Raw genomic sequence first — 135247 nt, forward strand, 5'->3', positions numbered from 1 at the left:
TTTTAGTGGTGATTCAGAGCCAATACTTTCATATAGGTTACTGAGCAAGCTATCGTAACACGAGCATAAAGGTTAGATCTAAGCTAAACATTTCTTTTTAAAAAAATGTAGACAATAAAATTCTATAATTGCCAAAAAATAATAAATAATAATACTATATCCCAATTTTAAAACAAATGAAAAATATTAAATCTTGCCAAAATTGTAGCAAAAAAATAATAATTTGTTTTTACAATTTCAGCATTTCATTTATAAGTGCAATTGAAAAAAGGAAAGAGTAGAAAACTATAGTTTAAACCTTCAGCTTAATTAATTTGTTTCGTGATTTCTCTTTTTTAGCCCCAAAAATGAATGAATGAATTTTATGAAATAAAGAATTGATGCTTCAAAAAAATAAATAATTTCTATATCTATATTATGTAAAACAAACAAATTCGACGACGTAGTAAAACTTATAAAAAGACCTTTTCTAATATTCATCAGTTGCTTGTGTTTTATTATTTGTGTGAATTTATTTTAGCAAATCTTTAATTTTGAAGAAAACTAATTTTGGTAAATAGAAGAGACAATCAATTATTTTTTTGTCTGTAATAGAGGGTCCTAGGCAGATTTTTGGAAAATCATGAAAAAACTTTAATTTGGATAAGAACTTATTCAGGCAAGGTAGATTCCGTCCAATAGTTCTCGCCAATATTAGTTGTTCTTTTTCCGGTGGTCCACGAGGCAATCATTATAGCCCAATCAGTCTAGAAATCCTATGATTCATAATGACCATGAAAGCTCAATTCGTAAAAAAATGGTAAAGGATGAAGTCTTAATCATCTCTAGCCATGGCACCGCCACACAGATCCACTTCAATTGGAAAGATGGTAGCTTTGGATAATTCATCTTCACATTCATTGTGGTACGTTGTCATGGCTTCAAGCATCTTTTGTAATTGGAATACCAAATCTTGCACTGAAACATAAAGGAAAGGAAACAAAATTATTTGAGTGTTTCTAAAACACATTACCCCCCCCCCCCGTGATATGGCGGAGGTCGTTTTTTGAAGGTCAAACCCCCTTAAATTTTAGTCAATATATATTTTTTTAGTTGAATTCGACTTCAAAAAAAGGAAAGTCAATAAATTAGACAGTATCCTTAACAACAATATATCTATATGAAGGTCTTTGAACACGAGAATAATGCCTTTAAATACTTATTCCAAAGTGATGGGTAGAAGCGATGATACCAATGAAAGAGAAATGCTTTGTAAACAAAATATCTTTTAAACACTCACCATGCTTGTTATCAAGAAGTTCCAACTTGACCAAAACATCAGAACGCAGCTTTGCAAAACGTTCTCTTGCTAATTGCCTGCATCGTAACACAACTCTGAATTTAACAAAGAACGTGATAAACCAATTAAAATAATAGTTTGGATAGAATAATGAGAATAGGTTTGCCAAAAGGTAATATCATTCTTACATAGCACTCAAGATCAAAAGGTTGAACGGGTTCGCAGAATGAGACATTGGGTAGAATTCTCCTTATTTTCTTATACACAACTGGATAGCTCAGCTAAAATAAGGTTTCAACCAATCACAGACGTATTTCAAGATAATGTTTCTTCAAAAAATCCAAAATCGAGAAGTTTCTCATTAATACGAGTTACTTATTTCTTACAAAACTGATATATCCTGATATATGATTTCAAGTAATTATGTAACTTTTCTGAGCAGAGTGTTCTACTAATCACGACACTATAACAGGAACCATTGTAGTAGTGCATATTCTGAATATCATAAAACTGCAAGCAAAGTCTATTTAACACACCTGTAGTCATAGTTACCAGTTTCAACTCTGTACAGCGATTCGTGAAGTGCCTAGATTGTTAGAATGAAGAAAATTTTGAGTTTGAGGGCTAGTAAACAGCAAAAACAAACCGACCATTTGATAGGGTATGGGACATAATCAATAAGTTAAAAAATTTGCTTTGGGATACTTTAATAGACCGCTGACTTTCAAAAGTGAAATCAAAAATTGCTGACTGTAAGTAAATGAAATGTTTTTTTTAAACAGTTTACAAAGTATAGCAAATATTATGGTTGCTGCTCATCTTGTGTCGACTTTATTGAAGGCGTTAATAATGTTAATATATAGCCGGGAAGAGAGCATTAACTGTAGTCTGAACTAGACTTGAAATTTTTAAAAACTAAAGGGATACCCATCACTTTCCAAGCTAACAGCACCAAAATTTTAGAATTAGAATTACAATGATTAAGTTAAGATAATAAATAACAAAGCAAGCAATAAAGAGCAATACAGGAATTGAAACTTGAAACCAAACCAATCTCTAGCTCACACGAGAATTGAAAACAGGTATTTAAATGTATACAAAACACACTCATCACGAACACACTCATCACGAACACACCAGGGAGATTTGAAAACTTACAGCATAACCATATTCTTCATCGTCCATTTCTTTCACTTTCAAACAATAAGACTGAAAAGAAGAAGAAAAACATCAAGTTTAAAAATATCCATTACAGAAAAAAAACAAAGAAATTGCTGAGAAGTAACCCCATTTTAAAATATAAATACTCCAAATAATATGCACAAAGACGAGGGATAATACCATAATTGAAGTCAGTTTGAAATGAATTAAGTTAAAACTTATTTCCACAATGGACCTACTGTTAAATCCGATAACTCAATTAAGGAATAGGGAATCTGGTACCAAATGAATCTTTAGGCTTTCAGAAAAGAACATAATTGGCCTTTAGTAGTTCAAAGATTTTGGTGAATATTATAACGAATAAGAATATTCTGTTTTTACCAAATACTCAAATTTAGCATCTAAATATTTCTGGATGGTCAACTTTGTATCTGGAATGGCCTGAAAATTAAAATCATAAAATAATATTTCAGCTTAAAAATAAGGGATCATTTTGAATTCCTTAGACAGCTCACTTCATTATTAAAATTTCAAAAACGTCAAAATATACCCTGGGCTAGTTTTCCCAAGTTACCCTTAAAGTCTTACAAACTCAAAATATTAAAATAATATTTCACCTTAACCATAAGGGATCATTTCTAAATTTTGTAGACAGCTGGTGTATTATCACAAATATAACAGATTCTACTAGATTCCAAATTGTCAACAAAATCTACATACCTTGGTCAGATAAGTATTAAGATCGCTCAGCATTGGTTTCATTTTCTTCAAGAAATCAAAACCAGATTTGTTGAAGCCCCTTAAAAATGAAATAATGGTAGATAAATTGTTGTAATAAAATAGTCAGAAAATTAATTATTATTCAAAAAACATTTCAATTGAAATGTTTTTTGAATAATAGGTAGATAAATTGTTCACATTGTTTACCTCTCTAATAAAACTCACAGGCAGTTAACTATACTGTTAGTCCAAATGCAGTTTTGCTCTATTTTGGACACATTTCTTTCATTTTCCTTATTTTCCTTGGATGAGGATAGCCAATTTTGTAATTCACAGGATTCAAAGTGAAAATTAGTTCCGTTAAGGTAACACAAATAGTAAATACTTTTAAAAAATTACTGTGGATCGTGCTATGGACCAAAATCTCCCAAAACAATGCAAAATTCATTGGGTATGGTTCTAAATTTAGCTAAAAGGTGGGCAAAAAATCTGCCTTTTGATAACACACCAACGTACCCAACCTATTTGAAGATCTGAGAAATGTCTAGCTTCATAGGTTTGAGGGAGTTTCAAACTGTTGTAAAGTGATTATATTATCTAGAAGCGCAAGTCTAAGGAAAATCCTTCCAGTGATAGAACAGGTTTAGAATACTTGACCAATTTAAAGAACAAAATGAAATGTTACCGATGGCATTCTGCAAAGATAGCAAACCCTTCACTAGCATTGGGTTGTAGCTCACGGACACCAATTGAAGCAAAGATGTCTCCCAATTCTATGAAGAAAAAAAAGAGTTCATTTTGTTGTCATTAAATCCTTTGAAAACTGGTTCCAAAACCACTTTTACGCAACTCATTTTTGTGTGCTTGGGCAAGAAAATATTCTAAAAAATTTTAGTTTAAATGAAATATCATGAGACAAAAAACGGTTGCAGAAACCATTTCAGATTCATAAACCAGGAGACAAAGCAAGGTTTTTCATACCACACAGAGAAGAGATTTTAAATATTTTACTTAATTCAAATGCAGAAAACCCTATTTCCGTCTGGGAGCTGTGAACACTGATAAAACTTTCCTTACCTTTATGAAGATTCGACATTTGAAAGTAGCTTTGTAACAGACGTTTGCTGTGTTCCACAATACCTAAAAAGTTGAAGAGTTGAGTAAAAACATGATGAATTCCAATGGATGAAAACCAATTGATTTGAAGCAAGAACCAAAGCAACTGTAAAACCTGTCATTGACTTATTGGTAGGTAGTTGTGTGCATCCAGGGGGGGTGTCTTTAAAAGTTATCAGATTTACCTTTGTAAATGAACGAGTTCTGCTCTAACTCTTCTAGCTTTTTCACCAATCCATCTGAGTATTGAAAAAAGAAAATAAGAAATAATGAAATCATGCAAATGTTACAATTTTTCAGATTGGTTTTATGTAGGATATTGAGCATAGCTCCTATTCATTAAGTTCTGGAAATCTTACTTCTCTTGAATATCTATAGTTCAGTATCTTTGTATTTGTGTAAAACCAGTGGGGATTATTAATAACACAAAACAAACCATTGCAAAGAATAGCTCGACTCAATCCAAGGGCATCAGCAGTGCCAGAGCTGATATTCTCTACCATCTTGTGCTTGACTTTCTTTAAGACTGTAAACAAAGAAACAGAAAGAAAAGAAACTCAAAACAGAATCACTATAAGAGAGGTACAAACGATTACGATCTACACAAAATTAAAACTTAATGATTGTATGAAGTTTGTTGTAGTTCACTGTTTTGCTAAAAGATTCCATTTTCTTTTCGATGGTACCAACTTTTTTTGTTGAATATGCCTTTCAAAAATTGTACCTGGTGTTTACCTATGATTTACCTTTACAGCTTATTTTGTCAGACCTTACCAGTGGACTCCTTTTGCAAAAAAGGTTTGGACCCCTACTACAAGTAAAATTTGCAAATAGTAAATTTGAGATAGATTTGACCACAAAAACATCCCTTGCATTTTGAAAACCTGGTAAAACACTGTATCCTTTTTTGTTTTCTCTTCATAGACGTTGATTTGACATTTCTATTCTAATAAGAACTTACTAATGTCAAGTGATTTGCCTTCCTTTGGATCAGCGTGAAGTTTGACATATTGAATGGTCACAATCTCCTAAAGAAACAATGAAAATTAAAAAAAAAAAAAAAACGACGACCTAAACAGTGAAATAAAAAGGAAAATCTCTAAACTCATCAAACAAAACCTTCTGTGATTGAATAGCTCTAGCGACATCCACTTTGGTCTTTCCTTTCATGGATTTGCCGTTGACACCAACAATCTCATCTCCAGCTTGAAGTGTGCCATCTTTGGCAGCTGGTGTGTTGTCAAAAACTTGGACTACGTAAAGACATGGACATAAGGGAGCACCACCTCCGATGCTGATACCAATGAGGTTCTGTTTATCTTTCTTCAGTGAAACAGAACCAGGTTTTCCACCCAATGACCTAATGTGGAGGTAGAAACATTAGTTATAAAAAACAAAATTTTTTGGTCCGACCAATTTAAAAATATTTTACCTTATTTATCTCCTTCTCAAAACAGACACAGAAAAGCTAAAAAATAAGGTCTGAAACATTTTGCTTAAAAATAAACGCTTTTATAGTGATGTGTGTTTTTTTTACAGGGCAAATTTCTAACTAACACAGGATTAACTTTTGAAAAAGTACAAAAAATGGTTAAAGAAAACTCAAATTAATTTCACTTTTAATGACTTCTAATGATCTCAGCTATAATCAGTATAAATTGATTAAAAAAAAAAACATACGAAAAGGAGAGGAAATGGGAAAATAGTGACTCAAAATTTGATACCACAATTGTTGATATTTTAGATGTGAACTAAGTGCTAAGTACTTATAGCTGCTTTAACCATTTTTAATCAGATTTAAAAGATTGCACACCAAATTCTAAAGTTTCTGTTTCCTCTTTACAGTGAAAAAGAATTTTGTACAATTTTACATTTATAACCATCAAACCGTTAACCAGACCAAAATACTTTTTGTGGGTTATTGATTAGTGGCAAAAAGCATTAATTTCTTAGGCCTAGTATTCTTTCTTGGTAACTCAAGTAGAGCTGTGGGAAAGAGTGGGTATGTATCCAAATTCATTGAAAACAAAAGTTAAATTTAAGATTCAAATTACCAATTAAACTTCACTTCCAACATTTTTTTCAAAACTAAGAAAGCTGTTACTAAAAAGATGCATACAATTATATGAATAAAGACTGATAAAAATCATACCTAGGCATTATGATGAGAAAAAAACAACTCAATGCTGTGGTTAGATTATATCAAAGATATCTAAAAAGTAAGACTCATTTCTCATAAGTGTGTATTATCAATGTCGATTTTGATCTGTAAAATATTATTACTTTCAAATCTCCTACCTCTGATCTATTAACCAATAGTTGCCTGGCATCATTGTATGGACGTCAGTACTAAAAAGATCTTGTGTTGATAAAATCTCTATATTTCAAACTTTGGCTTTTATTAAAATTTCTTACTCAAATAATAACTTGTGCTTCTGATTAAATAGATTTACTTTTATATGTGAATGTGTAACTATGATAAGGGTAAATATTATTCATGTGTTTGAAAAAGAAAAAGGATTTTTGAATTTGAAAAGCAGATTCTATTCTATCAAATGGTGTGAAATTTTCTTGCCATAGTGCTAAAGTTGTTTTAGTTAAAAACTTTGACGATGGTGTTAATAACTGTTTTTCTTTCAGTACTTTCAAATTTCAAGAGTTCATGACTATAAGGAATTTGTTAGAAATTCTGGTAAAATTGTTAAAACTTTTTTTGAATGGAAGGTAGTATTTTACAATATTGTTATTATACAAAAAGAAATAAGATTCAAGTTTTCCATTATTGACCCATCTTTTTCCTAGCCTTTTTGCCTAGTTTTTTCATAGTTGTATGAATTTTCACCATGTTAAGTTGTGAAATATAAAATATATTTGAAAATTGGATAAAAAGCTTTTCGGCTTACGCCATCATCAGTTATCATACAAGTAAAAAGAAAGTAACAAATTTATTGAAAAAATTGGAAAAAAAAAAAATGTGAGTAATTAAAAGCAATAAAAATTTAAGTGACGAATTATGAATAATTATGAATAACCAAATAGACACTCGTAGCCTTATGCTTTTCAGAAATGGAGTCACGTGAGACTTAATGATATTTATAGCTTTTAATAATTCCCTATACTGTAATATATTTTATCGTCACTTAAATTTTTATTGCTTTTAATTACTCACATTTTTTTTTTTTTTTCCAATTTTTTCAATAAATTTGTTACTTTCTTTTTACTTGTATGATAACTGATGATGGCATAAGCCGAAAAGCTTTTTATCCAATTTTCAAATATGTTTTATATTTTTTCATAGTGTTTTCTCAGTTTTTCTTAAATTTTTCCTGTACGTTTTCCTAGCTTCTTCCTAGCCTATCTAGCTTTTTCCTAGTCTTTTCCTGGCTTTTTTTAACTTTTTCCTTGCGTTTTCCTAGCTTATTCCTATCCTATTATTGTCTTACAAATCATCAGGGCTCGAAATAACGGTCGGACATCGGACATTGTCCGACCCAATTGCTGAAATGTCCGACCCAAATAGATTCTATTCGGACATCATGTCCGACCCAATTACTTTCGGTGCCTTCAAAAAATTTGTCAGATGCGTTGTGATATTTCCAAAAGAAATTATAATTTACATAGAATTAGTAACTTCTTTATTTACACACAAAAACTCTCAAAGTTGCGATCATTAGTGTTAGATATTCATTTTGTGTGATGCTTTTTCTCAACAAATGAAAGCATGCTTCAAGTAAAAATCATGGGCTTCTGACCATTAATTGGCATTTGTTTAGCTTCTTCGTGATCAATGTGAAATTCTATCAGAAGCTTGTATTAGACTTAAAGTATACCCCACATAAAAATCAATCGGACATGTCCGACCCAAATCAATTTTTGATCGGACAATGTGTCCGACCACCTAAATATCGTTATTTCGAGCCCTGAATCATAAAAGGTTTGATTTTAAATCAGTTTTTCATCCCATCACAAAAAGTGCTGAGGAGATTGAAAATTTCTAGATGAAAAAAGAATTTTCCACTCACATGGTCAAAAGGGAGAAACTATAGAAGAAAAAGAAAGGTCATACCTTGGATCCAATTCAAACTCGTAATCATAATTCATACTTCTTGGCTATTATCTTATGTTTTTTACTTTGTACTTTTCTCTCTGCAAAAAAAAGAAAAACAGAGAAAAAGGATCAAAGTCAAATTCAGTTCAAGTTCAGTTTAGTGCAGCCAAGTAAAGTGCTCTATGGCCAGGACAAGACCTATCTAGCCAATGATAATAAAAACAATATTAAATATCACTCCATGTACCGTTAGTTGGTCTAATGTCCACACTGATTGTCAAATGTTGACACTGCTTATCTATTTATTTTGTCTGGAAGATGCAATTTGCCCATAACCTTCGAATTCTATCCGAATAACCCCGTCTTACGGTAGATGAACTTGTTTGATGAGAATAATACCAAGAATTTCATTAAAGGTTTGTTTTAAACTATTTTGCAGATTTTCATAAACTATGAGAAATTACCCAAATTTTATACAATAGATGAAAAATTTGAACCAAGCCAAACTTTGATACTTCGAACTTTGATATTCCTTGGTTAGAAAAAGCTATACCTGTTGTCTTTTCTCTTTATAGAATCAACAAGCCATCAACATCAACAAATTCCACACATTTCCTCGTTAGAAGTTTTTAAATTATCTGCCATTTTGACTTTCTTGAAGCCGTTCTGAAATTAACCAATCGGGTTATGTATCAGAATTCCCATGGGAGAAAAAAACTGTTCCCGGGGGTTTGAGGAAAAAACAGAACTACCATCATTTCCTTTTTAAATAGTACTGTAAAGTATTCAAATTTACGCTAAAAAATACTTTTAACTTCCATCTAAATGATCTGCTGCAGCTAAATTCTACCATTTTAGCACGGTCCAAGGATTGAGCCGAGAACGCTTGCAGAACGCCTGTGAGCTCCCACACAGGTGAAAAACTTTAATCTGTCAACAATTTTCTCAAGCGAAAAGTACTCGAAGGGATTCTAGCTTTATGATAGTGCCGCAGATCATCAGTGGATAGTATTCAATTATCATTATCCCTTTATTTTCATTTATGGAACTTTTGCAAAAAAAAGCAAAAAGACAAAAGTGCATGTTGCCGTGTCAATTCAAGACAGCGTTTAGTCCATTTTTTCCATTTTGAGATAATTGACTTTTTTAAAGGTTTCATTTGCTGATAACTAAGAAAGAAATAATGCCAAGAGTCCATACTTTTGATATTATTATGCGGGCATTATAGTTATCTTTTTGTGGTTAAAAAGAGGTTTTAATAGCTTGCTCCAGAGGCTCTAAAATGGCATTTATTGGACTTAAGGCTGTATTGAATTGAACTTAAAATCTTCATACTTAGCAAGTTTCAAGCTAAAATTGAGCTTTAAAATGCCTTAAGTCCATTAACCAGATGTGTTGGACTTAAGGCTACACATTTCATGTCAATGCTTCGCAGAAAAATAAAATTTGGACATAAGGCTCCCCAAGACTTTTTACCCTAAAATTCAGGACTTAAGGCTGTTTATACTCCCCTAAACCCAACCGTAACCGTAACGCAAACACAAAGAAACAACGTAACCGGAAAGCAAGAGAACGTTATAAATTGAGAAAGCTGAAAAAGTACTTTACAAGTGACGGGATGAATTCAGTTGTCAATCTGTCAAGTACCAACATTACATACCACCAGAAACTGCTACTTTCATTAGGAACCGGTTTCATTCCATCGTCTACCAATAACAACAAAGAAGAGGAGATCCTCATTCTGGAGGGCTTTCGGACACTTAACCGTATTGGAGATCTGGATGAAAAGTTATCCGAATTGTCAAATGAAAACGAGAACAGTTTACCAGCCAACAGTAATGGTGACCCCCCTAACGATCCACAGAATAATGAGAAATTTGATAGGAGTAAAAGCATTCCAAGGAAATTGAGATATTCCCAACCGAAAGAAAGGGATCTTCGAAATGGTGTCACAAAACAACTACAAAAAGAGATTGAGGAAGTCAACCAAAAATGTATTACTCTCACACGTTCCAACAAAAGCAGACACGACAATTTGCCAAAAATACTGCGTACTGCATTATCAGAACTGAAACTCTTGACGAAACAAAAAATTATCGATATCAGAAAGGTTGACAAAGGTAACCTTATTCTTATCATAGACTTCGCAGAAAGAAAGATAATTGAGGAAATAAACATTTCTAAAATCGCAAAATTATGTGAAACACAATCTTCCAACTGGAAAGATAATCGCAAATTTATTGATGATAAAATGACGGAGTTGTATGATATAGATTTTATTACTAGACGTGAATTAACAGCTGTCACTGGAATCTTACCAGGTGGATCCAAAGGGAACTTGAAAAATCAGGATGGTACGAGAAAGGACACTCGCGCTATCGATTCAAATGAATGCTTCGTACAGCAATCAACACCATACGTTTACCCTTTGCTGAAAGCTCATAAATTGAACATTGACGATTTACGTAAGATTAAACCTGATGAGGTCAGTCTCAAAATTCCAGCTCGTCTTGTTGTTGGTATGTCGTCGTCGTGCCAAATGTCCCGTGTTCAATCCTGGTTGGAAGCTTTCCTAACTCCACTTTCAAAACTTTATGGTAAATTTGAATATACAAAGGACTCGACTGATATCCTTATTGATTTTGATAAACTGAATGAACTAGCGACTAATGAATCATGGGATTTTTCAGATCTCATCTTGTTCGGTATCGATGTTCAAGCCCTGTATCCTTCTGTGAAATTCGAGCATCTCCGAAAAGCTTTAATGAACTGTTTTGATAAATGCACTGATTGGTCTATTCAAATCAAATCTACTCTTCTAGACCTGATCATTTACACACTGGAAAACCAGCAAATAACTTGGGACAATAAGTTTTATATGCTGGACAAAGGTATCCCTACAGGAGGTAAACACTGTGTACCATTAGCGAATATCTTCCTGAGTTTTATTATGAGGGACTTATTGGAAAATAACCCAGGATTTCGTCGTATATTTGAAACTAATTTGAAACTTTGGAAGAGATTTATAGATGACTGTGGAGGGGTCTTTCGCGACAAAAGCAAATTCGATGACTTTTTCGAGACATTAAATACACAGTTCAATAAATTCGACCTTCTTCTTACAAACGAAATTTCGGAAGAAAAACTCCACTTGCTTGACATTGAAATTTTCATCGTAGATGGTCAATTCCACACTAGGGAATACCGCAAGCAAACTGCTTCTACCTCATATGTTAAGTTTGGATCAGCCCATCCCCGTCATTCCTTCAAGGGAGTAGTTAAAAGTCAACTCGTTAGACTTCGTCGTCTTTGCTCTAGAGATTCGGACTTCCTTGACGCTGTAGCTCTTCTGCGACAACGCTGTATCAATTCTGGTTATCCTATCGAAATGGTAGATAATATTCTCTCACAAGCTCATTCTCTTCAACGCAATCTTGTTCAAGTCCCGAAAACAAATGAATCTGAAATCAACTCTGTCCGGTGGGTAGTCCTCTCAGACACCTCATATGTAAAGGATATTGATCATTTTGCCACCCAAATCAACAGAACTCTAAACCATCATAAAGTAAAATTAGACATTGTTAAATCAACAGGGTCTTCAATTGGTAATCTTCTTTTTCACAACAATGTACAAAGTCATTTTCCTAAGCCATGTTCTCGTCGTTGTGATATCTGTTCTAATGAAATTCGAAATGAAAACACTCACGTTGAGTCCCCAACTAATGGCAGGAGCTACCCCATTAACGCACGTCTAACTTGTACTGATTGTGGTATCTACTGTATCTCATGTTCGTGTTTATCTATGTACATTGGGAAAACCACCACCCATTTCAACCAGCGTTTTAAAGAACATTTCCAACAATCGAGAACTTCAGCAGTGTTAGAACACTCAAAAGTATGTAGTGTTGGAAAAGAAAAAACTGACTTTGCTGTCCAATATCTGGAAAGCATTCATTCAAGGGGGAAATATACATTGTCAGAAAGGGAATATCTATGGAACGAACGTTTGAGGGGGGTTTTAAATATTCAAAAAACTTTGAAAAGCTGATTTTTATACTTGTGACTGATTCTGTATATACACTATTTATTTGTGACACATGATATAATTTTTATTTATCTATTTTTAGAACTAAAAACACTGATGATGATTATTAAATCGAAACATGTATGAAAAATAAAAATTAACATGCTTGGTTAAGTTTACCGACTATGCCTTCACTACTCATTTAAGGCTGTTTATGGTTGATATTATGGAACATTCTAAATTCTTTTTTTTTTGAATTGCAAAATACACCACTTTCCTATAAGAATTCTGTGGATTTGAGGCCATTTTTGGAAAACGTGCATGCTGAAATAGGGGGTTATGGTCTTAACTCAATTTTCGAAAAAATGGACTTAAGTCTGTCTTGAATTGACACGGCGATGTGTGGTCCTCTTTGCTTGATTATAGTTTTGATTCCCATTGAAAAATCATATTCCGGTTTTTATGTTATTAGATGCTGTTTTAGAGCTTTAGAGGCTAGCCTGCATGTGTGGAGTTATTATGACAAGGCCTAACAAATCAAAACACCTGTCTTGGGAATTGAATAACAAAATTTGGTTGGTTGATTCTGGCTGCTGCACCTTTTGCAATTTATCATTTTGTTTCATTTCAAGTTTCAATTGTCTTGGCAGTCTAAGCTTAAACTCCTATATCAGGATTAGAAACTAGGCTAATCTTACCTCTTTTATCTTTCCCTTTACAACAGTACAATGCTGACAAGTTGACACAACACATTGACAAGTAATCTCTGTGAGATAAGTTTATATATCGAAATCTGCAACAAAAACAAAAGTGGTCTCTTCTACTGATTGCTTGAGCCCCTTCGCAGCTGTTTATCAAATTTCCACCAATTAGATTGCCACATTTCCTATGGCCCTTCTTTTGGTTTTTCTCAATGCCTTGCACAAAGGGCGACTGTAAAATCCCACCCTTCATAATATTTGTTTCAATCCGTGATCCTGTATGGCTTAGGTTTTTTCTCAAGAAAGCGGGAGTTTGATGCAAGAGTTACATTGTCAACAAAGTGCCATAAAAAATCATTGAATAAAAGAAGAGCTTTAAATCTTAAATATTTTCATTTTGAAGAATTCCCAGTGCAGCTGGAACTTCGATATTTGAGGATTACAATTTTACCAGCTTTTTAGCGATTTTTGCCTCGCTAACCCAAATCTCACAAATTAGAGTTTTGAAATTAGAATAGAGAATAAAGATGAGGTGGCAATCCTGCACAAAGGGAGCTACTTTGTTTCCACCTTATTTTGCACCCACGATAGAATGGTCCAAAAACAGGCGTGTTACAAATGATAAACAATCTTATTTTGTAAGTGTTAATTTCCTGAGAGATACAAATAGTATATTGAATATTATTAACTTATTTATTTAAGTATTTTTTAGCGTAAATTTAAAATTATGGCTAAATAAAAAGCAAATGATGCGATGGCAGTTGTGTTTTTTCCTCAAACCCCCGGAAAAAGTTTTTTTGCTGACTTTTTACAAATCTCGGAAAATAACTCCCATAGGCATTCCTATACCTAATCCGATTGGTTAATTTCAGAACAGCTTAAAGAAAGTCATAATGGCAGATAATTTAAAAGTTTCTGATGAGGAAATGTGTGGAATTTGTTGATGTTGATGGCTTGTTGATTCTAGTAAGGAGAAAAGAAAACAGGTATAGCTTTTTCTAACCAAGGAATATTGAAGCTCCAGCTACACTGATTGGTGCAAAAAATTGGTTCAACCAATTCAAAATAGGGGATTTGGAAAACTTTCTATGTTTGGTTTTTTGCACAAACCCCTGTAACTATGGGCGAGCACCCTGTTGGCGTTACTAAGGTGTTGGTATGAAATCGAAAGTGAAACCACTGAAAATGAAAGTAAAATCGGCCCGCACTCCAAATACCGTAATTTTGATATAGAAGTTTAAGCATAGACTGCTTGGGATCTTGAGCTTGATTCAGGTATATAACTCTCATCCTTATTGTTGTAGATGACTGATGATGGGTGATGTTGAGGACCCTCGCGGCGCTCTGGAAACTTCTGAAGCTTTCCGGAGCAGCTAAAAAAACACTGTTTTTCTCTCTGGAAAAAAGGGAAAAATGTCTCACACCTATTATGTGATTTAGCGGAAGAAGGTGCTTGTTGATGTGAAAATTGTCAACAAAGAGGACGATCGAAAGATTCAAGATTCAAATGTTATTGATAAAAATGTAACAATTTTAGCATTATTGAGGGAAGGTTACAATTTTATCAATATTTTGAATTATATGGTGTTACAGCAGGCTGCATCGTTTGAGGCGTGTGATAGCACGCGCACACCTCCACACACACCTAAAATCTTTGAGGAGAGTGATTAATCACATAAATTTGGATTTTACTACTTAAAGTTATGCATAGCACTCCTTATCACACGCCTAAAGTACTTTTTAGGAGTGCGATTGACCACACGCCTGGAATTTTCAAATGACAAAGCCTGTTACAGAGTGTAATGAAGAGACCCAGGCAAAATACTTGAATACTGTCAACTGCTCTAACTTGGGACGGTTGGTCAAAACATGAGACTGTTAATATCTGGACTGTATTTTTACCTATTGTTAAATCACTTTGACAACAAATTTGTTTCGATACTTCCACCAAGTTTATCAACCACACTTCTTCTTTCATTCATATATCACAAAAATAGATAAGATATGTCTAGAAAAGCTGCATCTGACAAAAGTAATTATCGTGAGTGGTCCTAAATTCAACAGCCCTGCCCAAATTCAACAGCCCTGCCTAAATCCAACAGCTCTGCCTAAATCCGACCCCCCCAAATAACTGCTATGTTTACAAACATTCCCTCTCCAAGTTGAACAATGAACGATTGCAAGAACTCTTGAAGCAAAACATCTAACAAGATAACTATAATGTCAAGATGTCAATTAATGTGATAAAAAATTTTTAGTGTTTCACTATGGAATTTTTTTCATATTTCAATTTCAAAAGCCTACTCGGTGCGAAAGAGAAATTGTGTATTTTTTAATACGCTGTTCATTAACTCAAATCCAATGACTTATGGAGGTTTGGTGAAATGGTGGCCAAATTGCCGTCCCATGTCTTGTCAGATAGTCCCAAGCAGTCAAGAAGAAGTGCAAGTTAGGATACCTTTGGCAATCTCTCCTACTTTAGGAGAGTATCTTAAATTGGATAAAAAAGAGTATCTAAAATAGTAATCAACATCCTAGTTTGGATACTAAAAACCTGTATTTTTCACCAACCAGAGACATCCACGCCATCTTACCACTTCTAAGATGCAAATAATAAGCAAATGAGATTGTGTACTGAATTTCATCGAGTTTGGCTGGCAGAATGCAAAACTATAGCCCAAAACCACTCAAATGTGCTAACTAGCATACGCGAACGCTTTTTTTGCTCGAAAATCACCCAGGCCCCTTCTTTCGGACCGTAGCAGGCCGTTCCGTAAAAAGAAAAACAAATCTTTAGCTCGTGTTCACAAAATTTTAGGCTCTGAACGGCAGATTATTAAGGATGTTAATTTTCGAGTAACCCGCCAGAAAAATTACTTGAAATTTTGGTCAGTGGTGCAAATCTTGATGAAGAAAAGGTTTGCATAGTTTTCCAAACGTAGGGCGGTCTGAAGTCCCGTATTTTCCCGCGGGACAAAAGACGCGGCAAGGAAAAATGTATAAAAATAAAATTTAATATCTAAATGATAAAGTAACATATCTACATGTTTTTTTCTTCTTAGTAGAAAAGAATTTATTTACCTTTATGCATTGCAAAAAAACAGAAGTCTTTAAAGTTCTTCGTTCTTTCGCAATCTTCGATTTTCAGACCTAGGGTAGCCCTGATTGTTGTGAACAGGATCTCGGCACCCGAATTTTGAAAAACCATGGTTACTTTTGTTAAGATTGCAATGGAGCAAATTGGTCCCGTAACAAACGGTTTTTTGAGCTTGAAAGATGGTAGATCAAGCTACCTTTTGAAATCTTTCGATCAGGGGGGGTTCGCGTGTTGTCTTTCAGCAAATTTGAATCAAAAAAGTAAACCCAAAAATTTTCAAGTAATCCGTTGACTTTTTATGTGGGTGTAAGGTAGGGCGAGGGGAATTAATGAACGGGTTTACCGTCGCGTTGGAAAGAATATTCGATGCGGCAAAAGTTCATTATTCATTATTTTTCAATACCGTACACATCGGCGCGCGCCCGAAACCTTCAGTATAAAGAAAGTTGCCTTTTTGTCACTTTTTTTCCATTGAAAACAAAAAACCTTTGGATATTTAGACTCCCAAAACATTGTAGAATCTTTTGATTATCAAACTAAGAGAAAAATAAAGAGTTTTAACCTTTAAATCTAATCATATTTCCTTTGAGTTTAAACTTTCACAAAGTCATGTAAATTTCGACTGACCTCCTTAAACCTTACCAAATGCGGATCAAAGCAGTAACCTAAAAAATTCAGGTCAAAGTGTCTGCTCTCCTATCTAGGATACCTAAATCTCCAAATAGGATACAACTCTCCTAGTTAGGAGAGATTGCCGAAGGTATCCTAACTTGCACTTGTTCTTGACTGCCAAGTTAGAGCAGTTGACGATAGTTTTTAACTAATTTGTGGGTCAGTTTTCCCTATAAAAGATGAACTCCAGAAACAGAAACAGAATCATTATAGGTATAATAAATTCTGAAATGCCATAAAGACTGTACAGATGAGATTCAAATAAGAAATAGAAAATAGAAATAGACAGTTCTTCATGCCATGGAAAAAAACCTGCCTTGTTTTTTTTTCCTGTGCTTGGTAAAATCATACTCTACTCCACCTCACTTTTTGAGTCAAATCTAAATAATATATATACTTATATACTTCTATTTCTTACAAAGTAAGATAACAAATAACTGAATTAATTAAGAACCAATAAATCATGAAAATAGAAAAAATTATGAGATGAGATCATTCTGTTTCTTCCGTCATGTTTGTTGCTTGATCTTTACGTTACTTTTTTATGTGCAGGATGAAACGGGATTTTTTACGGTACTGTTGAAAAAGGCAATCGGCAAACAATAGACCTGTACTTTGCTTCAACTTCAAGGAAGAAAGGCTTCGCGAATTTATTGCGACGAAAGATTTGTGAAATTTGAAAATTAAATTCCCTCTGAAAAAACTTTTTTGGCCATATCCGCCAAATTAAATTCCCGCCAAAATTTCTTCCTTTGGTAGTCTGAATTACAGAATAGATATACTTCCTATCATGTTCATGTTCCTATATAAGAAACTTTTTCGCTAGAAGATGCAAGATGAGCAGAAGCCTAGAAACGGGAGGCAAGGCACTTTCATTTTCAACATAAATAGGTGTAAGTAACTTGAAGCATTAGCTTTGAAAGATGTAGAGTTTATTTGCACTTGATCTGATGGAGAGTGACTTGAGTGATTCGGAGGACGGTAGTAAAAGTGCGAAAGCAGCCGGCGAGGTAGCCTATACTAAAGACATCATCGTCGAAGTGGAACTTACTAAGAAACGAGATGAAAAATCCCGGTTTTTAGTGAGGTGCTCGCTACCGGCGAGGCGACCTTTTTTTCCGATGTGTTCTGAGACTGTGAGAGTATGTTTCAGCTAGAAATTTTGATCTGTTCTGATAAGATCTTCGAAAATCAATCAGTTAGAAATAATGATGTGATTGTTCTGACGAGACAGGGGTAAAATCAAGGTCATCAAACGTGTTCTTGTTGTCTAGGTAACCCTAGAAGCCTCAGAACACATCTTTCGAAAGCAGCCACCGGGAGCAAAAGACGAAAAAGCTGTTCCGGAGACACCCCTCAGCTGGAAATGGCCTAGGTGTTCCAGAAATTTTCCTAAAATTTGCTCCTGGGAATACATAGCTGTTCCCCAGAAAAATCCTAAAGCTCTGCATCAGCTCTCCAGCTGGTTGATTCCATGTAGTTCTTCACAATTGATATAGTAATAAAACTTGAGAGCTGTTCCTGTAAGTCAACTACAATCTCGGTCAAAATATATTGGGAATTTAAAGCTCGGGGTTTATAGGTTTATGAACTTCCAGGCTATATTCTGAGCCCTATTCGACCATTCTTAGACTTTTAGTTCCTCAGATCCTAAGGTCCTCACTCTAGCGTTAAAACTCAGAGTTAAAACTCTATCCGTCCAACCTAATTTAGAGCACTTCCAAATCGTTTGTGGTTGTAAAATTTCGTGGGAATTTCCCTTTTTTCTCAAATATTATCTGTATTATGACTTTGATTGTAGCTGGAAATCTGGAGCTGTTCCGGTCGAGATTAAGTTTTTTTCCGGACAGAGATTGAGCTGTATCTTAAGTTAGCCAGCTGGAAATTCCGCAGAACTGTTTCGGGTCGATTTTTCGGAGTCTTTAGACAGTTTGCAATAAGACGCTCCTGGAAAAGTGCCCTACTGGAGCAGGAACAGCTCAATTTGCTGGCAAATTGAAAAAAATGAGCTGTTCCTCTAAAATCAAATCTTAAATAGCAAAACTATCTGCTGGGTGGTTTAGGTTATGGAGATGAAACCATAAAATAAAATTTCTTGGAATAGAAAAATCGTCAAATTTATAGAAAGATTAAAATTATAAAGCAAGGTTCTGGGATCTGCCGATCGCACGATTCCTTCAGCAAAACAATTTTTTGGGAATCGAAAAATCAGTAACCAAAAACAGAAATCAATATAATAATTTTTTGTTTAGTGAAAGCTATTCAACAAAACATAATGATTTACAAGAGGGGTAGGAAAATAAAAACGAAAACATATGATAAACACTTAGATTACAGCGTGTACAGTACCAAAAACAATAACAATACCGTAATTCCATCAATTTTCGAGCGCCTCTTATTTTCGCGCAAAACACGTGCCTATTTTTTTGCACATTTATGGTCGCACGAAAATTAAAGGGTGCGCGAATATCCTTTTTACGAATTGCGCGAAAATAAAAGGCGCGCGAAAATTAACGGAATAACAATAATAACAATAATGCAGCGTGACCAAAATAATTAATTGATTAAAAAACAAAAATAATATTATACCAAATAAATCATTAAAATTCCACAAAAATAAACAATTAAAGTGTCATAAACAAAAATAATTAAAGAGTGAAAAAGTATGACAATTTTTTGAAGTTTCCTAAGGCATATTATAAATAGGGGAAGTTACATAATATTACAGACTGGTAGAAAATGAACAATAATTGGTGCAGAAAAATAATAAAATAAAAAAATGATATTTTTTTCCAAATCTAATACAAAAGAAAAATGAGATGTGACGGAGTAAACGATTTGTCATAAAGATTAATCATCAAAAGCGTGAAGGGGAAGTGAAATAGAGGCCATGTAAACAAACGCAGACCAAAATTTTGATAAGTTAAGTTTCCAAAAGTTGATGTTGTAAAATTTTCTTCCTTTACGAAGATACGAGTTCTTAAGATTTTGGCATTTTTTAGCAAGAGTGTTCTGACAAAATTGTTCTGATAAAAAAAATTGTAATAGGAATTCGCATAAGAGGCCAAGCTAAGAAAAGGAGACCAAAACAGAAAATAATAGAAGTGAAGTGTTTTTACATGCACCCTCACGAACAATAAAGGAAAGAATTAAAATTTCGATTATTTTTTCTTCTGAAGTATCGTTTTGAACAGCAGGTAGAACGTTATTGACCTTTTCATAAATTACCTCAAAAACAACAACTGCCTCAAATTCAGAAGACAATTATTACCAAGGTAACTCCGAAGCTCTATCTCACGAGACTTAAAAATGACAATTTTTTGATATCGTCGAGTTTTGATGATTCAAAATGTTAATTTGTGTCAAGTACCCATAGAGATCCATTCAAAATGAGGCATTAGATGTTTGCAAAGTAATTTATGAAAAGGTCTCTTACCCATCTTGATAAACGTGTAACATCATGATAAATGTTTGGTCCCAACAATATAATAAAAGAAATGGTCAGTTATTCAATCTACAATAAGTCATCTAAAGAACATAACTATTTAAATACTGTAGACACATTTTTTTAATAACTATCTTTTAATTTTAAGTAATTAATAATACCGTGATAAAGACCCAACAAAAAAACTTTTAATAATAACCCTACCTCACTAGGTTTTAATCCTATCTATTCCCTAAAAAGCACTAATGACGTTAAGCGTGTTAAGATTTATGAACTTGCTGAAAATTTCAAAATTTCGAATTATAAGGTCAAACAACCATGAGTATAAGGGGGTTGCTAAGTTCCTATACTTGAAAGACTTTGTAATCTATCACACAGACGATAATAATAATAATAATATAAATTACGTGTATTTTACAAGTCCCTGTTTAACCTCTGTATGCAACCAGTCATCTGGTTCATTTTCAAATAAAACTACAAAGAAGTGAGTGCCATTTTTTTTTTGGCGTGCTACAAAATCTCAAGTATTTTTTTGTGTAATTAATGTTATTTGTAAGACATTTCTAAACCAGAATTCTATAACGATGTCATTAGCGCATGCGTTGATACTTGTTCTTTAGCGGTAAGCTGTCTTCACAGTTCGTATGGGGTTGCTTGTTTTAGAACGCCAACAGAACTCAATTTTCTGTGAGTGAAAACCAGGTCTAGCACTTACACTATGCGTGGTTTCTACTAACGTCAATAGAAAAAATGATTTTCAGTGTTTGTTTGTAACTAGAACTGTGTAAGTGGTATTTGTTTTCTCAGGGCGTGTATTTTACTGACCAACAAAAGTATTATTGATGTAAGAGAAGTTTTCGAAGACCCTTTGATCGACGTGTTGAATGAAATTACGGTCGATGGGCGTCAGGCGAGTTGCTTCTTCTGTAAATTCTGGATCGAAATTGTCATGTGACCTCTTGGATTTCTGTGGAAGAAAATAAACGGGAAATTGTGAATTTTGATATTAGTTTACGACGGGTTTAATGTTCTTGATGAAGCACAAACACCAGTAAAGATTGATTGTGGTAAATAACGAACGAACGAACGAACGAACGAACGAACGAACGAACGAACGAACGAACGAACGAACGAACGAACGAACGAACGAACGAACGAACGAACGAACGAACGAACGAACGAACGAACGAACGAACGAACAAACGAACATGTGAACGATTACTTACAACTTTAGGCTTGTATGGTGGTTGAATTTCCATTTTGTATAATTTGACCCAATCAATATATTTGAAGAACTGATGATCTCGAATGTCTTGTTCTCCAGTTTCACCAGACCCCAAACGACGACTCGGATTCTTCGTCAAAAACTAAGAAGAAAAGAGGATGGTTGAAATATATCATTGTGATCGCTAACAGTAACGAGTATAGGTTCCCTATAAATAAGTGGCACCTCAAACACACCCGGTTCAATGAACTCTCTCCATACGCGAATTCTCAAACAAATGACTGACTTCCATAAGGCGAAAAATAACAAAGAAACGGTATAGTTGTATTATGACCATGAATGGCTATTTCATTGAAATTCTGCTGATATGAACTTCTGTTATTCAAATCTCTCTGTATTCCGAACAAATGAGGTTTCATGTTCGAATTATCGAGAGTCAACCGCAATCAACAATGCAATATTTAAGCTAACACAGAAAATAAGCAACTTACGCCTTTGATTATAGAAATAGCTTCTCTGGACAGCGATCGTGGGAAAGAGACAGTTTGCTCCAAAACTGAATTGAAAAGTTCGTCTTCGTCCTCACCATCAAAAGGAGGCTGGAAAAAAAAGATTTCATGAAAATGATGGCAATCGTAAAAAATACCTTTTAACCCCTCTCTATTTCTCCTGTTAGCAAAGCAGAGCTATTTAGGATATGTATCCTACTGTGTCTTCTGACATTACGTCATATTCATAACAAGTGATTAGTTACAAGACAAGTGGCGTAATCATGATATGCACCCCTACAATGTCTTCTGACATTAGGTCAATTCTACAATAGCTGATTGGTTACAAATGACGTAATCGTGATATGCACCCCTACAAGGTCTTTTGACATTAGGTCACTTCAACAAGAGCTGGTTGGTTACAAATGACGTAATCGTGATATGCACCCCTACAATGTCTTCTGACATTAGGTAACTTCAACAAGAGCTGGTTGGTTACAAATGACGTATTCATGATATGTACCACTACGATGTCTTCTTGCATTACGTTTACTTTTACACCAGTAAATTATCCATGGATGTATCATTGTCTTCTTCGGACCCAGCAGCTGATTGGTTGAAAGTGACGTATTGACTGATTTTACGTCACTTGTAACCAATCAGCTGCTGGTTCCGTGATGTAATGTGAATAGGGTCGAAAACAACAAAAAAGTTACACAGTTAATTACAGCGAAGTAATTATTGTGTTGTAATTGTTACCTTAGACAGAAAATCAATTCGAAAAAAACATACAGAGGCCAAAGTAAAGTTTTTTTTGTTTCCAGACGGGAAATTATTTAAGACGAGCAATTATAGCCTCTATTCATGATATGCACCATTACAATGTCTGCTGACATTACATCACGGACCCAACAACTGATTGGTTGTAAGTGACGCAAAATTAGTCAATACGTCACTTATAACCAATCAGCTGTTGGATCCGTGGAAGACATTGCAATGGTGCATATCACGAATTCAAGTTTTTTCACACACGAATGAATTTTGCTCTCACCTGTCCCGCCAACATTTCATAAATGAGAACACCAAGCGCCCACCAATCAACTGAAGCACCGTATGGTTGATATGCGATGATCTAAACAAACATTTTTGAAAGTATAAAATTCGTTAAATTACTATTCACAAAATGAAAATAATGCTTCGCAATGGAATAATAATGAGTACACAACACAAATCAATTTAGGATTAGCATTAACTTCTACATTTGATAATCCTTTGGGTGAAACTAACAGTAATTATTTGTTACTTGTTGACAAATAAGTCTAAAGTTTTGAATCTCTACTTGTTTTTTTTATATAGAGCAGTTTGCACAACAGAAATTGCAATAATGTTTCTATTAGTTAAACAATCAATACTGTATGAAGGAAATCGGAATCAGGCTTTGGTGAAAGTTTCATGCTATACAAAATCCATCAAACACAAAAGCTAGAAGATGTAAAATACCTCAGGAGCGATGTAATCAGGAGTACCACAGAAAGTTCTTGTTGTCTTCGGTGCAAAGATGTTTTCCTTACACATACCGAAATCAGCAATCTTGATGTGGCCACTCTGGTCTAATAACACGTTGTCTAATTTCAAATCCCTGAGCAGATAAATAGAACGTTAGTGTGCTGTTTGTTTGAATTCAAAAATTTCTGAGAACCCTTTAGCAAATACCTATGGCGTTCTAAATTCATTTAAATATTCTAAATTCAATCTTGCGCCATGCAAATACATATTTTTTTAATAAGAAAGTATCTACACCTATACCAGGCTAGTACTATGGTTAGTATTCTATTGTTCTCCAACAATAGAGCCAATGTTGAAATACCAAAAACTGAGCCTACACAATGCTTACAAACGTTATAAAAAAACATGTATCCCAAAACTGTCCAATGTAACAAAAAGGTTTCCCTCTTTAAAAGCTCCTAATGCATGCAAACACTAATCTTATATTAAACAGCTACTATATCTAAAAGATGAAGCAGTGGGCTTTGATTTTATGCTTTAGTTTCCTGGTTGGTTTGAACAGATCTAGAATACGAGATGAAAAGTCAGGCAAGAAATTCAACATAAGTTTTGCGAATTAAGTTTAAGTTGACTGACAATGGCCAATTGGCATTGGTGCTTGAAAATTATCTTAGTAGCCAATAATAATAAGAAGATACTTACCGATAAATAATACCACGCTTGTGTAAAAATAATAACCCCTCTACAATCTCAGCTGCATAAAACCTGAAATCAATATAAAGGTGAAAGTTTAAAACCTGTGAAAAGGTTTAATGCTCAGGAGTTAACTTTTTTAAGGCTCCATGAGGGACGAGTTTTCGCGTCTTGAAACAGCCAAAATACCAAGTCCCATACCGAGGACCGTCCCAGCTCCCTACAGCTTGATTTAAAGGGGCATAAACAGAATGCTTTTTGAAAGAGTATGAAATAACCTTTCAAATGGTACCAAAACGGTTTTCTAACTCCCAGGCTACAAGCCTCAATACCATTTTGAATTTTTGAGTTTCAAAGAAAAAAAAATCGCGAAAATATTTCTACATTTTCAAAACTACTGTGCGTTCAAAATTAAATTATACATTGTAAAAATCCATGATCACTGTGAAAAGTACATTTCCCTCCAAAAAACATTCATACGTAAAACGTTTAGTAGGGGGTCAAGCCTGGGGCTCTTTTCTACGACCTACGACCAGAAAATTGTATCACAACAACTCTCTGACTAAAACATATAAAGAAATACGCAGCCGCTTTAAAGACCAACTAACTGTCAGCTCTACTGCGACGTCAAATCTTGTCCTGGTCGTACTGACATCGGTATATTTTTTGAACTTCAAGCGGCTGTATTTCTTTGTGTGTTTTAGTCAGAGAGTTGTTGAAATACATTTTTTGCCCAGAATTTCGTGCTCTTTCAGGTGGTACCAATCATTTTCGTTTATTTTGACTTTTGAAAATCAGCTATTTTCCTACACCTTATTTTCCCTTGCAGTTTTACCTATGGCGTCACTATTTTGGTCATAAAAAGATTTCCCGGGCCTAATCCGCGTCCTCCCTCTCAAAAATATCTTGTGATATAATGTTCTTTGGAATTAGACTAAAAATGGCTAGGTCGTAAAAAAGATTTCACGGGACCCCAGGCTTGGCCCCCAGGCTTGCCCCCCCTACTAGTTTGGGTAATATACCGAGAAATGGAAATTTCACCAGAATAAAGGATACTTACACAGCTTGAGGTTCCTTAAACTTCCCAACTTGTTGAATGTGAAACATCAGATCACCACCGTTGACAAACTCCATCACAAAATACAAACGATCCTATGGGAAAGAGAAACTAATTACAGAGGGGTTCAATCCCAGCTGGCACACGCCGTTGTTTCAACGTTTATCTAATGTTCATAACGTCCATATAACGTTAGACCTTAAGATTTTGGACGACCAAAATGCCTTTTCTAAAAGGGTATTGACGAAACATAAGTCAACATTTCCATTGCCTCATTTTCTCTGATGAGAGAAATTCATATATGACTCTCTCTAATTCGATTTTCAGAAATCTTCTTTGAATTAAGGAAAGATTGGAAATGCAGAGAGTATCTTATACTACTTTTCAGCTGAGGGGACCAATATTTTAGTTCGAATTATAGAAAGATTCGAATAGTAGAGTTTGAATAGGAGAGAGTTTGATGTGTATGGCAAATCAATATTAGACAAAGTTTATGCAACAGCAACTCCGTTGCCAAACGTTTTAGCCCAAAACCAACTCTTACGTCTAAAAAAAAGCATAAAACGTTTTGGCCTGAAATTTATACTTTAGGTCTAAATTAAAAGAGTAACCATATACATGCTGGTGTTTAACACATCACATACCTGAGTAGTAAAACAGGACTGTAACGCAGTCAAGAATGGTGGTTTCCCTTGCAAAGCCAACACTCTCTTCTCCGTCATGACGCATTCTAAATCGTCGTTTTGTAAGACGACGTCTTTCTTTAGAATCTTGATGGCGTATACACGATCAGAACCTTTCTTCTCTGCTAACATGACCTGTGAAATAGTAGAATTCATAATATGTACCACTGCAAATGACTTAAAAAAGAGAGAAATTATGCAACTTTTCTGATTTTGTTCCACCCAAATACGTCACTTTTTCTATTGTTTAAGTGACGTATTGGGTGAAAAATTTTGAAAATTCTCAGAAGACTCTCCAGTGTTGCATATTATGAATAGGCTTTATTAGCCGAGTTTTCAGCAAGTATTTCAACATTTGACGAAAACATGCATACCCTTCAAAGCTCTTGGTATGTCAGTCTTCATTATCAAGACCAGTTTCTCTCTTTAATGTATCCAAGAATCCTAATTTCCTTGATCTAAAATTATCTTTAGGCGTTAGTATGCACTGGGGGAGGCGTTTGGTATGCCAACTTACGGTGAGTGCGGCGAAAAACTTAGCTTTAAGCAAAAGGGACAGATGTATAGGGTTAATATGAACTGAGCATTTTCAAAAATGATGACAGATACACACATCCCCTCCCTCTCTGGCTAGTATGTAAACTCTGGGAAAATTTACTACACACCTTTCCGAAAGATCCTTTTCCAATAACTTTTAAGAAAGTGAAATCTTCTAATTTGAACCTTTCCATATCACTAATGACTTCTTGTGGCGGTTGATGTGGGGTGGTGGGCGGCGCTTGGATATTGTCACGTTCTGAAGGACTCATGAACTGGAAAGAAAGAAAAGAATTATTAGTTCAAAGATTTTAGTTCAGCTTATAATGTTGAAAAGTTTTTACTGGGTTTGAGGTTAATTTAGACGCTAGACACTTAGATGCTTTTGAAAGCAAACACCGTTTTTAAATAATAAAGACATATTAGTTCAGCGACCTTTAGGATAATTTTTATATATAATCTAGGTAAGAGAATCATTATAGCTTGTAATAGCCGAAGCGAATAATATCTTTTGGAAGAGATTTTCTTTGTTAAGTTTGCCGTTCAGAGAGAAGGAAAAGTCTGGTAAAGGCGTAAAGACCAACCACCAACAATGATTATACCTGGAATTTTTTAGCGAGTGCAGCCACGGCAGCATCGTCTTGAATAGGGACGTTATAAAACTCTCCTTCTTCTTGGTTGAGGAGTTTAAACCATCCTTCGATTGGTTCTTTCAGTAGTTCCGAGATACCGAATGACATGGAACCCATGAAATCGTTTGAAGTTGCGAAGTCGTAGTCCCATACTTCGACTGATAGACGTTTGTCTTTTTCCGCTGGTGTGATATCACTAGAGAAAATAGGTATGTGTTTGTAAGGTTAAAAGTATTTTGACTAGTATCTCGGGCAAATATTTCCCTTAAGGGGATGTAGTGGTTTATGTTTAGCACCAAATCTTGCATCCTTCGAAAGGACTAATTCTTTTACATGGGCATGCGTCGCCAGTTTTATTCGAGAATCATACAACGTAGTCAAAGAATATCTGTTATCTTTTTAATTATTATCAATTAATTTTACTATTTCTTTCAGCCACCATGGAGCTTTGATTTCATTATTTGATTTAAGTTTTAGTAGCTAAAGGACTGAAGGCCAAGAAGGAGTATTATTCCAGATCAGAATAAAGTAGTTTTTAAGCCGAATAATTCTTTGGTGTCCATCAAGGCATACGAACATCTAGATCTAGACCTACACAAATTTAGAAAAGGTATAAAATGTAACTTACAAAGAAAAAGTTTCGCCCCAGGTTGGATTCAAGTTTTTCTTCATGATTTTGGTCTTCTTTTTGTGAGGCTGTAGCTTGATTTTGACGTACGGATCAGACATGCCTGTTGGGTCCATTGGAATCAAATTCTTCGCTTCTTTAACTATGGAATAAAAACATTTGAGGTAAGAAATAAAGAAATTATAAAGTATTAGGATTACTTAGACAACATTCAGATGCCTGTTTTTAGCTGCTCCCCCTTTAGGTTTCTACCCCTCAAACTTTGAATTCTTGTATCCTGTATTATATTCCCCTTAAAATGTAAAATAATTTTTAAAAACCACCCTAAATTTTCCTTCATCTTATTTTGGTCATTTCGATGCTGACGATAAAACCCATGGTTCAGACATATCTTTCCAACAGGAAGTGAAGCTATTCTACTGATTGGAGCTAAAATCAGCCAATAGAAAGAAAAGTTTCATTGCATAATGGTGGAGAAATACGGTAGTGTCACATTCCAAGTGTTCTTAGTCGGTTTTAGAGTTGAGTATCGATTAAATTATCAACCTTTATCAAAATGAGCATCGATAAAATGTCTTCTTGAGCGAAAGCCGTTTGAATAAGGTTGCCATCTATTTCGATCTTGAGATGTGCTTTCCATGTTTTGAAGGCAATATCTTTTTGTGCAAGCGCAGTACATTTTTAGAGCAAGCCAAATTTATTTTTGAATGAAATACAAGCTGCGCTACGGCTTTTATAGAGACGCATTTCGGAACAAACCTTTTGTTCTGAGTGGGAATATTTTTTAAAAAATCTTAAAGTCCCACGGGTTTTAGGTTTTAGGTTTCTTCCAAATATCTAAAAGGGATTTGTAAGGTTTGTTTTAACAGGCCACAAATTATTAAAAAAGGTCGTGAGAACGTACTCCTAATAAGGGATAATGGTACGCCTTAAATATAGAAACTAGCTAGACATGCAAGAATTAACAGGAACTTAGTACAAAAATGTTTAAAACATCTGGGAAAGGTATTTCAAAATTTCAAGATATGTCAGCTATTAGACTGGCACCATCGACGTATTTTGATAAATCACTTGTAAAAGTAAACAAAGCCAAACTTTAATACATGTAACTATACTGCACAGGGTCAAATATTGGCGCGAAAACGAGCCTTTTATATTAATGAAGTGGGTGTGAGAAAGTTTGTGCTTCGAATTCTATATTTACACCTATTAAAGTTCATGGAATTTTTTTTTTTTTAACGTGACATAATATTTTGATGTGATTCGCAAAGGAGAAACAGGAACTTAAATAATTTAGTTATTTGATTAAGGTAAGTTTTTTTCAAACTTTTTTTCAATACACATTTTTTTTATAAGAACATCCAAAATTTTGGAAGCCTTTGGATATTCTTAACTTTTTGAGTTTGAAGCCTAAAAATTTTCTTAAAATGTTCTTATTTTCACCATTTTGAGGGTATTCTTGTCTATTTCCTTTAAAAATCGGGTCTTTTAGAGTCTACAAAGCCTTAAAATGTTCTTAACTCATTCTTAACATTTTGGCCATCGAAGCCTTATGTTCTTATATAGTTTGTTCTTATAAAAAAACGTATAGTCTTAGAATGAACAGTCGGTGAATTAAACTGTAAATCTGTGTTACAAGCATTACCTTTTTTATTGTTCGTTAGTATAAACTATTCCCCTCGCAAATACACTTTTTTTAATAAGAACAAACTATATAAGATCATAAGGCTTCGATGGCCAAAATATTAAGAACAAGTTAAGAACAATTTAAGGCTTTGGGGACTACCAATTTCTTAGGAAAATGGACAAAAATGCTTAAAACATGGTGAAACTAAGAACATGTTAGGAACATTTTTAGGCTTAAAACTAAAAAAAGTTGAGAACATCCGAAGGCTTCAAAAATTTAGGATGTTCTTATTAAAAAAACGTGTAAAGGTCTTTTAAGTAAGTAGGTGCATTTCTTAACCAAGAAAAATGAACTAGCAGAAGATATAACTAAGTTATCAAGGAAAACGCAAGTTAAGGTGTTTTGTCGGTTGGGTAAAATGTAAATATTTCTAAACTCTGAAAACCCTGTCACGAAACTGTCACGAAAAACTATTACGGGCGTGTATTTTCATCCTAGCTTCAAAGCTTATTGTTGTTGAAACAAAACCTAGTTGCAAACCCTCTTTTCCAAACACAGTGAGTTAGGATATCAGACTCAAAATCTGGGGACAGATAGTGTCAGAGGGTACAATCCATCGTCTCGACCACGTTTGAGTAATGACGATGATGGTGATGATGATGTATTTTCGTATCGAGATTTTAATTTAGCACATTCAAACAAAAAGTTAATCATGAACTTACTTTGAACAGTGAGCCGTCCTTCGTCTTTAGCTTTCGGTTCGAAGAAGATTTTGACTTGGATACGACCACGTTTCTCCGTGTGATCGGCGCCGCATAATTTCGGGATACAACCTGACTGTTCGCAACGTTTGTGGACGTTCATGTCACATGCTGTAAAGAAAAAGGTTTATTTTTTACAGGTTTTGTACACCATACGGTGCGGGGACAACAAAATGTTAGCGGTACACTCTTTCGTTCGTGTCACTGACCAGTATATACCCTGGACCAAGTTTCTCAATCCCGGCCAAGCAAAATCTATGATCAGAGTTTTTTGAAAAGTGATACCCTAATGACGGCACTACTCAATAGCGGTGTAAATGCATCGAGAGCGTTAGATCTATACTTTCTCTCGAAAACCTTTGATGATGTAGCGGCGTTAGACGTTAATTTTTAACACTGCAATGGCTTCTTTGATGGGTACCAATTCAAAAAAAAATTCGATCAAAGATGACGGATATAGCTTGGTCCAGGAATATATAAAGGTCAATGATTAGTGTATGATCATTCCCTTGAGAACGGACCGAGTCCGAAACATGTCGGGAAAAATCAAAATATAATAGCCGCATTCTTTTTCACCGTCCAACATACAATGATTAGTGTATGGGTATTCATATCATGCTACAAGAAAACACAAAATCATACAAGGGATCAGCACTTGGTTTGCAGGGTTGTTTCTGAAGTGTGGTCCAAAGAGCATTATAAGAATCTTTAGCAAAATAAGCTATCAGTTTCCGAACGTTTTCTTGGACTTTCCCGCCGTTTGTGGCATCATTAGCAACTTTGTATACCTTATCGGGGAAAACTTCGTCGGGGAAAAGTGACGAAATTTTGGCGAAGTGACGAAAATTTTCCCCGGCCTTAATGCGTTTACCAACTACCAGCAAGTGACGAATATTTTTCCCCGACGAAAATTTTCCTCGACGAAGTTTTCCCCGATAAGGTATTTAATACATGCAACATAGTGACGAGTTTACAATTCAAACGTGCATTCGAAAAATTTGAGTAATAAAGGACATACAAACCTTGACATTTTAACCCTTGTTTGAACAAACCATATAGTAGAGTTCCGCAGTGATCGCAAAACGTGGGACTTCCGTACGTGTGTACTTTGAAACGATGTGGGTTTTGTGGAGCCTAGATTGAAAGGAAAAACAAGATTTTTAAACAAAAATTGTGGAAATACTGAAGTAAAACAAAGCATTCTTGAGATAATAGCGTACCAGAATAAAAAGTAAATATGGAAACCTTTTCAGAGCCAAGAATGAGAAGTTCACTCGTTTACTGGGCTTTGGGTACGGATAGTTGTTTAAACAGGTTCGGATGAAGCCATGGCAACTGATTAATATCGCAAAAAAATCAATGTAGTTGCTCTTTTTTTCGAGGCTGTAGGCACTTCGTATTTTTTTCCGTCAGCGGTCGCAACGAACCCAACTTCAGCGATATCAAAACAAAAGAATAATTCATCTGTGAAGTTTGTTTACTCACCTGAGTTGGGTGTTGACCGCTAAAAAACCCCTTTCATTTAGAACATGGGTTTCGACCGCTAAAATGGGTTTCGGTCGCTAGGTTGGGCTTCGACCGCTAAGTTGGATTTCGACTGCTGAAGTTGGGTTGCGACCGCTGACGGAAAGAAATACGCGTAGGTACTGGCCTGGACGACCGGGTGCATAATTTTGCCGGGAGCTGAAAAGCATATGTTCCAAAAACAAATGGTCAGTAAGTTTGCCTTTATTCTGCTTTATTTATGTTCGAAGTACTCGTGTTCTAAAGCTTGAAAATACGCCAGCTTAAGGTTCTTATTGGTTGTGCGCAAGATTTCATGCGTTTTGATTGGTCAATGAAAGATAGAACTTACGTCATCAGGCCCAGTGTCAGCTCCTGGACATTTGAATGAGACATATTCATGGCATCTTTTGTGTACACCAAAACTACATACTGGAAACGAGAAAAACAAGAAAAACCAAATGATTAATTTTAAACAAGTGGTTGATTTTTATGTCTCCCTAAGGACTCACATACTATAGTTCACCATGAGAACAAGGTGATACACTGTACAGGGTGTCCCTAATTAAAGTATCGAGTCGAAACACAACTATGAGTAGAAACTTTTATGTGTGTGTTCACAAAATTGTATTTTAAGCTCTCCCTCTTTTTTCTTTGTCATTACAATTAATTTATACGTTGTAACTACCTGTTGTAATAAGCCTGTGTGATGGAGAACGTTCTTATATTTTAGCGATAACACACACAAACTTTTCTACTCAATCGCATGTTCAAACTCGATACTTTAATTAGGGACACCCTGTATAATGCATTTCATAACGAATTCAGTCTATAAAGCAAAATACTAAAAAGAGAGAGATTGTCGTTCCAAGTGCAATTTTTGTACCGGTGAGGCACTGAGACGTTTCTTGTAAGTGCTCAAAATTGTTAAAGCTAAATTATATAGCCCAAACAAAAACAAATTAATGTAGATTTCCTGATTAGAGATATCAAATGGATAAAAAATATTTTTATTGACAGCTCGAAAGAGGCTACACTGGTGACACGAGCAATTCGTGTACTTCACAGTAAATGAGTAAAAATAGTACTGAGTGTCCTTTTCTAAGACTGTCAGAAAAATGAGTCGAATTGAAAGGTTCCAGGGTTAGGGGTTTTAAAAAGTCGCACAGATCTGCACAGATTTGATTTCTGCTAAAATTTTACCCCCTTAAAGCATCAGCGACGGAGAAAAGAAAATTTGATTTTAGCCTTTTGGTTTCACTGAGAAAACTTCATTACCAAGCAATAAGTGATATATGAAAGCTTAGGTTACCATGGTGACCGATAGCGACTGGTTACCAAACTCAAATATTGTCGTGACTTATTCCGTTGCTTATATAATTTACGAGAAACGAAACGTATTTTCCCATACCGCATCATACAATCAAGGCTGTGCGCATCCCCTCTGATATATTTGATGCGTATCGTGTATAAAATTCCCGTTCGAAAGTTACCCTCGTCTTTGTGTTTTCGATTTTTAGAAAATTGATAAGTTTTATATGAGAGATCTCTAAATTTCATTAAATTTGAACTAAAAATTTGAATGGCTAGAGTTTAATACAACCATTGGATTTCTGAAGCTTTAAAAAATAATTGAAACAGGTTACCCCAAATTTGGGGTAACTCTCGGACGAAAATTCTACAAAGGCATCCCCTATATAAAGATCAATTTCGGGGATGCGCGCAGCCTTCATGTAATCTTGTAAATAAATTTTAACCCGTGAAACGTAAAAGAAAAACAAAGTTGTCGAAAAATCACGTGGTGGATTGGTAGAGGCAATTCAATGCCTGAATTTCAAAATCGTTTCCTAGCTTCCTGAGAGTATAGAGGTATGAAATGTTCCAAATTCAACGCATAAGGTTCTGTGTCAGATCGGCTTCACTTATTAAGTAATGATTTACCCGTTATTCTATAAATTGGTCCAGAATTAATTGCTGGTCCATCTGATTTCAAGAAATGGCTAAAAAGAGACTGCTTCTAGGTCATTTTAAGCCCGAGGGATGAATGGCAGGTATATTTTTGGATGGACATTTTAATAAAACATAAAGGAGATGAAACTATTGGATAAGAAAAGAGAAGTAAAAGTAAGAACAACAAACTTTGCATCTCGGGGTAACCACTGACCTTTATAGATCCATGTACCAAGCTATATCCGCCATCTTTGATCGAAGTTTTTTTGAAAGTTGGTATCCACAAAGAAGCGATTGAAGTTTTTTGAAACTTTGCCTAGCGACAAACGGCGCTACATCATTTGTGTACAAGCTCTCTCCGCGGGTACCAATTTAAAAAAAACTCCAATCATAATATTTTGCTTGGCCGGCATTGAGTAACTTGGTCCGAGAGATATATAAAGGTCCGTGGGGGTAACAGAGCACTGATAATTCCTGCAAGAATACTGAATATCCCGTGATCAAGCTTTAAGCTTAATGGCTTATCGCTACCCATTTAATTACAACATTTATAACAGAGATCTTTGGATGAGTATAATGCTTTTAAATCTTAATCGATTAAGCTATCAAATTAGATGCCATTCAATGCAATTTTCTTAGCTCTAATTAATGCTAATAATGCGTCTCATGGATATTAATAGGGTTGCTAATAGGATGTATTATCTATGCTAAATCCAGTAAAGACTTTCGTTTTTACAATCACTGCCCTTCTTTTAATAAAAATCGATCACGCACGTGTATCTCACGTGATTTTATAGTTGAAGGGCACTAATGTCCCAAAATTTAAAGAAAAGCCTCTTTTTCATCCAATTTATTTCATTTTCCTAGGGGTTTTCGCAAAAATTTAGATTTTAAACTTTTCACGAGGACTAATTTCACTTAAGGTATGTCCCAGGGGGGGGTCAGTGTACCAGAAGGTGGCATGTATCCTGGGGTGGGTGGGTGTTTGAGAAAAAAATTTGTCATGTACTACCTGTGTACTATAATTGGGGTGTTGGGTCCAAAATCGATTTTGATTTTTACTACCTGTGTACCAAAATAGAGGTGTTGGCAGGTGTTGGGTCCAAAAGCGATGCTAACAGTGTGGAAACAAAAAGGTTCAGAAATTATCTGCTAAAATAGAAATGTAAAGTTGTTCTATTATAAATTGATCAAGCCAAGTTTGTCCAAGATCATTCTTCCAAACTTCTTGGAATGAATTGAAATCCTACCAGATCCCACTGAAATGAAGGTTTATCGAGTCAATGTAAACATTCGAACATTTGAATTCAAACATTCAACATTCGTACATTAGAGGTGCGAACTCTCACGCATTGGTTGTGAGACATGCATTTCCACATGGTCTCACGTAATTTTTGAAAAGTTTGATTTCTCACGCATTTTAGATTTTTGAGAAATTTTTTCCTGTTTTTCTGATTTTTGGAAAAAAGTTTTCCCAAATTCCCTATTTTCCGAAAAAAATGTTTTCCCGATTTCCCAATTTCCCGATTTCCGAAAAAAAGTTTTCCCGATTTCCCGATTTTTGGAAAAATGTTTACCCGATTTTCCGATTTTCGGAAAAAAGTTTCTCTATTTTCTCGGATTTTTCAGGTAGTAACCGGTAGTAAATGGGGGGTATGGGGTGGTTTTGGGATTTTTCCATGTAGTATGGTGTACTTCAGGGGTGGGTGGGTGTCAAGTTTTGAAAAATACCTTGTAGTACACATACATGCCGCTTTCTAGTACACTGACCCCCCCCTGTATGTCCGTCTAGATGCGCGAAATTCTTTGATTCTCAATTCGCTAAAATTTACTCACTTATAAAAGTAACTGATTATAAAAAAGAACAAAATGAAAATTAACGGATATTTTTTGTAGGCACTATGTCTCAAAATTTAAAGCAAAGAGAATCTTGTTTGGAAGAAGGTCTCATTACAAAAGGGATGATTTAGAAGCCGAACAGAACACTTTCATCATGAATGACCTCAGACGAATCATTCTTTAAACTTTATTATTTCATGTTGATGTGAAATCTGAATTAAGAAAAAAAACATTGCATTGAAGAAAATGTTTTACAATCATTACAACGTTAAATTTTTTAAAAACTTTTTTTTTAAACAACACCTAAGCAAAATATCTCAGGGAGATGAAAAAGAACTATTATACAAATGGAAGATGGGAAATTATCAAAACAAACCATCGAAGGCTCACTATTATATTGTGTAATAAAATCCAGCAGAGTATTTTATTTGAAAATTTAAAATAACTCTATGTGGTCTTGATTCTTCTAAATGGCTCAGTCTGGATGGATGTAAATTAATCAAAATGGATTTCATTTATGGAAAGCCCACGCACAATTCATGATATGCACCATTGCAATGTCTTCTGACATTACATCACGGACCCAGTAGCTGATTGGTTGCAAGTGACGTAAAATCATTCAATACGTCACTTTCAACCAATCAGCTGTTGGGTGCTTGGAAGACATTGCAATGGTGCATATCATGAATTTGACAAAGTGGCATGCAGCTATCCTTAAAAAAGCCATTACAAAGGGCACGGGGCCAATCCCCATCCAGGCCCAAACCTCTAAGCGGTTCAATTATAAGCCAGTCTTCTGGTGTTAGAAATTTATACATAGTGGTCAAAGCGAGATTTTCCGTCTCAGAACGAAAATAAATTTTACATGGCAAATCCACTGACCTTTATATAACCCTGGACCAAACAATATCTGCCATCTTTGATTGGAGTTTTTTTAGAATTGGTACCCAAGGAGAAGCCATTGCAATGCTAAAAATTAACGTCTAACGCCGCTACATCATCAAAAGAATTTGAGGCAAAGTAGACCTAGCTCTCTCGATGCATTTACACCGCTATCGAGTAGTGCCGACATTAGGGTACCAATTTTCAAAAAACTCCGATCAAAGATTTTGCTTGGCTGGGATTGATAAGCTTTGTCCAGGGTTATATAAAGGTCAGTGGGCAAATCTTAGCACACATATTCTGGAAATTTTGGTGAGTTATACAAAGAAACTTAAAGTAGCAGAGTTAATCTGTTTTATTAAAGTTCCTTGATTACACAGAATTTTTTGGATGGAAAAGCCTCTTTATCTTTATACAATCCACTGAGACGGAAGGACTTTTAACACTGTATACCATTATTATGGTAATATTATTATGGTTTACGTGGTGGCCGAATTGATAAAATTTGATAAGATTTAATCTCAAGCAGGGTTTACTAATCTCACGCATTTTATTTCTAAGTGTCTTGCAGCTATCCTGTAAAAAGCGATCACACGGTCAATCGCCACCCAATAATAAGCCTATACTCCATTGAGTCTTTTTTTAAACTAAGTTATAGCAGTATCATTATAAAAAAATCAGCTATCCTGTAAAAAGCGATCACAAGGCCAATCGCCACCCAATAATAAGCCTATACTCCATTGAGTCTTTTGTAAAACTAAGTTATAGCAGTATTATTATTAAAAAATCAGCTATCCTGTAAAAAAAACGATCACAGGGTATACTCATATACTAGCCTATACTCCGTTGAGTCTGTTGCAAAACAATGGTATGATTTACAAGTTTAACAAAATTGAAAAGATTTGATAGAATTAATCTCAAGTCGAGGTTCAGAGCGTTTCTTAGTCACATATATAATTCCTTTACATTTCGTACCTGAAACGGCACGAAACTCCGAGTATCGGAAAATAAACTTGTCTCTATTATTGACTGATATATCGCTCTACCGATATTATAGAGCACTTTCTTGAATCGCAAGTCAGATTTGCAAATATAATTCCTTTACATGCAAGACTATCGGTGAGATTTTTAGGTCCCTTTTTAGACGATCTAAATTCAGTGTTGCCTTCCGCTTTTAGATTTTCGAATGTTTGAATTTTGAACTATTAGTAACTCTGTCTCAACCAGAAACAAATATCCCATACACAAACGCTTAGAAGGTTGTTGTTATGATAAGGGTCCACTCACATATCGATTTTTCTCACGTCTAACGTCAAAATGATGCTAAGTCCAAGACCAATACTTACTTAGCGTCACTGCCTCAAACCCCCACCCCTCGCGTTAATTAGAAGTTAGTCGTGGGAAACATCGATATGTGAGTGGACCCCTAAATAAAAAATTATGCAAAAATAAAAATATAACCACTGACCTTTACATTGATAACCGTTATTTCCAACTACACCCCTAAAAAAGAAGAAAAAAAAGGACTTTATTATCATTGTGTGAATGCCATGCCTAAACGACCCAGCTAGTCAGAGCGATAACATGATCATCAATAGTCATAATTCTAGTTGTTCTAGCCTAGCAGTATCATCGCCAAAAAGTCAAAGAAATATTTTAAGCCAAGACTGCAAAAACAATGACCAGTCAGTCAGTCAGTCAGTCAGTCAGTCAGTCAGTCAGTCAGTCAGTCAGTCAGTCAGTCAGTCAGTCAGTCAGTCAGTCAGTCAGTCAGTCAGTCAGTCAGTCAGTCAGTCAGTCAGTCAGTCAGTCAGTCAGTCAGTCAGTCAGTCAGTCAGTCAGTCAGTCAGTCAGTTCAGTCAGTCAGTCAGTCAGTCAGTCAGTCATCAGTCAGTCAGTCAGTCAGTCAGTCAGTCAGTCAGTCAGTCAGTCAGTCAGTCAGTCAGTCAGTCAGTCAGTCAGTCAGTCAGTCAGTCAGTCAGTCAGTCAGTCAGTCAGTCAGTCAGTCAACCAGATAGATAGACCAGACATAACATACACTTCGTCAGATGCATCAAGAACAAACCTTAAAAACTGACAGAGAGGGTAGAAACCTCGCAGTCATGGTCAGTTACCTCAAAAAACATGTGTCCCTCCCCAAAAAGAAAGAAAAGTGTTGGTTAGTACAAATTAAATCAATTCTTAAAATCTAGGGCATGAGGCCAACATTATTTTTCTTTACTTTCATTAACGACATCATTATAAAAGTAACCAGCTTAACCTGGCAATCTATGAGGTCCCTTTCATATTTATTTCATAGGACAAAGGCAATCGTGACAGGCATGACCACCTGGTACATTTTCTGTATCAGTCAGTCTGTATCAATCTCAAAAGATTCTAAGTTTCGAAAATTAGTATTTCATTAACCAATGGCTAATAGTATACACTGTCTGGTTTCATAGAGTAGTTAAAGAAATTCATGCATTTAAACTGACTAAAAGAAAAAAGAGCACAAACAAAAAAAAGCAAAAAAAAAAACAAACAAACAAATAAATAAATAGACAGACAGACAGACTGAGCGACTGGGAAAGCAATTTGGCAGTGGGGCATTGCATCAACGAGACTGAAAATCTAAAGAGAACAGTTTCAAGATCCAGTATTCATATTCTAAAGGTTATTAGATTACAAAGAAGGATCAACCTAAAACCTTTAAAGGGTCATTATGTTCTGATATGTTTCAAATTTCAATATAGTCAAATCCTCTTGAAAAGCTACAAACTTTATCAGACCATTATTAAATGAAGAAGTATCAAAACCTGAGTTGGCTTCACTTCCTTCCCCTGTTTAATCTTTAAAAAGAACATGGCTCACAAAAGACAGATTTAGCTTACCCAGTTGGCACACAACGTTGTTTTAACGTTCAAATAACGTTATTTGGACGTTATGAATGTCAAATGGACGTTGTTTTGACGTTGTGTGCCGGCTGGGTACTGAACCAAACCTTTACTACTGATTTTCTTACCCCAGTACAAAATTTCAACTCGACCTCACAAGAATATCTACACTTTATTTGCACACTCTGGCCAACAAAGAAAAAATGGAAAATCTGGAATTTTTAAGTCTAGGGAAAAGAATATTTCCAAAAAATGCTTTTCAAAAATTAATAGGTTTTAAGGATGCAAGCATTTGATAAAAAAGATTGATTAGTTTCACAGAGGGCTTCTTTCAATTGAAAGCTTGATGATGATAAGCTGTGATAAGCTCAATTTCAACCCAAGTCTTTTTAAAACGAAGAAAGGAAAAACTAATAAAGCCAGTTGAAAAATAATACTTTAACATACATCACAATATAACTAAATTATAAAAATTTCGAACAATTTTTATTTCATAATTTAAAAGATAGGATAGAAGAGAAGATATCAGAAATTGATAAAAAAAAAGGAATGAATAAAATTTCAAACCACAACTTTCATTAAACTTTTGAGATTATTACAAGATCACCAAATCTTATCACCCATAAAATGGGATCAAATCTTGTAAACCCACTTTGATTCTTCAAAAGAAACTCATGTCAAAAATATGAATAGAAATTGAATGTTTAAATGATAAAATAGATGTTATGTTACATGAAAAATCAAGAGCACTTCATTCTTGAAGAGGCTTTGATTAATCCATTAAAATTCATAAAGACTAAAATGTTCAAAATTTTTAAGCAAAATTCATTTAACAAAAAAAACAATTATGATGGATACATAAAATTGTACTATGAAACTCTGAGGGAGGGCAGGCAATAAATAATCTTAGAAAGGCAGGGTAGCGTCCGGCGGTGGTCAAAAGGGCACTTTTTCAGAATTTTTCCACCAAAAAGGATGTTTTTTCCAAAATTGTAGTGAATTCAGGAAGGGCAGTGTTCAATAACCGGATGCTAAAAGAGCATGAAAAATGGCTTGGAGGAAGTAAAGAAGAGATATGTGTTGTCCAAAATCTTGCTTTCAAAAATCATATACAGTATCCAGGAACCCCCAACCTGCATTTATCACTCATTCCCAACCCTTGTGCGACATATAAAATTAACCTGGTTGATAAGTGATAACCAATCTAATGCAAATAATGATTCAATTCAGTTTAGCTTACCATAAGGAGTATCTTAACCGATCATTGCCAGTTCTGAGGTTATTTTCATTAATGTAAATCAATGCAATATTAATATTACCTTCTTGGAACTAATTTTCACGAGAACTAATATTCACGGTAGAAAAAAATTAGAAAAATTGCATTTTGAGGGTTTTAATTTTTGTGGTTTTCCTCTTTTTTGGACAAATTTCTTTCATTTTCTCCTAGGGATTTTTCAAATTTTTCAATAAAATTGTATTTTGCGGGTTCAAATTTTTGCTAAAAAACGCTAAAAATAATTCCCGCAAAAATTAGTTCCAGTAAGGTAATATAAATAAAATAAAAGACAATAACAAGAATTCTTCTGCCCATTCTCACCAGATAGAATAAGAGAGAGCGTTACCAAAAAATCATCCTAGAATACTGAATAGGCAAACAATCAAATATTGGTGTAAAGATCAAAATTTTAATCCTGGATTTCTACCTCAGTGTTTGTTGAGATTTCTTGTAAACACTGTGCAATGTTAAATGTGGTTTTTAAATGTATCTATCAAAATTGTTTGTAAATTATGAATTCATAATTTCCTTGTATTTTTGGTACAGGACATCATTTAACGAATTCTCGTATTGCTTACAACAGCAGTGTTAAACTAAAATAAAGAATATCTTTCTCCCCTTTTCAGGCAGTACGATCACACAATTTGAGAAATGCATAGATGGATGCTATCATAAAAAAGAATGTATAAGAGGGCCCATATCAATCATTTACTTGACAAGTCATTTTAGACACTGACTAAGACATTGACGAAAGATAACTTATTTAATACCTCTCAAGAATATAATTAAAAAAACCGTTAATCAAATTTAGCATTAAATTTGTGACAATCTTCTACTTCTGAGTTCTAATCCTATTTATCGCAAGAAAATATTTTAAATATTTTTTCATGACAAATTATGGTGGCTTAAATTGAAGGGCAATCAAGAGGCTAAAAAGGAATTACACATTTTTGACATTTTTTATAAAAAAATTGATATAAATAAAGTCTGGATTTGTTATGACTACATAAAAAAAGGAAATTTTGAAATAAGCAAAGATCGGTAAAGGAGAAATAAGGATAGAAAATATCATAATAGGTGTGAAAACAATACAATGAATCAAAAAAAATTCCTTTAGGATTTTCCCCATCTTCCATTAAAAGGGATAACATAGAAAAATTATTCCAGGGAAAACAAATTGCTAAATGGTAGAAGGAAAGTTATTTCCAAGGACCAAATAATATTAAAAAAGAATCTCCTCTGAATAATTAACAATATAAAATTGATGGGTAAAAATAATATGGTTCTTTACTTTGTTTTCTTGGTCTTATATATAATTTCTAATCATTGTTCCTATCCATTAAAGATACTTTTACGTCTGTGCTGTAAGGGAAATGAGTACAGTTTTAGAAGGTACCCAACAAGCTTGAATATAACATAAAACTTTAATCCTACTATAGTTGTAGATTGTAAGTTTTTTGTGGCGCTTTTGATTACATAAAAATGTGCAATTTTTCACAATTTGTAAAATAGTTCAAAAGTACTTTTCCCTAAAAAGATGTTAAGTAAAGGTGCAAAACAAAAAACAGCTTGCATTTCAGGTCCCATAAAACAAGTGAAAAAATAGATCTAAAATGCTAAACAAACTTTGGATATCAAATTCCAGATAAAATGTTAAAAAGTAAACTAAAAGCGAAAGTGGCTCAAAACTCGAGCAAAATAGAATGAATAAATAAAACTTTCCTTTGTCAATAATGAGTGGTCAAGACTTCAAACTTTTGTTCAGTTTTCAACCAGGTTAAAACTACAAATCAGATCCTGGACCAACAAGTATCATTAAATTAAAGTCAATTTTATATAAAAGTTTCTCTACATGAATTATAAGTGAAACAATAATGAAAATCCAAACACACTTTTATAAAACCAACACACAGTAAAATCTTCACTTTCAGACAGACACTCCAAGTTTATAATTAATTTTATCAATTTTTCTGGTATGAAAGAAAATATTGCTAAATTAAAACACAACACCAAAAAACTTCTTTATTGTCAAAGTATCAGCCTAGATAGTTGAAAGTGAAAACTGCACTGGGCTCAACATCAGTATTTTACAATACTATGACTTACTGTAGGTGTGGTATCACTTACAACTCTCAAAGATGAAAATTCTTATCGACTAATTTCAAATATTCTTGTTTTAAAACTAAACAAGTGAATGATGTATTTCTTTCTTGTTTCGTCAGAAGTTGCTACCTGGCCAAATTTTAACTGAACTTGGTTCCACTTAAATTCAAAAGGTATATCTCCAACTCAAGAACAATCTCAGTAAATTTTATACATCATCAATCTCACAAGAGAAAAATGTAAGAACGAAAATAATGTGTTCTGTAAGTGAAATTGATAAACAAAACTGAAAATTGGATTGAAATGGTTTTGTAAATTGAAACATAAACTGACCATAACCCACCCCAACACACCTCCCAAAAAATAAACATCAACAGGCAGATTCTATCTGGTGATGCAGAATCTACCATTTAGAATAAACATATACCCAGATTTCCCACCTATATCTCTTTCAATCAATAACCAATCCAATTCATGAACCACCAATACATAGATATAAACAAGCTCAATCGAACAGAATTGACGATTGAACAAATTGAACTAAATCGAATGTGATCAAACAATTGAAATTCGATTGTCAAACTCAATCAAAAGTCAATTAAATGTCAAAATCCTGAGTAACATTTGATTGGTTCGATTGTTGTTTGACTGTGTTTGATTGGTTCGATTGTTGTTTGACTGTGTTCGATAGCTCTATACTCTAACAGAGATTAAGTTCCCATCGTGTGACAAGAAAAAAAAAGTTTGAAACCCCTTCAATATCTTGCCCAGGGCAGCTAACCAACTAACAAATAAGCCAAATTATAGCCGAATGCAATAGAACACATTCAAACACAATCCAAGGTAATCAAACACAATCATATCTCAATGGAACACAATTGAATACCGTAAGTTGGTCTAATGCCGACATCCCTCATCTAATTTTGACACCCTTTTTAGAGATAAGATAGAGATAATAATAGGAAGGTTGGAACCACTTATTATAGACAAACAATTTTTTCCTCTCTTATCGCTAAGCAAAGAAAATAGTTTCAAACAGCAATTCTGACCTTCATATTATCTCTAATGAAGGGTGTCAAAATTAGAAGAGGGGATGTCGACATTAGACCAACTTTTGGTATCAATTGAATCTAGATTCTCGCTCTAAAGATATTTCACATAAATTTGTTAGCTATTTTTGTCCAAAATCCTTGGGAGATAGCATTTTTAAAGGTTCTAGGGGTTTGCCAAGAAGGGGGGGGGGTCATTTAAGAAGGGGGATCAGACCCTTTCTGCACTATGCCCTTCTTTTTGGCACCTGTAGACAGTGCCTTGCCTGACGGGCGGCTGTAAACCTCCATAACACTTCTTTTATTTGTTTCAATCAGTGATCCTAAGGTGTAGACTGTTTCTTATATTTAATTCTCTGAAGAAAGCGGAAATCTGATGTGAGAGTTACAGTAGATTGCCAACAGAGTGCCATGAAAAATTCTTGAATTAAACAAGAAGAATTTGAATATTTTCATTTTGAAGAATTGGTGCAAAAACCTGAATTACTGTATGCAAAAGTTTTATTTCTTAATCGTGTTAGTTTAACTTTAATTGAAATGGGAAATTTGGAAAATTTTCCATGTTTAGTTTTTTGCACAAACCCCTCTGTAACTATTGGCAAGCACTCCGTTGCTAAGATGTTAGCTTTAAATTAAAAATGAAACCACTAAAAACGAAAGTAAGATCGGCCCGCACTCCAAATAAATCCTGAAATCTTGATAAAAGGAGATAATAATTTAATTCAATCTTAACCTAAGAATATCATAAGAATATCTTAGGATGATTTTCGCCAAAAAATTAAGTATAATCCATGATGAAATGAAAAAACACCGTTCTTTAAAAAAAAGCGTTTAGACAATCAATAATCAGGATTTTAAGTGGATGCTCAATTGCCTATTGATTGTGATTGTCAATAAAAATAAAAATAATGGAATCAATCAATATCTAATCCATAAATTATTGTTAGACCTTTTGTAGAATCAGGCATCATCATATCAAATAATAACTCCAGTGTCACAACAACACATAGAAGAGTGTACTAAACATTTTCTCATAATCATGGTTTTAATGCTGGCAAATGGAGTTTTTAATAACTTTAGACATACAAACTTTTGGTAGATTGAAACTTTTGCAAGATTGAAAAATTGCGAAATTTACGACATTCAATTTCGCGAATTGTTGGATAAAAATGAGAATTTTCAAATGAAAATTGCCTTAAAAGTGAAAAATATTTCTTAAATCTGATTGAAGACGGTTGCTCTTACCACTTTAAGAAGATATAAATGAATAAAAATATGCCGGAAATTTGATATTCATTACAATAGGGTATAGGGCCACGGTTACAAATAAGTTGTATTCAAGTCCTCCAACCGACTCACTTTTCCATCTTAAAAATCTGATCTTTTTCTAGTCGGAAAGTCGGGAAATTTATCAGATTTTTTAGCGATATTATTCAAAGAATTTTGTAGATTCAGCGTAGCCAGCGTTTTGATCATTGCGTGTTTTTATGATTTTTAACTGCATTTTTTCAAAGATATTTTGCGTTAAAAACGCTACACAACTGCTTTTTGCGTGGCCGCGATATGGAAAATAATCATATTTCGGCTTGCATGCTTGATGATTCTTGTTGCCTGAACAAACAGCTATGCTCAGATCGCATTTTTCCGATGATTTTAGCACTGCCGGACCACCTATATTCAAAGCAAATTTTTCCGATGATTTAAGATGCTGACCGACCGACTGACCGACTGACTCATATTTTGGGGCTAGAAATGATGCGAACACAACTTATTGGTGACCCAGGCCTAGATTTCCCATTATTTTGAGAATTTTTTGCCAGCATAAACTTTCAGGAATTGTCCTGTTAAGAATTTTCAAACAACATATTCGCGAAAAGCGCAAAGGTTTCTGCTTGTGAAAGTTTGTTAGCCTAAAGTAACATGACATTACATCCTACAAAAGGTATATTGATCATCAATACAACTTTCAAAATTCTCAGAAATAACCTGGAAAAATGTGTGCTCCACCATTGTGTATAAAATTGTTTGGGAGGTAAAGAAACGCGTTTTTGCCTACAAGGGGTTTAATCTCAAAAGGGAAATAGGGAAACCTATTCCCTTTTAATAGGGAAAGTGGGTTTTCAACTTCTAACTTTTGATAGCGATCTTCTTTTAGCAAAAGATTTTCAGGGTGGTATAATATCATGAATAGATTGAACTACTAAAATTTGAGGGAATTTTTTGTTTGACAGAACTTAAGAAAAGCTAAAAAAAACAACTTTCCCTAAGGGCTAAGGAAATGCAGCCAAAAATGGGTTTGTTTACCTCAGAGACCAAACGGTCCACCAGTGGGGAAAGCATCAAAATAATGTGTGCACATTAGTTTTACAAATTACGGGAAAGGTGTATTGGAAAAAGTTATTGATTGTTCCAAGTTGGAGAGTCTGGATGTACATACACAATATGTTTGGATCCAGTCAACTTACCAAATAAAATCTTTACAATGTGAGCAAAATGTTGGCTGCTTAAAAAACTTTGGTACAAATTTGTGATCCTTTACTTCAAATATATTTTTCTCTCTGATAGCTCCACGTCTGTTAAACCCTCTTGCTCCTTCTTCTCCTCCACCCCCTTTAGTTGACATTGTCTAGCATTAAAAGTAAATCTAACTTTTTTATGAAAATTTCTTTATTCAAAAGCCACCTCTAAAAATAAACGACAATTTTTGGTCAAATAAAGTATCCAGTTTGGTTGAAGCAAGCAAGAAAGCGACCTCAACGTATCTCCAGGAAAAATCCACAACTTTTAATCGAGTTTCGATATACAAACATTCATAAAAAAGCTTTTGTTTTCTGTGTATGACTACGACATTTTCTCCAAGCTCTCTCCCTGTGTGTGTACAAAATGTTTTGTAGAATGTTTATCTACGCAAAACGCGGGTAAAACGCGGGATATCTTGTTTTTTGGCAGCGGAAGAATAGTAATCCCGCGTTTTAAGCTACGGAAAGTTGGATAAAATCCGTTTCTCGGAAAAAAGAGCACATTTGATTGTCTGTGTTCGTGTTATTTTTGGCATAAAAATCTCGAGATTACTTACTTACTTTCGCACAATTATTTTCGGAAAATCTCTGTGTAGACGCGTCAAAAAGATAGAAGATCCTATCGTCGACACAATCACGGCACAATCACTAACAAGTGAATAATTTAGGAGGCGGAAAAACACAAGGGAAAACAGAGGCAAACCCGGGGCGGAGTAAACAGTGAAAGAGAGGAAGTTAAATGTATTTATTCTACCCTCGCTATTGTATTCTTTCATGCACTGCGGCTGCAATCTTCATGCATATATATTTTCCCACGTTCATTTATTCCTTTAACGGACAATAGAATCATCTAGTCAGACGATAGACTATGCTATAGTCTAAGATAAATCACTATCTAAGAAAAAAGCCGAAGAAAATTTGCAAACAGGTTTTTGTGCTGAAAAGAGTTTACAGTCGGTAGAGTTGCCAGTCTTCGCAACTCTCCCACCGATTTTTTTCCCGTGTACCGCCATAAGGCCATATTTTCCCGCCTTTACTATCACTGTAACGGACGATAACATCGTCTAATGCTAATGGAGTTCTTGAAGTTAATTCATTTAAATACATAATCGAGAAATCTGGCACTGACTCCTGTTATACTGTTTAATCTTAGGGCGATGATGGTTTATAACACATATCTCCTGTTTTTCTTTATACCTCCATGATTTAACTTTCCTTTTCAATTTAATAGCGCCATTCCAGGGCCTATATTTTCAGGAAAAGCCTCAACCTTTCACAGTTTGGTGAATATTATTCTTAAATATAAGCAGGTTACTTCAACTAAATGGGTTTAACTCGGGTTTAACAGTACTTAATTCCTATTCAAAAACTTTTTAGACTCATTCAGAAATCCTACTTTGACAATAATTTGCGCTTTACCGCAAAATTTCTAAGTCCAAGTGTCGTGATTAACTTTAGGGGTCAATTTTCGCTTAGTAGCCTATCTTTGAGACGCTGTATCTTCAAAACTACTTGAGATATCAAGGTGATATTTTCAGGGTCTTATTTCTTGTGTGATGGATCATTTGGTCAAAATTTCATCAAAATCAAAGAGGGTGAGGTATCACACTTTCTTTATTCTGAAGATTTAAAAAAAATGGCTCTTAAATGTTTCAGCTAAATTTCATTAGTGACGTTAACTAAAAGAAAGATTTTTAGCATAATTCTTAATATTTTCATTGTCCTGAGCAAAATCTCCAAATCCAATAAACATTCTTACGTTGGAATTCTATTGTTGGTCAGCCTAAGCTGAGCATTCAAATCCGTAAAATTCATTTCTTCTTCCATCATCATAAGACGGCAAAAAAAAAATCCGATTTCCCGATCTCACTTTGATTTTTAAACTTTCTTCCGATCGGGTTAACTTTTTGGGTACTTTTAGCGTGCGTTGTTTTTACAGATCATAATGTGGTGTTTCAAGATGGCGGCTCAAGCGATAAGTCAGATGTGATAAGTCAGTGTTGTACCAAAGTATTTCCAGTGTAAATTGTTGCAAGCTTCAATTTCTGTCATTTATTTTGTTAACTCGGCAAATCAAACACATGATTTTCATCAAGGGGATTCTTTTTCTACACCTTTTGAAGGTTTAAAGCCGTTTGCTCAAGTTTTTGTTTATGTTGAATTTTCTTTTTCTGATACTTTTTATTTTGCTGCTTTTTATTAGTTTTTGCAATAAAAACATATTTTTCTTATTTGCCTCTAGGTGGGATTGATGGTGTTATAATGTTTTTGGAATTTGATAAAGTTTACAAAAGTACAGCTACTGTCTAAATTTGATAGAGACTGGATGCAATCGTGCTTTTTTGGACTTGGTTTGCTTGGACGTGTTTGATAAGCCAAATCGCAAAAAATTGTTTGGTTCCCGTCATTTCTACTTTAAAAAGTGGGGGTCGGTTTGTCGAAAATATTTTTCTTTCAAGAAGCAGCTATATACATCTTGTTGAAAGGGAATCCGTACCCGTGTGGACTGATCTGAATTAAGAAATTGAGAAACCGTGGATAAACTGGTTTTCGGTTTACTCTCCATTAGCATGCGGCTCGCTACTTCGATTTGAAAACTTGTAAACACAGAGCGTGCAGAGGTCGACAGTGGAAATCCAGCAAAGCAGCGGAAAAGCTTTCCGACTCTCCAACTCTACCTGCTGACCGTAAATCAGGGGCGGTCAGATGACGGGAACCAAATGATGACATCACATCTCCTATTATTGGACTTGCAAAATTATGAAAAATGGTCTTTGGAATTTGATCAATTATATTAATATTGATATATACAGTTCTTGTTGAAATTGATCAAACTATTTTTCACGCAGTTCCGGACGCAGATAGTGTTTTTCTAACCTTTTCTAACCTTGGCGCACGTTTTGACTGAATGATGAAATGGAATGAATGGCGATAACAGTTTATACATATCTCTTATCAGACTTGCAGAAAGCGGACTGCAGAAAGTTGTGAAAAATGGTTTCTAGAATTTAATGAATTATAGCGTCAAGTTACACAACATGCACACTCTCGTCACAACTTGCACAGTCATAAAAAAAAAAAAGATCCATCTGGTCTTCATTTAACATTGTTTTAAAGTTTAAAAAACACTACCAGTGCTTGGCACAGAAGAGAGGAATCCCAGTTGAAATTTTTAATTGCTACTCCGTTGCCCTGTTGAATTTATTTATTATGGTTGTGTGTTTATTCCGCCACGGCGGTAAAGCGATCGCCCAAATTCATAGACCATTCAAAAGGGAGTTTAAAGCAAAAAAGGGGGAAAATGAGCTTCCCTGCATAGTTATGAATTTTAAGTTTTGCTTTTGATTATCATTTGCGACCAGCAAAGTCTTCAAGATGGTTGTGTGCATGTTGTGTAACTTGACGGTACTAAACTACAAAATTTATTTACGAAGACTGGATGTAAATTATGTTTTTCTGACCTTGCCAAATTTTGGCTTTCTCTGAATAGCAGTCAGTTTTTACGTACCTCATTGGCCTTGCAGACAACTGACAAATGGTTTCTGTAATTTGACCAAGTCTACCAAAATACAGTTCCTGTTGAAATGTTATAAAAATGAACTACGTTTTGCAAAGATTTTGATGCAAATTGTGTTTTTCTGGAGTTTCGCTTTGTGACTTAAAGTTTGTAGCTTGTTAGTTGAAAGTGTTATTGGAGTTTTATCAAGTAAAACAAAAAGTACAGTTTCTATGTATATTTGATGGATATCTTTATTTTGGTTCTGACGTTTTGGCAATTTTCTTATTTATTTCTAGATAACACTTTGTATATCTGACATCTGGATATTGTCTCCATACTTTGATCTTCTCGTGGGGGGGGGGGGGGGGGGGGGGGGGTTGGAGGAGCTCTCAGGCTTGTTTTAAATAATTTTAAATCAAGTTATCAAATGTTTCACATTTTGTACATTATTCAACATTTTTAGTCTACTCTGTTTCAGTACATCTCTTACATCTGTTAACCCACTTATTAAAGCTATCTAGCTAAGCTCTATTGGCTGACCTTCCAGCCTCGGCTGGTTTATTTTAAAAGTCAAAAGCTTGTTACTGAATTATCTTGACATTGGAGAATAGTTAAACAATGACCATAGAAGGTATATACATGCAAAATATTTCAAACCATCTGATTTTTCTTAAATCTAACATCAATCGTAAATAAAAATCAAAATATAACTGAGTTGACCTGCGTAACAAGATTGAATTTTTATTGCAAGTAATTCCTACTTCCGTCTACCTTTAAAAACATTTGCTCAGCTTTGGATCAAACACATCGAAATTATGATGTGATGAATAAACAAGGAAATGTATTTTGCTAATTCATCTCGGTTTTGGCAACAAGGAAAGGTTAGACAGACTTCTTAAAATTTTAGATTCAGACTTTTCATCAGGGTCGCAACCAGCCAGAGTCCCTTAGTTCGTTTAAGTATGGTTTTTCCAATATCTGCTTACATTAGCATGTACACGTTTTTTTTAATAAGAAGATCCAAAAGTCTTTAAACCTTTGGATGTTCTTAACTTTTTGAGTTTTCAGCCTAAAAATGTTCTTAACATGTTCTTATTTTCACCAATTTTTGAGTATTTTTGTCCATTTCCTAACAAATTGGGTGTTCTAGGGTCTACAAAGCCTTGAAATGTTCTTAACTTGTTCTTAACATTTTGGCCATCGAAGCCTTATGTTCTTATATAGTTTGTTCTTATAAAAAAACGTGTAGACGATAATCGATAACCTGAATTATTTGCTGAGTTGAAAAAGTGCTGGCTACATGGACAATAAAAAACAACATGCTGGAGGGACCTACCTGAGGGTAGTCAGAAACATGCTGAATGAAGAAAAAAATGTTCGATTCGAACGAAAAAGAAAAGATAACAGCATAGCATAGAGATACGTAACCTTGAAAAATACGATTGAGCTTTTTTACACTGGTTTTCCGATGTTTTAGAGGTAAGGAGCCATGCTAAGTTTTGGGCACAAACAAAAACAATCCTTTCTTTTATTTAAAGATAACTCCAGCTCTTTAAAGATAAAACCTAATGAAGCAACTTCCACAAATCCAAACTTTGGCTCAAATTTGGCTCAAACTTTTTTTTATAGTAATCTGTAATTCTTACATTTTAAGGATTACAACTTCGCATCACTGTATAAAAAATCAGAAAAAACTAAAGTCCATAGAACCCCGTTTTTTTGGCGCTTTTCGGCCCAAATTTGCCCCCAAACTTTTTTTTTCGAAAATCCGGCTGCGTCACTTTTTGAGTACTGTTATTTTCATAACTATGCAAAAATTCAGGAAAAAATAATGGGCTGATCCCGAGAAAAGCTTGTAACGAACGAACGAACGAACGAACGAACGAACGAACGAACGAACGAACGAACGAACGAACGAACGAACGAACGAACGAACGAACGAACGAACGAACGAACGAACGAACGAACGAACGAACGAACGAACGAACGAACGAAACGAACGAACGAACGAACGAACGAACGAACGAACGAACGAACGAACGAACGAACGAACGAACGAACGAACGAACGAACGAACGAACGAACGAACGAACGAACGAACGAACGAACGAACGAACGAACGAACGAACGAACGAACAGGATTACATTGCACGTATCTGATCGAAGTTTTATTGAAAGAAATGTAGTTCCGTAGTACTTCCGTCTAATGCGTTTTGAGGATTTTACCTGTACATAAAAGTTTGTCCGCTTTTTTTCTGGACACACTATTCAGTACTTACCATATGAAAGACTTGCAATGGGCACAATAAGTTGGTTCTTTGAAATAATGCGGTATAAATTTGTGTTGCATCACAATAAAGAGTTTCGGTTCTTTCAGCGCACCTAAAATGAATTATTTAGATAATTTATCTTGTTTAGATATATTCATAACCACTAGACCCTAATTGGTTTTATGTAGTTGAAAACATAATCATAATGGTATTAGCGAGATTATGTATTTACACTCTTAATGAAGGCGGATTGACTGAACCCGCAACATCTAGGACGGTAAAGTTGCTTAATTACCGTCGTCTTCAGTCAATCAGAATTGAGACAAATCAGAAACTAGCCGTCTCTGTCGCTGAAAAACACGGATACATAAACTCTATTATCGGCATCAGTACCGAGACTATCAGATATTGGCCTTTAATTGAAAAACAACCTGCGGGATTTATATCCATACCTCTTCTTTTGAGCGTGTTAAGTATATCATTTTTATTGGAGGAAGTGGTATCTACCATTTTGCTTGATCGTCGTCTGCCGGACGTTTTGTAACAACAAGAAATCACCTGGTAACAAAAAATTATAAACAGTTTACTTTAGCACGTACATTAAAAGAAAAACATTTTCGCACATTCACGGCGTTTGACATGGCTAGTTCCCATCCTGATAAGTCACCTACCTTATTGGGCCTTTTTACACAGGTCCTTATTATTGGCGTTATTTTTGGGCTAGTGGCATAATAAGAGCCGGCGTTAAAAGGGCCGATAAGGTAGGTAAATTGTATTGATAATTTTAACTTTCATTTATGCATTAAGCTCAGAACTTCGGTTCTTTGAGCACTCTATAGACTCTGTTGAGGAGCAAGCTTTTCTTCTCCGTTCACTACAAGCGATTATGCAAAGCTCAACAGTTAGTGTTTTGGAGCACTCTGGTGACAACATGAGTATGATCGCTTACTCCAGCCGCACTGAGAAGGACGAAACACGCGTCTGCGGATAGATGTAACTTTAATTTATGACTATTGGTTAATGTGACACATTCTTTTTTAACTATTTCTAAATTTTCCTCTACATGCAAAATAAACGGAAAAAACTTGGGAAGGGAAAAATTTTCGAACTACTTTGAAAATTTTTCGCGTGTATTTAATTTTGCGATTTTGTATTTTTGAAAAATTTCGCGAAATTTGGTCTATAAAATCGCGAAATTAAGTACCCGCGAAATTTAATACACGCCAAATATAATACCAATAAGGTATCTTACGTTTTTGAAATGATATTTCTTCCGTTTACTTAACCCAGCTGACACACAACGTTTTTTGACGTTTATCTAACGTTCACAACATCCATATAACGTTAGATGAACGTTGTAACAACGTCGTGTGCCAGCTAGGAAGTGCGGTACGTCAAAAGAAATAACCTTAAAAAGTATAGTTTGAGAGATTTAGCCTGCAGCAACCTTCTCTGGTTCTTAGTTAAAGTCCAAACTATTTTCTAAAGTCAACGGTCGTGGTCGCCATGTCTGGCAGATGTTTGGATAACACCCTTACAGTCTTACACGGTTCTACGTCAAAATGTCATTTTATTGTTTATTACTTCTTGCTAAAAGCTTCGGAAAATAGCCAGGCTAAAATATTGTTAAGGTTTTGTTCATGACAATAGAAGGAACCCACATGTAAATTATCTCAAACCATCTGGTTATCCCTTAAACCCTTTCAGCACTGTTTTTTTGAAAAAGTTTAAATTTTTCTAATTTTTTTTTTGAAACTCAAAACTTTAAAGTGCCATAAAAGCTTGTAGCTTTTGATTTACAAATGGTTTTGGTACCATTGTATACTCTAGAAACATTCGGTTATTGCCCCTTTAAGCAAGTGGTCAGGAGCTATGGCCTCAAGTCTGAGACTCAGTATTTTGGCTCGTTTTGTACGCATATACAAGTCCCTCTAACGCTCTAACGGTTAATGGAACTAATTTTGGAGACGGACTTTTTTTTTGCAAGGCAGCTTTTCTTTTATTTTGGCGAATTTGCGAATTTTTTCCCAAATTAGTTTGGCAGAATAAGTTCCCTTAAGCTAATTAATCGGCCACATTAAATTAGAGAGATGAAAAATATACCTTTTTACTTCAAAAAAGACAATTACTAGTAGAAGAGTCCTCTTTCGATAGCTATCTATCTAAGGTAGGGGAGGGCCCCACTCTTTCTCCATGGATTTCTCTACTTACCCTTGACCCTTCTGTTCGCTGAGCATCAAGTAGAGAGGCATCAATTACCATTTTGAGAATCTTTGGTATGACCCGGCTGGGGGTTGAACCCACACCCCTGGGAACCGTAGCCGGATGCTCTACCACTGATCTACGGGCGCTTTTATTATTACTATTGCAATTACTATTTATGAATTAATCGTACCATTTTGAAATTAAAACCACTTCTCAAATGAAGCAGTGATATCCATAAGAAGGGCAACACACTAACGTCGTTTCAACGTCCAATCAACGTTCATATAGTTATGGACGTCTGTGACGTTAGATGGACGTGTTCTTAATGGTCTGTTAATGTCACTAACGCAAGGATCAATAATGCAAGCTGTCTGGAGACAAATTATGTTTTCTTCTCACAGAACTTTTACTATATAGCCGATTGACCTCATAAAATGTCTTTCCAGCAAAAGCTAAACCAATGATCTGCGCGAGAATGATATTTTATAATATAAAATGACGCGTTTTATAATATGCACCCCCGTAAAAGGGAATAATTAATGAAAAGCATAATATTTCAAGTTGAATCTTCTAGAAAAGTATTTTTATTTTGAGTGTCAGATGAAATATTTTTTCTAAGTTTTTTCATCTCCAAATTTCTTTTGATTGTAAATTTCTTTTTCAAGTCAAAAGTGTCAACTTTCAATTATTCGGGAGAGCTAGCGAGGGAGCTTTATAAAGCTGAAACAAAGATTGTTATATAAGTAGATTGGAGTCGTTTATAACATTCATGTAATACAGTTGTTATGAGATAATATTAGTTCATATGAACTATGATTTCCAAGGTTGATCGCTATCAAATGCAACTTGACAGAATCCGAACAAATTTTGTCTTCCCGAGACCATTTTCTCAAAAGTGCTGATTTTTGAATTACGGAAAAGATTCAAAAATAGTAATATTTATACACGCTTTTTATAAGAATGGTGTAAATCCATTTCATCATGGATATTTTTAACTTTTTTGGGAAAATCATCCTAAAATATTCTTACAACATTCTTAGGTTAGGATCCTAATTGACAATTTATAATTTAAAATGGTCTAAAAATGGCATTCTTAGCTTGAGTAGAAAAATTCTATGATGGTGATATTCTTAGCATATTCTTAATTTTTTTGGCCATTTTCATCATGGACATTCTTATAAAGTGTATTCTTATAAAAAAAAGCGTCATACGTCATAACATACTTTAGTACTAATGTACTAAAACATTTCTCATATTTTTTGTCAGGATGCCAACTTTTTGGTAGTTTGGTATCCCATACTAAAGGATTATCAAAGGATTATTAGTATCGACCCCCCCCCCCTCTCGAAGTAACGAAAATATTAAAACATCTGAGATTGACTCGTTTTAGTTAAAAAAAGATCAAGGGATGGAAATTACCTTCATTTTTGATGATTTTTTCTGTTTCTAAAAATGAGAGTGACCAAAACCAAAGCCAATCCAACCTTCTTTAATTCAATTTTTCGATATTTTTCATCGTTCATTATTCACCATCATTAAAAAACATGAAATTTATTAATAGCAAAAAATATCAAACATTTGATTCACAGGAGGGGAAAAAACAAATCATTTTTTGCCCCGTTTCCCGAAACAAGAAAAAATGTTTAATTTTTAATGGCATGGTTGTGTGAATCTAGGGGTATACTTTTGGGATAAATCTTCGCTGGATAAAACTTCGCAATTTAGACTTAATCTTCGAAATAAAGTCTCTCAAAGAAAATTTGAAAAGCCAAACGTAAATCGTTACACTTTCAATATTTAGCAAAGATGGAAGAATTTCAAGACGAAGTCTATCAAAAAACTAAAATATTACAATTAACCCGTCCAGCGACCTTGCTTATTTCCATTACCAAACAATGCCATCTGCGAAAATAAATTTCCAAAAAAAATTATCCGACCATCAAGGAATCAACGTGGCCCTCAATAATCCAAAACCCAGTCAAAATAACAAAGACTTTCTTTTTTCCATCCCTAAAAACGTCTATCCACGAGAATAAGAACCCATGTCAAAGTAACTTACTCAGCCACGAAGAAATTTCAAAATCAGTTCCTAATAATATGAAATACAGCATTTAGCCAGCCAATCAGATTGCTTATATTTTTTTCATGCTAATGATAACAAGTGTTAATGACAATAATGACAAAACATTGTCACATTTCATTCTTGAAAAAATTATTTGCAAAAACATAAGTCCCAGAAAAAAAATGTCTTTCTTTTCTAGTCATTCAAAGAGAAATTAAAACCGTAGTACAAGTTGACCCTTATTCATTTTTGTGAATATACATTTTCCAGGAAGGTGAAGGAGAAGTCTCGTGATGAATTATAATATAAGTAAAAAGAATATTCTCATTTGGTTTGCTAAAATTTAAGAGAGGGGAAGGGCTATACTTTGCTCATTCAAAAAAAAGGGGAAAATGAGAAATATAATATAAGATTATCATACTAGTTTGTAATGATAATGTAATATGTGGTAGTTTTAGTTGTTAGTTTAACCCTTAGGAGGCGAAAGACGTATATATACGTTTTGAAAAGGTCATTTTACCGATACACAGTCTTTTGGTCATAACTCCTGACCACTTGAGATTCAGAGAAAAAAAATCTGCTATTTTTTGTAGCTGAGAGAAAGAGCTTTCAAACGATACCAAAGTTGATACCTAAATCGTTTGTCCTGGTCGAGAAATTGCATTTGAAAGAATAAATTTCCAGAAAAAAATGATGAACTTTTTGGCCTTTTTCAAATAAGTTCGCGGCTTTGAAAGGTTAAGTTTAATTTATATGTAACCTTTAATTCTTTTTGAATTGGAGCTATAAAAAATTCAAGTGTTCCAACTTCGATATTACTGGTAGTTTTGGGAAGATAGAACTCAATGCTCAAATCAAGGAATAGGGAAATAAAACTGGTGGACCTATGGAAAAAAGTGTTTTTTGCATCAAATGGACGACCCTTAGGAGAGGAGCAAATTACAAGAAACGGACAGACAGTGGTATATCTCTAAGGTTCGAAAAGTGGACTTTTCAAAAGCTGAATCACAATTTTGAAGATATTTGCGAAAGTTTTGAATTTTTTTGCGAAAAACTAATATAGATAGGCCCAAAAATACACTTTTGCAATTACACGCTTTTTTTTTATAAGAATGGTGTTTTTTCATTTCATCATGGATATTCTTAACTTTTTGGCGAAAATCGTCCAAAAATATTCTTACGGTATTCTTAGGTTAAGATCGAAATTGGCAATCTACAGGTTAAAATGCATTAAAAATGGCATTCTTAGGTTTAGTTGCTAAACTCCATGATGGTGATATTCTTACCATATTCTTAAGTTTTTGGCCATTTTCATCATGGACATTCTTATAAAGTGTATTCTTATAAAAAAAAAGCGTGTATTTTCGAAGATTTTGCAATTAAAAATCCTTTCAAAATTTGATAGTCTGCAAAACTTCGAATTCGATGAATCCCTTAGTACAAACCTGGGTCAAGCATTTTTAATTTGCAGGACAACCGCCCCCTTTTACCCATAAACCAACACCCTCTTTCCAAAAAACCTACATACACCATCTTGCCACGAACCTACACTCTTAAGTCAAACATTTTCCTCAAAAACAAGGACAAAAGGGTCTCTTTAATTTTTACATCTACAGCTCAAAATTCCTCTATAACTCAAACCTCTTAGCTGATAACCTCCAGCATCTGAGTCATTACGTTACCTTCACTTAACCCTTTAAGTGCCGATCTTCTTTTTCACACCTCGACTTATTTGCCGGGGTATTTTTTCACACCTCGACTTATTTGCCGGGGTATTTTTTCACACCTCGACCTATTTACTGCATGTCGGCATATACAAAATCTAATGCAAAATCTCTGTAGAAAATGATAAATTTCTGGCAAATTGGTCGCGATTTCGCATGTCGTCATTTGCCGACATCGGCAAAGAAATCGAAAATGCTCATGTCGGCATATGCCGACATCGGCAGTTAAAGGGTTTAAAAAACAAACTTATCTGCAGAGGCACAAATCAGAATGGCTGTTGCTCGAACAAGTCACCTTACAGATCCAGGCTAAAGCATATTACTGTATTAAGGCCGGTCTCCACTTGCGCGCGCTGTACTCGCACCTTTTGGCTTCAATCCTTTTTGCTTGGAAAAAAGATTACGTAATAAAAATGTAGCACGTGGTCGAAAAATAAGTTGAACACATTTCAACTTTTTTTAACCGTTACGTTATATCGCACCAATGGAATTGCTTCATTTTTCTTTTGACCAATAGCGGGGAAGCTTTGCTCGAAAAAGTGCGATCGAAGCGCGCGCAAGTGGAGACCGGCCTTTACGAGTTTGTAACAATAATCCACGATATTTAACACTAACACAGTGGTCAAAGCAAAGTTTTTTTGTCTCGGACGGAAACCCAGCTGGCACGTCGTTTCAACGTTCATTTAACGTTATATGGACATTGTGAACATTAAATGAACGTTGAAACAACGTTGTGTGTCAGCTGGAAAATGGACTTTAAACAACCAATTAGACAAGATTCTTTCAAATTTTGCAGAACTTTGTTGAAATTGAAGAAGGGAAAGCCTCTTTTTGTACCTCGCAAATTCGTCTGAGACGGAAAAAACTTTGTACACTGCAGTTACATCGTGTATTGAAAAAAACTATGGTAAGTCGCAGTATGAACACATGAAACAAAACGCTGCATCTACACTATACTATACAAGTAAAAAGAAGATGGTTTGAAAAACAAGGTAGGAAAGTAAACGAGTCCAAAAGAGAAAGAGGAGTAGGAAGCTATTCAAAAGAAATGAAAGTGCAATAAAGTAGATAAGGTAGATGAATTGTGAAAAGTGATAAAAACTAATTGTTAAAAGAACAGAAGAATTACAAAGATGGAGGAGCGAAGGAGGGAAAACAGGAATTGAAAAAAAGGGGACAAAATATATACAAATAATGAAGAAAAAGTATTTAAAGGAAAATTAAATAATAATGACTAGAAGAATAGTATAAGTATAGACAAGATAACAGGTCTAAGAGAGATATGAAGCCACCTCCCAATTGGAGAATGGGTCCTACTACTTGCGGTGTAGGAATTCCTGTCGGAACGCTTAGCGGCACGCGAGACACAGATACCATAATGCATAGTGATGTCACTCGAACTACACGGGAGAGCATATAGCTCGTCGCAGGCGCAGAACGGGATGAGTGACACCACACGCGACAATGTCTGGCATATCACCCACACTCTTGTATAAGAGTAGTTGTATCCAATTCATACCAGTCAACCCAGGCGAAGAAGTGTTCACTTGCCAAGTGAGCCGTAGTACCATAGTGGGAATCGAACTCGGGCCTCCCAGGCGGGAGTCAAGAGCGATGACCGCCACAGCACTACGCCTTTTCGGGGTCTAAGAGTGAAGATAATTTAACCCTTTAAGTGCCAATGTCGTATATATCAGACATGGGCTATGTAGGAGGGCGAAGCCCTTCTGTAATGCCCAGTTTGAGTTAGAAATCGTTATTTTTGGTCTAACTCGTGGGAATTGAATTGGGTCAAGCAAAAAAAAATCAAAAGTGAGTCTTTCCAGCAAGATTTTAGGCCAAAAAGTCAAAAAAATACAAAATTTGATAAAAATCCACTTTTTTAAGATTTTGACCGTTTTTTGACCTTTTTGGTCAACGAGTAATCCAAGAACCTCCAAATTTGGCCCTGTTTTACTTGATTCTGTCCTCCAGCGAATTAATTTTAAGTTTTACCATTGGACATCTTTCTATCATTCTCAGGCAGGTCCGCGCAGATAATTTAATGCTATAAATATCCCATTTTACAGGAACTTGGTTATCGTTCAGGAAAAATGGGGTAAGGGGACATGCCGATTGTCAGCTTTTCAGTCACTAAATTTTATTACAGGATCAAAAAATCACCAAAACTTGATTTTATCTGACAGGGTCAACCTTTTGTCAGTTTTTACGATCGTTTAAGGTACATTTCGTAACAGGACCCGATTTTCGTCTATCATTTTTACTAAAATTTGATATTTGTCAGGATCCAAGGACCCAAGTGATACACGTCCCGCCACATAAACATCCGGAGTTAGAGGATATTCTTTTTACCTAGCATGAAGTTTGGAAAATTTAGGAAAGTTTATTGAGAAGGAAAATTGTTTTTGAAAGTACTTTCTGGTTTCGAAGTGATTTTATTGGAAAATGGTATAATATTATGAAAGAAAGCAAGCATCTCACAATGAAAAACAACTAACCAGAATTCGAAAACAATGAAAATAAAGTACCACAGTCTTTTCATAATTTCTAGACTGGAATAGACCTTTTCCTAAATTACGTCACGAACATCACTTGCCTCGTTTTGAAGTTATTGTATTGCCATGGTGATTAACTCCCAGATGATTTTATTGAAACTACTTCCTATTCAAAAAAGAATCATTTAATGTCTCAAGGGACATAATCACCATGGTAATTGTTTGAATACGAGGCAAGGACGAATGAAATTTATAACGTTTATAATCCGCGTAATACAGTAATATGGGTGTTATAGAATAAGACGATGTAACTGTTACGAGATAATACTTTAATGGGATAAACTTTCGCGGGGATTAAATTTCGCGGACTTCGCGGATTTGGGTGTCATCCACGAAAATCCGCGAAATTAAATCCCAATGGAAAATTGGAAGGGCCTCATCCGCGAAATATTTCTACTCAAAACTCAAAATATGTCAAGTAAATACTTTTTGAATGGTTACTTGAGCATAAGAAAAAACGCAAATAATGAGTTTTAAACGACCAATATGCATCATTTGACAGTATAAAGATACAAAATCGTGAAAATATTGCCACCCAATAGTGACACCCGCGAAATTAATTCCCCGCAAAATTTTTGAATTTCGCGGATAGGCCCAACCGCGAAATTTTATCCCCGCGAAGTTTTATCCCATTAAAGTATCAGTTTGTATAAACTATTTTTTTGTCCCCCTATTTTTTGCTTATTTTCTACTATGGACGAATAAGTCGTCTAGCATGCTAGACTCAAATTTCTGATTTGAATTTATATTGCTAGCCGAATGCTAGGTTGTTACAAAGTGTCTTATGTCTTAAAAGAGGCTCAAATTTTAGCCAAAAACCTGTGAAAAATCTGCAACCAAGATTTCAGAAATAAACAATTCCCAACGCACACAACAAAGAAAATCTCTCAGTTTTTTTCCTGAGTTATGAATTAAAATGTATTTTCCTTGAGTAAAATTCTCAAATCCAGATACAGATTGTTCCAAAACGAAATAAAGCTTTCCTACATATTGGTCAGAAATGACATTAGTACCCAAAATTGACCAATCGAATGCTTTCAATTTCAACCATGAAGATTTTCATGCAATGTCTAGACACGTATTGAAAAGTCACAATTTTTAAAGGGTTTTTAAACATCATATCAAGATTAAAAGGAATTGATTTAGACAATAAAGTTGTTATGATACGACTAAAATATTAGAATAGAGATAACATTATCATGTCTTACAGTCAACTTTCGGTTCTGCAGAAGTTGAAGAAAAAATTCTTCCAAGAAGAAAAATGGTATCAGAAGAAGAAGGAAAAGCTTATCAGAATTAGAAAGGTTTTTATAAGCCTGAAAATGCTTGATATATTTTTTTGAGCCTCAAAATATCCTTTTGTCATACTTATGTAATGTAGTTTAATTGCACATCATGCCTGCCTTTTTGTAGTTTATGTGATTTGATGTATTAAATTTTTATAAACTGAACCTCAACATATGACGTACGAGTCTGGAGTTGTAATCTTATAAAGTGTTATGACTATAACTAAAAACGTACCATAGAACGAGATTTGTCACTTCACTATAAAAGGACAATAAATTTCTTAGAATTCAAGAAGTAGCATAAAAGCATGTAAAAGATCCAAGATTAGTATAGTCTGTTTTTGATTGAGATTTGAGTTATGCCTCGCCTTTTTTATCTTCGTTTTTTGAGCTATTCAGATTCGTCACTTTCTTATTCTTGATCCAACTTTCACAAAAGAACTGACGAAAAGACAAATTTCTGGAACGAACCAAGTTCTTTTGGACTTGAAGCTTAAACTGTTTTTTGGGCGTTTTAAATCAAACAGATAAATTAACCTTAGGATACCATAAGAAGTATTTTAAGGTGAGAGCTTCTAAAAACGCAAAAATGTCTCTTTTTCACATAATTGCTGTCAAACATCACGATTTAAAAGTTTTTCACGGAATCGGCCAGAATTCGGGAAAATCGCGAAAGTTAATTGTTTGTGACGCAGCACCTATAGACTGTTCGGTTGTCGTTTTCTAAACATGATCTAAACATATCTACTAAGTAAGTCAGCAAACGGAAAAAATCACCACAAATTGAAATACAAAATTGAACATAAAAAGAAAAAGATTCTTTATACCTTCTGCTATGCAACACCACTTTCAATCTTCTTATTTTCCAATAATTATCAAAACTTCAATGCGTTTGCTTGTTATCCGTCTAAGCTAGGTAATAAGAAAAATAAATGAGAAAAAATTAAATTAATATAATTTTTCGAAAGGAAATTATATGATAATTTTGGTATATGAAAGATATCAGCTACTCAGGTTAACATATGAAAATTAAAAGCTAGGTTAAAGTGATCTCTGAGAGCTGATTCTGAGATTCCGCGCATCTCCGTAAGATAATCCGCCCAGGTTGGCGCACCTCTTTGTTCTTTTTCATCCCGGTTATTGATGAATATTAAATGAGCTTTTATCAACTGTAAATAACGTACATAAACATTATAACCCAGTCGCTTTCGCTTTCAAGAAAAGGCAACGCGGCTTTGAATGAACAACCAGGTAAGATCGTCACATTCTCATTCTATCCTTTAGAGTAGAGCGTGGTATGCGCAGAATGGATCTGCTATGAGTACAAAGTACAATTGAAACCCAGTGAATAATGTCAATAAGCAAAAAAGCTCTAGAAAAGACAGTTAAATCAGTAAGAAGTTTTCAGATCAAATGAGAGGTTAAAAGAGTGTCACAGGGTCCAATCATCGTAAAATATTATTTCCAGCCTGTTTTGTATTTTAACGTATTTTTCTAAGAAAAGTTACACTTAAATCAGCTGAAGTAGCATTACATGGATTTTAGTGAGACTAATCCTACATCTTAGTATGCTTAACTAAAAGATTAACAGACTAAGTTTCAAATATGCTTCAGTCAGCAAAAAATGTTATCACGTCACTATATAGCCCAATATGTTATAACTACACGCGTTTTTCATAAGAATGGTGTTTTTCATTTCATCATGGATATTCTTAATTTTTTGGGGAAAATCATGCTAAAATATTCTTAGGGCATTTTCTTAGGTTAGGGTCGAAATTCAACCAAAATTTAACAAGAAATGCACACCTGAAGCAAAAATGGCATTTTTGTCAAAGTTTCGAGCCTTACTGGGGGAAAACTGGCAATTTGCAGTTAAATCTCTATAAATGGCATTCTTAGGTTTTGCTGTCTAGTTCCATGATGGTGATATTCTTAGCATATTCTTAATTTTTTGACGAATTTCATCATGTATATTCTTATAAAAACAAGCGCGTAGGATTAGCAACCGTCATTTTGATAGAACTGTATGAAAGGGAATTGAGTTAGAGTTTGTATTTGGTTCATAGATATAAATACAAACAAACTCATTTGAAGTTATTCAAGTTATTCACCATTCCCATTTTTTATACAAATTCAAAATAAGTTTTAAACCCTTCACAAGCCTATAATACAGAGGTTAAGTTTACAAGAATAATTACTAGGCTGCTGGCATCCACTAACGGATTCGTGCTCCTCATATACTACCTGGGGTTTTGTAGAGGTCTGCGATTCAGACTTAATAATTACGGGTTAAGGTATATCAGGATAATAACGGCGACGGAAGAACATTGTAATAGCCTAGTCAAAATACGAAATTCGATTGGTTGAAACTATAACCTGTTACATTTTCGTCCGTCGTCGTGATTATACCAATTTTTCTAACCTCACTAATGTTACTTCATCGAGACAAACCAGTCTACTGACTTTATGACTTTGAAGTGAAATAAACGATTTATGATACCTTATAATCGAGGATGTGTGTATACTTCGTTATGTCATCAGCCCATAATGATCAAGTTTTATGCTACCTAAAAACAAAATAAGAATTAGAATCATAACACAGTGAGGTTTAAGACAAGAAGATTCAGACCAGCCACCTTTGTAAAACATCTATATAAAATTGACTGCTAAATTCAATGAGAAAACTGCAAAAAAAAACCTAGAAGAAAGACATGAATAAAAAGTGAGAATGAAAAACGAAAATAAAAAATGAGAAAACAAAAAAAAAATGGATTGGGAAAAGGGAAAAAAAACAAATATAAATAAAAATACAATATTGTTCTTCTTTATTCGTGTCTTTCTTTTAGGGGTATTTACATAAACAATCATGGGGGATTGACCAATATTTCCCTTTGATTATCAGAGAGTTTGACAGATGCAGATTTGCTACGAGAGAATGAAAGGAAACGTAGAATGAATAGTGAATTTTTCATCGAAGAGATTCACTCACTTCCTCCTCAAAAAGTTCAGAGTTTTTTTTCAGAGACGATTAACAAATAAAATACTGGTAGTTTTTATTAATCATATGGTTTATAAATATTCAGTTCGGAAGGGTACATATTTTTTCCCTGGTCAAAAGATTAAGATAAATTCATTTTGTTTTTTATGAAAAAAATTCAATATGGTTTAAATCAAATGGACTAAATTTGATAAAGGGGAAAAATAACGTACAAACCAGTACCTTGAAAGTTACCAGGGTGGAATAGTTTAGAAAAATCATTCACACAACCAGACCACAGCTTTGTATCAATTATTTTGAATTCTAAAATTAAAAATAATTTGAGACTTTATTATTCCATACGAATAAGTGAACATTGGAATGGAGGGATTCAGATTCAAAATAAATCAAGAATTAATTAAATTCCTAGAAAAGACACCATATACAATGACGTGCTAAAACACATATAGTAGTAGCCATATGGTATGGTCGAGACCATATTTTATGAACTAGCTATATTAAACCTTTATTACCCATCTTTACCTTTTCACTTTTAGTCTTTAACCGTAAAAATAATAAGTTAAAATTAACTGTGAAAAGAAAAACATAAATTAAAGCAATTTTTTATGTTGAAATTATTAGAATTAAAATGTGTTTGGACTTGGTTGGTCCTGACATTAAGGTCGTGGTCCACTTAGCTTTTTTTGGTCGCCACACAACGCGCACGGCTCGAGCGAATCAGTATGTTTACCTTCTCTCTGATTGGCTACTTCATAAAGAACAATAGAAGAGACGCACAGCTTTGCGCACAAAGTTGAAATTTTTCAACTTTCAAAAAAGCTCACGCCGTTCATTGCGACAAGCCTTGAAGGTTCAATTTCTTTAATTTATGCAATAATCGAGCCGTGTGCATTGTGCGGCGACCAAAAAAAGCTAAGTGGACCACGACCTTTAGAGACAGCTATCAAACAAGGTTTTTTCGACTGAGACAGAAAATAGATTTTACACAGCAAAGAAGCATATATTCTCGAGAACAATGGAATTCGAATCCCCAGCCATTAAAAAACATGGGAATATCAATCCCCATAGAGTTTTTGTCCGTTATTTTTACCCTCCCTTGCTAAAAAAATTCCACGGAGTCTGTGAGAAGAAGATGTTTATTAACTTCGCTGAGATTGAAATCTCCATTTGAGACGGAAGAGATTTTAACATTGATAAAGATGACGTTTGTCTCTTAGTCATCAGGTTGTCTAAGGTCTAAACTCTTAAAATTGACACAGATCTTTTTACACAGGGGGGGGAACAGAGGCAGGGTACTAACCCATAGGGTACTAACTTGATTTTTTACTAAAATTTTGTTTAATACCAACCACCCATATTTAGTACCGGGTACTAATTCATTTTTGCTGTAAAAAATAGGGACACCACCCCTAAAATCTTAAATTTTACAGGTTAGACCAAGAGAGGGGTACTATTGTTAGTTTTTCAGACTGAAAATTGACAGATAATTCAAGCAAACTATCAATGATGGAGTCAGAAGCTTTTGTCCTTTGATTTTCATCACACACTTCTTGACCATTTTGGATGTTTTGTCTTCAAAAAAATCAAAAAATTTCTAAAAAAATTTAAAAAAATTTCAAATCAAAAAAATTAATTATTTGAAAAAAGTCAAAATATTACAACAAACTACTTTTTTTATTGAAAAACAGCAAAATTCTGTGAAAAAGTACCCAAATAGTATCCTGTACTTGCTTGAAGAGTGAAAAATACACACCCCACCCCCAAAGTAGTACCGGGTCCTAACTTTTTTGAAATGCAAAAATAGACACCACCACCTGGCTATGGGTCAGTACCCTGTGTCTGTACTCCCCCTGTTTTACAACTACCAAAATGATGGTTAAAGAAAAACGAGCAATTCCACGACAGGTATTACACTTTGCAGTTAGTATTTATTTATACAAAATAAAACTCCACATTATACAAATATTGGAATTGGACATTCACTCTGCCAAATCACTGACCAGATTTAATTGGTAAAGAGGCACTAAAAATGGCTTCTAAACTGACAAAGTAATAAGCCATTTTCTTTGAAAAATTCAGCTTTAAATTTCATCATTAATAATTGGTTTTAATCAAAATTTATTCTCAAATGTGTTTCTACCAGCCAAACCACTTTTCCATAAAAATAACTTGAACTGATTGTTTCTACCAAAGATTTCATTTGATTGGTATGTATATGTTTAAGTTTCAACTGACTGACAAGTGACTGACAGTGGAGTGCTGCCAGTTTAATTTTTGTAATGGCAAAAGCCTGCACCAAACTCCATTCATAGAAAATCACCGACGTTTCTTTTTACCCAATGTTTTCGCTTTCATTTTATCAACTGACGCTTGCTTGCCACCTTTATATTTTCGATTTTTGATTTTCATTGAGCCACCTTTCTTTTTATTTTTCTTGTCCATGGCATTCCTATTTAGAAAAAAAAAGAAAAATGTTTGTTAAGTGTCATAGTTCCCGGAGGGCCATAAGTTTAGTTTGAATTTCTTCAAAAAACTCCTAACCTTGAAAAAAATTATGTCACTGAAATTTAGCACAGAGGTCGATAACTCGAATCGAATCAAAAAGTTTTGGACCCTCTTTGAGGCATTTTATGATGACGTCAATTTTCAGTACAAACCCCCGCAAACAGAACTTTAAAATAGTTTTCAAAAATAAGTTTCGACCCTTTAATCTGAAAGATCGCAAAAAGTTATAGGACCATAAAAAGGAACCTCAAATTTAAGCCCTTCATTATTATTTTCAAGGTAAAAACCTGATTCTATTGGACTACAGGACCACCCCTTAAATAGACAAAATGCAATTGACTTTTTTGGTAAAAAATATCACTTTTGTTCTGATAAGAATAACACTGAAATATTAAATATCGCAATAAATTATCTTCAAATTAGAGAACAATTTGAATTACAGTAGTAATTTTGAACCACTTTCCAACTGAGGGGACCAATATTTTAGTTCGAATTACAGAAAGTTTCAAATAATGAAAATAATTTTCACACTTTAATAGATGGATAAGAAGTAGCTTACAGTTGCTGGTCTTGTGCCATTTTCTTATTTATAGCCTGAAGTTGATTAAGAAAAATGATTAAAAAAATCAGATATTTCTCTTTCCAAATAGTATAGGCAAATGAAGGTTAGAAACCTGCAAATGAACCTTTCAAATTTATTCAGTTCATAAGAACAAAACATATCAAAATGGAATACTTGCCAAAACTTTAACTATATTGCCATACATTTATCAAAGCAACAAGGTTGCATTTGAGGCCTGAAATTTGCTAAAAATCTTTCACTATCTCGTAAAGTAAAAGCTTTTTGGTTAATCTAACCATGGCAAACAATAGCCCTCAATCCAATGAGCCTAAATATGATATGTGGTGGGCAAATTTTTCAGAAAATGAGGTAGAATTCTTAGTAACCCAGATCTGACCAAAAAGTTGAAGTTGCTTATAAAGACATGTTTACCTTATTCATGTCTAGTGTATTAGGTTTATTGATTTTATTGAATATATCTAATGCTCTTCTCTTCTCATCATTCATATCACCACATACTGTTTCGAACTGAAATGAAATGAAAAATTATTGATGACAGGGGTCTCTATTAGGCCCGGCGACCAGCAAATCCCCTGTTCCAAGGCACGAAAAAGAAAAAATACACTAAAATCTCAGGTCACTGTACTTGAGTACATATTTAAGCAAATCTAACATACCGGGCTTGCTAAGAATTTGCCGGCCTAGAATCTATAATTCGCCGGTGTTAATTTCTCACTCACCAGCCTATCAAAAACAAAGCAAACCCCTGTATGGTGATTGTTCAGTTGGTTGATGATCGTTACGTAACAATATGTGATCAGTCACACAAAGGCTGAGACACCAATGTGTTAATTTGACTCAAATATGAAAATGTAAAAGTGTATTTATTTGGCAGCTTTTTGCTTAAAAGTTGGGAAACCAAGAGCTAAGGTACAAATATCAGTTCAATCAAACTACTCTTGTTTTACACCAAAGATTTGTAAATGGACAGACAAAAAAGACATAATTTCTCAGATCCTAACCCAACTGATTCAATAGTTGATTCAATAATACCTTTCTCTTTTTACCGGTCTTTTTATTTGGTTTTTCATTTGGCTACGAAAAAAAGAGAAAACAGAAATCAATTAGAAATATACAAGATTCACAACCTAGATTCAATTTGAATTTTTATATTATAAAAAACAGTTTTGAAACCCTTAGAAACCATACAAATGTTTATACTACCATATAAGCAGCAAAATGACTATATCATATTTACCAGTTTTTCTTGAAATTTTCCCATTGATGCTGTAGAGACTTTGGCGACATCTATTTCTTTTGTTAACTGTAAAAAAGACCGATTGAAGTGTTAAAAGTCAAAATCAAAGTTTAAGTTTCTACAATTTAACACTGACTTCAAACGATTTCTGGTGCAGAAATTTTTGGCTCATTCCATATCAGGTAATTTAAGCTTTAAGTTCAAAACTCTGCACCATGCTAGTGCAAAAGTACGACATACCAAGAATTTCATGTCGTGGGTTCTAAGGATTGGCCCCTTAGTATACAAAACAGTAACTTTACACCTCATTTAAAAAACTTTAATTAAGCATTACTCTTTCTTTATCTTTTTTAACTTCTGGTTTCAGCTTGCTGCTCAAGGGTGCGCCTGAAGAAAACAAGCAATATGCTGAATGGACCTACCTGATGATTAAAGTTAGATAGCAATGCGAAAAGAAAAATGAAAAAAATCAGTCAGAAAATATAGCGTTTAGCGAAAATACACAACACAATAAATTCATCATTGATTGTTGATGGGGGGAGAGGGAAGGGTTGTAGGGAAATAATAAATAGGAAGTTCTGGTCGCAAAAATCAGTTTTATTGACAATTGAATCATGCTTGATAATGAGCATTGTTATGAATAATGTTTTTGTGTGAAAAGCATAGAAATATAAGTAAACTAAACCGGAAAAAAATTTTTTCTCAAAAATACAACTCTGCCATGTTTTGAGCATTGCGAATACGCATCTTTCTGCAAAAAATCAGAAAAAAATAAAAATGAAAATTCGAGAAAATATCAAAAAACCGATTTTTCCGACATATTTCCGGCATTTTCGGCCGGAAAAATTTTTTTTTCGAAAATCGGGCTCTGTCACATTTTAGGTATTGTCATATTGAATCAGTGTGCAAAATTTCATAAACAAATATAAAGTACAGCTCGAGAAATTCAAGAAATACTGTCTTTCCGGCGAAAATAGGTTGTTCCGGTGACTTTTAAATTAGTTCCGGCTTCAAAAATCAATTTTATTGAAAATTGAAACATGCTTAATGGTGGGCATTGCTATTAATAATGTTTTTGAATGAAAAAATAACCAATTATATGGAAAAAGTCCAATGAAAATCCAGAAAAACGGCGATTTCCGGCATATTTCCGGCATTTTCGGCCGGAAAATATTTTTCTCAAAAATCGGACTCGGCCAAGTTTTGGGCATTGTTAATAAGATTCTTTGAGCAAAAAATCAGAAAAAACTAATGATAAAATCTCAAGAAAATGCCAAAAAACCAGTTTTTCCGGCATTTTCGGCAGGAATTGAATTTTTTTTCGAAAATCGGGCTCTGTCACAATTTAGGTATTGACATTTTGCATCAGTGTGCAAAATTTCATGAAAAAATATAAAGTACAGCTCAAGAAATTCAAGAAAAACCGTTTTTCCGGCGAAAATCGGCTGTTCCGGCGATTTTTAGAAAGTTCCGGCTTCAAAAATCAATTTTATTGAAAATTGAAACATGCTTAATGGTGGGCATTGCTATTAATAATGTTTTTGAATGAAAAAAACAACCAATTATATGGAAAAAGTCCAATGAAAATCCAGAAAAACGGCGATTTCCGGCATATTTCCGGCATTTCCAGCCGGAAAAAATTTTTTCTCAAAAATCGGACTCGGCCAAGTTTTGGGCATTGCTAACACGCATCTTTGTGCAAAAAATCAGAAAAAACTAATGATGAAATCTTGAGAAAATGCCAAAAAACCGGGTTTTCCGGCATATTTCCGGCATTTTCGGCCGGAAATGATTTTTTTTCGAAAATCGGGCTCCGTCACATTTTGGCAATTGCCATTTTGCATCTTTGTGCAAAAAATCAGAAAAAACTAATGAGCCAATCTCGAGAAAAGCTGGTAACAGACGAACGAACGAACGAACGAACGAACGAACGAACAGACAGAGGTTAATTCATAGGACCTCCACCGGGGCACCCGGAGGTAGGTCCAAAAATCAAACCAAAGCTTTGTTAAAAAAGATAATCAATCCAGGGGCTTCTCCTTTAGCTAGGGAATCTCAAATTCTTAAAAGAAGAGATCACAATTAGAAGTAGAAAAAATGCAACAAATACTGGGCGAATTAAAAAACTATGGATGTTTGATCACTTCCTCGAAATTGCTCTTACTAGGAAGTAGAGATTCCAAACTTAAAATTTAGTTATAATTTTTCTAAAAATTTGGTCAACTTTTTTGAAATTAAAAATTTTTAAGAAGTGTAAAAATTTCTGAGACCATGTTTAGACGTCATAACACGTTCAGACCCTGAGGTATAGCATCACTTCGATATAGTTCTTGTTCAGATAGGAACTATTCATATTGGTTTCCAAAACGTTTCGGAGCAAGAAAACAGAGCAGTTCTATTCTGATGAAAGTAGTGCAAAGCAACTTTTTCTATCCGCTTTGTTTTTCAAATTTTGGTGTCCACCGATGTTCCGGAACCTAGTTTTGAACCGAAATGTCTAAACATAGAGTCTAAAAAGAGGTACTAGACATATGATAGAAGAAAAGAAGAAAAGATACATCCATTTATTTAGACTTTGATTCTTACTTTTATTACCAGCTGCCTTCTGGGCTTTTGAAATGTTTCTAAGTCTTTGGTATTCATTTTTAGCAACTCTTTCTTTTTTGACATCCTTGGCCTTCTGGAACTGATCTTCGTTTGGATCTGGATAAGTAAACAAACATAATAAAAAATAATATGAATGACACAAAGATTAAAAACATATAATGGGAAACCAATGCAAGGAAAAGCAAGTTCATTCTCTCAGACAAAGATTACACAACCAATTAGCTAAGATTCCAAATTTTGTCAAATTCATTAAGATTAGAAAATTTAGGGACATTTAAAATACCATCTTTCAAATTTATATGAGATAGAGATCCATTTGAAACTTGCTATTTAAAATCAACTAGTATTTTTAACGTCATGCAAATTCTCTGAGGAATGAAGTGAGAAATTCTAAAGACATAAGCTGGTACGTATGAATCACCATGTAGCAACAAGCAAATTAAGTAATTAAGAAAATAGAGTTACCTGCAGTTACCTGTACTTATTTTAATTACCTTTATTTACTGGAACCTCCATACACCATTGAGCTTGGTCATCATTAGCCTTTTTGTATCCATACCGTGGTTTCCATTGATCCAATTCCTTATCCCATACCATACGAGAACGTTTTTTGTTTTCAATACCCTGCAAAAGAATTTCCATTATCATTCTCTTCCCAAAAGCCTAATTGTAATCAATTCCAACGATTTACAAAAACAAGGGAATAGTTTAGAAAACAGAGAAGTCAGCAAAAACCAGAAACAAAATAATAGGTACAAATATTTTGAAAATTGATTATCAATTGAATTTGGGATATTGTTATTTCATGATTTTACCTTCTTTTTAGCATATTCTTCCCATTTAGTCAACGGTTTTGGTTTTGGAACCTGGAATAATGAAAAAATAGAAAAATATCTAATGAAAATTTAATGTCTCTTTGCAGAATCTTTGAGGAACAAATAGAAAAATATCTAATGCTGATATTTTTTTATTCTCCTCTGAAAATTTGTCCTCTGAAAATTTGGTAAAGCTTCATTCAGATTCAGATGGAAATTAGCCTTTTATGATAATTAAAAATTTGAAATAAAATTCAATTGTAATATTTCATACTGGCTTTTCTCTTGGTAAGAATGTGTTTGTTTCAGGAAGCTAAAATATAAAAAAGAGAATTTGTTTAATTTCTATATCTATTACATTATCTAGCATTATATTGATTCAATTAATTCTCAAATACCCTCTTGTATACTTGGGAAATTATAAACCATTGCATCCATTCTTTGAATGCATTTTTTGTTCTGATTCAGAAGGGAATTTTTTTAAGTATCGAGTATTCATCAACCCCTAAACAAAGACGGATACCAATCAGGAATCATGAGATCTTCCAAGAGCAGGATACAAAAGGTTTTTCATCAGTTTGGGTAAAACCTTTTTAAGGGAAAGTAAAGTTAAAGGAATTTTTGGTCTAATGACAAAATTTATCCAGTCAATATCAGCAGAGTGTTAATAAACAATATTGAGCTTCTAAGAAACAAAATATTTCCGGAAAAATGGACAATTTGTACCTGTGCTACCACAACACTGTCAACTCTTTCAATGGGAAGCTGAAAGGTAAAAATAAGAATAATAACAGGCCATATCTCAGAAAGGCAGGCCGGCATCTTTGGCACATTGGAGGCCAAAAATGGCACTTTTTCTCGTGTTTTTCAAATAAAAAGGCTATTTTCACCACAATTTTGGTGATTTTGGGAGGGCTTGGAAAAACAGCCTGAATAAGTAACATGTTTATTGGCTAATTCATTGTCAAACTATAAACACCATTTGCATATCTGAATTAGGTCTTTAAACCTTTTAAACTAAAGGGTGTCCTGAAAACAAGGAGGAGATCAAAACATTGAGTTAAGTAGAGATATTTTGTGTCCTTTGTATTACCAACAAAAGAAAAACGCTTTCTACTTTTGTATAAGTGTGTGCTAACGTCTTTTTAAAAAGATTTCCCCTCTAAAAAAAAAAAAACTTAAAATCTTAAAGTTTAACTTGTTTGAAGAAATAGTTAAACTATGTGGGGTACAGCAAATGTTATTGATTAAAATCACTGGCTTCTTTTTGTTGTTCAGTGTTTTTAAACTATCAAAATATCACTACTATAAAAACGTAACGCTACCTCCCAAATTTGATTGAAGAGCAACTGAGCATTGTCCCTTGCTAAGTTCTTCAGAAAGATTTCCTTGTTCGATCTAAAAGTAAAAGTAAAGTCTGTCTCGAAATAATTTGCAGCTGGAGACAAAAATGGCTGTAACTTTTGATAGAGTTCGAATCAAGTTGCGATTAAGTGCTTGTCAAAATGATATTCGTGAGTGGAATATTATCAAGTAAAAAAAATGAGAAAAAAAAGGGAAATGAAAATGAAAAATGAAGAAGAAAAAAATCAACTTTTTGTAGAAATGTGGTATAATTACCATTTTCACATGAGTGATTCTTCAATCTTAGATCATCATCACTGTCAAAAAAATTTTCAAAAATATTCATTCAATCAAAAGATATCAAAGAAAGTTTATTGCTGGTTGACTCTATAAAATAGTAAAAACTGGTAAAAAACGACAAAAAAACAGCCTTTTCTCGATCAACCAGCAATAAACTTTGTTTGATATCTTTTGATCGCATGAATATTTTTGAAAATTTTTTTGACAGTGATGATGATCTAAGATTGAAGAATCACTCATGTGAAAATGGTAATTATACCACATTCCCACAAAAAGTTGATTTTTTTCTTCTTCATTTTTCATTTTCATTTTCCTTTTTTTTCTCAATTTTTTTACTTGATAATGTTCCACTCGCGAATATCTTTTTAACAAGCACAAAATCGCAACTTGATTCGAATTCTATCAAAAGTTACAGCCATTTTTTTCTCCAGCTGCAAATTATTTCGAGACAGACTTTAGTAATGAATGAAAAATATGAAATTTGGCTAGAGTTATGAAGTTACTGCCTTTTAGTGGACGAGTTTCTGTTGCTTGCATTAATTTTTTAGTTTTGTTCTCTAAAATCTTCTTATACTTATTCCAATACATCCTCACACTTATTTCTACCACATGTGTAGATATGTAAAAATCGTAAATCTACCATGTGTAGATATTAGAATCCGTAAATCTACTATATGTGTAGATATTGTAAAGCTACCATATTAGAACCCATGAATCTACTTGTGTAGATATTGTAAATCTACTATATGTGTAGATACGGTAAATGCTCTAACATAAAGACTTTTATGCGCATGCGTAATTTATAAACCACACGCAGTTAATTCCCGTGATAAATAATGAGGAATGAATCGCTAGGGGTGGTACAGTCACTTTCGGTCCGGGTTGTGGACGGCGAAATATGTCGTTCTTTGATAGTTACGGTTAAGGTTTGTCGTTCTTTTTGTCGCTTTTTAATAGTTATTTGTCATTCTTTTTAGATTGTCTGGATAGTATTTATACCTTAACTACTAATATGGTAGATTTATGGATTTTTACATATGTACACATATGGTAGATTTACAATATCTACACATATAGTAAAGTTTACGGATTCTAATATCTACACATATGGTAGATTTACAATTTTTACATATCTAGACATATGGTAGAAATAAGTGCGAGATTGGCCTGCTCATTCACTAATTCTAAATGGAGTGAATTTTTTATCTACTGATATGATTAGTAATTTGATTGAGTGCCTGAGACACATTTTGAGAACTTTTAAGATACTAGTAAACCTACGCCTCCAACTTCTAGAAGAGGAATTGGAATTCTGGAAGAAGAGCCAGTTTTTATCGTCTGACCACTTTTTCTGAGATTGGATCAGTTGAATCAAGTCTGTGTTCTTGTACCCTGAAGATATCGACACCAGGATCAATACCAACGTTACAGAGCTGATGAAATTTCCCAGTTTGATAGAGGGTACAAACATTGAAAGTAGAAAATATAAGAGGTACTATCTGCCGCAGTGATATTTTCTGTTCTTTGCTGTTGCTTCATACAGGCTAGCTCTAAAGCTCTAAAACAGCTCTAATAACATGAAAACCAGAATATGATTTTTCAATGGGAATCAAAACTATAAAGTGCACTTACAAACATCAATATGTCAGATCTAACAAAATTAATAACAACACTGTCATCATTGACAATAAAACAAAGGATTTTCTGTCAACAGCCTCGTAAACATTCCAACAACTTCCATGGAAATGATCTATCACAGCTAAGTCTACCCTTTTTAGCGCAGTCCGAGGATTGAGCCCAAATTGCTTGCAGAATGCTTAAATGCTTGCGTGCAGCATAGGGTACAAAGACCAAGTATGCATTTCCCGTAATTTTTGTATGAAGAGTTAGGTCTATACTGTCATAGAGTTGTTAAAAGACATGTAAGAGCTCCCTTGGTAATTCTTTGCAGTTTTCATAATCGTGGGGTTTTGTAGACATTATCTTTTATCCCCTGTCTGAGGAAAGAAGTGGATGATTGGTCCTACAAAATGCTATTATTCAAGGTTGACTCCTTTAGTTCCACTGTGTTTCGATGGGTTTGTGAATAACTTCATTTAAATATTTTAAAGGAAAAAAATCATTTAATTGAAGAAGCTGATTGTTGCTGCTGGATGTGTATCTGTCATTTTGAATGGTACCGTCAACTGCTCTAGCTTGACGATTGGTCGAAACATGGGACATACTTTCACTTACTGTTAAATCTCTTTGAAAACAAATTTATTTTGATTACTCCACCAAGTTTATCAATCATACTTTCTGTCATAACATGTCACGATAACTTTCACTGATAACGCGCCCTTATTAACTTTTATGTTTTTATTCAAAACGACTGGACGCCAATTGGAGAACTAGAGAACGCCCACCTCCTAACACCTATTGCCCGATGGGATTAACAAATCCAGACGGTGCTAATTGAATGTTCGCTTGTGATCAAAGTAATCAATAATGATCAATAATAATGGAAGGTGGTCAGTGACCTCCTATCAATTTTATCGGTGATCGGTGATCGAATACTCACTCGACTCCACATTATGGCATTTTCTTCAACCATTATCCATTTGTTCAATCACTTTTTGATTACCTTTGATCATATTGAATACTTTCGATTGTATTGAGTACTTTCCAGCCTTCGATTTTATCAAATATGTTTCCAGTAGCAGCGCGTCAAAATAATCTGAAACCAATTTTACTTCGGCCAATTAAAACATGCGATTAACGCACAAAAACCACTTTCGTTTTCTCCAACCAATCAAAATGCACGATATGAGATACTTGAGGAAACCCAGGGCGAAGGCTCACAATATGGCGAGAGCAAATGGCTGGGAAATAAGAGGGTCAATCTTTATGACGGAGCTTCTTTCTGTGCTTTGGTGTTAGGTTAGTTTTTTGGTTTTTCTTAGGGGCCACTTACATATCGATTTTTCCCACCTTTAGCGTCATTTCGACACTAATTAAAAAACCCACCCACCCCCTACCCTTAGCGTCATATTATGAAATATACCGAAAATCGATGAAAACCTTTTTTTCCTATCTCACTTCAAGTATTGATGTTCCACTGCCAGAAAAGTTTCTTCCCCCTTCTGGCTTGGTACATTTCGCTTTTTTTTCTAGTAGTGGTTTCAGTATGACTTTTGCACAGATCGGTTCCCAGACCCGCATATGTTATGACGCATGAAAAAAAGCCCCAAATTTTTTTAACATAATGAGCGTCTCCGGCATTTTATTATACCAGCTTATTAGCAGTCTTGATGCCGTGAAAAAGAGACAATTTTGAAGTGCGAGGATGTTTTAATGAAGAGGCTGCTACCTGAAAATCATAAGTATGAAAGTTATAGATTTCTGGAAATTTGAACATCCCTTGAAAACTGATATCTCTGGTAGAAATTCTTAGCGCCACTCAACCTAACCCACCCACCCTAAAGCGCCGGAATGACGCTAAGCGTAGGAAAAATCAATATGTGAGTGGCCCCTTCTTAAAGATGTATCATAACATAGTACCAGTTGGAGGAGATAAAAAATCAACATCATCAAACAAATACCTCAAATCATCAAACAAACAATCATCAAAGAACCAAGAACCGACTGAACTCATACCTGACCTCTCAACATCAATCAACTCTACACCACCAATGAATGACTTTTAAGGTTCGGTGAAATGGTGGCAGAATTGCCATCCCATGTTTTGTCTCAGATAGTCCCAAGTTGGAGCAGTTGACGGTGTGGTATGTTGAATGGTCTGACGCTCAAATTGCAGATGTAAAACAATAAACATGTTTAAATAAACTTGCTAGCTACATTCTCTGACTGATGAAAAATTTCATCAGTCAGGCACATCCCCAGACGGTGTCAATCAAACAACTTCGAACAAAAATCGCAATCGAACCAATCGAACGTAATCGAACGCGATCGAATAATTGCGATTCGATTGTCGAACGTAATCGAATCTCAATCGAACGGCCGATTCCTGGGTAATATTCGATTGCGTTCGAGTAAGGTTAGATTGGTTTGATTGATTGTTGACTATGTTCGATTGGTTCGATTGATGTCAATTACATTGGATTAATCTTCGATATCATTCGATTACGATTATGTACGATGAGTTTGATTGCGATTAAATTAAATTGGATCACTCTGTTAGAGCTTCTTAGCGTGGGCGGTCGAGCGCTTAAGTACCATACTAAAGCGAATAAAATCTAATACAATTGAATCAATCGAACGTGATCAAATACAATCAAACGTAATCGAAGCAATCGAACAGCAAATCCTGGGTAATATTCGATTGCGATTCGATTACGTTCGACAATCGAATTGCAATTATTCGATTGCGTTCAATTGCGTTCGATTGATTCGGCGTTCGATTCGTTCGATTGACACCGTCTGGACATCCTGGCAAATGAACGGGGTCAGCATTTGCATGGGGTATTCGTCACCCAGTGTAAATGAGATAGGACGTCTCAGGCTAAAAGCGTGAAAATGAATAAAAATGAACTTCAAACTGAAAAAGGGAAAAAAGGAAGAAAACTGGGAACTTTATTTTTTCATTGAAAGTTTCTTCAATCACGACCCTGGACACCGCCGTACATTGTACGGTGGGTGTACGGTGGGTACGGTGGGGTGTACGGTGGATTTCGAGTTAACCTATTTCACCACCGTACCAAATTGATTTCAGTTTCAGAAAGCATGCAAAGTTTTAGATATTCAACCGTCGTGGTCGGACTTACTGAAAAACTTCTAAGTCGGAAAAAGTTTCTTTGGTACATTAAGTTTGACCACGGAACTTGTCTATCGCGATCTTATTCCCACCGTACAATAGTACGGTGGGAAATTTAATGTACGGTGGGAAAATGTACGGTGTTTTCATAGTTAACCTTTAATTCCCACCGGACATTTAAATCAAGCCCCACCGTACAACACCGTACAATGTACGGCGGTGTCCAGGGTCGTCTTCAATCTTCGAAGACAAAATTGACCCATGGAAAAAAATTTCATCTATGCAGTTCTTTGAAATGAAGCAAAATATTTCCAACCCGGTTCAATTAAACTGGGTATTCGGCGCTATTACGTCACTTTCGTTTTCGACCCCGTTCATTTGCCAATGGTCGCAAGTGAAAAATACCCCGTTCATTTGCCAGGATGTGCCTGACTGTTCATCATTTTTTTATGATGCAATGATCTTGAGGACAAAGAGTACAAGCTTTTTTGAAGGGCCTTAAAAGTGTAGTAATGTAAACTAGCTTGATAGTAATAAATGAAGCTATAGTATACTTTGATATTATGTAGGGTATACAGAAAATATTTTTTGGAATAAAAAATCTGCAATAAAAAAACTTGCGACTTACTTGAATTGTTTTGTATCTACTGGTTGCAGATCTGACAGAAGTAAATTTCCAACATCACTGACAGGATCTACTTCTTTTGAAACGGTGATTGGTTTGAATTTGGCAGAATCTCCTAGGATTTCCTTAACTTTATCGATTACAGCAATTTCGTTTGAAGATTCCATTTCTGTCGCCATTTTCTCCATGTGTTTTTGTTTTTGTTTCTGTTTCAAAATTCCAAAATTGCTAAAATATAGAACACGACTGTTCCATTTTCTTCACCCCAGTCGAAATATTCTGTAATTTACTAAGCTTATGTAAATTGTAGAACGGTGCTTGATAGAAGCCATTGCATCGCTGATAGAATTCTGCAAAATAAACTTTAAACCACTTTCATCACCCCCTGAATCTAAGGAATTTTTCATTCAAAATGGAGTTAAATAGTTTACTTTCAGGGGGTACTCAGACACTTGCCACGTTCGAAACATTCTTTTTCCGAGAAAATAAAGTCAACATGGTAACCTAGATTCACTTTCAGTTTTGACTTTGCAAGAAAATGTTCCAACCTTCGATTTTTTAGCTGTTGCTGTTGAGTTAATTTTTAATGGATTCAGCTGAAGTTTTCAATGATCTGTCTATTAAACATCATATCCTAAGGAAGTTGTCACTCATTTTTAACAATGATGTCATTTGAATTGTCCTTTTGGCAGTGTTTTTGGATATAAAACGTTAGCTAAAAGAGACGTTTTTGTTGATTGAATAACTAAAAGTAAGCAAAACTCCTGCCTCAAAACAAACGACCCTGCCGGCGCACCGGGCAGTCTGATATGTTTGTCAAAAAGTATCCCTCAGCCACACAGGAAACCTTTTGTCCGGTGTTAATTTTTCGAACTTCTGGACACCAAACAAAGTTTGTTTGAAAAATAATATGCTACGAACTCAAATCTGGTGTTGAGATTTCCGGTGCTAAAAAAGTATCCTCATCCAACACCTGACTTTGTGTGTCCAGTGTTCTTAAAGTCCGGTGCGTTGGCAGAGTAGTCAAAACAATGGCACATTAATGCGTAATTATCATAAGTGGTATTGTGAATAGGCCAGGCCCAATTGATTGTTTTATTTGTGTCCTAGGTGGGTAGCTAACATTGGAACCTTTTTTCATTTTCCCCCTAAAAACCTCAATTTTTAAAACCCTCCATTCCTCAAGCAATCCAATCCAAATACCGTCAACTGCTCTAACTTGGAACGATTGGTCGAAACATGGGAATGGTTGATATCTGGCCTGTATTAATATGTCAGACAGTCAGTCCCAAATTAGAGCAGTTGACAGTAGCACATTGTGCGGGAAGATTCGCAACCTTATCGCATGCTAATTCCAGAGTGCCAATTTGAACAAAACTTATTTGTAGGTAATATCTAATTTCCTGCTGGTTTTATTTGCATCCACTGAAGTTTGGGGATATCATAATTTAAGCTGTAGTAATTTGATATGCAATAGACTCTTGTGCTCGCCAAAAAGAGTATTGATCTTCCTATGAAATAATTTATCCTTTTATCCTTCTTATGCTGGCTGAGGGCAATTAACATATTATGCTGTAATGCAGCATTTTTGCTGTTATTCAATAGGTCTATTCAATAGACGTCATGTTCCCCTAAGTCCCCAAGTCATTCCTTTTTGTTTAGATCTTGAAAAATTAAGAAAAATGGGAGAAGCAAGGGATGAATGTACAATATGTTTATTTGATGTTGATGGTACATTAACCATGCCAAGACAGGTAATCCTTTTCAATTGAAAAAATATTATGTAATTTTTTTTTAAAGATTGTCATTGTCTCCAAATCATGTTATTTTGTATATGAAATTTTCTTGAATTGAATTTAGGTCATTACATCAGATATGGAGGATTTTATAAAAGAGCTTCAAAAGAAAGTGTTGGTTGGTATAGTGGGTGGTTCTGATCTCAAGAAAATTAAAGAACAAATGGCTGGAGAACATTGTAAGAATTGCTATGTAATTCAATTTCTCTTTTATTTGAGACATAGCAGACAGTATTTCAGTATTCAAAAACTTTTCTTCCAACTGTTCCACATAATATTGTAATAGTTGTTTGGGAGAATGTGACAGTCTTTTGATTAACTAATTACTCCAGCATAAATTTTGTTAATAATAACATCATATAATTGATTTGTCTTTTACGAATCAGCTGTTACTTAGGGACAAAATAATTTATCTCGTTTGTACTGGCTGAGGAAAAGTAATGTATGCTTGAGTACCTTAAGTGGATAAATTTTGGCATAGATTTAATTTGGCGATTGGCCAAAATACGATTTTTGGTGGGGATTTAATTTGGCGATAGATCAATTTCTTAAAATTTGGAGGGGATTCAATTTGGCGAATTGCCGAATTTGGAAATTTTGGCGAGCAAAATTCGGCAAATTTAATTCCCGCCAAAATTTATCCACTTAAGGTAATTTGTTTATAGACCGTTGCATTCTCCTAAATAACTATTCAATTGCATGAATTTTTTTCGTAAGCAGTTCTTAAAAAAATCTGTCAAATTTTATAAAAGAAGCTTTCGTTAACTCTGGAATAATGAGATAATGACTATTTAAAATTTTCAATAATATATTCAGAACTCTAATGATCTTCTGGGAACCAGAATTCATCATAATACTCAATATCAATCATCATAGTGAATATGGCTTTTAGGAATAACAACTTGCACAGCTCAGGGTCATCCGTATAGTACTCTTGGGTGCCAAATAAACGGGGGGGGGGTTGGAAAATTTTCGAAATTTTAATAAATTGGCTAATTGCCAGGGGGTTGGAAATCGTACTTCTGAAACCCCAAAAATAAGGTAAATATAGGCTAAAATCAGACTATTAAGAGTAAAATAAGGGGCCTTCTCTTTGACAGCTGAGAATATTCTTAAAAATTAATTCTAAACCCTCTTTCCCACCTTCACTGCATTCATACTATATGGATGACCCCCTTAGGAAATAACTTATCTATTTTTTCTAGGTATAAAGATATTTGATTATGTGTTTGCAGAAAATGGATTAGTAGCTTACAAAAATGGTGAACTACTTGAAATACAGGTAATTCTAAAGAATTTCTAATAGAAAACATGGAAGATAACAGGCTTGTGTATATGGCATGCACCAAAATGCATAATAGAATGTAGATACAGTATAGGAAATGACTGGTTATTAACTAATTTCTCAAAATAGCTAAACATTTGATTTTATTAAATTAATGATTTATAAAAACTACTTTCTATAACGCTGATCACATGTTCATGCAGACAAAATTTTGGACCTGTAACCCCTGGATTCTGGGGGGATGAGGATTTTCCGATTTTTTAAAAAAGGTGGAGGTTGGGTTGATGAGAGATTTCAGGTGGGGGTAACCCTATGTAGGGTGAGTGACGTTTTTCAGGTAGGGGGTTGGAGGTGTGCTGCCCACTATGTATAATAAGTTACACAAGTGCAAAGAAATATTGTTGATATTACTCATGTGTCATTTACCTTTGGAAAGATAAAGGAAATTAAATCATTTGAGTAGGGATTTGAAATTGAACGCATTATATAGGCTTGAAAAAAGTTGTTATTAATCTCAAAGGGCAATCCTAGGGCAATATCATCAATGTTCAAAAAAATTATGCCCCATTTTTTTATCACTAGTCATTGCTTTCACTAAATGCCCCCACATAAAGATCATGTCAAGCACTTATGAAGCTTTAATGCATTAAAGATTAAAACATTAATAAAAAATAATCAGGAATAATTGATTGATTTAATTATTGATTGATTGGTTGATTGATTGATTGATTGATTGAGGCATTTGTTTGAAGAAAAAAATTATATTCCATTAACAAAATACTTGAAGAATTTGCAGCTTGATAATTTAATAAAATTTAAGGAAAAGCTGGAAAAGCTTCTCAAAAATATATTTCAAAAATTATGGTATCATTAGCTTACAGGTTTTCACATCTCCTGTTTGTTTTTTTCTCCTAGTTTCTTTCTTACAACAATATATATCGTGATTATTATTCACTAAATAGACCTTTTTTATAATGCCGCAGACATCTTAGATTGTAGGCAAAATATATGGTGGTGAATAAATCAACAAGGTAACCAATCAGAAATAGCTTGTTTTTTTCATTGCCTGCTATATTTCAACAATTCTCTATTGCAACTTTGCCTAATAAACAATAGTCAAGAGGATACTGCGTATGAAATTTATCAAAAAGTTCTGCACCATCTTAAATAGGGTGAAATAGAAACCAATCCTAGTTAAGGCCCGGCCTCCACTTGCGTACGCTGTGATTGCACTATTCTCAAACAAAATCTTCTATTTTATTGGTCAAAAGAAAAATAAAGGAATGCCATTGTGGTCCATTCAGACGTACAGTCGAGAAAAGTTGAAATGCGCCTAATTTTTTTTTCAAGTGCATGCATAGTACTTTTTCATGATGCAATCTTTTCTCCAAGCAGCGCAGACAATGAAGAGATGTGCCTTCAGGAAGCTAGACTTTTTGAGTTTATAGCTATATATACTTTCGCTTTATTGTGTTTCTGTATGACTGTCTGTGTACCTAGTCTAACCAGTGTTAAATGCCTTCGAGAAGGTCCATCCTAACTTGGAAAGCCAGAATTGGAGCTATTTCACCAAACCACTGGAGCGTAAGTTATTTAGGCTATCACAACTGCATGAAAAAGTTGAATGTGCGCATGTAATTAAAGTTAAACGAAAATGTAAACAAACTTTTTGCAGGTTTTTGAAATAGATTTACCACACTGAAAAAACAGTGAAAAAACTCTATGTGAGGTAAATCTATTTTGAAGACCAAAAGAAAAAGTTTGTTTACATTGATTGACATTCAACATTCATTCAACCACTTTTGGATTCAACTTATTATATATGCGTACATCATTCAACTTTTTTGTACTTTGCCGGTATCTTGTTTTACTAAGTTAAGAAGGACTTTCTCGAGTTACGACCATATGATGGTATTTAAAGCTCAAGAAGCTCTATAAACAATAAAGGTAGTTATTGATAAAATAAAAGACAAAGATACCGTAATTAGAGTTAACAAAAATATCAAATATACATATGAAAACTTGAGCAAAAAAAACAAATTTCTTTTCCGGAAAAAAGAATTGAAATCATTGCTGAAGTGAACTTCTGACTAAATTACAGTAGTTAGTATTCAGTTTCAAAGACAAGAAACAAAATTTGACATACAAAAAACTTTTTCCAGTCAATGAATCAGCTCATCATCATCATAACCAGTCTGCTATTTTGTTTGTTTTGATTTGCACAAGTAATATTGTAATTCGTGTTATATCATACACTGTTATGATTTGCATTTATAACACTCGCTTCAGTTTTTCAAAGCTAAATCAAAACTAAAATTGTAATATGTAATAATGGTAATAACATATAACGTTTTTCCGTCCCGGAAAAAAACCGAGCATTTACGGAAAAGACTAACTACGGGGATGCTTGGGCGACAAAACGCAACAAAATTTCAAGATTCCAGTCCAATATCTATGCGTGAAACTATGAGTGCCTCCTCGTCGCTACGCTCCTGCGGGGGCAATAATTCCATTTAATCTTTTTTTTTCTACTTGTAGAATTTCAGACTAAATAATGCTTAGAAAGAGCAAAAGATCTTGTAAATGAATCGGTGTTCTCTTTTCGGTGTCTGATAAAAACGTGTAGACTGAGGCCCCCCAGCGGACCCTCAATTCACGCAATCACGCAATTTTTTTTCAAAATTCACGCATACACGCAAATTTTTCTCGAGTTTCACGCAATAACCCAATTTTTCAGTAAATCGGAAAATTTTCGGGAAAAATCGGGGAAACATTGGAAAATCGGGAACACTGCACACAATCAGTGGATAAAAGGGAAAGTTCACGTATTCACGCACAAAATAGCCCAGATTCACACATTCACGCAGTCAAAAAGTGGATTTTCACGTTCACGCGAGTTTTTTTCAATTCACGCATTCACGCATTTTTTTCTTCTCAATTTTCACGCATTCACGCAACCGAAAATGCCCATTCACGCATTCACGCAAACCGCTGGGGGGGCCCCTAGACTCTAGTCCTCTAGCCTACCTCTTCTAAGTGATAGAGTATGAAAACAGTTGGCAGTTAAAATCTAAACTAGAGCTTGTTCTTTTTGTTCATTTCAGAACCTCTCAAAGTATGTTGGTGACGATAAACTTCAAGAATTCATCAATTATTGTTTAGAATATATGTCAACATTGAAAATACCACGAAAAAGGTAAAATTGCAGCAAAAAAATTTTAAGGTCTATACCCAGCTGACACACAACGTTGTTTCCACGTTCATCTAAAGTTATATGGATGTTGTGAACGTTAGATGAACATCGAAACAGCGTTGTGTTTCAGCTGGGTAATATCCTAAGGTCCATAAGAGAGTCGAAGAGAATACGTAGCTTCTCAATATCAAGATACAATTAATCTTAGATATCGTAAGGCTGAAGTTGAATTTGAAATGGAATTATATATAATTGCCAGTAAAATTTAAGGCAATATCATTAATGTGTCTGCACAGTGGCCTGCGAATTAGTAAGATTATATTATTTAAAATCATACATAATATGCTTAACATTTTTAGGGGAACCTTTGTAGAATTTCGCAATGGGATGTTGAATATTTGTCCTGTTGGTAGAAGTTGTAGTCAAGAAGAAAGAATTGAATTCAATAAATATGACCAGGTAATACGAGGAAAATAAAAGAATTTTATATTACCGTTAGTTGTTTTTTTTAGGTGATTGATAGAAGAAAAGCTGCAATACCTCAAAATTTCATGATCAAAATTTAAGGTTTTTTCAGCATCAATAAATTTCAAAGGGAACCCCCTAGAGAAGGATGCTTTTTTCCATGGAATTGAATAGCCTGGTTAATCAAGCTCAAACTCGCTTTGCTAAGAAGTAACCTTGAGTTATTGAGTTCTCAGAAATTCTCCAGCAAACCAGTATGATTGACATTCCATCTTTTCTTACTAGGAACACAATATACGTAAAAACTTCGTGGCAGCTTTGGAAAAACGATTTCCTGATTCAGGGCTGAAATATTCAATTGGTGGACAAATCAGTTTCGATGTGTTCCCAAAGGGTTGGGATAAAACATACTGTTTACGTTTCATTGATACAAGTAAAATCAAAACGATTCATTTCTTTGGCGATAAAACGTGGGAGGTATGTGTTGTTTTAATACATTTGTTTTCAGCAATGTTCGATTCTAAATCGTATAATTATTTAGGCTACGTCTAGGCTGCACGCATCCCCAGAATTTATTTTGTTATAGGGGATGCGTATCGTGTATGAAATTCTCGTCCGAGAGTTACCTCAAATTTGGGGTAACCGAAAGTTGCATAAATTTACATAATTTTGTTACATCCAATCACAGAAAGAGAAAAATGACGTCATTGTGCTATTGCTTTCATAATTATAAATTTTCATTCATTAAACAAAGAGAAGTCGTTGTACAGCTGTGACACATAATCAAAAAAGAGAAAAGAAAAGACGGGGGTAAGCTGGGACAGGAATATCTTAGACGATACGCATCCCCTATATCAAATCATATCAGAGGGGATGTGTGCAGCCTAGGCTACGTCATATCTTCCTCCGTTTTGAGCGTAAAACTCCTACTCAAGAGTAAGGCCTAAAAGACTGGAGCTGTCTATTGTGTAGACTAATGATTTTATGTTTATGTCTCAGGAAAAACAGTTTTTTAAAAAGTTTTGAAACTTTTCGTTTTGTTGAAGGAGAATTCCACGATCCTGAAAAATTTTTTTAGTAACGTTTAACGTAAACGTACCACGTGACAGCTGGAAAGAGACATAAATATTTTGAATTACAATTTATTTACGCCCTTTATGTTTCACTTTGATGACCCACACTTTAAGATACCTATATTAACTTTATCATATGATTCTGCTCATGTTTCAGGGTGGCAATGATTTCGAAATTTTCGCTGACAAACGTACGCTAGGCCACACTGTCACAAGTCCAGAAGATACGAAAAAGCAGTTAACTGAACTCTTTTTCAAGTAGAAAATCTATTAATATATTCTCTAGTTGGTCTATTTATAAGAATATTAGACCTGTTCTTATTTTTTTTCGTGAGCTGCAATATTAGCCATTTTAAAATGGCCTGGAATTCCCGAGTTATTTTTTTCCGAGTTATTTTGCACGTGATGTCACAATTTCAGTTTTTATGAAGTCACCACAAAAATAAAAACTCAAATTTTTTAAGTTATTTGTTAATATATTTAACCCAAATCTGCCCCATTCAGGTAATAAGCCCATATAAATAAGTCGAATTTTTCATAAATCGAATACCTACTATAAAAATATAATGTAAATAACTCGAGAACTTTGAGGCACGAAAAAAAACCAAGTTAAAATTTATCAAATAACTCGAAAAGTTAAAAGCACGAAAAAAAACCCGAGTTAAAAATGATGACGTCATAATGACATCACAAAACTGAAATTATGACGTCATATGCAAAATAACTCGGGAAAATAGCTCGGGAATTCCAGGCCCCTTCTAGTGATGCTCTTTATTGAAATTTATTGTAATTTGTTTGGTCAAAATTTAGCCTCATGTTATACGTGTGCCTCTTTCCGCTAGTGTAAAACAGGGGTGTATAACATAGATTTATAAAGCCCGAAGGGCTAGATGTCGGGCTTTAAACCATGCATCGCAGGAAAAAAAGTGAATGTCGGAAAAAATATTGTTGCTATTGTTTTCGAAAACCCGCGAAATCGCTGAAATTTTATTGCAATGTCACGTGACTTAGGTAGGATTTCCTACCTAACCACGGCACACTTTTTAGTAAAAGTACTCCATCTAGCCCTTCGGGCTTTATAAATCTATGGTGTATAAATCGAACAAATTTGCTTTCCCTTCGATTTTACGAGCTATAAAGAAAAGACTAGCATTCAATTAGAACTTATCTCAGCCAGCACGTCCCAGTCTAAATTTGTATACTACATTGGTCTAACTACTGAAGACAATTTTAGTAACGAGACCTTTTAGTTTTTGTTCCTTTCGAAAATTTTCGAAAGATTTTAGATGTTATAGGCATTGTTAGTATATCAAAGATTTAGCCAAGATGATCTACAGGATATTCATTTACAAAGAGCTTATAGATAACCGTTTTGTTGTCATTTGTGATCTTATTCATAGATTAGGGTAGTTTTATATTAAATTTTCAGTTTGTGAACATTTTTTGTAATAGGTATACGTAGTCGAACAATAGAATTTGAAATTTCCTTAAAAATTATTGTATTTATTTTGTATGTTATTTTTATTTTAGTAGTTATTATATTTTTTCCAATTATATCTTCAACTTGAATTTCACGTTTGTTGAATCTATGTATCATTCCTGAGAAAATAAAAGAGATTGAAAGTTCTACAGAATATTTTGGATTTTTCTTATGCTGGAATCATTATATTCTCAGCGTCGTTAAATGAGAAATAAAGTAAATTAGTGTTAAAAATGTTAGCTAGAAAATATTTACAAATAGATTAGACGACAATCGCATAATTACAAATTACAGAAAAAAGTTTGTTGTCAAGATACATGAAGAACACACCACAATAGACGATATCGGATTTAGATAAATGCAATGCATTCTGGTTTCTAAGGACTCTCAAAGGAATTATAATAGATCAATTATAATAGATTATAATTCCTTTGAGAGTCCCTAGTAACCAGAATGCATTGCATTTATCTAAATCCGATATCGTCTATTGGCCACAGAATCCAAACAGATTCTGTTTGGACTCTAGCTTGAGGCGTCTTTCAAACTACATTAAGTCCTACAAGAAATTCTGGGAAATTTAACTATTAGACAGGCGATTTACATGAGAAAACTAGGTCCTTGAAATACACAGCTTTCAATCATTACCTCCTGGAATTGCTTGTTTGCGTCTGAGTTCATTTGCATTGAAAATCATCCTAATATAAACAACCCCAACCTTCTGTTGACACCATGATTGATTTTTCTATGACAATATAAGTTCCTCAAAAGATTTTATAATCAATATCCCATTATCTTTCCCAATAAATCATCTTCGTTTGCCACCTGAGGGTAGTTTCCTAATAGCAGCCCCAGCACCTGGTTTCTTTTTAGAAGAATTTTCGGCGGGAGCTATACTATTTTCACGACTGAGAGCCATTTCTAGGACAGAACTCCTTGAAGAATCAGGACGGTTACTGGGTTCCTCTTCCTCATCTTCTTCTTCTTCGTCACCTTCCTCCCCTTCTTCTTCCTGCTCCTCACTCTCCTCTTCCTCATCTTCTTCCTCGTCTTCATCTTCCTCTTCATCTTCTTCTTCTTCTTCTTCTTCTGTTTCAGGTTTTGGAAGTTCATTCTTATTTGGCTTCTTTTTAGGTTCCTAACAAAACAATACAGTCAAATTTTGTAAAGATAATTACCCTTTTCAATAGGGCGCTTACCATTGAGTTTCAAGCCCGAAGGGCTAGAGGTCAATCTCCTTGGTAGGATTTGAAGCCAACAAATCCTACCAAAGTTGCGCGGCCTTGAGCGACCCGCCTGGTTTTTACACAAATGACAGATTGAAACTAAAATTTACCAATTCATTTTGAAAAATATATCACTCGAAAACAAAGGAATTGCTAGATTCAATCCGTCATCAAAAATACGGCGCATATTTTAAGGCTTCAATTTTTCTTGCCTGAGAAAGGTTAGAGATTGACCTCTAGCCCTTCGGGCTTGAAACTCAATGGCGCTTACCCTTTTTTATCGTCGGGTGCTTAGCATGCTTACACATTTTTGATATGGATGCTTACCTATTTTGATATGGATGCTTACCTATTCTGATATGGATGGTTACCCATTTCAATACGGATACTTATCCAATGCAATAGGGATGCTTATCCATTTCAATATAGATGCCAAATGCAGGGATGCTTACCTTTTTAGGTGGGGTAGCTTCCTCCTCTTCTTCTTCGCTCTCTTCTTCTTCTTCCTCATCGTCATCTTCCTCATCGTCTTCATCTTCTTCTTCATCATCGTCAAGGGTGGGATCAGGCTTCCCATCACCTTTTTCTTCTTCTTCTTCCTCTTCGGATTCTTCTTCACTCTCTTCTTCATCTTCATCTTCTTCTTGTTTTTCCATAGATATCATGTTCAATTCGTCCAAACGTTTCTTGAGATCTGCAAGCAGTTTCTCAGTCTTGTTCTATGTAGGGAATGAAAGTTATATTAAAGACAATGACAATGTGCAGTAGACATCATCTCCTTCAGTACTATAGAAAACTGAAATTTAAGGGTTTTTCAAAGCTACGGTATATCAACTTCAAATGCAATTTATGGCAATCTTTGGCTAAAGCAAAAAATGGGTTCGTGGGAAAGCTCTTTTCAGGGTCTATCACTTTCAATCACTTAAATTAGGTCAATGAAAATTACCGAAAAAATTGTTCAAAAGTAAAGGAAATTTAGTTGGGCAGTATTGAAAGAGTTAAGGGAGGCAGGCATAAGAGAAAGCAGTTTAAAAATTTAATGATTGAACTTAATCTTTGGGCCTGAATTCTCACCTATTTTGAAGAGACTTCTGAATTTTTCGAGAAATTTTACTGACTGGAGGTGGGGTAAAATTGTTCTAATGAATACTCATTAGAAAAGTTTGGATGACCCGATTATTAACAAGTCAAAACTTGACGCCAAGAAACCAAATCTCACCTTGGAGTGTTCATCATTGACTTTGTCTGTAAGAACATCTTTCAAAACATTTAATACGGTCTTTATATTGTCAACGCGCACTTCCAACTGAAAAATGATAAGTTCAAAAGATTATATAGTAGCAAGATTATGAAGCTATTTTGCAACGTGTCTCTTTTTCCTAGAACCGTAGTTCTAAACAGTTTTTTTTCCGCTAGAAAGCCTTTGAAACTTTGGAGGGTTCATCTTGATAATGAGTTTCGTATATTAATTTACGGTAATTATGTTTCATGAAGTTTGCGAATCGCAACTTAATGAAATGAAAAAAAAATTACGAAGTATAAAATTGAAAATATTATCAAGGAGACCTAAAGCAATTTGATAAAGAATCCCTTTAAAATATATTTTATGGTGTAGTGAAAAACGTATCAAACTTACCCTTTCATATTTCTCATTGCTTGCTAAATCATTTTTGCCTGTCCCAACAGGTCTAAAGAAAGTAAAGATGATAAATGAAAAGTCAATCAATCAGTCTGTAAAACTTTGAAAACTAAACAAAGCGCACACATGCATCTCAACATCTCAATCGATTATTACTTTCTTTGGCTGAGGGTTGTACTAATCACCTGCAAAATTTCAGCCATGAGGTTCGTGACCTAAATTTAAGCCCTAAGGCTTATGACCTAATAAAAAGGCCAACAGCTCTTGAACTAGAGACATTTCAACTGACTTCCATTTGGTGGGAGTCAATTATCGTCGTTTTTTTATAAGATTCCCTTTTCCGCACTAAGGTTTCACTTTCTAGCGGGAAAAGACAAGTTTTCCAGCTAGTTAAAAAAGCTTCCTTAGTCAACCCTAGGTATTTTCCGTACTTCTTGAAAAAACTCTTTACAGTTTTTAGATGGCTATCCTGGAAAACAGTAGAGTCATTCTGAAAAAGTCGAAAAGTGAGCGATCTTAGTCAGGGGTTAGTCTTCTGAGAGTGGAAACTTACCCCCTCCTCCAAACGACGGTAGCTAAAGAGACTTGCACTTACACACCCCTGGCTCACAGTCCCGGTCAAACTTTTTTCTTCAGTGGGGATAAAAATTCCTATTGAAATCCCAATGGGGGTAGAAATTATATTGTTCTAATATTAAAAAATCCAGTGGGCATGGTTTTGAAGTGCAATTTTTAAACATTGAATTTCTACTGGGGATGAAATCAAAGTCAATTTCCCAGCGGGGCTGTTTTTCCAAGGTATATTCCCACCGAGGACAAATTTTTACTCAAATTTCCCAGTGGGGCTGGGGACCCAGGGGTCTATGACACAGGGGTGTACTTACTCATTATTGGTAGACATTGCATTTTGAAGTGTGTTTTGTTGTTTCTTATAATCTTCAAATCCTTCCGCCAAATAATGTAATTTCTTTTCCACCAGTTTGATCTAAATACGAAAGAGATAAAGATCTGTTAAAGTCCCTTGTCCTGACCCATGTCTCACTTTCTTTCTCGCCAGCCTTTGAAATGCGCTTTAAGAAGATTAAAAAATCTACAATCAGTGACAAAATATGTGGCAATTTCTTGAAAAATCCCTTCCACCTAATATCAGTGTTTATGTGAGCCTTTTATGAACATGGTGGTAGCCTTTCTGGTACTAGGGGGGAAGGAGGCGATTGCTTTAACAAGAGTGGAGGTGTTAATTGAAGAAATTGGAATTTTGGTATGCCCATTTGTGAGAAGTTTTCCCTCTTTTCGCCTAAATAACTGCTATTTATGGATTCGAGAAAAAAACGAAGAGGCGCAAAAATTAACAATCTTGTATAAAAAATCATCCAAAGTAGACCTTGAAAGGAAAGATACCTGTGAAGGGACGATGGTGTATCTGTCTTTCAGTTCTTTCATTTGTTCCATCATTTTGTTAACAGCAGTCGATGGTCGCGGTGTTTTGTTCTTCTCACGCTCAATCTGTCGTACGACCTGGGAGACAATAATGAAGTTATATCATGGAGGTATAAAGAAACAGGAGAAGTATGCTATTGTAACCAAGCTCGCCCTACGATTAAAAAAGTTACGATGTATGCATGCTCATAATCTCATATATCGTGCATTTTTAATGAGCTCTTTTATCCATAGGTGAAATCCTATTGGCTCATTTAAGCTTTAGAAATTAGATGAGACGAGATTCATTGTTTCTGACATCAGTGTAAGAAAATATTTGGACTAAAAAAGGGCCTGTAAACTTGGCAATCCTTCATCAAATGATAAGATTTTTCGATCAATGTTTTCCTTAAGGTGAACTCTATTGCTTGATACTTTCCTCCAAAATTCTCCAGCGACTTTATGTCTACAGATTGAGTCTGAAATCGTGTGTGCTTATAAAGAACTTTTCATTTTCTGGCTTGAGAAAATATCTTTTCAAAACAAAATTGAACGGATAGCGAAATGGAACATAAACTTGCTTCGTGGACGAATTTTTATCTAATTTTCGTATATTAAAAGGCGAGAATCTTCAATACTGATTATTAGAATGTTCATAGCAAACTTGAGTTCTACTAAAAAGTCTTATTTCATCGGGCGAGCTTAGAATTTCTTTTGATACATTTTATAAAAGAAATCAAAAGACTTTAACGACCAATTACCGACACATTCAACTCCTGTTTTTCTTTATACCTCTATGGTTATATGCACTGAAGAAAATACAAACTAGCGACTAACCATGACAATCTGTAATAAAAACCCATTATACATTTTGGAAAAAAAAAAAAAAGTAAAAAAAAAAAAGAATGCACAAGACACAAAAAGAAGTGTTAGCTGAAGACAGAAGTCTGAGAAAATTAGTCAGGAAAATTAGTCAGGAAAATTAGGGTCGAAAAAGTCGAAGTTGACAATGATTTTTTATTGTGGACCTGTAAATGTTTTGTCTTAGCATTGGCTATTCTTCCTCCGTATTTTTGTGCTTAAATATCGTTCTTAATACACCTAGTTCGTTTATAAAACATTTAAAAAGGAACTTAAAGCAAGTATTCTCTTAGCAATTTGAGGCTCAACTATTCAAAATGCCCCAGAAGTTAATTTTTAAATGATCCAAGCAGGTTCTGATTACTGCGCGATTGCACGTATTTATTCACTTTGGCTGTATACCATTCACCATTTAGAGCACATTCACTTTTAGCGCAGAGAATTCCTTCAATTTTTTTTAAATTGTCTGTAAAGAATTGAACTATTTGACAAATTGATGTATCATAAAATTATGAAAATGGGATTAAATTTTGTCAAAAACCACTATTTTCAAGATTTTTGAGACAAAGAAGCTTTTACAAAAATTTTCCGAAAATTTATTTTTAGTTTGGTTAAAGAGACACCTTCTAACGCAAAATCTTTTCAAAATGTTTTTTCTTCTTTGAAAATAAGGTCTTCAAAGTTGAAAATTGCTTCGCAAAAGTCTTCATTTTTTTCTTCATCAAATTCTTTCATAACGATTTTAAAATTTCAAATTTTCGGATTCAGGAATAGTTTGCCTAGCAGAAAATGTATAACATGCCATAGTTTTGTTGGTTACATCAGGTAGAAATCTATTTTGTACATGGCAAATATAAAAAATTCACTATGGTCAGAGCCCTTAATTCTTCAGTAACCTACCTCTTCTAATTTGTCTTTCCAAACTTGGTCGGATTTGGTGATTTGTTTATTACAATTCTCAATGAGTGCTTGTAAATCACCTTGTGATAAAATGTTTTCCATTTCGATCTGTTTCACTCGCTCACTGTTCATCTCGATACGGTCATCCTATGAAAATACATGAAGAAATTTAACCAAAAACTTTAAAATAAAAACTGGAGTGGATACCCCCATAAGCAATGTCCATTAAAAAGTGACGTCGCAGCTAGTTCCCCAATTTGCGTTATTGTGCTTAAAAAGTTCAGGAGGGTAGTCTAGCGGATTTTAACCGGTTCATAGAATAAAATACAAATTTCTATCCAAGTCTTGGCTTTAGAAGTTAGTAAAAACGATACAATGGCGGTCAGAATTTTGGGATTTCTGATGTTTCCAACCCTAAGTTAAGGCACTTAAAACCTACTTGCGGTTTTTTTTTAATTTGCTGAGAAATTCTCTTAATGCCAAAATATTATTGCCAACATTGTAGTAGTGGGCTATGTCTTCTGTGAAGAAGGGGTTTGAAAAATACCTGTTTCGCGAATTCATCGAGTGCATCCTCGATTTCTTCGATTTTATGTTCGAGTGTTTCGATTTTCTTGATGTCAGCAGCGTTGTCGTCTTGCGTACGATCGTTAAGGATTTTCAATAAATCACGACGTGTCTAAAGATAGTAATGATAATACAGTTGACTCTCGCTAATTCTAACTCGAACAAGAAATCTTATTTGTTCGATTTATAGAGATATACGAACTATAGAAATAGAAATGTTAAGAGGGTTTCTCCTTGATGGGGACATGCCTGGTTATAGAAATATTCGAATAATAGAAGTTCGATTCAGCGAGAGTTTATTATAATTTAAATTTCTTTACAACCAGATCTTTTTGCGTTGAATTTGATTTAATCGAAATTGAATTTTTGGTTATATCTGGACTTTTAAATATTTAGTAGTCTGAATCCCATACATCTTATTTTACCACTAATACATTGTGGAAGTCGGCAGCCCAACTATATAGGCACTGTAGAAAAACAAGCCCAATACGCTAGATTTGACAGGCAAATTAGAAGATATCATAGAAATAAAATCAGCAACTAGCAGAAAACATTATTTCAATGTTCCCTAAACACCTTCTGTGTCGCAGACCCGCTGGGACCCCAGCCCCGCTGGAAAATATGGCCAAAACTTCGTACCCGGTGGGAAGAATACCCTACATTTCATCACATAGAAAGTTAACTGATTTCATCCTATTTGAAATTTCAATGGAAAACATTGCACTCCAAACACCAAAAGTTTTTTATCTCTACCACTGTGGGAAAACTTTTCACAGGGACTGTGAGACAGGTGTTTCTAAGCTTCAACAAATGTCATTTTCGGTAAATATTGGAGACCAAAACATTGTGTGGCACCCATAGTGTGCAGAGGGGTCTGAACCCCCCCCATTAATATTTCATCCCCCCCTATAAAGGTATCCCCCCTATTTTTAAAATTTTTTGATCCCGCACCATTTAGAGGGGTCCGAGCCCCCAGCATATAATTTGTACTCCCAGTATTGGGGAAGAATTTTGATGAATGAAATATATCTTTCAGTGTGAATTCGTACCAATAGTCAATGAACTTGAAAACACTAGCAAATAAACAGTAAACTAAACCAAAAAGTTACTATCCCCCCCATTTTTTATTGATCCCCCCCCCTATAAGCTCAAACCCCCCATTTTAACTGGAAAATTGCCCATCCCCCCCTATAAAGCCTTCCTTGAAAACTCGGATCCCCCCCCCTTAAAAAAGGGGGGGGGGGTTCATACTATGGGCACCATTGTAAAATTCATCAAAGTTTACGAGTCTGTTGAAATGGAATGTTTGTTGAAATTTAAGTCGCAAGAGGCGCGTACAAACTCGAAGGTGCGTCAAATTTAAGGCGCGTAGGGTGCGTCAAAACTCTAAAGTGCGTGGGCACGTAAGGCGTGTCATTTAACAGACTCAAAGTATACCTCTTCAATGGATTGTAGATTTCTTCGTTTATGATCACCCAAAGTATCTTGAATCAATGTCAGTGCTTCGTTATGGTCCTTCTGCATGTCGGTAATTTGTCGGGATAATTTATCGCCTTGTGATATCCTGTGAAATTTTGATAAGTAAGAATCAGGAGTTGAAAGAGAGGAAAAGTAGTGTTTTTGGTCAGCTATACGAATGAGCTTTTTAATATTGAATTATAAAGTGGGATAGATGGATTGAATTTAAAAGTGTCAGAGACATAGGAACTGGCTCTCTCTGCCCCCCCCCCCAACAGTGCCCACTTGCAATATTGTTCTAGATGTCATGGACGACAGAGATGTTGTTCGACGGCAGTGAGCATCAAGAAGACCTGGTTTGAATGTAAACTTTGATGACTTAATCGCTACTCTTTCAAATATTTTGATTAATTTGAACAACATTAAAGGAATCGCCTAAATATATATATCCGCATTGATTGGGTTCTATTTTAGATTGTTGTTATTTAGTCCTCGAAAAACTAATGAGATATCGCACGGAGGCAATCTTGACACACCAAATATTACGTTATAGATAATACTACACTAGTTTTCCACGGAGGCAGTCCCGGAACGCCAAATATTAGATATATATTTTTTTTTTCTTTTCAGTTATGAATTTTATCAAAACTCTAGAAGGAGCACAAAAATTCAGAATCCCTGGAACTATTTGAGAGCGAAGAAAAAAAACTTCACTTTAGAACTTTAGTCAAAATGCAATTGGCCAATCCAAAAACTAGAGATGATTGATGTCATTCAACCCTGATAAACTCGTGCTCAATCTCTTTAATACTGCTTTTAATGCAAGGATTTATACTGTTTTTTATTTACATTTTTAGGCTTAAAACTCAAAAAGTTAAGAACATCCTAAGGCTTTAAAATTTTTGGATGTTCTTAACTTTTTGAGTTTTAAGCCTAAAAATGTTCTTAACATGCTCTTATTTTCACCATTTTGTGATCATTTTTAACCATTTTCTTAAGAAAAAGGCCATTTCAGAGTCCACGAAGCCTTAAAATGTTCTTAACATATTCTTAATATTTTAGCCATCGAAGCCTTATGTTCTTTTATAGTTTGTTCTTATAAAAAGAAAACGTGTAGTTTTGAACATTATTTTCGATAAATGTTAATTACCTGGATTGAATTTCGGCCCTTGTGACTTTCTCGATGTCTTGTTTATTTTGTTTGATTTGTTTTTCCATTAATTTGATTTGTTGTTTGACACCTTCATCTTCTTGCACTTGTTGCTTCTCCTTCAACGGCTGTGGTAAGAAAAAGGAAAAATTGCTCAAAAATGTAAACAAATGTATCACCGGTGGAAGCAGTTGCACTAGTAATGTGAAATTCGTGAGTTCGAATCTTACTCCAGTCCCCGGCTAAGTTGCCTGTTAGACGAAAACCACTTTTTTATCGCGATTTAACAAAGAAAAAATTTGGTTTGTGGGAAGGCACTGGCTACCAGCTAAGTCTTTCGCTTATCAAACTGAAGTCAATGCGCAGACATATACGTGTTAGCACACAATCTCGTACCCAGAGCCGCTTGCACAACATTTCCGATCTTATCAATGGATAAGACCTTTCGCAAGCGCTATCAAAATCATAAAAAAAAACGAACAAAGGGCCTGGGATCGAGTTCGGTTGGCACAATTATGCTCTTACATTTGATGTGTTAAGTTGTTCCATTTTCTCCAGTAATTCATTTTTCATATTTTGTATACTGTCTGAAGCATCGCTTTCCAGTTCACGAAATTTCTTGTCCAACGCTTTAGAATCACCGTTGATTTTCTAAAAATGAGAGAAGTAATGTTTCAAAGATTTGAGTTTGAATTTGAGGATTAAATCCAGTGCTTTTTTAGTTTTCGCACGGCACATTGTCCGAAATCTTGCAGCAGATTTTACTTTCAATCCAACAATTATCTGTTAACCACACGGACCACTCGTTTCACTTTGGGAGATAAGTGGCTTCATTTCACATCCAAGAGATTCCTTTCTCGGGTCTTGGGTTAAAACTTAATAGCCCAATCAACCTGACACACAACGTTGTTTCAAAATTCATCTAACGTTACATGGACGCTGCGAACGTTAGATAAACGTTGAAACACCGTTATGTGCAAGCTGGGAAAACCAAAGATTTAAAATGTTACTCTCACATTATCAAAAAGATATATCTTTACCTTTTCCAAATATTCAATTCTGCTATCCACATCATTCCTCGTTTTCGAATCACGTTGCGCTAAACTTCGACTAAATTCTTCAAAAACATCGCGAAAACTTTCTTGTAATTTACGAACATCTGCTTTTGCGAGAGCCTCCTTTTCGCGAATAAGTGTATTGATTCTGTAGACATCATCTTGTTGTTGTTTTTCATACTGGTTGCCTTTCAGTTTTATCGTTTCGACTCTAAAGGAAAACAAGTAATAAAAGATTTACTTTTGAGACTTTTCTTCTAATTCGTATTTTCCCATTTTAGGTTTTGACCGCTTGTGTCGTAAAATTGACCCTTCGAGAGACTGAATTTCGACGTGTTTGCGACCCTTTATAAGACTATTTTCCAAAGTTTTTTCGCCAAAATTACCAGATTTTAGTATTTAATATTTGATATTTTACCCTTTCAGAGACTCTTTTGCTGAGACACATTGCTAATTTAATGTTTTTGCAACCCTTTGAGAGACTTTTGAGGGTCTAAAAGGGACCCTTATTGCTCGACATACCCGACACCCATTTTCCCCAAGTACCCCCTCCCCCGAGCTTTCTATTGTTAAAAGATAACAGTACTTACTTTCCCTCGAGTTGTGTTTGAAATAGAGCCATGTTATGCTCCTGGTTTTCCACTTTCTCTCGCAATTCATTGAACATCATTGTCACCTGAAAATTTAAGAAACAAGTCAAACTTATGGTACGGCAAAAAGATTTTCTATAAAGATTTTCTACATTTAACAATTTTTTTATTAACACAAGCCTTCACTAATTTCATATTTTTTATAAGCAACTCCAATTTTCGGGTCAGGACTGTATGCAGGGTTGCTAAGCATTCGAGCCCTTTTTCTAAAAAAAATCTGCATTAACCACCCCTGATTTTATACCATATTTACGCTTACTGGGTCGAAGACTACCGTTTGCAATAGTTAGATTATCTAAATAGCTTTTATTTTACGACATTGTAAAAAAAATCGGGAAAAGAATTTTTGGTTGCTTATAAAAAGACAAATATGTATTGATGCTATGTGATTGATTTGCTTTCCCCCAAAGTAGTAAAGTCAATTGTCCTTACCGATTGATGTTTTTCGAGATCTTTTTGATCAAGATGTGATTTGAGATCAGAGAGACCTGTACTTAGCGCACCACTTTGTCTTGTCAATTTTTCTTGAAGTTGTCGTAGCTCAGCTGTCATGGAATTGTTACTTTTCTTCATTTGTTCACGCTCAACTTTTAATATTGACATCTAAAAATGATTGGATAGAAAATGAGTATTCATGATACGCACCATTGCAATGTCTTCCAAAGACCCAACGGCTGATTGGTTGCAAGTGATGTATTGACTGATTTTACGTCGCTTACAACCCATCAGCAATTGGGTCCGTGATGTAATGTCAGAAGACATTGAAGTGGTCATGAACACCGTGAAATAGCGTAATGACGTAATGATTTGAGTGACACAAAAACGTCTTTTCCTTGAATGTCTACCCTCATATCTCCATGTTAAATGATAAGGGGTTTCACTACTTCGCTTGAATCTCTCACTTGCCTTTAGACTTCTTTAGAGGTATCATGTACCCTTTAAAAAATCTTTGTGATGACACGGCGGAGGGTCGAACTCACGTAACTCATGTAATAGATTAGATTACTTTAATGTGGACACTCTAAAAGACATTATAGGCCATATTCATAACACTAGATGGACCGTTGTAAATATATAAGTAAATGGAATAAATTATGAAAAAACAACAACAAATGTGAACAAAAAATTGTGACTTCAAAATGTACCTCGTCTTGAAGTTTCTGTACTTGCATATGAAGTTGCGTTTCTTTTGCGCTCAATCGTTCTTGTTGGTTGACTAGCTGCGTTTCCACTTGTTTAGCCTGTGATAAAATATTTGACATACTTTTGTTCTCCATCTCCATTCGTTCTTCGTTCTTACCAACGCGATCTGAAGATTAAAAAAATGTTCAATACACAAATTTCCTATTAGCAGATTTATGTAAAAAAGTCATGAAAAAACGTCGAGTAAAGCTCTGATTGGCTTAAAAATGTTTACATAAACATATTTTTTTCCAAATGTCTAAAGTATGCAGTAATCTTTGCATGTCTCAACCAATCAAAGCTTTACTGGACGTTTATTCGTTACTTTGCTACACAAATCTGCTAAATGGAAAATATTCAATTGTTTCAGCTTTGCGGTCGTTCGAAAGGAAGGGGTATATTTTATCGTGCTCCTTTTTGACTTGAGAACGCAGCAACCCATACAAAATTTGCTAGAGCGCTCAACATAGAGGTAGCATGGTTCAATTTTGGTTGACGTTTTTCCGGAATAGCATTTCAACAACGGTTTCCAAGAAATCGGTGGTTAGTTCCCTTTGTGTACTACTATTCTGTTAATTAAATTCAGGTAGATTGTTTTGGATAATGTTCGCGTGTGGTTTTTTTTAACAAATACACAGGTTGAAAAAATTCTAAAGTCTGAAGACAAGTCACGCTTTTACTCGAAATTTTTATGTGCTAGTTACATGACATTTATTTCTGATTGGTTCGAATTTATTGACACATGTTGACACTAATAAAGTTATTAGCTGTAAGTTGTAAAGCAAGTAACAAAATCACGTGAACTTTTTCGAGTAATCACATGTTTTGACTGCACTGATGTAATTTTGCAACCCGTGTGTCGAATAAGACTTTCCCGGTATCTTGTTAAAAAGACTACTTTTTTACAAAGGTTTCTACCTAAAATAAAAAACTTACTTAATAGCTGCCGATACAAGTTAGTCGCGTGTTGAACTTTTTCAGCTAACATGATATTTTCTTGACGTACGGCTTGTACTGATTCGTCATGACGTAACACGTCACGCCGTAATGAGCCTGTAATCGAAAAAACGCTATTGAGAATCAAAGACAGAAGATAAGCTATCTATCAAAAACTCGTAAAAATTAAAGGAAAGACTGAACACGAAGCTCCTATTAAGGTTTTTTTTATAAAAACGCGAGAGCTGAGTTCTTAATTGGATTGCCGAGCTAGGGATCGCCTCTTTCAATAGTAGTAAACTTTCTTCTTTGCAAAAAGTGTCCATAGTTGTATTACCTTAGCTGTTTTGTTATGGAATTTACAAGAATTGACTTTGAGTTTTGAATGACGGAATACGGTATTTAAATTGAAAGAAATTGGAAAATTGAAGAAACTTAATTTAATTTTAAAAAGTGCCCTTGCGTATGAATAGATTTCTGTGGTAATCAGACCGATGGCTCACCTTGGTTGGAGATAATTTCATCTATAGCAAAGTTTCCACCTGTTCTTGCTACTTGATTTTGCGGTGGTGGACGCCTCGGTTGATTGGGTGGTGGGAGGCGATCTGAGGCGTTTCCATTACTTGTTGGCCGCCCACTCCGAGGTGGGTGAACTGTTCTCGAAGCCATCGAACGATCTACTAATTGAAGAATAACATTGAAAATATTTTGAATAATAGTCAAGAAACCACAAAATTAATTTTTCCTCAAATTTTTCATATTGAATTCTCAAAAACCTATATGATAAGGAAGCAAGTAAGTCCAAAGAAGGACAAAACCAAAGATAACAAGTTCCCAATATTTTTTTCAGCATTTCTTTCCACCAAGGAAAATCCGGTTTTGAGTTTTTTTTCTATTAAACTGTTGGTGGGAGTAATGGCTTTCAGAAGAATTATACGCCAATCAAAATACGAGCACAGAAAACGGTGCTAGGTTTTTCTTGGCGACCAAATCCGTTGCTAGAGCCATCGCTATCATGAAAGATTCGATGCAGCAAACGGCTTTTCGTCGCCAGGTTTCCGGGCCAAGAAAAAAAAGATTTTGGAGGGTCAGCTTGGATTGAGCAAGTGTGCTTATGAAAGAGACTCTTTTACCATAATTTTGCCACAACCTTTTGCGTTTATACATCATATTTTAAAGTCAAAATCTTTTATACTCTTGTCATTTTTCCAATAAGTCAAAAAAGGTCCCAAAAGTCTCCGAAATAAGACCCTATAGCGGAACTCTAAAAAATATAACTGTTTCCATGTGTATAGAAAAACAAATTTTAAGAAAAAAAAAAGAATGGGAAAAAATAAATTAAAAAAATCTTGATGAGTTTGTAGTGAGAGAGAATATTTACCGAATATATTAAGAATAGAAGAACAGCGATAATTACTATGTTAAAATTTCACCTTTTTCATAAGAAAACAAATTTTAGGGTAAGGTAAATTTAGACTAAATTCTCAGAAAATTTCAAAGGTAAAATTTAACAACTTCAGCCAGACTAAGGTGAAAACAATTGGTCTTTACGACTGTATGATTATATATCAAATTGCGTGAAGATGTGAAAGAGCTAATTAAGTTATCAAGTTCCCTGTTTTTTGATAAGGTTCTTAGGGTAAGAATTGGCCAATATAAGTTTCAAAAATAGTTTAATGTTCAAATTTCCAATTATCAACTTTTTCGCCACAGGAAATCATAGAAGATCACATAAAAAGTGAAAAATATTCTTGGGAAGGAGAAAATCAACTTCACTTCAATGAATGAAATCAAAATCAAATTAACGCATGTTATTTTTCTCCAAGAAAGATATTAAAAATCCAGAAAACTTTTTTATTTGAAATCAACAAACTTTTTAGAAAAGAATAAATTCAAAACTTTAGGTGGAGTAGAAATTTTTTTTTTCATTTTCGAAATTTTGAGGTCTTAAAAATCATCCACTTAAGATTATCTTTTCAACCAGGTTATCCTTCAAGAGAAATATATCAAAATGTGCAGACTGCCAATTTTTTTGGCACAGACATAGTAGACATTTGGTTCAACCACTTTGATGAAATAGCTAGGAGATATAAGAGCTGAATACCAATAGTTAGTTGAATTCATAGATATAAATTGGAGTCTCTATAACTCGAACACGGACAGTAAGGTTTATATAGGCATTGTTAAGTGAAAGGGATTAGAAAAATTAAAGAGGTTTGAGTTAAAGAGACTCCACTGTATCATAAATAACACCAAGAATGAGTGGGTCCAAAAAGTTTAAAAGCTTAAAAGGTCATTGGGTCATAAAGCACAACGCTTATCTCAAACTTCGACATATTTCTGAGGAATAGACATTCTTCTTCAGCCGGGTGGGCAACAAACAAAACAACAATCTCGTACCCAATGCCCTATGCACAATTTTTTGATTTTACTGATGGTGGACGTTCGTACAACCTTTCGTGAACGCTATCAGAATCAGAACAACAAGTGAGCTAAGGAATTGGATACAAGTTTGAAAAAACACATTGAAAACGTCTATATGATACGATATAAAATTTAATAGATGTTGAAAAAGGGAGTGTGTCATATCTGAGCAACTAAACTAGGTTCTAGCTGTGCTAGGAGTCGAAATCAATAAAATGTTCTATGTGTTTGACTTACAATAACACAAGACCTAGCTTACTATGGGTAGCCTGCTTTCGAAAAAGTATTATGAAATATACCTACATTCAATGATTTCGCTGTCAAGTTTCTTTTACAAAGCTTTCCGGTAATTTGTGATTCAGCCTCCTTGTCCGGTGTGTCCTGATCCTTGTGGTTGAAGATATTCTTGTTTTGTTATAATAACAATCCTCCTAGAAACCTAGTAACGATTTAATCTCCAGAAAAAAGTATAGTTTAGTTTCAAGAAAATAGTTTCGAAGAATATAAGGTGAAATTAAGGGTATTGCCTTTTTCTCTTTGTTGACTTCTTTGAAGCTTGTTTTAAATTTTCTCTGTACTTCTCTTAGATCAGTTTTGTAATAAACTTTATTTGTTATGATTGCGTAGCAAAATCTCGAATTTTGAATCGTTATTAATACTCCGTAGTAACTTATTTAAAATCCCCGAAAAATTTTTTTTCGCTCCTTATTGAATTTGAATTGGATATAAAATATTTAAATTTATTTATTCGATTTAAGAGGGAACAAATCCAAAATTCAATATATTCAAACAATTTGATTCAATTTAAGACCTTTTAAAAAATTGAAGGAAAGATTTTTACGCAAAGGTCAATTTTACTAGGTCAAAAATCTTTAGTATGTTATATGAAATTTTAAGGACCTTAAAATTGAGTGTAAAAACAAAAAAAATTCAACTGTAGGGAAAACATTCCAATTATCCCAGTATTTGTTCAAAGTTAAAAAATTCAAACTGTTTCAATATATCACGAAAATTTAGTGTTACTATGACAACCATAAAACAGTCAGATTTTCAAATTTAAAGAAGAAACTAAATGAACAGAGTTAAGTCAACCCTTTTTAAAAAAGAACAGTCAACACAAACTCATTCCCAGTGTATCACCTTTCCTCTAAATGATGGGGACGAGGTTCCAGTCAACACTGAAAAAGTTTGCGAGATTAAAATTAAATTAAAGTTAAAACCTACATTTTTATTGGATGTTTGATACTCACCGAACGGCTTCTTGAATTTCTATCACATGGCGTCATGGGGGTGTCCCTGGCGAAGTCAAATTCATATGATAAACGAGTCGAAGTCGAACATTGAACACTTGGACAACAGCCACAATAGATATACGATAGTGTAATTGCACCTTTACGCGGGTTTTGAGTTTGCAATATAGGTAATTAACGCAGAAGAATGGACAATTGATTCAGAACTATCCAATTTAATCCTCCGGGGTGATTAATTGATACAGGGATGAATGAGATGGGTCCATGGAATGCAACAGTGATACAGGGTATGGCTTCCATCGTTGGTAGCATTAATAGAAATGAGTATATCGTTTCCATTGACCATTGGGAGCAGCGTTGATACAGGGGTGAATAGTCTCCACGAGAACGTAGCATCAATACATGGGTTGGATGTTTTTTAGGTTGTAGCATTTTGATACAGAGGTGTCTCCATGATACATCGTTATAATGTTTTGCGGTGTAGCTATGAAACTGGGGTGTATGGTTCTCAAAAAGTGTAACGTTGTTATAGGGATGAGTGATTTCCAAGGGGAAATAGTATTGAAACAAAGGTGTATGGTTTCTATGATAACGTAGCATTGATACAGGGGTATTGTACGGGTATAGCATTTATACAAGGGGTGTATAGTATTCAAGTGGGAAAGAATTGATACAGGGATGCATAGTTTTAATGGGTAGTAATAACATTGATGCAGGGGTGACTGATGTCCGTGGGGGTAGCATTGATACAGGGGTGTAATGTTTCCGTGGAGGTATAGTATTAATAACTACATGAGTGATTGGTTTTCATGCTACGTTATCGCATTGATACAGGGGACGATGGTTTTGTACGGGTATAGTGCAAGGGGTGTACAGTATTCAAGTGGGAAAGTATTGATACAGGGGTGGATGGTTTCAATGGGTGGTAATAACATTGATAACAGGGGTGTATGGTAGCATAAAAAACACTTAAAAAGCTGCTTTTTTTCCAACAAATTCAACTACTACAACCAACTCGTTGACCAAATGGCATCGGCTGCATCATCCGTAAGGCCAAAACAATCTACTGCTTCTCAAGAAAATCTTAATGAAAGAAGATATCATTATATGCACCGAAAATCGATGTGTTGATGACAGGGATTCAGATTCGCTAACCTGTGCAAAATGTAAGAGATCCATTCACTACAGATGTTGTATGCTTCCTGCATTCCATATTCAAACGCTCAAAGCCAACAGAACCCAGAAATACATTTGTATCAACTGCGTTGAAGTTGAACCCAAGCTGCTCGAACTGGTCCCCAAGAAGGAAAAGGCCCAACCATCGCTTCAAACGCAAAATGAAATTAAACGCCTTCGCAGAGAAATCGACGCATGCGAAGGAATTATAAAAAGTAGTCGTGACTTTGAGGATCACCTTAAGAAACAGCTTGAAGATAAGGACGCAGATCTCCAACTCTTGAAAAATGATTTGAAAGCTGACCCCGGCCTGCATACACTCGAGTTTGCTGAAAAGAAATTCGAACGAAAGCTTGACGAATTCAAGGACAGTATCCTGTCAACAATAAAGAACGAATGCCAACAAGCTATGAAATCGTATTCAGAAGCCACAAAATCTGGTCTCCCTCAACAACCGACGACGAGTGACACGAGCGGAATCAAACTTGCGATTAAACAAGCCAGAGACGAAGAGATCGCTCTTGAGATGGAGAAGAGGAGAAGAGCCACGAACATCATCGTTCACGGAAGAAAAGAAGAAGAACAGGTATGCGATAATAGTGACAAAAATAATCATACTAGGGACTGTGAATGGGCTGATCAATTAATTAAGGATTAAGGATTTGCATGTTTCTTCTAAGGTCAAAAAAATATTTAGAATAGGTAAGAAACCAAATCGTCCACTGTTAATTTGCCTCGATAGTGAAGATGATAAACTTAAGATCATGGGAAATCTCCCATCACTTAAAGGTAACGATACTTATAAAGGCATAAGTATCACAGAAGACCTATGTAGGTCCCAACGTGAAAAGTATAAAGAGCTATCACAACAGGCGAAAGACCTAAATGATGACCTAGAAACCGATGAATTTATTTATCGGGTTCGAGGATCGTCAAAAAACGGCTTCGAAATAAAGAAGGTGTACAACAAAACACAAACAATCAATAAAACCGATCGATAACGATAACGACAGCTTGAATGAAAACCCACCTAACAAAAACAATTCATAAAACACAACCACAACAATTAGTGAACTTACTATCATCTACACAAATGCAGACCAAATGACATCTAAGAAGAAAAATTAACTTTTAAAGCACGTTGCTACCGAACAACCTCATATAATTGCGATCACCGAAGTCAACACCAAACGGATCTCTGAGAGAAAAGATCAAGACTACTCAATTGAGAATTATTCTACACCATATAAAACTAACATAGGAATACAAAAAAAGAGAGGAATCATCATTCTAGTCCACAAGTCTATTGATCACCTCATTCTACAAATACAAACGAAAGTTGAATTTGAAGAGACTTGCCTGTTAGAAATTGCAATGGAGAACAAAGACACCATGTTACTCGGATGTCTTTATAGAAGCCCGACAAAAACCGAAACAAACATCTTCGATGAAAATAATAAGAACATGAATAAGCTCATAAAAGATCTCTGCCTTAATCCGAAATACACTGATATATGTCTTATAGGTGACTTTAACTATAAGAAAATCGATTGGGTCCATTGGTCCTCACCTTGTGAAGAAGATAGCGACGAGGAGAAATTCCTTCATGCTTTAAGAGACTGTTTTTTATACCAACATGTCCTTGAACCGACACGGCAACGAGGCACCGACAAACCATCAATACTCGATCTCATCCTTACAGGAGAAGAAAATCAAGTTTCCGAGATAAAATACCTTGCCCCACTCCATCTCAGTGATCACAGTGTCCTCTCCTTTAAATTCTATGGCTACTTCACAATTAAAAATGAGCTTGATAGATATCAATACAGCAAAGCCAACTACCAGTTTATGAGATCTCATCTAAGCCACATCAATTGGTCTATCGAATTCATCCAAAAGTGGATTGAATTAGATGTGAATGAGAGTTGGGACTTATTCCTAAAACAAATGATCGAGCTCCGAAACCTCTATGTGCCACTTACCCACAATAAGAACAACCTGTCAAATCAAAGGAGGAAAGGGAAGCATCCCTTAGATCCAAAAATTTGTCAGATAATTAAAGAGAAACGTAAGGCGCATAGAAAATGGATCATCTCACTTCAAAACGACGACACTGAAAGACGTAGAAGGGAGTACGTAAGATGGCGCAACGCCGCTAATAGAGCCCTGACTCGCTCCAAGAGAGAGTTCGAAAAAAAGATCAGCGAACAATCAAAAACAAATCCAAAAAGATTCTGGAAATATGTACGCAGCAATCTGAAAGCAAGAACGGGAATACATCCTCTCCTCGAAAACCCTAATAATGAAAATTCGATCAAATATGATGACAAAAGTAAAGCCAACATACTCCAGAGCCAATTCTGTAGTGTCTTTACACGTGAGCCACTTCAACAACTCCCTGAATTCCATTCCAGGACGGATAAAGAAGTAGAGATAAATATACTAATTGAAACTATAAAAAAGGAACTCAAGGCGTTAAATCCAAACAAATCCATGGGGCCAGATTAACTTCACCCAAGGATGCTAAAGGAGCTCGCTGAATATATTGCAGAACCACTTTTCCTAATAATGACAAAATCTCTCAACGAAAGTTGTCTCCCAAACGACTGGAAGCATGCTAATGTATCACCTGTTTACAAAAAAGGAAACAAAAATATAGCGGAAAACTACCGTCCGATTAGCCTGACATCCATTGTGTGTCGAATGATGGAAAAGATTCTTAAAACACATATTATGTCGCATCTAGAGCAAGAGAAACTACTTTCTAACAAGCAACATGGTTTTATCAATCGCCGATCAACAGTAACACAACTGCTAAACTATCTAGATGTGTGTACCGAAGACATTGCTAACGGTAAAGCTGTTGACGCAGTATACTTTGACTTTGCAAAGGCATTCGACTCAGTTCCCCACCAAAGGCTCTTAATCAAATTAGAAGCCTACGGAATAAGAAATAAGTTGCTTGAATGGATCAGATACTTCCTGAAGGATCGATTTCAGATAGTTAAAGTAAATGGAGTTGAATCCAAAAAACAATTAGTTCTTAGTGGAGTACCCCAAGGTAGTGTCCTAGGGCCTACCCTTTTCGTTCTATACATCAACGATTTACCAGATTCAATTAAATCACAACTCTTTTTATTTGCTGACGACACTAAACTTGTTAGTAAAGTAGAATCAATTGAAGATGCACTTATAATCCAGGAGGACATCGATCGACTACAGCAATGGTCAGATACGTGGCTTTTAAAATTTCATCCCGACAAATGTCATGTACTAACGTTAGGTAAGCCAAATATAATTAAACATGTACATCAATACACACTCGGAGGAAATTTACTGAAACATGTACAATTCGAAAAGGATCTCGGAGTTATCTTTGACCAAAATCTCTCATTCGACCAACATATATCAAACCAAGTAAAAAAGGCAAACTCAATGGCTGGTCTAATTAGACGAGCCTTCACGTATCTCACTCCTGAATTATTCCGTAAACTTTACATAACATTTGTCAGGCCCCACCTAGAATATGCCCAAGTCATTTGGTCACCGAAACTGAAAAAACACAAAAAACTTATAGAAGGTGTTCAGCGGCGCGCTACAAAAACAGTCGAAACATGTGGACGACTATGTTATGAAAGCAGACTACAAAGAATTGGAATCCCAAGTCTAAAATATAGGCGTGCGGTAAGTGATATGGTTGAGATCTTTAAACATTTAAATCACTATGAAAAATCGTGTGTTCCTAAGAAATTTAACCAACGAATAAGACCAATGAGAACACATAATTCTGAGCTGGTAAGAATTTTCGGGAACGATGGTGTCCGTGGACCCCAGAGCAACTCCCTTTACTATCGGGGCATTCAACAGTGGAATAGCCTACCTGAAAAAGTAGTTAAATCATCTACAATACAAGAGTTTAAAGAAAACCTCGGTCTAGCTTGGAAAGAGAAAATGTTTGAGTATGATTGAAACTGTCACTATTGTTGCATATCTGTTTGAAGTTAACCTTTGTAATAAACCAAACCAATGTATGAGCGATTTATAGAGGCCCATGTGCTTGCACGGTGGCCTGGAAATCTGTAAAACATTATTATTATTGATACAGGAGTGTCTATATTAGTAAGTAGTTTCCTTCAGGCTATAACATTGATACAGGGATGCGTGGTTTCGATGGGGGTATAGCATTGTTGCAGGGTGGCATAGTAATAAGCATTAATAATAATGAATGATCTACGCAGCTTTGAAGAATTATTTAGCAAAATTACACTCTCCTAATTCCCGTAACATTACTTTAACTTTTCAGCGTGATTTTCACAAATATAAAATAAGATTAAGAAAGGAGTCTTGTATTGGACAATAAGATATACAACATGAACTGGATCTCCTTGGTAGGATTTGTTTGCACAAATGGCAGATTGAAACTAAAATTAACAGCTGAATTAAGAAAAAATATCACTCGAAAACAAAGGAATTGATAGATTCAATCCGTCGTCAAAAATACGGCGCATATCTTAAGGCTTCACTTTTTTTGCCTGAGACAGGTAAGAGATTCGCGTCTAGTCCTTCGGGCTTATACTTCATTGGCTTTTCCAGAAAAAAAATTGAATATGGGGGGGGTGGAGGATATAACAATATCTAAGTGACTTTTGGCTCCCCGGTAAACGGGTTTTACCCCCTGGACAAGCATCAGTTGACCCCCGGATAGAGCAAACTTACCCCCCGGAGAAGGCAAATTTTGATGATTTTTTGCTACCCCCGGACAATATATCCTCCAACCCCCATGTACGGACATTTTCTGGAAGAGAGGTATTGACTTGGATGCGTAAAGCAGAATTTAATTCATTACGGGAATTGAAAAGCTAGGGCATAATACATAATTGTTACAAGCTACTTTTTCTAATCCCCAATGAGAAGTGTCGGAATTCGATGAGGGATGTCGACATTAGACCAACTTGCAGTAATAGGTAATATTATACACACAACGCCAAATAAAAACTAAGAAGCAATCAAAAACGTTAAAATTCATCGTTATAAAAAACAGTGTTATAACACATCAGGAGAGACATTTGTTCTCTTCATAGTCATAAAACAAATCCATGATTTTCTTCTTCAAACGAGGCCAATCACTCATTTCACATTGTAATAAACTATCCGCTACTACAAGTCCGAAACGCTGTGCACTCTCCTCCCGGTGTTTATCACTTAGGGTCGTTCCAGTTGCTAGAGATTGATAATTATTAACCGGGACTTTCAAAGCTGGTTGGTTCAGGCTGTGATTTGGTGTTCCAGCATTGCTTATAGAGTCTTTAGTACTGTAGCTATCGATGATTCTCACATCATTGGAAGGGCTTTGTTCTCGAGTTTGGACGTATTCCACAGAGTCCTCAGAACTTAAAGTACCAGGTACTGTTTCTAGATTTTGATATGATTTTGAAACTACAAACGAAGGCGTAACATCCAAGGCGGCGATTTTATGGGGTGGTTCTAAGGCGTTCTCATTGTCTTGTAAAGTGTTTGTTATTGGTTTTTTTGATCCACCCAAAGTGACACCTGCTAGTCTGAAAGGCTTCTTTGAGCTATGGGAAGTAGATTCTTCTGAAGGCGGGGGCGTGTTACTGTTCTGTGGCGTCTTTCTCTGATGTTCTGGGCGGGATTTCTCTATATTAGGCGGTTGAGAGACTCGTTGTTTTTTGGTGGGCGGGTCATCTAAAATACTTGGGAAATTACATTGTTCATCTAACTCATACATACATTCGTAAAAACTCCAAGATGGATTATAGCCTTGAAACTTGTTAATCCATAATTTCTCTTGTCTATACCGATCAACGAGTCCTTCAAAGCGCGATTTAATTTGTCGTACAGTGAATCTATCATCAAGATCGGTTGCTAGTCTATTCAACAGTTCAACATGAAGTTCGATTCCGATTGGATTACGATTTAACAATATGTTATTCTCTCTATAAAACTCGATCATTCTCAATAAATCTTGCTCCTCAAAATCAGAATGTCGTTTCTTTCCTTTCAATAAAACGTCCTTCAGAAATAACATGTCGTCGTAAAAACGCCATTTTCGCTGCCACTGGTTTATTCCTGATCTCGAAAGTTTCACTTCTCGTAACATGCTCGTTCGTAAAATCAAAAACGCTCTTTCCAATACCTCAGCTGTATGTTGACCGTCAAACAAATCAACCATTTTCTGTCTTAAAGCAGCTTTCTCGGTTTTACTTTTCTGATACGGTAAACGTTCCCAAAGTATGGGATTTTCTTTATAGAAGTTGATTAAAGTTCGTTTTTCTTCGTCATTTAATTTTCGAGATTCTTCACCGTTTTCGGGGAACATATCGGGATTATCGGTGACTTCATCGTCACATGGGTCGATTATAACAATCATGTGTTCATCTTTTGGTGTGATGTTATTGGTAACACTATTGTTTATATCTGACATGTTACTTTTTAATATCTGGAATATTAGAAATTCATCTATAAGAACATAAAGTATGACATTAGATCGACTACAGAGTTTCTAACTCTGATACACGTCTTTTCATTTAAGAACATCCAAAAGTATTGTCTACAACTGACATGCTTTTTAATATCTGGAATATTAGAAATTCATCTATAAGAACATAAAGTATGACATTAGATCGACTACAGAGTTTCTAACTCTGATACACGTCTTTTCATAAGGACATCCAAAAGCATTGTTTACAACTGACATGCTTTGTAATATCTGGAATATTAGAAAATTATCTATAAGAACAAAGTATAACATTAGATCGACTACAAGGTCTCTGCGACTCTGATAACGTTCAGGGCGTGTGCCGCCCTTAAGGGTACCTTTTTTGGATTTCCAAAGTCCCGCTAAGGGTAGGAAAAATCAAGACTTTCTCAAGTGTTTCTAACTGTTATGTAAGTATTTTTCTGGAACTTTGCCTTTGAAAAGGTTCCTTAAAAAAACGAATGTTATTTTCTCATTCTCAGCCTCAGCATGTTTCTTAGATGTTTCTTAGTTTTTAGGCATTCTGAGCCTCGTGTTTCTTAAAAGTGTGTTTCTTAAAAAACGTGTATAGCGACAACACGCGTTTTTTTTTTATTACAAAATCTTTCTCTTATGCTGGAAAAAATAAATATAGATATGTACAGGATAAGCAGTATAAAAAAAATCAATGTGGCTGCCCTGCCTGCCGACTTATTTCAACAAAAAATCAATTCTAAACTCATACCAAGTTTCTGACTGAATTATAAAATCGCATATATTATTATATAAAGTATAAAGTATGTATTTTCTTTCTTTTCACTCAAGAGAAAATTATTTCCTTCCCAACTAAATCTTTCTGCTCAACACAAATTTTTGTGAGTCTGTTTCTACATATACACGAAAACGCTCAACAAAATTTCATATTTGATGTTTTGTTTTTTCTCATCTTTCAACAATGACGTAGATAGAAACCAAATCGTATTTCGATTGGTTTATTCAACATATTTTCTCACATCTGATTGGATAATGAGATTTCGTAAACGTTTTCGATTGGTCTAAAATCAAAACAATCTAGAATTTATTGTTGAAAGATGGCTAAGCGCATATTCGCGTTTCATAAATTGGCAAACAGTTTGTTTCAAAGGTTTGTTTTATAAATCGAAATGATTAAAATATGAACATATAAACATATGTACGCATGGGCCCCGACGAGCCATTTTAAGTGAGTGGGCTCTTAAAAACGTATGACATGGACCAAAAAGTGGGGGAGGCCATGGATGTTAAGAACATTTTTAGGTTTAAAACTCAAAAAGTTAAGAACATTCCAAAGGCTTCAAAAATTTTGGATGTTCTTATGAAAAAAGCGTGTATACCCCGTATACCCCTGTCAAATTAAAAAAATAACACATTTTCATAGAAATTCTAAGATAAGGTCTTTGCCAATAAATGTAAACGTCTTCATTGACTATGATTTTTGGGAATCCAAAAATAATAATAAACAAGCGATACTTTTATGGACCTACCTGGTTATCAAACTAATCAGTGAACATTGAAACAATGAAACACATAAGACATAACTGGTCAAAATAAAAAAAAAATAAAGAAAATGAAAGCATATCTATTGAGAGAAACTATCAACACTATTGAAAAAGATTTGATTTCAAAAACTGTGATTTCCGGCATATTTCCGGTATTTCCGCCCGGAAAATTCTGTTTTAAAGGAATCAGACTCGGCTCCGTCACATTTTGGGCATTGCCATTTTACATCATTGTGCGAAAAATCATGAAAATCTGTCGAGTATAAGTTGAAAAAATGAAGGAAAACCGTTTTACGCCGGTTTTCGCCTGTTCCGGCGATTTTTAAGGAGTTCCGGATTCAAAGGCTGATTTTTTTGGAAATCAAACAATGCTAAGTTTTGGGCATCATCATAAAGAACATTTTTCTGTAAAGAAACAATTAAATAAATTGAAAAAATGTGACGGAAATGTGAAAAAAAAGACGATTTCCGGCACATTTCCGGTTCTACAGACCGGAAAAATTTTTTTTTCGACAAACGGTTTTCGACACCTTTTTGCAGTACTAATGTGCATCTATGTGCAAAAAATCGCAAAAAACTAATGAGAAAATCTCGAGAAAATCTCAAAAAACCGCTTTTTTCGGGACATTTCCGGTTCTAGCGGCCGGAAAAATTTCTTTTTCGAAAATTGGGCTCTGTCACATTTTGGGCATTGCCATTTTACATCATTGTGCAAAAAATCATGAAAATCTGTCGAGTATAAGTTGAAAAAATGAAGGAAAACCGTTTTACGCCGGTTTTCGGCTGTTCCCCGGCGATTTTTAAGGAGTTCCGGATTCAAAGGATGATTTTTTTTTGGAAATCAAACGATGCTAAGTTTTGGGCATCATCATAAAGAACATTTTTTCTGTAAAGAAACAATTAAATAGGTTGAAAAAATGTGACGGAAATGTGAAAAAACGACGATTTCCGGCACATTTCCGGTTCTACAGACCGGAAAAATTTTTTTTTCGGCAAACGGTTTTTGACACCTTTTCGGCAGTACTAATGTGCATCTATGTGCAAAAAATCGCAAAAAACTAATGATAAAATCTCGAGAAAATCTCAAAAAACCGCTTTTTTCGGGACATTTCCGGTTCTACCGGCCGGAAAAAATTTTTTTTCGAAAATCGGGCTCCGTCACATTCGAGGGTTTATAGTAATGCACCTTTGTGCAAAAAATCAGAAAAATTGAATGAGCCAATCTCGAGAAAAGTTGGTAACTAACGAACGAACGAACGAACGAACGAACTAACGAACACGGGTTAATTTATAGGACCTCCACCCCACCGGGGTAGGTCCAATAATAACCATAATAAACTAATTTTATCAAAAATTACAGTATCAATTATAAAAAAACACCCCCTTCTCACAGATCCACTGGGACCCCTTCCCACTGAAAAATAGGTCAAAATATCGTCCTCGGTGTAAAATTATCATTCAATTTTTGTCCCCACTGAAACTAATTAAGAAAAACAATCCTCGCCTATGGGAACATCAATCGCCATCGGTTATTTTTATCCCCACTGGATAAATAAAATCATACCGAGTTTGTGAGAAGAAGAAATTATCATTTTCATTACTTGGTCTCTGTAGCCACACTCGAGGCCGCATTAAGATTCGTCAGAACAGTATCTGGAATTGAAACTTCACTTGTGTTGATCGTTCTCATACTCGATACAAATTTGCGATATAATTTCAACGTTTTACTATCCATAAGCACGAACAAAAATATAAAAGTATTTCGTAACGAACGTAAAACGCCGTAAATGAAAGCGAAACTCGCGTTAAATTTCATTTCGTTTTCTGTCAATGTTGAGTTTGGAATTTGTATAAAACCAACCAACTCGATAACACCGAGTAAAGAAACGAGTTTCAAAGCTAGACGAGTTAGATTGACTCGGTAACTCGATTTCAGTTTTGATTTTCGTTCTTGATTTTGTTTTTTGAGGTACATCAATAAGACAAGAAGACAAACGATACATGATAAATTCACAAGCAACGATGGAATTGTGTATGATATGATCCTTGGATAATATGAGGACATCCAACATACATTATTTTCACCATAACCAAAATGGATAGTGTTCGTTTCATCCAGAATCACACATAAAATAACAATCAGCAATGGTGTGACGTAAGCAACCAAACTGAAGTAAAAATAATCCATCCATGAAACTGTATTGCGGAAAGTTCTAAATCCTTTCCTCAAAAATGTTGCACAAAGATCTACGGCAATTATGATGGTCCACAGATTGATAACCAATAGTCCCCAATGTAATAAGATACCAACAACTTTATTATTTTGCTCACAAATGAAAAACAGGATGTCTGTGAAGAGAATAGCAGATGAGAGTCCTATTAGAAGTAAACCACCACGGTTCCGTAGCTCCTTAAAGAGGGTATGTGTCACAATCAGGAGGACACCTCCTAAGACACTGATACTGACACAGACGTGTGTGAGGTAGTATTCCACCTGGTTGGTGTCTCGATACCACTGGTAGTCTTGTGAATGAGGAAAGGATGAGTTATTTTTGATACAATATTTTTCTCTTGCGTAGTAGCCAGCTGAGCAAGTGAATTTTTCACATGTGCCTTTCAGAATATTGTACAATTGTCCAGAGCTGCAATGGACCTAAAAAGAAAAAAAAGTATTTTACAAGGGAAATATAAGGTATGTTCATTAGAGTCTCTTTAACTCGAACCTTTATATCTCGAATATCTCCTTAACTCGAACAAGTTTTCTCGTCCCTTCAGTTAACGATGCTTATAAAGCTTACCCAGCTGGCACTGTTTCACAACGTCCATATAACGTTAGATGAACGTTGAAACAACGTTGTGTGCCAGCTGGGTACATAAATTTCCTTAACTTGTATAAATTTGTGTTTCCCGTGTGGGTTCGATTTATAGAGACTAAACTGTATAAATAACAAATTAAAAACAAACCAAGTCTCAGATTTTAGAAACGGCATAAAAAATACTGATTCTATCCTCTTTTAACTTAACTAAGAATATTTTAAGAACATTTAAGCCTGAAAATCACGAAAAATAAGAACAGCAAGCATCAGGCTAAATTTACTACTTCTGCCCTTATAAGATAACTGAACAGTGCTGCAACACCCCTGGTGAATCTGCATGGCTTACACCGCAGAAACCTAAGTAATAATCTCAACTGGATAGATTTTCTATTTACGGAAAAGTTTCAATACTGAAAAAAAAAAAACGTGCATATTCATTGGGCTTTTCCAGAAAAAAAATTGAATATGGGGGGGGGGGTGGAGAATATAACTTTTTTTGGAAATTTACCCCTCGGACCCTCGAACAGCAAGTCTAACCCCCCCGACAAGCATCAGTTGACCCTCTGGACATTTACCCTAAAACAGAGCAAGTTTACCCCCCGGACAAGGTAAATTTTGTGGAATTTTTCACTACCCCCGGACACTATATCCTCCATCCCCCATGTACGAACATTTTCAAGAAGAGCCCATTACCTGTTCACCGACATTTTCATCCTGTGTATCCAATGTCAGTCTTGTGGACGTCCGCGTGAAGCTTAAGTGAATTGACCATATAATATGTTCGTCAGGTAAGGCAACACACTGGTTCTGAAGAATGCTCTCCGTAAACAACTCTCCATTGCATTGATGACAATGGAGGTTCTGGTAACCTGCAATGGAACTTTTATATAAATGACAATAAGAATTTGGGTCTTGGCATCTTCGTTTTAGTACTTTGCGAGCGTTGCATTTGAGTTTGTCCATACGGTTATGAGGTGCTTGTTGAGGGTTTGGATTGACTTGTACCAAACATTCTTGGAATTCATTCATTAAATCTTTAGCTTTGACCTCTGGTTCGGTTGGGTGTGACGGGAGGGGTGGAATAGTAAATTCGGGATTAGGCGAGAGGGGCGGACCAGTGTGTTCTGGTTCTGGTTGTGAAAGGGTTGGCCGTGAAGTGATTTCGGGTTGTGGCGGGAGGGGTTGATCTGTAACTCCTGGGTGTGGCGGAAGGGTTGGAACAGTAAATTCTGGATTGGGCGGGAGGGTTGAAACAGTAACTTCTGGCTTTGGCGGGAGTGGTGGAACAGTGAATCCTGGTAGTGGCGGAAGGGGTGGAACAGTGAATCCTGGATTGGGCGGGAGGGTAGGAACAGTGAATGTTTCCTTTGGCAGTACAGATGGATTGGTGAAGGGCGGGTTAGGCGGTGCGGTTATAATTACAGTTGGTTGTCCAGTAATTACTGGCGTGGTGCATTTTACAGTCAAGTTCAAGTTAACGAAACTTTCAACATTATTACACATTGCGCAATACTTGTTCTTGAAGATATAGAATCGTTTATCGATAACTGGTAGTCTTTCAATATCTGGTAAACTTTCGTCCTTTATACATTCTGTCGCGTATGAAGAGTCTGGCGGGCAAGAATTGACCAAGAAATATTCCAATCTACTATCTGGTTTAGCTATAGTCATCTGTTTAAATATTGGTAAACTACCGAATGGTTCGAAGAATTTACATTGCAGGGGCAGAGTCTTGTCAACCTCTTTTTTAAAGTTTTTCATGTATTCTGATAAGGGAATTGGGTTCGAAGTGTTCCATAATTTGTCAATACAGCAACTTTGTTTTCTGAAACAGTCTGGTTCACAATCACAACAATCGGAGCCGCATAGAAAAGTCTCTTTCGCTATTTCCATGAAGTCTCCGGTAAAATTCACAGGGTACGTAAACGCAGATTGGATGAATTCTTCCAAAGGAAATTCAGTTTGGTTGTTTATATTTGAAACGTTTGCCTCGATAACCCATGAAAGAACAAAGATTATGATCAGTGATGCAAGTATTAATCGAGAAAACATCTTTTTCTGTAACGTAAAAGACTTCTCTTTTAAAAACAATTTTCTAAATCCAACCTTTATTGATCGCTAAGCAGATTCTTTCGGGATGAAAATAAATATCAACCCAGCATAGTTTATTTTGTATCACTCCTTAACTTTTAAATATTTATCTATGACAGAACAGAACAGAATACAAATCAAAAAAATGTATCATTCTGCAAAGTCAAACTACATGAAAAATGGGTCAAGATGAACATTTTACAAGAATTTTTGTCATTGGATTGGTCGTTAACTATTCAAACAAAAACTTTTATTATATTTTTCTAAAGAACGCGTCATCTCTATTGTTTTGAATACCCAAATATATGAGCATCTTATAAAAACTTCAACACAACTGTGAAAAATACCACACAAATGTTACACAATGAAAGCCTAAAATATAGTGCCACCTCGTGCTAGTTAGTCTTTACACAAACCCGATATGTACGGCTAATTTCAAAATTCATTGCCGTAGAGGGTCTGTTGTTTTTCATTTGAGATTTTTCAAACCGACCGCTGAGCCTCTAATACAATAGCGCTCCGTTATGCAAACGTCATAATTATTACTTTTCAAATTTGTCCGACATTCAATCCCATAATCCCTTTCACTTTGATTTCAAAATCGTGAGAGTTGTTACATTTTCTTTGTTATAAGTGTAATTAATGTGCACAAGAAATTAACGCAATGAACGATGGGATTGAAACTCGGGCAAATAAAGAAAGTGATGTCTATTTTTAGATTCACCACGGTGTGCTATTCACTACAACTTAGTTCTATCAGCGCGATTCTTTACACAACAGAATATTATTACTAAATAAAACTTCTTGATGTTAAAAAAAATTGTATTCGGCTGCATCGAGAGCACAAAGCAATTAAGCTAATTACTACTCCATTACTGAATACCATATTTTTATCATGTTTTAATTATCATTTGCTTACATCCTATAGCCTACATCTTTTTAATTGCATATTCAAAAGTTAAGCTTATGAATAAGCCAATAAACACACTTTCCCTCTTTAAGGGCAGTATATACTTCTTTCGCAATTTCGAATATAACAATATAGCGTTCAGTTTGAGGTTGTTGTTGTTATTTTCTGCCCGCGCAGTTTGGTTATTAGCCTGAGAGTGTCATTGCGCAAATAGCACTAGAGAGCTAATAATCAAACTGCAAGGGCAGAATAAATGATAATTTCTATTTAAGATAGCTCGAACTTCTGTGATTCCAATTTCTCCATAACTCGAAGCTTTACAGGTCGAGCCTGTCCATAACTCGAACATTGAATTTCTCTATATTTTCTGCAATTCGAGCGTCTTCAAAACTCAAAACTCAACAACTAGAATTTTTCGATAATCCGACAATAAATAACAAGAGAACTTATAAATTTACCTAAACAATGAAATACACGCTATTTTTATAAGAATACCTTCTATAGGGGGTTGTAGGTGTTCGCAATACCGTTTTCCCGTCAAAATTTTTGCTAAAATCCCGAAATCCCGAAAATTGGAAAAAATAATAACACCGTCACACCGGTTTGTAGAGGTTAAAATACCGGCATAATAACAAAAAATAAGGCTAAATACCGTCACCGTCTGATTTTGAAATACCGTTTTCCTGTCTCTTTTTTCGTCGAATCCCGTAATACCGTACTAAAATAGGGCCAATCCCGTCACACCGTAAAAGTACACCCCCCCCGGTGTTCATGCCAAACATTAGATTGTCATTCTAATTGGTTCAATGTTATAAGTCATCCTTTGAAATCCTACCTTTTAATAACCTACTTAACTAATAGAAAAGCATTATAAGTTGCCTCAAAAAGCCTTAAAGGTCAACTGCATCTCTAAGTGTACACGATTTTTGTTATAAGAATGGTGTTTTTTCCATTTCATCATAGATATTCTTAACTTTTTTGGGGTAAATCATCCAAAAATATTCTTACGTTATTTTTATAGGTTGAGATCTAAAACGAGGTTAAAGCTAGCATTCAATGTATACCTCAAGCAAAGAAAATGACATTTTTTGAAAGCTTTTAGCATTGCTACAATCATCCACTAAATATTTGAGACAAAGGGGAGTTCCCGGTGTAATTTTGAACACCACAATTGATTTTTAAGCGCCTTAAACTACAGTTGGAAAGAAGAGTTTTAACTTTGAGTTTTAACATGAGACTTAAGCCTTAGGACCTTAGGATCTCAGGATTTAAAAGCTTTAAAACCCCTCTAAAATCGAAATATTCAATGGAAGAAAGTGGAAGTGCTAAAATAGCAATTCTCGCCCGAACTTTAAATTCTCAAAAACGTTAAAATACACTAAAATCTCAATATATTTCGAGGGTGATTATAGAGGATAATTAGCAATTTATAGGGAAATTGCCTGAAAATAATGACATTCTTTAGGTTCAGTTACCTAATTCCATGATGGTGATCGAGTTGGGAGGTGTGCGTCCCCAAAGAGATGAAAAATATTTGATGATGGTGATTTTGGATTGCTATATTTTCAGGAATGAGAAGGTAAATGGGCTGAGCAGGCCGATATCTAAAATGGTAGCCTATCAAAGTGGAGGTGTCTTTTGTGAAAATACCAATTTGTAAGGGATTTTGCCTGAGAGCTAAAACACCATGACAACTTTATAGTGTGATTGTGCACCATCTAGAATGTTTTACTACCAGGGGGGGGGGGTCTCTAGGAAATCTCAGACATAATGACGTTTACTACGGTGGTGGTGTGACGAAAAATCGAAAATTTTTTTTACTACCCAGTGTAGTTAAATACTAAAATGGGTGGTATCTATGTGTTAATTGTTGAAAAAATTTTACTACCTGGGTAGTTAAAACTGGTAAAATTAGCAACTTTTAGCTATTTTTGTAATTCTTTTAATTTTTTGGACAATTTTTCTGAAAAAATCTGAGAATTTTTATAATTTGAAATTTTTTTTTTGTTGGAAAGTTGTTTGCTGCAAACAAAAAATTTTTCGTCAATATAAAAAAGACTAATTCTAAGGGCAAAACATTATTTTTTGCACTAAGTGAAAATTGTGTCACAGAAATAATCATTTTTTAGCTTTTTTTGTAAAATCAGTCCGAAAAGCAACCAAAAAATAGGTGGTCTCCATGACAAATTATCCCAAAAACTTTTACTACCAGGGTAGTAAAATAACTCTTCCAAGAGTCTGGGTGGTGGTATGTAAAAATTCGTAAAAATCCTTTTACTACTCATATATGTCTGAGATTTTACTACCGACCCCCCCTGTTACTACTTGAAACTTTCCAAATATGTCACAATAACATGTCAAATAAAATTCTCCAAAAACATTTTTCAAAAAGTTGACCGGAGAATCCTGTATAAAAGAAAACGGGTGTTTTTTTGGAAAATTGTATTTGACATGTAACATATTTGGAAAGTTTCAGGTAGTAAAACACGAAAAAACGACTATTTTGAGTACGGAAATGCTACTTCTAGACCTTCATAGAAAACTTTGCTTTCTTCGATTATGTTACGATCGATATAGAGCTTCAATGAGGTGAAATCAGTTTTCGGCTTTTTCATTTCGTCCACTTGCAATGGTGGATAGGAAGTGAAAGACGAAAAAAGAAATAAAAAACAAAGGTCTTGCGCTTAGATTTGACTTATAACTTTAAGGGCAGAAACTTTCGCGTTTTTCGCGATTATGATCCTTTTTCACAAAAGTTTCTGCAAGGTAAGAAATTAAACCTGAAAAACGCAAAAGTTTTTTTTTCGCGAAAAATAAACTTTCCTACTCAGTTTTGCACTCTTTGCTAAATTTTTGCGTGTTATGTGAGTTTTTGTTACCAAAAAAGGTAAATTTTATATGAATTAGCGAAAGTTCTATCTGCGAAACCATAATTCGCGATACTTAAATTCGCTAAATTTCGCGATTTTTTGACTCTGCGAAACATTTTTGCCCGCGAAACTTTCTGCCCTTCATATTTGCAGCCCTTTTACTAAAACTAAAAGTATATTTATCCGATCAATGGCTGAAGGTGTTGATAAAAATAAATGAATTTTACCTGGTTAATGAAAATTTGGTTGTTATAATTTTTTGCTTCTTCGCCAAATCCATTCTCCGAATCTCTTACGGTAGTGATCGTGCATTTCAAATTCTTTTGCAACAATATCAAGGCAACGGATTTCATCAAATAAACGTTCATCTTTTGCTTCCAAGATACTCTTCTTGTTTACCTCATTCAAAGTTTTAGGAAATTGAGGTAAGTTACCTTGTTGTTAGTTTCTGTTAATCAGTCAGTGATGGTAAATGCCTGTCACAGGTCAGTAGATGTTATGTCAAGGTAACGATAAAAACAATAATTCTCCAACAAAACAATGAACAATATCTCTCCAACAAAACAATGAACAATATCTCTCAACAATATCTCTCCAACAAAACAATGAACAATATCTCTCCAATAAAATAATCAACAATATTTGCTCAATAACACGAGTAACGTTAACCATAAAACAATTATAACACGACTAAATAATTAACTCCAACAATGAAACCATAAAACAATTAAACTATGTACAGTTTCACTGGTGTATTTTCAAGCTCCCCCACAGCTACCTTAAGGGAAGAAATTTTCGCGAGAAGAAATTTTTGCGGAATTCAATTTCACGGATGAGCCGATTTCAAAAGTTTCACGGAATTTAATTTCGCGGTTGAGGGAATTATTTGTCTACGAAAAGCCCTATTTTGCCCTAAAAAGACCAATTTTAGGGGTGATTTTTTTAATTGTGAGAATATTCGTGTTTCGCGGAATTTGATTTCGCAGTTTAGCCATTTTAGTGTGTTTCGCGGAATTTAATTTCGCGAATTACGCCCAAATTCGCGAAATTAAGTTCCGCAAAAATTTCTTCCCTTAAGGTAATATTTTGTTAATTATTGATAGTCTAAAGGTAAAAGTATTAAGTTTTAGTTTTTTTTTCAGTTTTTTTTTTATTTTTCATTTTTAATTCTGAAAATAAAGAATAACGACATAAGATTATTATCATATAAGCGAATTTGAGCCCAAAAGCCGAGATTTTTAGGCCTTTTTCTTCCGGTTTTGGACTTTAAAGGGCTTTCAAACTTGAAGAATATATTCCTACTAGTTTCTAGTTTTTCAGCCCATTTACCTTCTCCTTCCCCCGGGGGAGGAGGGTGCTAGGGCAAAATGGGTTACGGGGATGCGCCGCTGTTCAGGGTACCTTTTTTAACCTCTGCGAGTCCCAGGTAGGGTCGCAAAAACACCAAAATAGAAAAATCAGTCCCTCGTAGGGTGCCTTTTTTGGAAAATTTGTGGAAAAAGTAGAAAATTTTGGAATTTTAGTCCCATTCAGAGGGTCACTTTTTTCGTAAGTTTCGGCAAAATTTTTGAAAAAAACGAGTCCCCTGTCGGTCGGCAAGAGTAGTACCCCCGGGCTCATTCCTGAAAATATAGCATATTAGCAATCCAAAACGCACCCCTCCAATTTTCCTGGTCTAATGCTCATAGAAAACAAACGTTCGATGAATACTTTAAGATCTCCGTTAATCTAATAAGCTTTTGAGGACAGTGGCATCAATCTTTACCAACCAAAGAAGCAGTAACAATTCTGTCGCAGACTAAATCTTTAAAAAACTCGAAAACCTTAACTTAAAATGTTTTTAGCCAATTAGATAGCGTTTAATGGTGTCTATAAGCAAAAGTTTTCAAAGTTTTTGCAAAGTTTTCTTTATTGACCAAACATGGTGGTCGAAAAAATGTTCATCGGCCGTTTTCAGAGAGAGTGACATATCAGTGAGGTAGAGAGTCTATCCATTGATTTATAAAACCCGAAGGGCTAGATGTCGTGCTTTGGCCGAAAAGTGTGCCGAGGTTAGGTAGGAAATCCTACCTAAGTCACCTGACATTACAATAGAATTTCAGCGCTTGACCAATCAGAAGCTTCACGGGTTTTAGAAAACAATAGCAGTAATATTTTCTGCGATATTCACTTTTTTTTTGCTTGGAAGAGCTTAAAGCACGACATCTAGCCCTTCGGGCTTTATAAATCTATGAGTCCATCACCATGTTTCACAATACCCTACCTACCAGTTTGGGATTCAAACAAAGTCTTTTGCAGTGCAAGTTTGTGATCGAAAACTTTACACTACCAATCGGCAAAATCCAGAGTCTATAGAACGTGAAAGCTGTGTCTTTACCAAGACCAACCACAGCTATGGGAGTCACCGAAATCTTTAAGGCTAGATTTTATTTAACAATATTTTAATAAATTTTCGTAACAAAAATATAGTATAAGCGAAAAGAAAATCATAATTCCTGATCCACTGTCAAATAAAATTGTTAAAAAGTTAGATTTTTTTCAACCAAATCCATAAATACTCTATGAAATAAAATTTTTCAACTTTTCATTATAAAAACTCTAAGCCAATTCCAAAATGGCCAAATCATAAATACTGTACATTTTTACACGAAATAAAAAAAAATTATGGATTTTTCCAGGAAAAAACCCGAAAACCCCTTGTTAAGGATCTAACCTATTGTCACCAACCACTACAGTGCCCGTAAAAACCCAGAACAGAAAGAGTCTTGCGAATTGGGAAGAAATGCTCGAATGGGCAGAGCTATGGTTCACGAACGGGAAAATCTTCTAGATTAAGTTTCGTTACGCAGCTTAATTTATCTGCCTTTCAGTCCACGGCATGACTTCCCGATCGGGTTTGGGCTCCCCGTATGGGCAGTTCCAAAGGAAATTTGACAAGTAAACAAGATTGTCCCGGGAAAATATATTTTCGTTAGTGAAGAACCTTAAAAGTTAATATTTCAGGCCAGTTTACGGTCAAGTTTCTTGAATGCTGGATATTTTAATGGACACCCAAATAATTCGGGTCAAGCTGGAGTTTTTACAAGTTCTTTGATGACTCTGTTGGTCGTTAAATGTTGAGACAAACGATTTTATTACTTTTTCTAAAGAACGCGTCATCCCTATTGTTTAAAAATAACCAATCAGTTAAGCATCTTGTAAAAACTCCAAGGCATCTCAATAATTCACGACTACTCCCGTCCCCCGATGATCTAGATTTTTAGATTGACCTCCTCAACAATTTTACTGCGGGAAAACCCAACAAAAGACTGCGTATCCACACTGCAGTACTCATGTGTATACACCTTAACTCTTTATTTTGACATGAAGATTCAAAGCCAAGTTGCTTACATCACATATGAAAACCATTCATTAAGGCCAGTAACAAATCTGTGTTGAATTAGACGGTGAACTTGCAAGAGTGTTCGTTTTTAAACACCAACATTCAAGGCCATCATACATAACACCAACATAATTTTCCGCTTGCTGAATTTTGTCACATAAAACGTAACAATCATGACGTGAATACATATGGTTTTCTAATACGCCTTGTGAGTTGCTAGTCACGCTAACTGTTATGTTAGACCAGTTTCCACAATCTATAAAGAGATCGTAAAGTTGTTATAAGAATCCAATAGTAAAAATATTTCGTCTGTGAAAAAATATTCGATACGAAGTGATTTTATTTTTCGTTTTTTATCTGCGATCACTTTACCGAAAAGGTAGCAGGTGGCTGTGCAATAAGGAAAGGTAATTAATTATACCGGGAAGGAATTTTCACGGTCAAAAAAATCTTATTTCGCAAGAATTAATTTTCGCAGTATTGCCCTATTTTGGACACAATTCTTTTATTTTCCCAGGGTTTTTTCAAATCTTTTAATGAAAAAAAAATAGGCTGCATGCATCCCCAAATTAGTTTTGATATATATATCAAAACTTATCAGAGGGGATGTGTGCAGCCTATGAAAAAAATGGCCAAATTTGGAATTCGAGAGTTCTAACTTTCGCAGTTTTAACCCGTTTTGCAGTTTTTATATATGAAATCAATATGCTTTAAGTTTCATTCGATTTTTAGTTTGCTTTTAGTTTAGCTTGTTAAACAGTGATTGTCTTTTTATGGAAATATACACGTTTTTTATAAGAACAGACTTTATAAGAACATAAGGCTTCGATCACTAAAATATTAAGCACAATTTAAGAACATTTTAAAGGCTTTGCAGACCCTAAAAAACCAATTTTTAGGAAAATGGCCAGCAACACTCAAAAGATGGCGAAAATAAGAACATTTAAGAACATCCAACGGTTTAAAATTTGTTGGATGTTCTTATAAGAAAACGTGTATTGACCCTTTCTTAGCCAAAAGTGAAAAACGGCGGTTCAGTTTTCTGAACCAGACTTTGGTCCATCAATTTTTTTGGCTTGCAGTCTTTTAGGCTTAACCACGAGCAAAAAAAAGACTTTAAAAAAAAAAATTTAAAGGTTTTATTTTTACACTGTCGAACGTGCTAACCGCACTGGGCTCAACTTCAGTGTTTTTAAATCATTCGTAGGCCCAATTGTAAAATTGTACCCATTTCAACTAAAAACTCATGACCACGCCCTTAACATGGAAATTTTAAAAGAATGAAAAACCACCCAAAGGGATTCGCCCAAGGATCAAGTGTACCAAATTTCAGCCAAATCTGACCTTTAGCAAGTGTCCAAGAATTTTTCCGCTAAATTACTCAAATGAATGACTCACCCAAATCAACGGCCCCTAGTCACAGGCGCTAACAATCACCTGGCTAACACAATGAACATAGGTACATGGAATGTTCGAACACTTAATAATGAGTGTAACCTCGAAATTTTAATTGACACTATGAAACGTTTAGACATTAAAGTTCTAGGTGTATCTGAGACACACTGGAGCTCCGAAGATGACGATATTTTCGAAATGGACGGCTATGTAATTTTTAATTCGACAAGACAAGACAAAATTCGCCGATAAGGTGTAGCATTTGTAATCGAAAAGGAACTTTCTGCACATGCTGTTAAACAAAGTGTGGAATGAAGAGAAGGTCGAACTGGTCTGGTCTGGACTGGTCGAAAATGATCGTTACCCCTAGCCCTATCCATAAGAAAGGAAATAAGCTCGACCCGTCAAATTACCGTGCAATATCCCTCAAATCCATCCCTGGTAAAGTCTCTACACAGGTCCTTCTCCAGAGAATCAAAGTCCAAAGTGAAGACTTCATTAAGGACAACCAATTTGGATTCCGACCAAACCGAGGAACAATAGACGCCATCTTTATAACCCGCCAAATCATTGAAAAAGCCAAGGAACACAACGTCCATGTTCACTTTAATTTTGTAGACTTCAAATCAGCATTTGATACCATATGGGGAGAAGCCCTGTGGAAGATGCTAACCAGCATCGGTATCAGTAAAAAGATTGTAAACATCATAAAGAAAATTTATGAGAATACTGAATGTGCAATAACTATTGATGTAAAACTACCGAATTGGTTTAGTGTTTTGATTGGACTTCGACAAGGTTGTTTGATGTCACCAACTTTGTTCTTAATATTTTTGGAGTTCGTCATCAATAAAATAAGATGTGTACTCCAACGTTTTGCTATGGACGACAATGATCTCGCTCTCATCATTAAATATGCACTATCCAAGGAAATAATATTGACAATATTAGTGACTTTGTTTTCCTTGGGAGTTCAGTCTCAGACATTAAGATTGATATTGAGCGAAGAATCGCCCTCGCATCGACAGCCTTCGGAAGACTGTAAAACAATGTATGGAGCAAGCAAAACAGCATATATGCCTCAGAAACATGGGTTCTGACTACAAGGGAAGAAAACAAACTGAACGTTTTTGAAATGAACTTAAATTCCTTAGGTCAATAATAGGAGTTTCTAGGCGTGACAGAATCAGAAATGTAGACATACGAAGAATGACACAGTCCAAAAAAATGATTGTCAAAGTGATCAAAATAGAAAGGATGAAATGGTTCGGACATGTATGCAGAAAGCCGAACACATCACTTGTGTACCAAAGCTTCAAGCAAGATTTTCCAAATAAGAGGCCGAGAGGTAGACCACCAAAGAGATGGTCCGATCAGATCTGAGTCGACACAAGATTGCCACTCCTCACATCGGAACGAAACACAAGAGACCGTTTGAAATGGGCAGAGTTTGTCAGAAGAGTTGCAAAGGGTCGATAGACCTATGCTGTTAAGTCAAGTCAAGGACTAGTAATATATACGTACCGAGTGTGCATATAGCTCGTCCGGTTAGGACTCGCAAGGTTTTGGGTTTGACCTCTGCTTGACACGTGGCAACTATAAAAGGGTTAAGGGTGAGTGAAAAAGTGGAAAAATCCCTTCACCTGGATTTTCCCTTTTTACACAACATTGACCCTTTTTTAGTTTCCACATGCCGAGCAGAGGGCACAAGAAAAGAGAGCCTACGGTTGCTCTCTATTGAAGCCGGACACCTTACTACCTCAGGGTATATTCTTGAGGAAAAAGTTATTTCAAAAAAAAGAAAAATAACCTGTATAAGTCTGTGGTGGTTCCCTAAATAAACACGTCGTCCAATTTGTGAGAGTCTTATAGTTAGAGTTGCCGATTACTAGAACGTTATTTTGACATCTGCATTGACCTACAACAACAAAAAAAGAAATGATACAGAGAGCCTCAGTAGCCTCTGTGATCGATATCACATTATAAATCTACCCAACTCTATGTGGTTATCACCCCTTCTATGGGCACGCAACGTCTTAGGGACATTCAATGGACGGCTTTAAGACCTTGGACGTCCTAGAAACGTAAATAAGACGTCCAAAAGAAAAAGACGTTTGTGCCCATAGGATTTTGTCCGTTTTCACTAAGTGTTTCTACCTCCTAAGAAAACCGTCATTTTTCAATATCTTCACAAAGACGATTATGAACTTATGAGCGAAATTTGTTGTTCTTTTTTAAATTTGGCGTTCTTTTTAATGTTGCGAAGTAGGCACTTTCTAGTAGGCAAAGTCTAATAGTTTCACACACTTATGAACTTTAAATTTACATGTCAGAAATTCATTGTTTGGGAATGTACCCACACAACAGCAATCACTTGTTTTAAACAAAACAAAAGTGATATATCTAAAAAACGCTCATCTAAAATTAAAAATTTTATTCAAAATTTGCAGATTTCGCAGGTAGGAGGAATAAAATGAAACGTACACGTTTTTTTATAAGAACAAACTATATAAAAAAAATGTTGGTCGAAATATTAAGAACAAGTGATACTTTTATGGACCTACCTGGTTATGCATTTAACACATATATAATTGATATCTACGTGAGCATGACCATTAAACAATCATTCAGAACACAAATAGTGACGATCTATTAAAATTAGTCGTTTGTTTCTTATAAAAAAACGTTTAGAAACCAAAATTTCATGCTCTTGAAATATTCTTTCATATTCAAGACTTCGTGAGAAAAAAACACATCTATCTCATCAAAAAATTGAGTAATTTGGCTAAGAACATTGATGTATGCTTATTAATAGTGATTCTTATAGATAAACATGCGTTTTTTGAGCTGAAAAATTCTTTTTTTACAAAAATCAGCTTGAGTCATCTTTTACTTACTTTCATGCAAAAAATCAAATTTGCCCAATTTTTTTTCTTAAGAAAATCGGGCTCCGTCACATTCGAAGGTTTGTAGTTACACATCTTTGTGCAAATTCAACAAAATTAAAGAGAACTACAAAGAACCATCAACTCTCTTTATGGTTCACATAGAAGAAGTATACATTCTACCAAGAGAAGTTATCATAAACGAACTTACTCAACTTCAGAACTCTGCTCTAAAATTGTTTAGAGAGCAAATATTTGAACATTTCATCAATGAATTCAATGAAGACACACTTGGTTTCTTCATCACTGAAAGTTCCCTGAACAAGCATCTTAGGAACCGGACAAATCTACAAAATGCAGCTAGTGACATTTACGAATTTGACCTATCAATTCATGAAAAACAAATTGTCTCGAAACAAGATGGCTCAAAGCTTGCAAATGGCTTGTTCAAACTATCTGAAAGACAACAGCCAACCAAAACCACCTCTCTCTTAGAACCAGATATTATCCTACTTATTCAAACAATGCAGTAAGTCCTTGCTGACAACAAAGAGCTACATAAAGAGATTGCTGATCTCAAGAAACACCTAATCACAGTTGAGAGAGAGAACTTGACCTTTTCATGAACAGTAACAACAACCAACATTCAACAAAAAGGAAATCTGGAGAATCCTACAACCCTCACGTAGAACGCCAAGCGTCCAAAAATGGCATCCTTAGCAATAGTATCCTCAATGATATTCCTCTCGACTCTTCGTCAACAATGAAACTTCCCTTGGCCCTTCTTGTACTACATCCAAACCAAACAATGTACAAATTCAATCTACTAAATCTTCCTCAAAGCCAGCCTATGACGATCATTCCATCAGCTGCATCTCATCGCATCCGACTAACACAGACGACTCCACCTTCGAGAAAGCTAGAGTTACGAGTAAGACTGTCGTATACGGTGACAAACCACAACCCAGAGGTAATACTAGGTCACAGTGTGGATCTAAACCACACTGAAACGACCGCCTTCCATCACGTATCACGCTCGCGAAAGAGCGCGCGCACATTATTAAACGCCCTACATATCATCTCCAGTACATTTTAGTTTATTCATTGAAAACAGATTACAATATAGTCATGTTTCATGTCTCGATTATTCAATTCCGAATAAAAGACAATCAGGGAAAAAAAAGAGAAACACCTGGGTAATCTAGTTAAAAAAACCGAAAGTAAATGGTAGACAAAGTAATGAGCCTCCGGTGGTCGATAACTGGTGCTACCAGACCATACTCTTTGTTCGTTGGAGGATTTGACACCACTTTAGAAATCGCACACGTTAAAAGTTATATAGAAGAGGAAGTCGGTTTACAAGTTGTAGATGTTACACCGAATAGAGTTAATAAATACAACCAATCGTTTAAATTGATATACCATCTGTTAACAAAGAGAATGCATTTGAACCAAATCATTGGGCTGAAGGACTTGTTGTTAAACCTTTTCAAAATAAGTCATTATCCCGTCAACCAAAATACAAATCCCAACAGCAAGATGATTACTACTATCGGTACGACTACGAACATTACTACCAAACAAATCACGCCACTATTCAGACCATGAACAACAAAGTCAATCTCACTACAAACCACAACACGAATTAGACAAAGGACGCAAATCTCAATACACGTTTTTTTTTTAAGAAACACACTTTTAAGAAACAAGAGGCTCAGAATGCCTAAAAACTAAGAAACATCTAAGAAAAATGCTGAGGCTGAGAATGAGAAAATAACATTTTCTAATTCAGTTTTTTTAAGAACCTTCCAATCCAGCCTTCCATAAGGCTAATTACGTCAAAAAGTTTAGAAACATGTATAAAACATTTAAGGCTCAAAAGGTCGATTTCTTAAGAAACATCGAGGCTGCTTGGTAAAACTAGTTTCTTAAAAAAAAAAACGTGTATTATTCAAGAAATGGCTGGGTATAATAATAATAATAAACCAGCCGAGGCTGGAAGGTCAGCCAATAGAGCTTAGCTAGATAGCTTTAATAAGTGGGTTAACAGTTGTAAGAGATGTACTGATGTACTTCTTTTCGAGGTCTAAATGTGGACGAGCGTGTTGCCCTTCTTTCTGAATATATATTAAACATTTTTTCTAATTTCGTTCCCAATAAAATAATTACAATCAGGGATAAGGATGCGTTGTGGATGACTCCTGAGCTTAAACAAATGCTCCTTGACAAAGCTAAAATTTATCGCCGGTGGAAAAAGCGGGGGAATCCCTTGGATGAACAGGCACTCGATGACATCTCCAGAAGATCTAGACTGGCTATCAAAGAAGCCAAGGAAAACTATTTTACTCGGCTTGGCAATTCTCTTAACAATCCGAACATTGGAAGTAAGAAATACTGGTCTACCCTTAAACAATTTTTAGGCATGCGCAAAACACCAAAAATTCCACCCATACGTGATAACAGAGACATCCTCGTATCTGATGTTTCTGAGAAAGCCAGCATCCTTAATTCTTTTTTCGCCGAACAATGTTCTCTTATTGAAACTGGCAGTGTTCTTCCAGCTGAACAATTCCTTACCGACTTGGGGTTGGAAAACTTAGAATTTGACGAAGATAAGATTGAGTCTTTAATAAAATCTTTAAACATAAACAAGGCTCATGGATGGGACGATATTTCTACACGTATGGTTAGAATTTACGGTAAATCTTTAGTCAAACCTTTGTGCAATATTTTCAATCTTTCAATTCACTTAGGTATCTTCCCTTCCGAGTGGAAGAAAGGCAATGTTGTTCCTGTTTATAAAAAGGGGGACAAAAGCATTGCTAAAAACTACAGACCAGTGTCTCTTCTTCCAGTGTTTAGCAAATTATTTGAAAAGTGCATTTATGATGTACTTTACAAGTATTTTGCAAGCAACAATCTTTTTACTTCGTGCCAATCAGGTTTTCGGGAGGGTGATTCTTGTGTCTCTCAGTTGTTGTCCATAACGCATGACATCTTTACAGGGTTTGACACTGATCCACCTTCGGACACGAGGGGAGTGTTTCTTGATATCTCAAAGGCATTTGATCGAGTCTGGCATGAGGGTTTAATTTACAAACTCCAATCCTATGGGGTAACTGGTCCCCTACTTTCCCTTTTGACAAATTTTCTATCAGGTAGGTATCAGAGGGTTGTTTTGAATGGGAAAACCTCTGAGTGGAAACAAATCAAGGCAGGAGTTCATCAAGGCTCAATTCTTGGTCCTTTGTTTTTTCTAATCTACATCAACGACCTTCCCAACAATCTCGAGACCACAGGCTAAAATCTTCGCTGATGACATGTCTTTATTTTCATTAGTGATTGACCAACTTTTGAGCAGTGAGGAATTAAGCAGAGATCTTGCAAGAATAAATGAGTGGGCTCGTCAATGGAAGATGTCTTTTAATCCTGATCCCACAAAACAAGCTGTGGAAGTTTACTTTTCCAAAAGGCTCTTACCAGCTAATGCTCCTGTTTTATCTTTCAATAATACTGACATAAGAACTAGTGAATGTCAAAAGCATCTAGGTCTTATCTTGGATTCCAAACTCTCATTCAGTCACCATTTAGACGAAAAAATAAAAAAGGCCAACAAAGGTATTGGCCTCATCAACAGACATCGCAAACATGTACCAAGAAAATCTCTGCTTACTTTATACAAATCTTACATTAGACCACATTTAGACTATGGGGATATTATATACGACCATCCTGGAAATTCGACTTTTGTTCGTAAGCTTGAATCCATCCAATATAATGTCTGCCTTGCTATAACAGGCTGCTTTCGTGGAACGTCTCAAGAAAAACTTTATTCTGAACTTGGTCTTGAGAGTCTTGCTGATCGTCAATTTAGTAGGAGAATGATCTTCTTCTACAAAATTTTAAACAATTTAGCCCCCTCTTATTTACGTAACTACTTACCAGCAAGACTTGCGGCACCGGGTAATCTAAGAACAAGAAATCCTATTCATCAAGTTAATATTCGAACTGAGCGTTTCCGGAATTCTTTTTATCCATACTGCATAACACAGTGGAATATTCTGGCTGGTCGTATAAGAGATATGCCTTCAGTATCTACCTTCAAAAAAGCAATCCTCGAGTTTCTAAGGCCCAAACTTTCTCCTGTTTTTGGATCTCGTGACAACCAGGGTGTGATCCTTCTCAATCGTCTTCGAGTAGGATTTAGTCACCTCAATGAACATAAATTTAGACACGGT

General features: G+C 35.0%; 6 protein-coding genes and 1 long non-coding RNA gene across 12 annotated transcripts; 1 reads left to right on the forward strand and 6 right to left on the reverse strand.

Moving 5' to 3' along the window:
- Positions 1-523: 523 nt before the first annotated feature.
- On the reverse strand, positions 524-8433 carry LOC136821725 (PRKCA-binding protein-like). 3 transcript variants are annotated; one of them, XM_067077937.1, is made up of 13 exons: positions 8343-8433; positions 5396-5636; positions 5238-5304; positions 4713-4802; positions 4462-4515; positions 4238-4300; positions 3846-3933; positions 3161-3239; positions 2822-2881; positions 2438-2488; positions 1816-1865; positions 1280-1374; positions 524-957 (listed from the first exon to the last, which is right to left on the reverse strand). In XM_067077937.1, exons 1-13 carry the CDS (start codon positions 8375-8377, stop codon positions 815-817), a joined length of 1116 nt encoding a protein of 371 aa, XP_066934038.1. In that variant the 5' UTR covers positions 8378-8433; the 3' UTR covers positions 524-814. The 3 variants fall into 3 exon arrangements, with proteins under 3 accessions (XP_066934038.1, XP_066934039.1, XP_066934040.1); XM_067077938.1 differs by lacking the exon at positions 8343-8433 and adding an exon at positions 6575-6667; XM_067077939.1 differs by lacking the exon at positions 8343-8433 and adding an exon at positions 6331-6368.
- Positions 8434-19046: 10613 nt separating this feature from the next.
- Positions 19047-62588, reverse strand: LOC136821759 (calcium-dependent protein kinase C-like). Of its 4 annotated transcripts, none has more exons than XM_067077972.1 (18): positions 62523-62588; positions 52316-52421; positions 51873-51975; positions 37743-37777; positions 31956-32035; positions 31123-31234; positions 30062-30211; positions 27713-27854; positions 27055-27280; positions 26581-26727; positions 25877-26050; positions 25236-25327; positions 24185-24247; positions 23477-23615; positions 23028-23108; positions 21980-22087; positions 21490-21630; positions 21018-21230 (listed from the first exon to the last, which is right to left on the reverse strand). In XM_067077972.1, the coding sequence occupies exons 2-18, from the start codon at positions 52371-52373 to the stop codon at positions 21081-21083; spliced, it is 2001 nt and encodes a 666-aa protein (XP_066934073.1). In that variant the 5' UTR covers positions 52374-52421; positions 62523-62588; the 3' UTR covers positions 21018-21080. The 4 variants fall into 4 exon arrangements, with proteins under 4 accessions (XP_066934074.1, XP_066934073.1, XP_066934072.1 ...); XM_067077971.1 differs by lacking the exon at positions 62523-62588 and adding an exon at positions 55488-55508; XM_067077974.1 differs by lacking the exon at positions 62523-62588 and adding an exon at positions 54259-54276.
- Positions 62589-66601: 4013 nt separating this feature from the next.
- Positions 66602-79855, reverse strand: LOC136821724 (ribosome biogenesis regulatory protein homolog). The gene is made up of 13 exons (XM_067077936.1): positions 79466-79855; positions 73766-73838; positions 73167-73205; positions 72715-72753; positions 72441-72491; positions 72120-72249; positions 71605-71721; positions 69353-69405; positions 69019-69084; positions 68814-68855; positions 68193-68288; positions 67758-67792; positions 66602-67142 (listed from the first exon to the last, which is right to left on the reverse strand). The coding sequence occupies exons 1-13, from the start codon at positions 79648-79650 to the stop codon at positions 67010-67012; spliced, it is 1059 nt and encodes a 352-aa protein (XP_066934037.1). The 5' UTR covers positions 79651-79855; the 3' UTR covers positions 66602-67009.
- A 1240-nt stretch (positions 79856-81095) lies between these two features.
- LOC136821794 (phosphomannomutase 2-like) lies at positions 81096-87608 on the forward strand. Its single transcript, XM_067078011.1, has 7 exons — positions 81096-81216; positions 81323-81437; positions 82464-82540; positions 85648-85739; positions 86096-86195; positions 86487-86678; positions 87432-87608. The coding sequence occupies exons 1-7, from the start codon at positions 81145-81147 to the stop codon at positions 87534-87536; spliced, it is 753 nt and encodes a 250-aa protein (XP_066934112.1). The 5' UTR covers positions 81096-81144; the 3' UTR covers positions 87537-87608.
- A 1873-nt stretch (positions 87609-89481) lies between these two features.
- On the reverse strand, positions 89482-103003 carry LOC136821795 (glutamic acid-rich protein-like). The gene is made up of 18 exons (XM_067078012.1): positions 102928-103003; positions 102298-102471; positions 101795-101911; positions 100822-100985; positions 100109-100279; positions 99617-99702; positions 99012-99237; positions 98497-98622; positions 97972-98099; positions 96801-96927; positions 95344-95475; positions 94797-94943; positions 93018-93134; positions 92501-92601; positions 91614-91665; positions 91197-91283; positions 90430-90696; positions 89482-89889 (listed from the first exon to the last, which is right to left on the reverse strand). Exons 1-18 carry the CDS (start codon positions 102962-102964, stop codon positions 89560-89562), a joined length of 2589 nt encoding a protein of 862 aa, XP_066934113.1. The 5' UTR covers positions 102965-103003; the 3' UTR covers positions 89482-89559.
- Positions 103004-116185: 13182 nt separating this feature from the next.
- LOC136821796 (uncharacterized) lies at positions 116186-119925 on the reverse strand. Its single transcript, XM_067078013.1, has 2 exons — positions 118170-119925; positions 116186-117313 (listed from the first exon to the last, which is right to left on the reverse strand). Exons 1-2 carry the CDS (start codon positions 119526-119528, stop codon positions 116258-116260), a joined length of 2415 nt encoding a protein of 804 aa, XP_066934114.1. The 5' UTR covers positions 119529-119925; the 3' UTR covers positions 116186-116257.
- Positions 119926-126522: 6597 nt separating this feature from the next.
- On the reverse strand, positions 126523-130327 carry LOC136821742 (uncharacterized). The gene is made up of 2 exons (XR_010848799.1): positions 129935-130327; positions 126523-126985 (listed from the first exon to the last, which is right to left on the reverse strand). It is a non-coding gene; the product is annotated as an uncharacterized lncRNA (long non-coding RNA).
- Positions 130328-135247: the final 4920 nt, after the last annotated feature.

The sequence above is a fragment of the Clytia hemisphaerica genome, unplaced genomic scaffold (genome assembly GCF_902728285.1).
Source record: "Clytia hemisphaerica strain Z4C2 unplaced genomic scaffold, Clytia hemisphaerica genome assembly, whole genome shotgun sequence".
Classification (NCBI taxonomy): Eukaryota; Metazoa; Cnidaria; class Hydrozoa; order Leptothecata; family Clytiidae; genus Clytia; species Clytia hemisphaerica.

Excerpts from the sequence above, each read along its gene's own strand:
- LOC136821725 (XM_067077937.1), bottom strand. The coding sequence starts at position 8,377 with ATGAATTATGATTACGAGTTTGAATTGGATCCAAG. Across the intron at positions 4,516-4,712 it reads TCGAGCTATTCTTTGCAATG|ATGGATTGGTGAAAAAGCTA; the intron begins GTTTGTTTTGTG and ends TTCAATACTCAG. Across the intron at positions 4,301-4,461 it reads GAACTCGTTCATTTACAAAG|GTATTGTGGAACACAGCAAA; the intron begins GTAAATCTGATA and ends TCAACTTTTTAG.
- LOC136821759 (XM_067077971.1), bottom strand. Across the intron at positions 32,036-37,742 it reads TAACGGTTATCAATGTAAAG|TATGTAGTTTTGGTGTACAC; the intron begins GTCAGTGGTTAT and ends TCTCGTTTCCAG. Across the intron at positions 23,616-24,184 it reads AAGCGTGGTATTATTTATCG|GGATTTGAAATTAGACAACG; the intron begins GTAAGTATCTTC and ends TTATCTGCTCAG.
- LOC136821724 (XM_067077936.1), bottom strand. The coding sequence starts at position 79,650 with ATGGAGAAAATGGCGACAGAAATGGAATCTTCAAACGAAATTGCTGTA. Across the intron at positions 72,754-73,166 it reads ACAGTGTTGTGGTAGCACAG|CTTCCTGAAACAAACACATT; the intron begins GTACAAATTGTC and ends TTTATATTTTAG. Across the intron at positions 72,250-72,440 it reads AAGAATATGCTAAAAAGAAG|GGTATTGAAAACAAAAAACG; the intron begins GTAAAATCATGA and ends ATTCTTTTGCAG.
- LOC136821794 (XM_067078011.1), top strand. The coding sequence starts at position 81,145 with ATGGGAGAAGCAAGGGATGAATGTACAATATGTTTATTTGATGTTGAT. Across the intron at positions 86,196-86,486 it reads AATTCAATAAATATGACCAG|GAACACAATATACGTAAAAA; the intron begins GTAATACGAGGA and ends TTTTCTTACTAG. Across the intron at positions 86,679-87,431 it reads TTGGCGATAAAACGTGGGAG|GGTGGCAATGATTTCGAAAT; the intron begins GTATGTGTTGTT and ends CTCATGTTTCAG.
- LOC136821795 (XM_067078012.1), bottom strand. The coding sequence starts at position 102,964 with ATGATGTATAAACGCAAAAGGTTGTGGCAAAATTATG. Across the intron at positions 99,703-100,108 it reads ATCTCGAAAAACATCAATCG|GTGACAATGATGTTCAATGA; the intron begins GTAAGGACAATT and ends TTAAATTTTCAG. Across the intron at positions 91,666-92,500 it reads GCAATGTCTACCAATAATGA|ACCTGTTGGGACAGGCAAAA; the intron begins GTAAGTACACCC and ends TACTTTCTTTAG.
- LOC136821796 (XM_067078013.1), bottom strand. The coding sequence starts at position 119,528 with ATGTTTTCTCGATTAATACTTGCATCACTGATCATAATCTTTGTTCTT. Across the intron at positions 117,314-118,169 it reads ATGAAAATGTCGGTGAACAG|GTCCATTGCAGCTCTGGACA; the intron begins GTAATGGGCTCT and ends TTTTCTTTTTAG.